This window comes from Gymnodraco acuticeps, unplaced genomic scaffold, assembly GCF_902827175.1.
Source record: "Gymnodraco acuticeps unplaced genomic scaffold, fGymAcu1.1, whole genome shotgun sequence".
NCBI lineage: Eukaryota > Metazoa > Chordata > Actinopteri > Perciformes > Bathydraconidae > Gymnodraco > Gymnodraco acuticeps.
In genome coordinates this window covers 1,113,377-1,239,448 of record NW_022990501.1, presented here as the reverse complement: position 1 = coordinate 1,239,448, position 126,072 = coordinate 1,113,377, and the positions used below count along the sequence as shown (strand labels likewise).

Here is a 126,072-nt window from a genome sequence, read left to right as displayed (position 1 = left end):
TCATATCAGTTGCAGATTTTTAGTCTGATTTCTGTAAGCATTTTGTACTATTAATGTCTTCCTTGTCAGACAATTATAGGCTACATAAAATAAATGAGGTAGTGCACATTTTTTAACAATACTCCAAAATGTATAAAATACCCTTTTTATCAAACCGTTGGAATCATATTTATGTAATGTGGGCTTATCGTAATACTATGTATCTGAATAATATTCTTTTTTTTATTCTAAATGGTAGCCTATTTTTGTTTTTATTTCACTCATATATTTCAGCAATTTTCATTACTATAAAATAAATGAATTTATTCTCCTGGCAGTTACTAAGCGTAATTGTGAGTCTTTTACATTTTTCTCTATAACCTGTTTTATGTATGGATGGACTTTCATTATATGTTTTCTTCAGATATATAATTCCTTCTTTTTTTACATGGACCTTTGCTAAAGGTTAAGTCTAATGTTTAGTTTTGAGACAACATTAAGGTATACAAATTAGAAAGACCATGTTTCATTAAAACCTACTTCAAAAGATCTTTAAAAGTTCCTCTGCCTCTTCTATTCTTCCCAGTACAGACAACTTGCACCTGCATTTTAACTCTTTCCGCCCAAGGGTGTTTAGGAAACAAAGAGCTCTTATCACCGCGCTGAATACAAGCCAAACCAGCCTTCAAATAAGTTCAGCGGTTAAGTTCAGCGGTTAAGTTCAGCGGTGCGATTTCTCTATTCTCCCATCTCGTCATGTGATGATGAAAAGCTTGATCTTGTGATGCAATCTAAACACTCAGTGTGACACAAACACTCCGGGGCCAGTGTGGACAGATACTGCCTTGTTGTCAATAATATTCAGTAAGCAGATGATACTCCTGCAGCTGCTGTTTAATCTCTCCACTAACCTATGATAAATGGTCCGAGCCCGGGGACCTCAGCCCCCGTTTCCTCTCTCATCATCACACCTGATATTTCTCTAAGCAAAAGAACACTGAAAAATGTGTTTTACTACTACTAACCCCTTGTTAGGAGTGAATAAGGTCATATGACTTACCCTCATTGTGCTCTTTCTTTGTGTCCAGCTGTCTTGCCTTTGTATTATTTGTCAGTTATATTTTGAAATCAGAGGATACGAAGTCCTTGCTGTTAGCTAATGTCCACTAAGAAAGAAAATGTTTGACCTGAAACTTATTGCTCATTTTCTTTGCAGAGTTAGACCAGCTTCTAACTATGTTATCACAATAAAATGTAATTGTTGTATCATATTTAAGTGGCTTTTTCAAGTAAATATATCATCTCTGCTTATTTAATAACTGAACAATATTCACGCCCACATAACTAAGATGTAGTATCACTGTAAGAAGAAGAATAATAGTGCTCATGTCATAAAAAACATTGTGAGTTTTTTGACATAAGTTGACATTCAGAAGCAGCCCAGAAGAATCAATGCTTTGTACTGTAGATCCAATCAAGCTCCACCCATCAAACCATCCATCCATCCGTCCATCCCATCCCTCATTCCAAAATGCCGCTTTTCCCTGTAAAGTTTTACAGTGATGCCAGAAAACAATATTTCTGATATCAAAAACGGTATAATTACTCCCAAAAAAGAAGATCGCGTCAAATAGCGTCACGCGGCAGAGACAGCTTTCTTTTTACGGAGCTCCAACGTCGCATTGCTGTTAACGTTTGCGGCGCCATCTTGTATACGGGTGTCATGTTCTCATGAGAATTGTTATATCTTATATACAAGATCAGAGCCACAGTATTGCCCTCATACTATATTTTTCTAGAAAAAAACCTACATCCATCCATCCATCCATCCATCCATCCATCCATCCATCCATCCATCCATCCATCCATCCATTACATTGCATTTAGCTGACGCTTTTATCCAAAGCGACTTACAATAAGTACATTCGACCAGGAAGACACAAACTTGAAGAAAACAGAATCATATAAGTACATCAGGTTTCATAGAGCCAAACATTTCAAGTGCTACTCAACTGGCTTTAGATAAGCCAGTCCTTTATTAGTATATAAGTGCTTTGTTAATAGTTCTATCGCTCGAAGTGGAGTCGAAAGAGATGAGTTTTCAGTCTGCGCCGGAAGATGTGCAAGCTATCTGCCGTCCTGATGTCAATGGGGAGCTCATTCCACCATCTTGGAGCCAGGACAGCAAACCCACGTGTTTTTGCTGATGGGAACTTGGGTCCCCCTCGCAGCGAGGGCGCAGCGAGTCGTTTGGCTGATGCAGAGCGTAGTGCACGCTCTGGGGTGTACGGTTTAACCATGTCCTGGATGTACGAAGGGCCAGATCCATTCGCAGCATGGTAAGCAAGTACCAGTGTCTTGAAGTAGATTCTAGCAGTTACCGGAAGCCAGTGAAGGGAGCGGAGGAGCGGAGTGGTGTGGGAGAATTTAGGAAGGTTGAAGACCAGACGAGCCGCTGCATTCTGGATGAGCTGCAGAGGTCGGATGGCACATGCAGGTAGACCAGCCAGGAGGGAGTTGCAGTAGTCTAGGCGTGAGATGACGAGAGCCTGGACCAGAACCTGCGTGGCTTTCTGGGTCAGCTGGGGACGTATCTTCCTGATGTTGTAAAGCGTGTATCTGCAGCAACGGGTTGTAGCAGCGATGTTTGCAGTGAAGGACAGGTTGTTATCTAGGGTCACACCCAGATTCCTTGCAGTCTGAGTCGGGGAAACAACTGAGGTGCCGATGTTGATTGTTAGGTCAAGAGTGGGACAATCTTTTCCCGGAAGGAAGAGCAGCTCAGTCTTGTCAAGGTTGAGCTTGAGGTGATGAGCAGACATCCACTGAGAGATGTCAGCTAGACAAGCAGAGATGCGTGCGACGATCCATCCATCCATCCATTCATACACTGAAAAAACTGAAACGTTGACATTTCACATAACTAACTAGGTTAGTTGAAACCCATAATATTAAGTTGAACCTAATGTGTTTTATTTAAACGTAATGTTATTGCTTTCAACTAACCTAATACAGTTATGTGATACATTTAATTTAAGTCAATGTTTCAATTTTTCAGTGTATATATATCCATCCATCTATCCGTCCTTCCCAGCATTAATGCATTCATTCATCCATCCGTCCATCCACCCAACCAACCACACATGTATTCATCCATCCATCCATCCCTCCACCCATCCATCCATAAATGTTCTGCTGGATATTGTGGTTTGGGTTGTGTGGTGCAGGCTATAGCCCAGACCTCCTCATCTCCAGCCATATCTTCCATGTCCAGTAACATCCTGAGGCATTCCCATGCCAAATGGGATATTTCATCCCTAGATCACCTCCCAGTTAGACATGCCCGGAGCGCGTCCAGGAAGGGGTCCCGGGGGGCAGCCTCATCAGATGGTTGAGGCACCTCCTCTGGCTCCATTCGGCACTCAGCCACATTGGCTCGGGGCACTTTCTGTATGCCTGGGCTTTTCACTTAGTTCTAGAGAGTCAGTAACCCTGCGTAAAAAGCTTGTTTTGACCACTCAGGTCCTAGATGTTGTCAACTCACTCTAAAACATAGGTGATAGTCATGGAGCGATGACGGGTAAATCAAGAGCGTCACCTTCAAAACTCTCTTCACTTGTATCGATGAGGATGTCACACCCTTCTACCCCGTGGATATCATGCTTCACGTCACTGGCCATAGTGAACAAGACCAGTAACCATGGCCACAGTGAAACCAAGCTTGCAGAAGTACACAATTAAACTCAAACTGAATTGGAATTCCCTAACAATGCCAGAATCAATGTTTTGCAGGGATAAACCCACTGATAGTAGATTGTGCCATTTCTGTGAAAATGTAGACGTAGGTGCCTTGAGCAATACTCTGGTTTTAATAAGGTTAAGTGGAGAAAGCTGACTCACAGCTGTAAGTCAACCCAAACATGTTCAAGTGCTACCTTGGACAGAACATTGTGCTCTATGTTTTCATCCCTTTCACATCTTTCTTTGGCAGGTGTTCTCCCAATGGTCTCAAATGATAAATAATTGATTTGATTGGCCCAATTCAGTAAAACTATTATTATGTTGATTACGTGAATGCTTTCTGGCTAACATCCGGTTGGCTCTGTACTTACTTTGTTGGGGATCAAATAAGTGTGACACTCAAATGAATCTACCCATTTAAAGACGGAACACGATGAAGATGGCGACGGCAAAACCTACAACATATTGGCTGTTGGTAGATGTATCTCTGTTATTGTACATGATGTTATAAGGAACATTTTCAAGATTGTTTTATTGCTGAGGCCTAACCCAAATGTAGTTTCCTTCAGCTCTTGAGAGGTTATTGTTTTTGTTTACTGATGTGCAACTTTACTGGCTTTGTTTAATCTCGCTGGTCAAGCCCTACTGCATGCTACTGGCCCACTATCGAGCAGAGGTTGAGATTAGCCGGTAAACAAGATGGAGTAAATAGCAGCTAAAGAAGCATTTGTTGGTTGATGGGGAACAATACCTAGTTAAAAGCTGTGAATATTCTATGATCATACATTCATTTAGTGAACAAGAACCCACATGATGCTTATGTTGCTTCATATCTGCTCGATAAGAACTGTTTGCTATCAGTCATCATGTGGGAACTCATAAGGTGATGTTATGGCAGTGTTGTGTTTGTGGATAAAGGAATTGTGTAAGAGTAAAAGTGCACCAATTTAACATTGCTTCAATTTGTTGTCCTACAGAACATAATAGTTAATAGTATGGTAATAGTCCATAATAGTCAACATTATTTATAAAATGTATTATGTGACATTTGTTATTTTATTTTATTGTTAAAAGCACATGGATATATTGTATTGGATATATTACAGCTTAGTAGTGCAAGTATAAGTGTATGTAGTATTTGTTTAATTGTATGAAAATGTTGAGGTGGGTGTTTTACTTTGTATGGGGATGTTGAAATATATGGAATATATATGGAGTACATATTCCTATATTATTAATAGTTTACATTTGTATTATTTGTAATGTCAAAACCATTACATTTAGTATACTGCTAGTTAAAGCCTTTTATTATGTATTAACGTTGTGAAAAGCACAGGTGCCTGGCGCCAAAAATAAAAAAAAGAACTCTGACGTCAGCCTGGTGCAGATCCTCATCTAAAAACAATCAAAGCAGATCCCAGTGAAGCGCTGGGTTTCAAATGCAGTTTTTTTCCCCACATGACGATTTCAGCAGAGCGAGCGCTTGTTCATTGAATTATGCGTCGCACCTCTTCGTCATGACAACTAGCAGTGGGATTGAAATATTGCAAGTGGTGTCCTATGAGAGAGCGAGAGAGAGAGAGCGGGCGAGCGAGCGAGAGAGAGCGGGAGGCAGCGAGAGGCTTTAGACCGCACTGAGAGAGAGAGAGAGAGAGAGAGAGAGAGAGAGAGAGAGAGAGAGAGAGAGAAGATTAGAGTATGAGAGGAGAGAGCGAGATAGAGAGAGAGATAGAGAGAGAGGAGAGATAGCGAGAGATACAGGAGAAGATGATAGAGATAGGCATATTAGAGATAGAAAGATATTCGCTCTCCTCTTCCCGGCATCTTTTCTGTTGTGTTTCTCCCACGCACTCTGGTATCCTCTTCATTGCAGGGCTTCAGAAAATATATATCACTGCTAATATTTAAAGCTCTATGTCTAAAGCCATGAAGGCTAAACGGAAGATCCCCGCGCTGTTCTCTGTTTCTCAGTCTGAGCCTCTATGTTCTGTGGTGAGCATCACAAGTTAAACCAAGGGAGCGCACCACGCAAGCGCGTAAAGAGATTGGACACCTGATTTTGTGGGGTGTCTTTAGAGCGCTATTCCTATTTTTTTTAAGTCAAACAATCCGTGTTTTTCCCCAGGCCCTCGCTGTGCTGCGGTGGGGGGTAGATACACCGTGGATTATAATAACCAACATGGACAAATGAAGGAAAGAGGACAGATCACTGCGTTGACTTTTGAAGCAACGCTCAGAGTCTTGACGCTAGCGTCTATTTTACAGTGAGCGCCTTTTTTCCCCCTCTCTCCTCTTTGATTCCCACTCGCTGCTCAACATTAGAAAAGTCAAAATATCTGTCTGGATAAGCAGCACAGAGCAGGGTGTTGTCAGAGAGGGATGAGAGGAGGAGGGGGCAGTATGAGGTGTGCTTTTTTTGGAAAAGCCGGAGAAAGACGGACACCGAGAAGGTGTTCTGATGTGCGAAAGCCTGCGACGCACTGCCCTCCTGAGAAATAATTGTGATCAGGGAAGAAATGGCCTAGTTAAAACATCATCGACACACCGGCAGAGGATAGAAACAGAAGAATCGTGTTCCGATGGACGGGCCATCACCACCGCCATCATCATAATTCCAGTGCTTGCATCGAGTCTTTTTTAGGTAAGCCGTATGTCCACCGCTACCTCCGAAACGTGACTGGAGATTTTCCTGTCTATCATAGGTGTTATGTGTGCGCAATATGTACGCTTTGGTGACTTTGCACATTGCACACGTTATCCATCTTGACGCACTGTCACAATTGGGGGAATGAGATGTCCATGTAAATCCTCGTGCCACTTTGTTGCTATAGCACATTATTTTTCTTCCTTTCTCGTGGAAGCCTTCGATTGGCCTTGCCTGTTGATAAGCTGTCACATCCTAACATGATCCGACTACTTTGTGCCTTCAGCATCTGTCGTTTTCAGCTAATGATATTCATGTGATTTAATTGGAATCAACTCATCATGTAGGCTGTCAATCACACAGGATGTTTGGCTGCATTATAGGCTCCAATAATGTAATTTTCTCCCTTGGTGTAGGTTATTTCGATAATGTGGTGATGGCTGTGTTAATCAAACACACATGCTGCAATAGAAACTCATCTGAGCCAGAGTGGGTGACAGGCCTTGAACTCAGAAGATGTCCTCTCGCTCGTTAACAAACCTCACAACACACTCTGAGACACACACAGTATGCTCAGAGACACACGAAACCTGTGCCGGAGAAGATGCAGATAGCATTGTGAATTAAATGCACACTCTGATGATCCAGGGAAAGGCTCCATTAATATTCAGCGGTGGTTGGGCAGTGCTCATTTAATGGCAGACAACAGGACCTCTGTTCTGACAGGTCATGGATGAGAAATTGTATATTTTCTTTTTTGGAGATTTAATGGCGTTTTCTACACTGAATCGTTGCCCTTAGCTTGGGGCAAGTGACATTTAAAATCCATCAGAAAACCAATAAAGTGATTTTGTAGAATCTTTTAGTATTAATCTTGTCCATGTACAGCTGGAATAGCTGTGATTGGTTTCTTAAGCCTGCGTCATGTCAACCTGGTTACTGGCATTTGGACACTTAGATAGACCAGAACATGGCTGACGCCTTCCATTGGCTTTTACATGCCAAACATTTGCCTTATTTACTGCAATATTTATCTCGAAAAAGTACATGGTACCCAGAGTAAAAATTCAGCAGAAGTGTATATCTACCATATTTAAATGTCTTGTGGGAACATTTACAATTATATTTCTTCTAAGCTAATAAGAACTTAGTTATCTCAATATTGTGATGGTCCATTTTGTTTCTAGTAGGGCTGAAACAATTCGTGGTCAAATTGATTGGTCAATCATAAAAAAGTAATTGTAAACTACTTTGATCTTGAAGTGAATATCTTTGGGTTTCAGACTGACTAAAAAAAGGCATACAAAGACATCACCATGGGCTTTTAGAAAATGCTGACATTTTATAGACCAAATGATTCATCGAGAAAATAATCAACACTTAATTGTGAGTATTGGGCCAAATCTCGAGTCCCTGAAGGATTTGGTGACAAATCACATTACAAGATGATGTAGCACAGTGAAATCATACACCATCTCTAATCAACCAAACAACATTTCAAACTTTAACATCTGGAACTGCCAGCATTGTTTTTCCTCACCAAGCAAAATATACTGTGACTGCAACCGTTCCCTGCATATTGTATCCAATAAACTACAGCAAAGGGCCAATAAAGATAATATTGCGGTGAGCACAGTGTCGCTTGGTTTCCAGAGGGAAAACAGGAAAGATAAATGGAATTAAACCAGAAAGAATGGCGGATTAATGGATCGGATGACAACATGTAGCGGAGACTTACAATCCAGAACAAAACGTGTTGTGTCTTAATGTTTAATGAAGTATGTTTGGGTGAGCAAGGTGAAGTGTGGAAAGGTGTTCAATGTTCATCAGTCTTACAGGATCAAAGCCGGAGCTTTCTTCAAGGAGGACAAGGTTGATACTGAGTTGTTTTGTAGTATATATGCTGTATACATTATATAGCTGTTTTTGAGAGATCAGCCTTGTCAAACATCTTGCTTATTTCCATAACAAAGGCTTGCATTTTAAAGGGGTAGTTGTATTAGCTTGGTATTGTCCCTACTCATAGGCTTTTGTAATTACTGTACATGTAATGTTGGTTAAAGCTTAAACTTGAGTAAGTAAAACAAATGAATCTGCATCATATTTTTAGCTGCTAACTGATGGCTCAGCGCATTGTCATGTATTGAAGTGAAGTGCACATTGAGTACTTAAAAACAATACATGGGTCAAAAATAATTTGGCATGGTGAAATGGCCGTTTGGTTTAATGTGAAGCTGCAGTTATGTGTGGATTCATTAGTTTCGTTCCATTTAATAAACTATATTAGATGTTCTACTTAGTCAACAAGCTTTGCTATGAGCCAATCTAAAGTCCTTCTGTATGTTAGCAGGCTGTTGGTGGTGCTATATGGTCATATTCTCCTTGCACTATTAAGCACTACAGACATATGATGTGCTTTATACAATGTAAGTGAAGATAAACAGAGGTGTCATCAAAGTATGATACATGCGTATTATACTTGGTTATATTATCTGCACACAAAATGCATGAAACTAGGATTTATGAAAGGCAGTTCCAATTTTGTTTTATTTCAATAGTTCCTACATGTTTTACTTTAGCATATTTAGCTCTCAATTTCCATCCCACTTTGTGCTAGGGCTGTACAGAATAGTTTACGGCCTTGAAGCTTCATTCTTAACATTGCCATTGTAATTCTAAATCAACATTTGAATACTGTGCTTTTTCTTTTTATAATGTATATTTATTCAGTTTAAACCGTTTAAACCCAGTATCTCTGCACAGTTGACCGATACAGATTAGACTACAGTCATATTATTAGTAATATAATATTTGTATAGTTAGATTCTAGTGGTGGCCATGCTCTGGACATATTCTTTACAGAAAGACAATAAAAAGTAATTCATTTAATACGATTAATCACTTTATTCAAATTGAAGATAAAACCTATTTTTTTTAGGATGATGACATCATTAAATATGACATGGAAATATCAAAGTTTAATTCAAATGTATGCTTCAAATGTTACATACCACTGACATTAGTAGTCTGTGGTATAGTCACTGCTTTCTGTAACCGGCCATTTTAATATAATGCTCTTAGTACTGTTAGTAAAAAAAGTCCTCATTACATGCTGTACAGTGTCATGCTGCCATCACAAGAGGCCGCACTGGAAAAAGTGTTATGAAACGAGTGGTGTCATTGCAAAGATGTATTCGCACTTTGAAAAATTGCAAAAATGATATGCATTCTAAATGTCAAGTCATTATATATTCTCATGTTTTGCATTTGCACTTGAAGTGCCTTTGCCATACAATTTCAATGTAGGAACTGCAGATCAAGGATGTGGCTAGAGAGAAATTACCAAACATCATCGTTAGCGTTATTACTGGTCATGTCAGTGTAGTAATTAAAACCAGCAGATCATTTGGGGAAATGGCAATCCTGTTGCAATGTTCACTCTATGGCTGAAGCATTGAACAAGGGTAACATTTTAATGAAAACATAAGGGACCATTTTGACTAGGGTAGGGATGTCACAATTCCAGAAATTGTTTCTACAGTTAAAAACATTAAGATATATCTCATGTACGTCAACATTCACTGCTTCATTATCATTGGCATACTCTTCAATACATTAAACAACTGTATTTGTGTACTGTATCCTAAACACATTATCCAGGACGACAGTGTGAGTATAGCGTCAGGTTTTCAGAATTTCAACTTGGCACTACCGTTTCTTTTGACCACTCATAGTCCAGTGGTCAGGTATTTAATCTGCCACTAAGGCTTAAAAAATAATGAAGTAATTTAAAAAGTGATTGGCGTTTGTAACATAGTAATCTCTTTAAACATGTTCTGCATTCAGAATATGTAGCATCAGGACAATAATTTGATATTGGAGGGGGTTTTGGATTCTGTTTTGCAGTAAGAGTAGTATTGGCCAATCAGGTTTGAGCCATTGAATTCTGGTAAACACTTGTGTGGCAAACAAAAAAGACAAATCTTGTAGAAAAAACATGTAGACTATAGACCGTCACAGTATAAGAAGTCTTAGCTTGGATATCTGCTGGTTAAATTAGAAGCCACAAAATTGGGGTCCCAGGTTTAGTCATACTCATAGCTGATTGGTTCCAAGATTGGTAAAATAGTAATACTGCTGTATCAACTTGTCATCATGCCTTCCAAGCCAGCACCTTCCATGATATCATTTTGTTTCCCTTTTTCCAGTGTCTCTTCTGAGGTTTCCCATCTATTTTGTTTTTATGGCACAACTCTATGAACTGTGTGTCAGTCCCTAAAGGAGAGTCTGCAGGATTGTGCATTTTCAAAGTGGTTTCAAGCGCTCGAAAGGCCCACTGGACAGCGCTTGTATTCTCACCATCTTTTTTGTATGGTCATACCATAAGTCATCAGATATATATCAAGAACATTCTTCAAAATCTGTCGCACCAACTGCACTGCATTGACTTGCAGTCCAGAAAGCTACACATTAATAGCACAAAAACTGAATTATTTCTAGTTTTTTTACAATTATATTGATTGAAGAAAAGTCAGCTTAGCAGCATGGAAATTCAGCCTATATTAATTAGTTTTTGACCGGCTTTAAAGCATCGACTAGCGATATAACCAGTATGGTTTCTAACCGAGGTGCAGAATCCAATGTAAAGCATTTACTACTTGCCCGGGTTAATGGTCAAGATGCTGTGATGGAGGCTAGGAGCTTTAATTTCTGCCCAAAGGTGTCAAGTCAGAGAAAAAAACAGGTTAAAATGACCCAGCTCTCAGTCACGTCACGGACAAGGAGGAGAAGAGCAGGAGAATAGCTTGACCTGACCCATTCACCGTGAGCAAAGGAAAGCTGGAGAAAACGCCTGTGCAAATACCATGGTAACCATCTTGTGTAATCTCCTCTCAACAATTTCACATAACAGTCATCCATGAGATAAGCAAGGATGAGTGCTGTCCTGCCTTCTGAAGTCTGGGGGGAATATCACACAGATCCCCATTCAAATATCTGGTCATTTAATGTGCCTTTTATTAGAGGCAGAGATTCTAGCCCATTATAACGGGACACGTGACCTTTCCTGTGTTGCAAAGTTTCAACCTACGATTCATCAGACGTGATTCATTAAGCAGCTGTAATACTTACTTCTCTGATATAATGTTGGCAGTGTTACACAAAGTCTGGCATACAGAAATACATTGAACTACACTACTCATAATTCACCTCTCATGACGTAGCCCATGCATTAAGCACCTGATCTCTCTTACGCATGGGCAGTATTTTGCACAGATATGCATTTTGAAATGTAGCCTACAGTACATTATGTCTATGTATTAATGAATTCTCAAAGTTTCTACAACTGTAGATGGCAACATAAAAGAGTGGTCAAGTAATGAGTCCTACAATTCAGTAAAGACGTAGTATTTTACCCCTTCCTGTCCCCTTGTCTCAAAGTTAATGGTTTTTTGAACGTGTTTGTGTTAGAAGCCTGAAATAAGGTCTGTGGGTAACAGGAGATGGTTGAAGATACCGTTCTACGCAATAAGATACGTCAGTAAATACTCCATGTGAATGTCCGAAGCTCACTTAAAAACTGTGCTTGTTATATGACTAAATTAAACTACTTAGCGTCATCAAGAATCCGCCTTTAACTTAGTGGTGAAGCCCAGCCATGCGACCGCGATGTAGTTCATTTATAGCGTAACGTTAGCTTTTTACTCCTGCCAATTGCATTTACGCTTCGAAAATCATAAAGTGTTTCGAATATGTGGAGATTATCCTGCTGAACAAAACATATTAAGTTTCTTAAACATGTGTTATTTTCTTAAACATGTGTTATTTTCTATAAATAACTAGATCATGGGGAAATCACCCCTTGCGATGCTAACTTCCGAGTCGGCCTACTAAAATAAATAATCATTGCACCTCTCTATAGGCCATTCATGTTGCAGAATGATGTTAGATAATGCTTGTTTCATTGATTTTGACACAATGGAAAACTTCAATGCCTAATGAGTTATTGTGCTAAAGGACACATTAATAACGTACCCCATTTACTCACTATTCTCCTAGAGCGTTGACCAGTGGAACAAAAAACACACAGAGTATGTTGTTGCAGTCTGGTGAATGGCAATGCACTCAATGCCTTGTGGAAACCCATTGTAGCTACTATAACATAAAGACACCATTAGAGAAAAGAGAATGAGCCAAGATTGACACACATTGAATGAAAACAAAAAGGCACAGTGTGTGTAGTGTGTCACTAAGTGTGAATTTTCGGAATCATTAACAACATAAACCAAAAGGCAATGCGGCTGGAAGTAAGATCTCAGACAATGTAATCCACAGACATTTTAAGACATGGCTATGATCTGAGGCAGACACTGACAAGCACTGAAATGAATAATAATCTAATTATAAGACTCTACTCTGTGAAAAAGGCTTTTCAATTTCTACCTGACTTTGAGTACGGTGGGTTTTTTGTCTTCAATGAACATATTTTGAGAATTGTTGCCTCTCTTGCTGTTGTTATTTAATTAAATTGTTTGGTGTACTGTACTTGACCTTTAATCAACTGCATGTCAACGTACCTGCCCTGATGAAGCCCTGTGCAACAAACAGGCATCCCACAATGCTCTTCGCTTAAATGGTGGGCAATAGGCATTTTATACATAGTGTTTGTATGATTGTCTAAATTGGCACATTTACAGTATTTCCTGTTACATACTTAACAAAATCCATTTCCTTTTGCTGTATCAAATGTGTTATAGGTATTATAGAGGCAGTATAATATTGATGGGATTCCATGAAAAATAGAATTTTAAGTTTAAAAAACTAAATCACCCAGATAACTATATTACATTTTTTGACACATATTTTTGTAAATTCTTACTTTACTAGTTAACTTTTTTGAATTATGTTAAAAGATATATGATTTTCAGAGCAACAGTAAGGGTCTGGAGTATTTCTTTGTATGATAAATGTGAATTAAGTTAAAAACAGCGTACCTGTTTTACAGTGACAGGACAGAGTTAGTAAAACAAATTCAAACTTGCTTTCTAAAGCACTGTTGCCACTTTCCATCCCGTCTAAAGGCTCTGAGCTCCTTCTTTTCCTGTGCAGGGACGTTTTCTGTTGAGTCTTGGCTGTTGGTTCCTTGAACACAATGTCAAAGCTTTATTGGATTTTAGTTGTGCCTTTTGTATTTATAAACTACTAAATTAATGCCCATCACTGTGTCCTCAAGCTATATGTTTGCCCTTTATCCAACAATCTGTCAAATCACTTGAACTTTGTGAGCATCAAGATCAGTTGTAGTAAAGTTTTGTATCCAAGGGGCTGCATTGTGGACTATTACAACCTCCACTCTGTGCAGGGCTCTCATAAAATGTCAGGCAGTTCAGTCAGACGCTTACATGAAAGGATTCAGGGTGATTTACTGCAGATAGATGTCCAGATGCACTCTGTGGAAAATGCTCTGCATCTGAAAGCGCTCAACAAGCAGCTGGGCAGAGTCCGTGTGGCATCCGACCCGTAACAGAAGCAGTGACATAAATAATCACAGGAGTGAAAGTGCTAGCTCATCAGATTGTCAAAAACACCTCTTTACCGTGTTTTAATCTGATAGGTGATTATAGGAGTCAGCTGATACTGATCTGGTGATGGCAAGCAGGCACCCAGTGCCCAACCTGAACCAATGTTATGCTTCATTGCGCTACATAACAGGAGTACATGTTTAAAAATGAAAACAAAGGTGTAGTTATAAATATTCTGGCAAATTATCAAGAATCCTTCCTTTAATTATGTTTTTGGACTCTTTTTATATCCAAGTATTCCTGGACCACGATTGTTATGAGCAGCATTAAAAAAGAATAACAATATAATACATTAAAAACATTTCTCGCATTTTCCCTGAATAATGGTCTGAATAAGTTGCTGAATTTGTCGCTAGTAGGCTTATAGACGGAGAGCAATCCAGTTGTCATTGCAACAGCAACGAGTACAACAATACCATTCAGAAACGCTGTTTAAAGAAGAGGGGGAAAAGAACAATATTATTTTAAAACTGTAAAAAAAAAACACATCAGATGGTTATTTAAAATGTATAAGGTTATGAACTAGGGTCTTGGAGTGTCCAGTTTAATAGTCGGTATTTGCACTGAAACCTAAGTCCACCATCTTTTATTCAGCTGACCTCAGAGCAGTACTTTTGGAGTACAGGAAACTTCTCAACAGTTTTGGGCATACAAATCACTTCAGCAGGATACATGTCATACAGCGCTCTACTGTAACTCTACTGTCATCAATGCAGCCAGCCCCCTTCCTCTGAAGACGACCTTACATTCCAGAAGCAGTTTTGTGTTGTGGCAGCTTGAATAGCAATGCAAAGTAAACTGTATGTATTTAGTGAAATGAACGATGATTCTGAGTCAAAATTCCCCCAGTGTGAGACAATATAGCAGGCTTATGTTCCAGAACGTGTTGCTGAACTCTACTGGCTCCAAAAAGGATCCAGTCTGTTTGTCCCCGCCCGGAACAGATGAGCAGTGTGTATCTGTTAGACCAGCTGCATGACTTGTTGATGGTTGTATTACCCATAATTAGGATTGTCTGTGGTCAAACATAGCACACCTGCTACATTCCATAGCATGTTATTTCTCTTTTGGTTGCCAGTTGTGATTGACCCTCCGTTTTCAAAAATCTGCCTTCTAAAATTCCAATTATATAGAGGGCTTTTTATTTTTCCTGTAGGAAGAACACCCCTACCTACATGAGGTTTGAAGGACCTTTAATATAGCTGTAGACAAATTGTTATAATATTGATTTGCCCTGTGTATCCATTGATTTATGCCAATGTGTAATAACATATGATCTACAGTATTATATGTGTTGCATCTCAAATTAGTATCATAGATTGGCCTTCCTTTTTTGCCATCATAAATTATTAAAGATAATACTTTCAGAATGTATAGATGTAAAGCCCTATATTGCTATTAGTGCTATCAGCAGCCACAAATATGTCACATTTTCTGTGTAATAAGCCTTCTATCTTTCTCCAGTTAAAAACCTTTCATTTAAAAGCAGTAGCATGATGTCCTTTTTGCATTAGCAGTATCTTTATGAAGCTCAGATGCTAAAGCAAGTGAATTCCTTTTGCGAGGTAGGCAATCTGTATCCAGGGTGGGAATGACAAACTCTGCCACTACCACAAATAACTACTTAGAAAGTATATGAAAGCCACTTATCCGTACATTAAATGGCTAATGCAGTGGTTCTCAAAGTGGGGGGCGCAGAGGCATGACAGGGGGGGCGCGAGAGACCAGGAGAAAAAATGGTTATTAAAAAAAAAAAATGAAAAAGATTTTTAATTAAAAAAAAAAAAATCATATTTTGAAAAATTATTGATTCGAAAATAATATGATACAGTACTATTACGTCTGGGTGTCTGTGTTTCATTAACCTGTTAAACCCCGAGCCTGTTTTTCAGGTTTCAGGCTCGAAAATGACATTCCCAGAACAAATGACCATATATTCCCTTCTAAAAGGGTTAAATTAATAATATTTTTTCTCAAAGTAATGATAAACCTGTGAGTTGGATGTAGAAAAGTCAGATTCAATATAGATGTTTTTTTATTTTAAAGAAAATTCAGATTGAACATGGTAAAAAACTGTAAATTATAGTGTCCGTCCAAAAAATATTTTGTACTTATAGTGAAAACTAACCTTGGATGATGGGTTAGTAGACTAAAAGCTTTAGGAATCCAAAGTACAACATATAATAAGTACCCTGTATCAAGATTGATGCAAAATAAGTGATATTTGACCTTTTTAGACAGATTTAGCAAAAAAAACCCTCTTCTGGGGCCATTTGGGTGGATTTTCCATATCTCTGGCCCTCCTTGCTCGATTTTAACATGTGACATCTCTTTCTGACAGTCAGAGCCAATGGAATCGAGGGGAACTCCCACATAGTCCTTATTTGGTCATGTGTATGTATGAGACTGCTGCATCGCCGAGACCGGAAGCAGCAGCTAGCTGTGGTGGCTACCATTAGCAGCTAGCATTTACTCTCCGATTTTACATAAAAATGGAATTATGGATTATAAATTCAATCAGTTTTTTATACATGGACGTTAAGAACCTATGGATTAACAGATTCAGCCGCGTTTTTTCTAATTTTAATGCCATTGAACACGTACTTTGATCAGATTGACAGCTACTTGTGAGACGATCTCCCTAGAAGCTTCGTAAAGGTACGTGTTGTGATGACTGTATTTGCTTTCCCTGTCGCGAGTCCGGATCACTCAGTGATGATACTATATACCTACATAATCTATGGAGTCTCAGCTTTAATCGGATATATTGTATGTGCAGCTATGATAAGTAATAAGGGTACTTTTATCTTGAGTTCTGTGCCAATGTCCGTTAGCATTTTTCGCTCAGGGGTAATTTAGATGCTTCTTGTGAGACTTGTGTTTTGTTTTGGTAAACATGGTTTGTATCGGCAGTTAGCTGAGATTATTTCCGTTAATCTGGTATAACACATTAATAGGTTCTTAAATATTAAGATCCCCTGAGACACAGTATCGTGAAAAAAAGACCCAGGGTCCCCGCCGGCGGGGACCTTCGGGCTTAACAGGTTTAAAGCTCGGCTCTGTGTGTGTGTGGAACGAGCCATTTTGTGTGTGTGCACGAGCGGGAGAGAGAGAGAGAGAGAGAGAGAGAGCGTACCGGAGATCGTTGATGTTAGTTTATGGTGCTAGCGAGCTACGCTAACGGATATAAGGAGTTTTTTCAACAACAAAGTGGAGGAGAGTCCTCGCCTGTCAGACTGAGAGACTCAGTGAGCTAAAGGACTTTCTCAGTGTTATCTCAGTGGGTCTCAAACATTTTGGTCACCATTAATATAAATAAATTAAAAACAATTATGAAATACTATATGACATTAAAAAATGTATAACGTTTAAAAGGGGAGTGATTCGTAAAATATCCATAAAGAAATAGTAAATCTGTTTACAGTTCTGTGTTGAGAGATGTATCCATACTGTAGATCTCTTCATTTTGCTCTCAAAGTGCACCAGATTGATGCTTTTAACTTCAATATTTAAAAATAAATCTTCCCGGGGGAGCTTGCCCCCGGACCCCCCTATGTGAGGTCCACACACCACCTATAAAAATAGCACTTTACCCCTGCTTACACCTATATGCCATGAGCTGATTATTGAGCCTTCATTGTAACAGTTGCGGGTACACTGTGTGTATGCGTGGGGAGTGTTGCAGTAGAACATTCCACTGTAGCGCCCGGTACATTAATGGGAAACCCTAAATGTTTGAGCACCCTGTATGAAACGTCAAGCTACCCCAGAGTACCCCCAAAATAAATCTTTGGCGCCGCCACTGAGCCTGACTATTTGTGTTGGGGGGGCCCGACTTTTTTTTTTCTCCAAAGGGGGGGCCTGACAGAAAAAGTTTGAGAACCACTGGGCTAATGCAATGCATTGAAGAATATTAACCATAAACAGTGTCGAAAAGGTGGTATGATGTCATGAAAGCCTTTACAATTATAAGTTAAGGTTAGGTTAAAGGTAAAACAGAAGGTTAAGAATTAACATTTGCTTTTTAAGTAAGGCAACTAGAATCCTTTACCCATGTTCTCATATGATCTCCGACAATGTCCAGCAAATAACTTTTTTGTCGGAATCTTCTATTGAATATAACACTGTTATAGCAATAACACTGTACAATAAATCACCTCTGGCTGGAAGAGATCTCTCTGCTCCATAGTTTCTCTTGGAATAAAACCACACTGTACATTTCACATTTATATAATCTGTTCTATATTTAAATATTCCATCGGTCATATATTTATGTATGTATACATAATACAAGAAAGTAGCAAATACACATGTTGAATTAACAAGGTATAATTCAACATGTGTATTTGCTACTTTCTTGTTTATTTCTAGTCTTTTAATTTGTATTGTACAATGCCATGTATTTTTGATGTTGCTACAACGCAAACATTTCCCTAATTGGGATCAATAAAGTACTATCTTATCTTTTCTTATTGTACAAATCCAACATACAATGGGAGATTGTATGACTATCGTAAGAGGACTACTCTATTTGGTTAATACAAGGTGTGGTGTTTGGATAGATTGTGCAGTAACAACGAGTTCACGTAGCCAGTTCGTCATTTGGTCATGAACAACGGAGTCTCTTGTGTTACCTGATTTGTCCGTAGTTATCTTTTTTTAATTTAGTCTCTTCAGTATGACATTTTCTGTTGGTGTCTTTGTATTAAAGACCCTTCCTCTTGGATTTTTGTTTTCTTCTGGTTCCACAACATCCATAATCTAAAGTTATCAACACGACTTCTTGATTTTCTCCAGACAAGGAACGGTTTATCCACCCATTGGCTCATTCGGACGTTTTACAGGATTAAGACTAGGAAACTGGCTGGGTAAAATCTGTTTGACTTCTAAATAATTTGGACATTTGCGTTCTCACGTTATTTCTTGATAATTTGAAGGCAAGGCAAGGCAAGGCAAGGCAAGGCAAGGCAAGGCAAGGCAAGGCAAGGCAAGGCAAGGCAAGGCAAGGCAAGGCAAGGCAAGGCAAGGCAAGGCAAGGCAAGGCAAGGCAAGGCAAGGCAAGGCAAGGCAAGGCAAGGCAAGGCAAGGCAAGGCAAGGCAAGGCAAGGCAAGGCAAGGCAAGGCAAGGCAAGGCAAGGCAAGGCAAGGCAAGGCAAGGCAAGGCAAGGCAAGGCAAGGCAAGGCAAGGCAAGGCAAGGCAAGGCAAGGCAAGGCAAGGCAAGGCAAGGCAAGGCAAGGCAAGGCAAGGCAAGGCAAGGCAAGGCAAGGCAAGGCAAGGCAAGGCAAGGCAAGGCAAGGCAAGGCAAGGCAAGGCAAGGCAAGGCAAGGCAAGGCAAGGCAAGGCAAGGCAAGGCAAGGCATGCAAGGCAGCAAGCAAGGCAGCAAGGCAAGGCAAAGGCAAGGCAAGGCAGCAAGGCAAGGGCAAGGCAAGCGGCAGGCAAGGGCAAGGCAAGGCAAGGCAGCAAGGCAAGGCAAGCAAGGCAAGCAAGCGCAAGGCAAGGCAAGGCAAGGCAAGCAGGCAAGGCAAGGCAAGGCAAGCAGGCAAGGCAGGCAAGGCAAGGCAGGCAAGGCAGGCAAGTTTAATTTATATAGCACTTTTCAACACAAGGCAATTCAAAGTGCTTTACAAAAATGAAAGAGATTAAGAAAATGGCATTTAAATCAGTCATTAAAAAGAAAAGCTAATAAAATAAACCATTAAAAGAAAAAAATACATGGCAGTCAATTAAACATTAAAAGAAAAAAGTATATGGATAAAAGTTACAGTGCAGTCTAAGATATGAATAGTTCAATTAAAAGCAGCGACAAAAAGAAAAGTCTTCAGCCTGGATTTAAAAGTAGTCAGAGTTGCAGCGGACCTGCAGGTTTCTGGGAGTTTGTTCCAGATATTTGGAGCATAATAACTGAACGCTGCTTTACCATGTTTAGTTCTGACTCTAGGGACAGAAAGCTGACCAGTCCCTGAAGACCTGAGAGATCTGGATGGTTCATAATTTAGCAGGAGGTCAGAAATGTATTTTGGGCCTAAACCATTCAGTGCTTTATAAACCAGCAGCAGTATTTTGAAATCTATTCTTTGACACACAGGAAGCCAGTGTAAAGACTTCAGAACTGGAGTGATGTGATCCACTTTCTTAGTGTTAGTGGGGACTCGAGCAGCGGCGTTCTGAATCAGCTGCAGCTTCCTAATAGATCTTTTAGTGAGACCTGTGAAGACACCATTGCAGTAGTCGAGTCTACTGAAGATAAAAGCATGGACAAGTTTTTCCAAATCCTGCTGTGACATTAGTCTTTTAATCCTAGATATATTCTTTAGGTGATAGTAGGCTGATTTAGTAACAGTTTTAATGTGACTGTTGAAACTCAGGTCAGAGTCCATGACTACACCTAGATTTCTGGCTTTATCTGTTGTTTTGAACATTGCACACTGAAGCTCAGTGCTAACTTTTATACGTTCTGACTTGGCTCCAAAACCATTACCTCAGTTTTATCTTTGTTTAATTGGAGAAAGTTCTGACACATCCAGTCATTGATTTGTTCAATGCACTTACTCAGTGTTTGAATTGGAGCATAGTCTCCTGGTGAAATTGTCACGTAAATTTGTGTGTCATCTGCATAGCTATGGTAACTTATTTTGTTGTTCTTCATTATCTGAGCCAGTGGTAGCATGTAGATGTTAAAGAGAAGAGGCCCCAAGATGGAGCCTTGAGGAACCCCACATGTCATATTTGTCAACTCAGATGTGTATTTACCTATAGAAACAAAGTTGTTTCTGTCCTTTAAGTAGGATTCAAACCAATTCAGAACTGTTTCCGAAAGTCCCACCCAGTTTTCCAGTCGGTTTAGTAATATGCTGTGGTCAACAGTGTCAAACGCAGCACTGAGATCTAATAATACTAACACTGAAGTTCTCCCACTGTCTGTGTTTAAGTGGATGTCATTAAAGACCTTTACAAGAGCAGTCTCAGTGCTGTGGTTTGGACGAAAGCCTGACTGGAACACATCGAAACAGTTATTTAAATGCAAGAAATTACTCAACTGTTGAAAAACAACTTTTTCAATGATTTTACCTAGAAATGGCAGGTTTGATATGGGCCTGTAATTGTTCATTACTGAAGCATCTAGATTATTCTTTTTAAAGAGCGGTTTAATGACTGCAGTTTTCAGGGCCTGTGGAAAAATACCTGAGTGAAGAGATTTGTTTACTATATGAAGTAGATCTGAGGCCATGCAAGGCAAAACAGCTTTTCGACATTCTCTTTTTTCTGTTTTCACGGTCATGGCCTTTCTCCATGGAGATATTTTCTTGACAGACACTTCCTTTAACCTAGTTGGAGCAATGGCATCTATAACATTTTTAATTTTTGAATTAAAATGATCTACTAGCTCATTTACTGAGATGTTGGCAGGGGCAAGTGTGGAAGAGAAATTCTGAGTAAACATTTCCCTAGTATTTTCAGTTAAATATCGCTTTGTGGTTACCTCTTTTTGAACATTTTTGTGAACAGAAATAGAGCTCTCAAAGAAAACACAGGAATGGTCAGAGAGTGCAACATCAGTCACCACAACCTTAGAGATATTCACACCCTTTGAGATAATTAAGTCCAGAGTGTGCCCCTTATTGTGCGTGGGCTCCGTCACATGCTGAGTCAGTCCATAGCTATCAAGAACACAAAACAGTTCTTTAGCCCCTCTGTCCTGGGGGTTGTCAACATGGATGTTAAAATCACCAACAATGACTAGACGGTCAAAGTCAATACACACTATAGATAGCAGTTCAGTAAAGTCATCAAAAAAGCTTGCACAGTATTTGGGTGGTCTATAGATATTTAGGAACAGAGCTCGAGAGGAGCATTTCAGCCGAAGGGCCACATATTCAAAAGAATCAAAGTTTCCATACGCTGTCTTCCTGCATTGAAGGGAATCATTGAACAGAATAGCAACTCCACCCCCTTTCTTATGCATTCTTTCCTGACTCATAAAACTAAAGTTGGGAGGGGTTGATTCGATAAGAACAGCTGCACTGTTATTTTGTTCAATCCAAGTTTCTGTTAAAAACATAAAATCGAGATTGTGCTCAGTGATAAAATCATTGATTAAAAATGTTTTTCCTGCCAAAGACCTGACATTTAATAAAGCTAGTTTAAGTTTGTTAAACACACTATCAGTCATGTTTTTTGTAACAAGCTGTGGCTGACATGGAATCACTGCTAAATTAGATACACTCACACAAACGTTTGAGCGCTTCCTGTTTCTATGATTCACCGCTCTTAATCTATTACCTATCAACACAGATATCGGCAAAGCTACTGGCAGGCAGGGCCCCGACATGTCCTGGAAAGAGTTGAGAGTGCCATACGCCCTTGAGCCTTGACCCATCACATATCAGTAAGAGTTTGTGAAGGTTGCAGTGTATCTGTAAAAAGGTCTATAGTTAGCATAAGGAAAAGACTGCTGTAAATAAGAAAAAGGCAAATGTTCTTACTCAAAACGTTGGAGACACTTTTCCTTTTCCTGAGCAAACAACATTGCAATTTGTTATTCTTGGGATACCCTTTCAATATTGCGAGAGTAACTGCATTTACACATATAGAACTACTCTGGTTTATTTTCAGAAAAAAAAGGATGGTGGGTTTCCAAAGAGGTGAAACACTATGCGGGTTATGCCAGCCTTTCTGAAAACATTTGAATTATTAATTTGTTTGCATACAGCTCAGCTGGAGTACAGTGCATCACCACAGCAGTTAGGGAGCAGGGTCTTAGTAGCAGTGAAGGACACAAAGTAAACAAACACAAGCACAGAAACCAAAAGGATGCAGGATACGTTCAGACTGAGGAGCAGTAAATTAGGAAAAGGTTGGTGTGATCATATCAAAAATAGCTTTGAACATCTGCAGTTCAAAGTCAAGAATGAATCACATTCAACTTTTCACACAATTCTTTCAACTCATTGGAGCTTAGTCATTGTACCTCTTGACTCTCATGCATATCTTTTATATATGACATATTTATCTTAATAACAAAAAAACATCAGTCAAACAAGCTTAGCATAAAATAATGTTAACCTTAAGCCCTGCAGGCTTTTTTTTCAAGAAACTGTCTCAGGGCTTAGTAACATTTAAATAGCTATTAATGTATCATACCCACATAACGGGAAGAAACTCAGCTAACTGACGATACGAACCATTTCTCCCGAAACAAAACACAAGTCTCACAAGAAGCGTCTAAATGAGCCCTGAGCGAAAAAATGCTAACGCACTTAGCGGTATTTCACGGTAGAAATACTTGATTACTTATTGGATCTGCACAAACAAGATATCAGTTAGCAAGCTCAAACTCCACAGATTCTAGAAATATAAGTATCATCAGTGAGCAATCAAAACTCGTGGCAGGGGAAGCAAACCCAGACATCACACAACGTAGCTTTACGGAGCAAACACGGAAAATAGTCTTACCTTTGCTGATTTTCTGATCAAAAGTTGTCTTCAATGGCATTAAAACGATAAAAACGCTGCTGAAGGTTAATCCATAGGTTAATCCAATGTGTCTGTGTCACTTTGAAATGATTACTGATAATCCATCCTTCGATTTTTGTCAAAAACGGATATTTCATATTAGCTGCTAGAGCTACAACCCAGCTTCCCGGTTTTGGGCATTCTGGCTACGCATCACTCATTCACCAATGGGTAATGTTTAGATGGATTTTAGGAACTTCCCCTCGATTCTATTGGCTCTAATGGTTCAAAAGAAGTATCAATCATCAAAATCGACGAGGGGGGCCAGAGATATGGAAAATGCACCCAAATGAGGTGTTTTTTTGTTGTTGCTAAATCTCTCTAAAAGGTCAAATGTCACTTGTTTTGCATCAATCTTGATACAGGATACTTATTATATGTTATAGTTTGGATTCCTAAAGCTTTTAGTCTACCATCCCATCATTCAAGGGTGGTTTTCACTGTCTTTTGATCAGATTGACAGCTACGGTGAGACGATCTCCCTAGAAGCTCCGTAAAGGTACGTGTTGTGATGTCTGTGTTTGCTTCCCCTGTCGCGAGTCCGGATCACTCAGTGATGATACTATATACCTAAATAATCTGTGGAACCTCAGCTTTAATCGGATATCTTGTATGTGCAGCTACGATAAGTAATAAGGGTACTTTTATCTTGAGTTCTGTGCCAATGACCGTTAGCATTTTTTGCTAAGGGGTCATTTAGATGCTTCTTATAAGACTTGTGTTTTGTTTTGGTAAAAATGGTTTGTATCGTCAGTTAGCTGAGATTATTCCCATTAATCTGGTATAACACATTAATAGGTTCTTAAAGATCCCCTGAGACACAGTGTCGTGAAAAAAAAAACCTTGGGGTTTTTAAAATAAAAAAATTCTATATTGATTCTCACTTTTCTACAGCTAACTCACAGGTTTATCATTGCCTTGAGAAAAAAGATCATTAATTTACCCATTTTAGAAGGGCAGTTATTGTCAATTGTTCTGGGAATGTCATTTTCCAGCCTGAGACCTGAAAAACAGGCTCAGGGCTTAACAGGTTAAAGGCTCATCTTTTTTGTGATAATTTTCCGGTGTGGGGTTTTCTCTAAAAGAGGGCTCGGCAATACTTACATAACAACTATCACTATTTCTGACCAAATACGTCACAAGTAGGATGATAATTGGGAAAGTTATATAAATGTTTTAGACCGTTTGTTTTTTTAGAACTTTCAACTTATAATATCTTTAAACATAGGAAATATATCAGTGGAAAACTGATTTGCTTGACCGTCTCAAATTGTAATGATTGTGTGCATTGCTTGAATTTCACTTAACAGACTGTATGTGGTTTGTCTTGTGTGTCATGTTTTGCATTTTGTCTTTTTGTTTATGTATGTCTGTAAGTTGTTGCTATTGTCGGGACCCCCTTGAAAACAAGATGGTGCATCTCAAGGGGTTTATCCCAATGAATAACATTTATATATATATAAAATATCCTTCCAGACCAATTGGTTCAACCCCAAAGTAGACGTGTTAATGTGAATGGGTTATTCTAATCGAGTCATCTATTGACAAATTGTATTTTAGACAAAAGATTAAACAAACCCCATTTTTATGTTAATAAAACATTAAGCCTCAGAAAGTCAGATTTCTGAGGAAAAAGTCAGAATTCTGAGATTTTCCGAAAATAAATAGAATTATTTTCTGACTTTTTCTTCAGAATTATGACATTTTTCGGAGAACTCAAAGAAACAAAATCACTTTTGGTCAGATCTCGTAAACTTTTTTTCACATGTTGCCCTAATCCTCCTCCGTATCAAAGACCAATTTAACATATGTTTTGCTATATTGTAATATAATCCCCTTCTATACATTATAGGACAATTCAAATAGTGGTTCTGACTCATTTGTCACTATTGGGTTAACTAAATGAAAATGAAGCTTAAGAAAGTTTAGCCAATTTTTTTGGGCAAAAGGAGCTGTAGCTTTAAATAGCCATTACAGAGTATATAATTAGGTTAAACAAATTACCCAATCAGTCTTTCTGATTTATCCAATGCATATCTGTACCTTAGCTACATGATCTGCTTGAGTCAAATTCTCTAAAGGCGTAACATAACATAACATTTTATCATTCCCTTAGTTTTACTTTTCTAGGTATCTCCCCTTAAATAATGGGTAACCCTCCACTGTCATTTACTATGAACCTTAACAGAAAAATCCAAAGAAGCTCTGCAGCCTCTTTTGTCTCATTACATATACATATCACTCTGTGTCACTAATATAACTCTTTGTTCCCACCTTACTGTTTCAAATTCATGTCACTTCATCTGAAAATTCACAGCCCTTATCTGCCCACACTGGTGCAGTATCCAGACTGAAGCTGCACTCCCCCCCTCCAAAATAGCTTATATTTGACTGTAGTTTGATACTGTTTATATAACCTGGTAGTTTCTCTGCTCTATGAAACTTTTTTCAAATAATGCCCTGCAGTAATTAGAGCATATTAAAAAATGTATTAAAAGAAATGTTCAATAACATTCTGTACTTGTTCAGATAAGTCAAGATTATTGCCTCCTAGAAAGAGATCCTTTTCTTTTCCGACTGAGGCTTATAAAACCAAAGCAAGCAGTAAAGCTACCTCTCTTTTGACACCACTGAAATTGAATTGGTTTGAAATGAGTTGCGAGGAGATCTTTGATGGCAGGATGGCTGTTTGAAAATATGTACGGCGCAACAAAAAAGTATTGGCACTTTTGATGTCAAATGAAACTCTGGCTCTGAGTGCTGGCTTTCAGAGTTGCTCCATAGCTCGTTTTATACATAAAACCAAATTATAGAACTATGCGGAAGAACATTTATGCTGAACATAAAGACAGCATTGGTCAGACATCTCTTGTTCATTGTTGTATCATCTTTTTAAAGCTTTTTTCATTCTTAATCACCTAATTCTAAGAAACGTTTTTTCAATTATTTTGCATAGTTTTTGGGAGAAACTCAGATTTTCTGTCGATTAAATCATACAAGTCAATAAGGCTGCACTCTGTGACGTTTTGGTGTCAGCAAAAGTAGTTCTGGCTGACTTTTTTTCATGCCAACATAATGGAGAAACTCAGTTTTACAGGTCTGGCGCTTAAACAAACGAATCAATCATCGACTAAATCTTTGAAGTGTCTTAGGGCTGCCCCTTCTACATCAATTGGGCATATAATAAATCATTTTTGTCTATGTCAACTAAGCCTTTTTTAATCAATTAGTTTGCACATGTCTTTAGGCTTTTTTAATGAATGGGGAAACTCAGTCATACAGATCTGTCGATTAAATCAATTGTCAAAATTGTATGTGTGTTATATGACTAACAATTTCTTCAAGGGCAGCCCTTCACTTGAAAAAGTTTTGTTCTTTCAGTTATTTACATTATTGCTCTCATTAATTAATCCTGCACAGTAGTAATGAGGTCATTGATGGGAGAGAAATATAATTAAGATATATTTGTAATGGCACCACCATGCATATGCTGTAAGTATCATCTTCACAAACTCATCAGTATGGTGGAGCTTTAAGAAAGGGGATTATACAGGATAAGCTGTAACGTGACATTCAGCAAACCACTTAACCACGCAGGTCCCCCCCTGCTGCCGGCACCTGCCCCCCTGTTTTAGCCATGAAGACTTCTCTCTTTCCTGCCATCGGTCTCTACTCCTCCTCACTCTTTTTTAGGCCATCCTCTTCTCCTTCTTCATTTTGACCTCACTCTTTTTATACACCCTCACACACTACGCGTACTCATCCTCTGCCTGTGTATGGAAAACGTATTCGGGTTTGTGGTGAGCAGGTCGAGCTTACAACCACCAACATTTAAGAATTGTAAAAAACGTAGATATTGCTCTACAACTATTTTAAGGCCACAGACAGAAGTTTTTGAGTAAACCTTATACCTATAACATTTGAATAGATGATTTGAATTCAATCAACCCAGAGAACAAGTTTCTTCTCATACAAAATATATGTTGAAGTGAAATTAATGTTGTTTATTGAAGATTGTAGCATCCTGTTGTCTGAAGTACTGTACATCACCACGCCCACCTGTCAATAGGTCATTCATTTCCCAGAAGTAACGCCTCAAATCATTCAATCATCCAATCACAACTCTTGGCGTAGTAATCTCTCAGTCCTGACTGACTGCACGGACAGCTCACGACTTTACCAGAATTTTGCTCGTTTGATCCATGATGTTACTTTTACTTCTTTAACTTTTCCGACAGAGTTTAACAGCATCTAGTAGCATATAGTATGCATTTAGCAAGGAGCGTTATCAGGTCGAGTAAACGGCCGTTATCAGTGTTTACCAGTGTTATACAGTAGATAACAGAAAGGGCCTGCTAAACTAGCTAGTAGGGTTAAAATAGATTCATACCCCTGATCCCCGACTGAAGACAGACAAATGACGAAAACAACCTGTAGCATCAGAAGTTATGACTTGAACAAAGGCAAGCAGAGTAGTATAACACATCAGCAAACGACATGTGGTTGTCTTTGTGTTCACAAAATGTCACTTTCCCTTCCAAAACATTTTGTTATTTTAACGCTGACCGTCATCTTTTCCTAAACCCAACCAAGTAGTTTTATATCGTAACCTAAATATGTTTTTTTTGTCTTAAAAACATTAGGTTTCCTTTATTTTTAAGGCTTGTTGCCTTTAGGTTTCCACTCTCACTTTTACAAAACTAGTAGGTGCAGTTTAGCTGTACTGACAGGTAGGTTTAACAATAACCATGCCCTACCAACGTCCATGTAATGACATTCAAAATGTGTGGTACATTTACAACACAGTCTACTACAACTGTGATTTTGGGATAATTGTCTCCAGGTATTTCTATAATACCTGGAGACAATTATCTCCAGGTACTATAGAATTAGTGATTTGTAAAGAAGCCTATCTCCATAATTGTTCACCAATGTACTACAAGTCCCATCAAGACGTCCTCCACACAAAGGGAGAGGGATTTGCTTGACAGTTGGATGTGACTGTCACAGCTGGTAATGAATTAGTCAGACTTGCACATTGCCAGCGAAACGATCATTACACATCCACACCAAGAACATGAGACACACATTGACAGTGTATTACTTGGGATTCCTCAGACAAAATGTGCTACGGTTGAAATCACAGAGCAGTATATTTTCTACCAATGCCTCAGCGTTTCCCCTTCAAACTGGAGGCTTAAACATGATGTAAACTTGTGATATTGTGTGGCTTTGGCTTGCTGTCATCACGTCTCAGTGATAGCATTTAAAGTAGGCTAAAGCTGCGTCTGGCCCGTGGCGACATTCAGACTTTTGGGTTTCCTGTCAGCCCGGGATCCTCGGGCTCTTTCGACTCTTTCTCAAGAATAAAGCTGATTGCATTGTGCTAGCGGTGGTTTAGCGTTGAACGTGACTGCCTGAGGAACATAAGCAAGTGAATTCAATGTTATCCAGTAAATCTCCTTCTTTAAAATTGCATCCCTCTAGACATGCTTTCATGTATTGTCTTATACGTCTTGTGTTTCCTTTTTCGAGACTGCATATTGAAGAACATCACCACCATAATTTCTACTACTCACATCTTCGACATGTAATGTAACAGTATATCTGTGAGACAGGGCAATCATGTTGACCTGGTTAAGTTACCTTCACTATTCGACTTTCTATTCCTGAATTAGCTTTAAGCTCGAAGCATCGCAGCTGTCAGACAACTCCCTCAAAGTGTGTGTATCGCCCACAGACACCTTCGCGCTAACACGGCTAGCAATTCACCAAGATCATCATCGCTAATTAGATTGTGAGCACACTTCTGGACTCCAGTATGAAACACACTCAAGAAAACAAATAAATACAAAATAGCACCCCTCCAGAGGCAGCAATGTTCATCCAAACCAAGTTTTTGAGAGTATGTGGCCAGATAGCTTGCTCTGTATGTGTGTGTGCTGCTGAGGAGAGTTGTAAGATAAAGGGTTTTCCATGTGATCTTCAGGTGTTAAGTGGAGAGAACAGTGGTGACCAACAGCAACATATTGATTTTCTGGTCCAGCAGTGACAGAGGGCCTTTTGTCTTACATCTCCTATCTGCTCTTCGTGCCTGCTGTTCCAACCCAGTCTCACGGCATTTCGTGTTCACCAACACGATTTTTAATCTATTGATTCATGTTCACCAACACGATTTGCCCCTTTTATTCGTGTTGCACAGCACGATTTTAAAAGCAATGTATTTCTACTGCCTGTAGCACGTCTTTTTCTCCGGTCGGGTCGTGGGAGACCGGAAGCTGTGTGGTTCATAAAAACATGTTCTTACTCAATATCAAGCCACAATTATTGCTTTTATTTTAAATCGTATAATTTCTGACTTTTGTTGCTGTCTGTGAGGAAAATAAATGGGGCTCAGAGCCTCAGAATACGGAAATCTGTATTTTTAAATATTTGTTTCCTTCTAATTCTTTATTCTTTTCAAAATAACACACTGTTATTTACTCACCAATAACACACAATTATCCTTGCTTTTATTTATTGGTTTAATTCCATAATCTCGGGCTTTTTTGGCGTCCGTCAGGAACTGAATTTCAAAATAAAAATAACCGGAAACAGACGTAGGCCTATAAGGGACATTTCGAGCATCATTGCGATTGTCAACATTTCTGAGTTTAGGATGGCCGAAGACACTACACTACCCATAATCCCCAGCTATCGTTTAGGACTACAGTCCCCGTAAGGTTAGCAGAGCGTCAAACAGCTGTTTGAAATGGAACGAAACCACGCCAGACTATCCAAAACTGGAATCGAACGCCCCCCCAGAACTACACATGCTGGCTATTGTGTTTCGCAAAATGTTCTATGGGACGTCTCTACTGAACGTTTTCGTTGTTCCCACAATTAGAAGTTGCCAGTATTAAACACATTGGGGTTATCAAATGTAAAACATATAATTAATACATGGGTGAAAATCGCTTGTGTCCATAATGCGCAGCATTAATACCTACATGACAGCTCATTGTTACTTTGTAATTCTACTCCACTACAATTCAGAGGTTAACCTGGTATTTTTACTCCACTGCATTTATTTGAGTTACTTTGCAGATTCTGATTAATTATATGAAATATAAACAACCCTTAAATCAGACTTTAGTTACACCTGAGTAAAATTCAGGTAAGGTGATTGTCAAGTGCCAACAATCAGGAGAGATATTTGATAGTTGGTGCTTGAGAAGACTAAACATGTATCTGCAATTGACATGAATGGAAATGAGTAATAAAGTATATTCATTACTCGTTATTCTCTACTAATAGTTCATTAAAGACTGTATATTATGGCTATTTTGCACATCCCTTTCAAGATTTTCAAAGGTTTATTGACATATCATATACACAACTACGGTGTAGTTATGCAATGAATGAAACACTTGGGTCACAGGTTCCTCAACAGTGCATTACAAGACATCTATCAATATGTGTGTACCTCCACCATTAAACTGTCATATTCTGCACATTTCTTATTCTATCTACAGACATAAGAGTATAATTCATATGTATAATATCAGTTAAAATAAGTGCTTCAACATAGTTAACATTGCAGGAAAGCAATATATTAGACGTTAAGTACTTTGTCAGGCTTAATATTTATCTGTAGATAGATACCCCCAAAGTTTTGTTCTTATTTAAAAGAAGACCTTAATCTGTTATTTAATGTTTAAATAAAGGTTAATTCGTTTTTCTGTTTTGCACTTCCTCCTATTAATATCTTTGTACATTCTGCACTAAACTGTTTTATTGTAGAGATCAATTATAGTATCTTCTTGATTTTTTATATTCTATATTTATACTTTCCGCCTATGAAAGTATGTACTCTTAATATTTTTTTAATCAAATAAAACACAATAATTCAATAACGTGCTTTAACCACTAGGAGGTGCACACAAGGTACACACAGCCATAATAACTTTGTATTATTAGTGTAGGACACTTATGTTTTCGTACAACATCTGAAGATGTGTAGTTTTATTCATGCTTTCACATAATTTTACAGCATATTGCTATACTATTTCAGACTCAGTATTTACATTCTTACATTCAAAGAAAATCAGTAATATCTTTAAAAACTACAGTCCTTTTATATCAGCTGTGCACCGTTATGGTGTAAATATAACCTATCTGTGAATTAGATCAAATGTAAAAGTCAGCCGAATTAGTGTTGATACTGCAAGGAGACGTATTGTGTGAAGAGAAATTGAAGATGTTGTTTAATTGTTGAATATATTTATGATCCACGTCAAGTATTCAGTTTCGGCGGCATTTTCTCAGTTTTTCCAAAGGTCTTCTCATCAGGGCTCTATAAATAAAGAACTACGGCAGATCTGTAATATACAATGCAGCCGAACCGTGTATTACAATGCCGTTATGTGATGACTTTCAAAGAGAAAAGCAAGAGCGCTCGGAATTAAGTATTATTTTATTCTTTTTAAATGTTTTCCGGATTTCATATCATATAAACACCAAATCCCAGCATGCATTGCGGCTAAAACATCCAATAAACGAGCTTAAAACCATAGCTGAGGATCTTGGGTAATCGCTCGAAATGCCTACGTCTGTTTCCGGTTATTTTTATTTAGAAATTCAGTTCCTGACGGACGCCAAAAAAGCCCGAGATTATGGAATTAAACCAATAAATAAAAGCAAGGATAATTGTGTGTTATTGGTGAGTAAATAACAGTGTGTTATTTTGAAAAGAATAACAAATTAGAAGGAAAAAAAGATTTAAAAAATACAGATTTCAGTATCCTGAGGCTCTGAGCCCCATTTATTTTCCTCACAGACGGCAACAAAAGTCCGAAATTATACGATTTCAAATAAAAGCAATAACTGTGGCTTGATATTGAGTAAGAACATATTTTTATGAACCACACAGCTTCCGGTCTTCCTCGATCCGACCGGAGAAAAAGACGTGCTGCAGGCAGTAGAAATACATTGCTTTTAAAATTGTGCTGTGCAACACGAAAAAAAAAAGGGGCAAATCGTCTTAGTGAACACGAATCAATAGATTAAAAATCGTGTTGGTGAACACGAAATGCCGTGAGACTGGGTTGGCTGTTCTATGATCCCTGCTGCTGCTTTAACAACCCGCATTGATGCTTCATTAAGGACAATTTAATTGACTTCTACTGGATTATTTGTTGTTGTTTTTTATCCTAACTTGTGTTTCCATGTTAATGTGGAATTCAATTAGCAGTGTAGAGAAAGAATAATATGACATTTCATTTGTTTTAACTAGTGCAGTAAAGATTAAAGGGGCCCTATTATGCTTTCTGGGGTTTTCCCTTTCCTGTAGTGTTATATAGGTTTCTCTGCATGTAAATGGTCTGCAAAGCCCCCCACTTGCCTGAAACGCCTCAATGTTGGTCCTTTGTTTACTTCTGTAACATAGTGGCATCACCAGGTGACACTTGCCCTTTCCTGGCAACTAGCTATATAACACATTGTACGCGATAACGGCCCATCCACACAGCGGCGTGCGTTGAAGCTTGCCGGCGGGCGTGTCTGAAACTCGACCAACAACCAATCACATGAATCTTCCGCCCCGGACACACAAGCACGCGGTTTGATTGGCTAGAGCTTATACTGGCATATGATTCGATTGGCTGACGCTTCCGTCGAATCTTCAAAAGTTGAACATTGCTCAACTTTTGCATTGAGCAACGCGTAGCGACGCTCCCACAATGCAGTTCGGCGAAGCGTGACGTCACCCCATTCAAAGTGAACGGGCAGAAGCGTTGAAGCTTCAACGCACGCCGCCGTGTGGACGGGCCGTAAGGGCTAAGGGGTGGGACATCTCTAAGCGGTTGAACAATCACAACAGAAAAAATAAAGCACTTTTTGAACATTAAAGCATGTAAACATGTCACAATAGAGGCACAACATACAGATATGAAACCTGAACAAATGATCATAATCATCATAATAGGGGCCCTTTTATTTGTTGTTAACTTTTATTCAGCAACTATTTAATCATTGTGTTTCTTGTACTCTCTATGATAGTAAACTAAATATCCTTAAGTTGTGGACAAAATCTGAAATTTGAGGACGTAATTCTGAGCTTTGGGAAACATTTTTCGGACATTTTATAGTCAAAAGGACTAATTCATTTACCTATAAAATAATCAACAGAATAATTGACATTGAAAATAACCCTATGTGCATACCTTGTTCCGACCTGTGTTTTAAATTGAGCTCGAGGCCATCTGCTGCTCAGTCAGAATGTGTCCTGAAGGCCTGTTATCTCTTTTATATAAAATATTTTCGGTTATATGTTGGGTTAATTGGAGCTATAAAAAGTGTAAAGTGATATTTCCTTGTGGATATTCCTACATTTTTCTGGTTGCTCTGTGTTGAGGATGGTGGCAGATGGATTGGCTGTGGTATCTGATTGAGCTGCTCTTTGAGTCTGGAGGGCTTATGGTAAATATAGTCAATTCTTGGATGAATCTCATGGCTCTCATCAGCACGAACAACACCGCAATTATGGGGTCGCCATGAAATTAACACTATGTCAAGAACTTAATCTAAAACCTTCATTTTCTCAGACATTTTAATGGTAACAAGCCCCCTATTTAGCATGTAGCTAATTAGCAGTTTACAAAACTAAATAAATGGTTTATAACAGTATTATAAAGAAGTAAGCAGATTTAAGTTTATATTCATGTATGGAGACATTTTAATTCTCTCTTCAGTCCCAATGATATGAAGTTTAATTTATTGACACATTTTCATTATTAAACAATTAAAATTGCCCTACAACTACATTATAGTTGTTTTTTCAGCCTGTGCACCTTTTGTAAATGCTAAATAGGGGGACTTAAAGTAAAGTGTTACCCGATATTGCTATCTGGAACAGATTTGTAATAGGGAGATTTAACAATAAATCAGGACATGCTGTCTATCAGACGGGATAAAGGAACACAAATAAATATATAAAAGATTTAAAGAAAGAAAGACATTCAGCATGTTAAATATATTTTTTAGTTTTGATATGTAACCTAGACCAGGACAAGTAAAAATCTCAAGGCACACCTATTGTGCAAAATAGCCCTTATAACACGTGTTATCACTCATATCATGTAAAATATCTGTAAATGTACATAATTATTTACTAATGCCAAATAAAATGTGACAAAGACAACTATATTACGAAATATTTCCGAAATTAATTTGAAACTTTATCAAATTAGGCTTCATCAAAGCAGCAACACACTCATTTACACCAGACAGGTCACAAAATTAAAAATGAGGCAAAGGAAACTCAGCAGAAATTCAGCACAGAGAACTGTCAATGCAAGGAAGCTGCATTGTCCATGGTCCTGAACTACAAATTATAAATTATAAATGTATTACTTTAAAAAAAGTAATATATTACACTACTTCGTTACTATCTACATAAAGTAACTCGTTACTTTACTCGTTACTTTACTCACCGAGCACGTACAAACTGCGCATGCGTGAGTGGCAATAACTTTTTTGGGTTAATTTTACCGACATAATGTAAATATCAAAAGATCGATTCTAAAACTATATACTGTGCAGCCCTTACATCTGGCTGCATTAGCTTCCTTATGTTATCACAGTCCTGTAAACTGTGACATGAATAGAACACTATTTCTAGGACTGCCGTCACTCCAGATGTGCGCTGATTTCATTCGGCTAGTTTGCTCTAGCTGTCATCAAGTGAAATTGTTGCATCAGTCGACTGAACAGTGTGTGATTTCACTTTGTTCGGCCTGTTCTGACTTGTTGGCTAGCTACCGTTAGCTAGCTAGCTGTCTGCAGATACCGGGCTGATGTCTTGTCAAGAAACAAAAACAGCAGCAGCAGTGGAAACGGCGTGCACTCTTTTTTTTACTCTATCTGTGCTCAAACTGATTATTAAAGTGGATGTCTGTGCTCTGTTTAGTTAAAGCTTCTGGCACTGACAGTCTGTGTTGGATCATTTCAAATATGCATAACCATGACACCCTTGCAGATGGTGCAGGTATTTGCAGATTCAGTCCTAGAAATATTTCAATAATGTTTTGTCTTGCTGCATTTTGTTTTGTTTAAATAACGTTTTATTTATGTGGCTTCATTCCCGCTCAGCCCTATCTAAACTCTTATGGCTTAGAGCAGTGCTTCTCAAAGTGTGGTCCGCGGACCACTGGTGGTCCGTGAGCGCCCCCTAGTGGTCCGTGAGTATATTGGTAACATTTCACATTTGAAATAAATAAATAAATTTAAGTTTTCCGCACTCTCACGGGAATATCTCCGCAATGGAACGAGCTTAAGTTTCACTTTCTATTGCATGATAAAGCCCAGGGCAACACCTTCGTCACACATGTTGCCACTTGTTTGTACAATTTTCAGGCGATTTATAATCTGTTCTAGAAAAATTATGTGTTTTGGGATATTTGTGGAGTTAGGTGGTCCGCGAGTGTTTTTTTATTGGTTAAGTGGTCCTTGGTATGAAAAAGTTTGAGAAACACTGGCTTAGAGCTTGAGAAAAGATATTTTTCAAAATGACTAATAGTAATTCCTTAATGCTTTTCCTGCAGCAAAACATAGGTGGAATATACACAGACACATACAGTATATGCCTATGTTTCCAGTGTTAAATATACTCCAAGCCCCCATTATGACCATAAATCCCCTATAAAGCTGCTTTTTAATAATATATCGGCTACATGAAGATGCAGCATTTTTGACGCTATTGAAGCCATCCCTGATTCTTTATCACCAGAACTTGAAAGAATAAACTACACACTAAATATATATTTTCCCAGAAGGTCCAACAGTGATCCTATTACAATAATCCGAATATGCTTTAGAGCTCGATTGACATAAAGTCTAACAAATCTCTGCCTATTACCCTCTGCAGCACTTCCCTTGTCTTCGGGGGCTTCAGTCTTCATTATGTTACGTGTCATAGAGTTAGAGACAAAAAAAAATTCAGAAGCTTAACGGTGTTCTCTAATTAAAAGGCACTTTATAAATCAGTTAGGCAGTTTGTGACCTAAATGTTACTAAATAGATTCATATTCTAAATGTAACCAATGGCTTTTATTTGACTTGACAAGTTGGGTGTAAAGCGAATGATTCACAAATGATCCTAATTGACAAGAATAGGCTGAAACTGCACTCAGTACAGAATTTTAAAATGCACTAATTTAATGACTACTGTATAACTGTCAAATTGTTTTCCTCTAACTAACTAACTTCCGGATAATTTATTCTGTAATAATGATGCACTTTCTAGGAGTGGCACTCTCTCATCTCCTTCTTTCATTTTACCTATAGACTGTATATTTAAATGCACATAGCCACTGTGATGACTTCCTACGGTCTTTGGACTATCATTTATACCCTCGAGTTTGGCATATTTCCTGTTGCTTTTTTTTTCCAAACCAGAGGTGAACATATTTTGACGAGAGTGCAGCTTGGAAGGATAGTTATGCCCAATCGCCCAGGAAGAGTGCTGGGCGTTGAAGATCAGATCCCTATCAGTCAGGTGATTCCATTGGTCCCAAAAATATGTGTTCCTATTGGCTTATATTGGGAATGAGACGTCTGTAAATCATCAGATATTTGTTTTATGAGGTAAACTGACTTCCCAGGGCGAACACTTAAATAGCCCTTATTTAAATAATTTGTTCCAAAAAGTTGGTAATGCGCTAAAAGCCGAATCCAGAGTTATTTTCTCTCTACATTAATTTGAGTGATCCGAGACCAGTCGTGAGGCAGCGGATTGGAGGTGGGGTTTAAGGCAAGTTAAAGTGTGCATGCACTATGGGCCAATGGATGTGAAAGACTGCCAGAAGATCCAGGGATGACCCCGGTATTACTTTTTCTCTGGAGTCAGGCCATCTTGCCTTTATGCGCCACCGAGTAACTCTCATAGAAATTGAACGGGGACCCGCATCAAACGCTGTTTCCAGTTCTCTTTATACATCCATATATGAACCGTTTGCATAACTAAACACTAAGGAACCAACTAAAGCTAGCCAGCTTGGTTAGCAAGGTGAATCCGTCATTCACGTCCACTGTTTTATTAAATGGGATGCTAAATGTGGCTCGGGGAAAAGAAGCCTAAAACAAAATGTACTTGCTTGAAGAAAATGCACAGGACAGTTTCCTGTAGTAGTACAACAGAATGCAGAACAAGGCCTGGAGGTAACGCTCAGGATCACCCGGTTCAGCCTGGCAGTCTGTACATTGGGGCAGACTCTGGGCACTTCAATGTATAGTGTAAAAGAGGATGAAGCCCTGTGGCTGAGCCTACATATGAAGCCTGACAAGAAAAATCTTGGCTCTACTTCTTCTTTTGGTCTCTCACTTATTCAACAAAACCTCTCAATCATTTGCCCGGTCCATTGAAGAATCAAGGTAGCAAAAAAGCCTTTTAACATATTTTTAACAGAAATCGAATTGACTCTTTAACACATTAGATGTACGATTGCAATCGGTACAGTAAAGTCATAACTTAATATGTTGTATACTATACCTTATTCCTTAAAGTAGCAAAGAAATCAATAAAGAAGCTCCTTTTCCTAACTTATGTTATCCATCTTCTTCTGGTGGTTTTCCCATTGAAGGCAGGGGTAGGATTATCATTTTTGCGTTCATTGTGTGTTAAAGGCTGTGTTTTAAGGGTTAGTAAAAATAAAATACAGATGTTGACTAGCAGAGGAGAGCAGCTTGACAGCTCATGTAATGCATCTCTTTCTCACACTCAAAGTGGAAACAAGGCAATATAAAATCCCAAGGCGGGCTTTTTCTCCAACACTGCAATTCTTTGAAAGTTTTCACAAACCACTCTGACCATTCAATTTTTAAACATACCCATAAAAGTGTCCCACTGGCAGAGACTTTACCTTCTCAAACAGCTTCAGCTGACAGGACTACCTATTATATAACAGCTTTAAACTGCCAGGTGATTTGTGTGTCAATTTACCCTTTTCTATCCGCGAAGATGCACACTCTGTTTCAGCTTACGGATGGTTGACATGAACAGATGTTAGGGATGTTCGGGCACTAACATTTGCGAGTCACATGTGAGAGGTTGAGAACAGACCAATGTGTGCTTCTGTACTCACATGCAACATTGAATGCCTCATCAGATTTTACGCTTGTGTGTACATTGTTGCTAGTGCATTTTTAAAGGCAAGCTTAATGGAGAACAGTCTTACAGAGACTTTACCCTCACCTATGCTATCTGACTCAGTAAAGACATACTACTGTGTGTATCCCTACACTACAGGGGGTCTTACCATGGGCTTCTGCTATGTTCTCTCCCATTAACCAACAAAATACAAGCAAAAATAGCTCTTTTAAAATCAAAAAGGATATGTATCTGTTGCAAATGTGAGCAATTAGCATAGACTGCAGCTCTGTTTAAGTTCACTCTATTTGAAACTAGAGGCTGCATGTATATTGTTTTTGATGTATGTGTAATTGTGTGTTCTACTGTACTTCATTCTGTGTCTTTGTTTTGCTCTTGAACATACCTTCATACAGTTCTCTCACTATTATGTGAATTTGTAGCTGGTCAATATCACTCTTGCAAATGTTTGTTAAATATAAAACAATTGTGTAAAACAGGGTCAATCAATTAATATAGAAAATATCTGCAGAATAATGAATAATACAAATATTAGTTTAAGCACTACACATTACCCCCCAACTTGTAGTATTAGTGGTGCTGGTTCGCACATCTTCTAACGGAGCCAGGCTAGCTGTTTACCTGTTTCCATTTATTATGCTAAGCTAACCTTTATTGTAGCTTAAAGAGGCCCTATTTTTGTTTTTTGGGGTCCATTTACCATCACTGTAGTGTGTTATATATGTTTTTGTGCATGTAAATGGTTTGCAAAGGCTAAAATGCCTCAGTTCTCTCCCTCACTCTCAAAATACCTTTTGAACATTAATGTAAACATGTCACAGTAAAGGCACTAAGCACTAATATGAACCTGTAAATTAGCATAATAGGGCCCCTTTCATTTCTAACCTTATCATCCAACTCTCAGCCAGAAAGCATTTCGCCCTAATTCCCAAGTGGAACTTTAAATGTACTTGGGCTTGGTAAATGAAGGTAAAGCAAAAAGTAACCCTCCTCCTCTTTTTCTTCCTCTTCTTCCAAATAAGTCAGAAGCATTTTTTAAACCATGCCATCTTACCCCCTCACAATGAGTCGGTAACTACAACGTGTAGCGACTCACATTATCCAAGATGGATTTTCAGCTCGACTATATACGCACGCTAACTTTCTTGATGAGAATTCAGGTTGTCCTTACACATGTTGCCCCCTCCTAAACATGTATGGACTCATCACAAGATGGACTCACTCGGACGGCTTTAATGAAGCGAATATTTTCCAGACAACTTGTTCCTGCTTTGTCCTCATGAAGCAAAGTAGCACTCACATCACTAACTTTGAACGTCCTGTAATGTTGCACGCCATCGTTCAGCTGTATTTTTGTATGTCATCCCTTGTGTCCGCTGGCTGGCAGTGTAGTGTGGATATTGCAGAGTTGAGGGTGGGGGGGACGAGGTGGCATTCAACCAACAGTGAGCATCACATAAAGCCTTTATCACACCTAAACGCCACCGTCTCCCAAAGCCAGAGTGAGATAAGCACTGCCCATTCATCTGTAATGTGGAAGCAAGAACCAACTGAAGTGAGTTGAGAGGGAAAGGCTAACTCTGGCAGAGTGGGGATGGTGGAAAAGGTTGCAGGGCAAATGAGGTTTGCCTTATTCATTTCTCAAAAGATGTGTTTGTGTATATTGTGTTTTCTGGGAATTCAAGTTCATTACAAGATGAGTGTTTTGCACTTGAAAGGACTGTGATTATCTGCAAGATGAAAAGTGAATCGGGGCTCACATTGCATCACGTTTCCCTTGGACTAAAAATGTAATTTCTGCAAACAGACCAAATATTCTTAAAAACTAAAACCTGTTTTCACGTGCTTATTGTAAGCTCATGATTTCAAGTAATAATTTCAAAGCCTACAACTTTGAGTTATTCCTAGTTGGACACATTCTAAAGTTCACTTCTTAGTTGGCGATAGATATTTCCAATATTTCAGGTAGCATGAAAGAAAACCGATTTTCATGTAAATGTCCAATCATTTTTAATAGTAAATATAGTAAATTCAAGCAATACATTCGTCAGTGTGTGCATTATTTGATATATGTAGTCTAGCAGGATGCATAGTGCAATACCGTCAAATACCCAAGTCAGACAGAACACTGTAGAATATATCCTTGTCCAAGATTTTCTTCAATTATATTTTAAGATGCCATTTTAATTGTGATTTATTGAAATGTAGCTAGTTTACAATACAAGCAAAGGGAACAAAGAAGTCATGTCCTTGAACGCATCTAGAGTTACCCTGGCTACCAAGGCCAGGGTGGAGAACATGAATAGCTCTTTCTTGCATCCAACTGTGTCACTGTCAGGTCAAATGACGGCGCTGGATGCAAGAACAACAGATGTTAAATCTGAAAACTCGGCTTTCTCCATCAATAAAGAAGGATTGTCATAATCGACTACATTTACCATAAACACTGCTTGGATATCCACATAAAAGGTGGTAATGTTCCCTTTAAGGAACATTTAAATGAAATCAATGAACTACTAATGACTTTATTGCCAAACCTACCATACTGCTGTTGGCATGTTCATGTTCAAACTTACAAATCTGAGTTCATCTGCACATTTGCACATATTTTTGGGAGGCGTTATAGAAGCCACTTCTTTAGATTTGAGGTAAACGGTTATTCGCATATTTAGCGAGGATTTGAAATTTGACAGAAGTTGATTTTGAGACACAGTTGTGGAATGCACTCGAGACACTGATCCTAGAAAGAGCCTTTAGGTAATTGAGAGTGACCCAATTGGCCAACAGCAAGCTACAACTATCAGGTAAAGTGGTGATAAAATGCAGCCTACAAAAACTGTGTGAAGATTGATAATAAAATCAGATGGCAGAAAGCACCATTTATGTATCGAGAACAAACAAGAACTGGATGTACATGACTCTCTTTGGTAGCTGTAGGTTAAGAATCAATGCTCAAGTTGCATAGCATAAAAACTGGTGCATTAACAGTGGCCACATATGAGTACTCTGGAAAGACACCAATGGGTAGTAAATGTAATTGTACTAATTTAAACACAGAAAATGCAATATAGTGGTATAAGTTCTGGTATACCTCCTTTTTTAAACATCATTTCCTCTACACTAGTGATTGTTTATCTTTTTTTGCTTCATTTTCTTGGTTCTGTGCACAAAGATTACTTAGTTGGCTTCTTTGTAGATGCGTCATGCATTTAAGGGTAATACCGCCATGATGTGTTACATTTTAGTCAAACAACTTTAGTCAGTACTTAGATTCTTACTAACACCAATGTTTTCAGGTCAAATCATTATCTTTAAGATGACTAAATCACATGACTTAACGCATATAATCACCATCTTGTGGTAGACAGAATAGCAAACTTTAGTCTCAGGGTAATATAAATGTACTTCATCTGCAGCCAAGTGTCATTATTCCCTCTTTCTTTGAGCTAACAGACACTTCATCTTGATTTAAATCATCTTAGCTATATTGTCCTCTTGTGCCTTTTAAAACACACTGAGGGGACTTAAAGAGCAGACCAATTCTCACACACACTGACTCAAACCTACTGTCTGTGTCTTCCAGGTGTAATTGGCTTCCTGACTGCAGCTCTGGACCCATCAGGAGTTCCAAAGAGGAAGGCGGAGGAGACCACAGAGTCTACCTGAGAATGATACCTGTCCCCGCGCCTCACCATGTCACCCTAGGAAAACCGTTGACCTGTCCCCTTCCACATATCCTATTTTTGCCTTTATTTCCCATCACCCACTGATTTTGTGATCCCTTTCTACACCCAACTTAACTCCTATTGATATGACTAAAAGAGCCTTTATTTTGGACATGTTGTTTTTTCCTCTCAATGCTGCCAGCCACCAAGGCTATGGTGGGAAGCGTCACTTTAGTTCTCAGCGGGTCGCCAATCACTGCCTGCTGTGGCTCTTGGGACTGGTGCTTCACCTCACCCTTTCCTCATGTCAACGGGTTGACCTGAAATACCCCATAGTGTCCACAGGCTATGGAAAGATCCGTGGTATCAGGAAGGAGCTCAACAATGAGATATTGGGCCCTGTGGAACAGTTCTTAGGTGTGCCATACGCCACCGCACCCGTCGGTGAGCGCCGCTTTCAGCCTCCTGAAGCTCCAGGCTCATGGCAAGAGATTCGCAATGCCACCCAATTTGCACCAGTCTGTCCCCAGAATGTCCACGGGGTTTTACCTGAGATCATGCTACCAGTGTGGTTCACAGACAACCTGGATGCTGCAGCGACCTACGTTCAGAACCAGAGTGAGGATTGCCTTTACCTCAACATCTATGTACCCACTGAAGATGGTGAGTTGTTTTTTTTGACAAATATTTGTATTGGCATTTATTTTTCCCAGCAGGAGAGATTTCATAAATGTATACTCCCTCAAAAAAGAAAAAAAAACATAAATAAAAAGGTTGAGAAATACACATTTTTGTAGTATAATATAGTAGTGTATATAATAACTTAAAACATATAAATTAAAACATTAACACATTTTAAAAATTTTAAATGGACAAGGTTGCCTTTATTTTTATTTCAAAAAAAGAATTTCCCCTATATTTGATAGAAGGTATCAGGCTTTTCTTTAAGTTTGATTTTACTGTCCCGAAATTGACACCAGATGGACACACGATTATGGAATTGTGAATTTCACACGAAGATGTCCCCGAACTTGGTCAACAGCCAAGCAACAGCCGAAGCAAGTACGATGCCTACAGAAGGCCACATGATGGCACCCGAACCACACACTCCGTCATGTTGTTTCCATAGCAACAACAACTTCCTGTCAACAGCGTAAACTTGCCTTCAAAATAAAATCATCTAAATAAAACAGGAAGTTAACCTAAATTACATTTAAGACATACAACTGCAACGAAAGTAACAAAAACAATGTAATATCCTGTTCAGTTTCACAGAACACAAATTGTACTATAATACGATGGCTACACGACGGCATTGCGAGGGCTTCACGTAGTCGTGTTGCCTTCCTAAGACAATCGGACAGCTTCTTGTTTCCTTTGTATTGTCTTCGTGAGGCGAAAAATGCCCGATGGCACCGATGATCACACGAAGATGACACGATTTGACAAGATGCCCTCACGATGGCCTTACGAAGGGCAAAATGGACACACACATTTAACACGAAAATGAACCATTGCACGGTCTTTCGGCAATTTTTTGGCATGCCAAAGATTTTGCCACCGCTCACGAAGTTGCTGCCGGAGCCTGAGAAACTCCACCGGCGGTCATACGATGGCTTAAGATGCCCTCACGAATGGCCCGATGTTGTCACGATCAGAGCCAAATTTGAACATTTCCTTTATCGTGTGTCCATCTGGTGTCAATTTCGGGACAGTGTGACGCAGGCTTAAGGCCATACAATTAGAGATTTTTTTTCACCAGTGATTGATTGAGAGTTGCTCTGGGTTTTTCCAAAAGACGGATATTGTTTAGCTTGAAGAGAAAAAACAAAACGACATCATTTTTGGTGTTATTAAGTCTTGGAATCACAGGAAAAACGAAGAATAGGCTACAGAGTTTTGGGAATTTTTGTAATTTTGCTAAAACTATTTTTAGAACATGGAAGATGGTAAGTTCGACTAAACTCCCATGCTAGTTATAGAAGGATATACTGTAAAGTCAGTCTTGGAGTTACAAACTGTGCATTTGAATGGGGCAGAACAAGAAGAGAGTAGGCCTGAAACCATTGGTTTGAGTGTAAGAACACCTTGTACTTCTCTAACTGTATTCTAATTTCATATTTCTGTCAGCGTTCCAGGACTCACAGGAATAGTGCCATTCTGATCAGTTAACCAGGATTATATCCAGTGAAAGGAGAGCTCAGGATATTACCAGATCTGATAATGTCCTGTTCTGTAATAATGTCAGTCTTAATTAGTATTGGTTTCTCCATTACTATTGATCTAATAGTTTCCTAGATGTATATAATTACGGCATGGTAACATTTATAATCTTTCTTGTGCTAATACTCTTCTGTGCAATTAGATACACTTTACATTTATTTTCTCATATTTAATTAATCTTAGCATTTTATGAATATATTTTAAAAACTAGCTGCTTTTTGGGACAATTAGCCACACTGTGACATGCTAGGTTTTAGCTTGATTGACATTAACTTGCTTAAATCATGTATGAACATAACATCTAAAATACTAGCTGCGGTGGCTCGCTAAGTTGTTTTGTTCTCAAGTGAGTCCATATTTAATTATATTATCTAATTTAATTTAAGTCAGTGTTATCTAGAAAGCCCCTAGACTAGGGTAAATACTTAGCATTACAAAAGCTAACATAAAGTTCACACTAATACTTTTTAGAAGGTTAGTACTGTAATTTGAATGTTGCCTAGTTTCATATCAACATTTTTTAACAGAATTTTCCCTCAAATGTTTTTTTCAATCCATACACCATTTGTGACATGAGAAAAAAAAAAGAAAAAACATATCAAACCAACAAGCGTACAGCCAAAAGCAGCCTATATGCAGTAAACATGCTAGCAGGTTAGCTCATTAACTCCATACTAGCTTGGCATCCATTGTCGGTCATGTGACCTTCACCTTGCCAGCCATTGGTGTCAGTTTGAGAGTATATTAAAAAGGCATTGAGTAAAGAACAACAAGTAAGCTGGAATAACCACCATATTTTAATCATTACTGTACAGAAAGACTAACATTCACTTTAATAATACTGTAAAAGACCATTTTGGAAGAGGCTTTATTACCCTCCCTTTAGGTTTGTATTGCTTGGAAGCTGCACTGTGGATTCTGTGGTCAAGCTTTAAGTATTGTTGTAGCAGCTAGTTCAGGAGAAAATATATCAATTACAATATGATGCTAAAGAAAACCTTGTTTGTTCTACCTCCTGGGGCAAAATTAGCCAAAATCCCTGTAATGCAAAACCTCCACCTCTTCATGGGCTACCTCGGTGTTCTTCTTGTATTAATGATCCAGTGAAGTGTGGTTCAGAAAGCAGATTGGCAGGTTAAAGAACACAGGATCAAAGTGTATGTCTTGCTGCAAAGCGTATGTATCACAGCAGCAACGGCTCAGGATAAAATGTAAAAATATCTATCATTAATGGGCTCACCTGAGAGTTGCGTGAGAGAACGCAAGAGAACACATGTTCATGCATTACTGCTCGTAGGAAGTCTAACTCTATGGTTAGTCCAGTGATGCCCAGCATTGTTGTATTCTTACGCTAAAGCTGTAACCTACTTAGATTGAGTAAATGTTGCAGATTTTTATTTTGTTGATGAATACTCTATGGACCAACAAAAAGATGGAATCAGATACATTTCTAGTAGAGAATATCAAGTATTACAGCAGCATAAAGGGAGACCAGAGCAGAGACAAATAAACTAGGAAAAAGGACTTTATATAAAGTTATTTTAACTACTCTCAACGGTGGAAAGTGTTAAAACATGGGTATATTTAGTGCCCTGCGATCACAGTGTGTATGTTGTACAATATGTCACATACTCACCGAGAGGCTGGTGTAAAGTCTCCTGTGCTATTCCCAGGGGACAAGGTGTGCAAATGAGTGAGACTGATTTAACATGTAGCCCTGTCTGCTTGTCAGAATCTGTCACTTATTGTCAGGGGTCACTGCTTACACAAGGCTGATGCTGTCCCCAAGGATATGTTTTGCCCTGTGTGTGAGAGAGAAATGGAGACTGAAGGAGACTTAAGTGCCCCTGAAATTCAAACACACCACATATTGAACGTCACAGGCGCCAAAATAGTTTACAAATAGTCAGAAGTACCAGCTTTAAAGCCCCTATGTTGTATTGGAATTTTGAGGTAACATCTAGTTGTCATCGCTTTTCTGATACTACTACATAAGAAAAGTGAACTTGTGTTTTGCCAATACATTTATTTGAATGTGAAGCTTCAGCAGTAGGAATTGTTCAGCTTGCATAAACTTGTTTTTTTCGGAATATCATCATAGACTCCAAGTTGGTATGGTGCAAAAATATGAATATATCAATACAATTATCAATCACTTTTGTGTTACGTCATTTGGTGATAAATAGTGACTTAACAGCTAGTACTGAATTTATATGAAAAATCTTCAATATTAATACTTTAAACCACTTGCTGGACATGCAACTGGTAATTTCCTTAAATATCTTGATTCTTGAAGTATCCGCACAGAACTCGTCCTGAAAATATGCCACAAAGTCTCCTACCTGTCTTTATGTTAGCAAGTTGCCCTCAGCCCAGCATCAATGTTTCTCTAGGGATAGCAATGTCAAGACACAAATCTCCTAACTGTTGGATGGATTGCAATCCAAATGTGTATTGACACTCATGGTCCCAAGAGGATTAACCACTTGAGTTTATATATAGCGTTAACAGCATATTGACTTTTCTTTGCAAAGATATCCCAATCAGTCCGTTGTACTTTGCTTTCAGTGCTAAGAAGCAATGCTAAGAGCCGTTGTCTTCCTAACTTGGCCATAGAAAGTGATGGTAAAAATGTTTAAAGGCAGGATGTCTGTTTTTGGCAGCAAGCAGTTGTATTGCTACTTATGCCGGATGTAGGTGGGTCGAAGTGAATTGGCAGCACAAAATCATACTGGATCCAAATGTTTTGGTGCCCAATCTGGCCTTGATTTTGATCCATTTAATCTTCAAAGGTCATTTAGTATCATCTTCCCATTCTTCCATAAATCATGCTTCAGAACTAGGAATATAATGGAGTATGTGGTCTACGTTTCTGTTTGGACCAACAAAATAATAATACACAAATCTCTTTTCTCTCTGCATCTGCTCTCTCCTCCCTGAAATCCTCTCTGCCTCTTCCCCACTCCGGTCTCCTCCATCTTTATGCAGATGGCGGTAGAAGGGGTCACTGTTCTGAATGCAAATAAGCTTTGTGCCCTTCCCCACCAGGACACTATGTAGCATGCTACTCCTTCCAATCAAATTCTCCTTGGAATAATGTAAATGTCACAAATGTTCTTGCGGTTTGAACTGTGAGTGTTAGGCTCTTCCCTTTATCCCCCCTCTTGCTCCCTACCTTCCTTTTAAAGAGTTTGATCCTAACTGTGTGGACAAGCTGCTATGCAAGAGCACTGTCTCACTGCATTCCTGTTTCTTCAGGACAGTCCTCAGCCGAAGATCTTTCATTTGTATTGCCGCTAGAGCAGCCATTTACCGCGCTCTTTATTAAAAACCATATTTCAGGAGGCAGGACAGTGGAGGCAGAGATGGAGCTGGAGGCTGGGGGCACAGTCGAAGAGTCAGAGAACAGAGGGATAGGCCTGCATGTGCTGGGGATTGCTGCCTGGATGCAGGGGGGGTTGTACCAAGGGTTTGTCTGACACCTTGTCAAGCAGACAGGCCGCCATAGACATGACATACTGCAGCTTCATCCCGTTTACTGCACTGAGGAAATGGAGAGGGACGGGAGACAGCTTGTGCTCTGGCCACTAGCTCACTGAACCGAACAGAAACACTGTTGACGGAGAGATGGAGCCACATTAGGTCAAACAGTACTGGGACAACCCAAGCCAAATGCTCCAGTGCAGGCCAATGCATTTCAGTGACCAGTGGACAATTACATCATGTGACAGTCAACCTACCGGCAGGCTCCTCTGCTAAGGCAGAAGGGAAAGATGTTTTTAAAAAGTCTGTGTGTTTCCCTTTGGCGAAGTCCTACTTTTGTTTTCTTCTTCATGTTAGTATTTCTTCAAAAGTCTTACATTTGTTGTCAGAAGTTACTGCTATGAGTATCTCTTTCAATGCAAAGGAAGGACCAATATTAAAAAAATACGATCCTTGCTACATTAGCATGTACCAATGCAATGATTTTTTATAAAAGAATGCCAGAATTAAAATGGCCACAAGAGACTAACGGGTACTAAAATCTGATCATTGAATAATTGTTGAAGACATTATAAAGTGCAAATCTCAGATAAAAGGAAACGTTTTCTAGTTTCACGTAATTGTAAATGTGATGTAAATGTGTAAAAGTGTTTTTATCCATGCAGTTAAGGCTTTTGTGATGACAATGTCGGTCGGTTGGTCAACCACTTTGATCTAGACTAAAATATCTCAACAGCTATTAAATGGATTGCCATGATATTTGGTACACACTTTCAGGAAACACTGTAATTTGTTCAATACTTTGGATTGAGGCAAAACTCTAAGTCTAAATGCAGCCTAGCCAGGCTGTAGACTCGTAGTCTTGTTGGACTGACAAAACAAGACTTCCCCTTGGACTGCATTTTAAATAGCGCTGCATACAGTTTTTACGGGGCTGCTATGCACCTGCTTAAGGAAGCGAACATTCACACACAGTTGGGAATACAACTTGGTGTTAAGGGTCTTGTCCAAGGATACATCGACACGTTGACTGGGATCGACACCCAACCTTCTTATTGGAAGATGGCCGCACCATCTCACAGCCAAAGTCCCCCATTGGGCTTTTGGAAACTGCCTTTCCACTATTTTATAGACTAAAAAGGATCATCTGAGAATGAAAAAAGTCCTAATCACAGTTTTTTATCTGAAAAACTTCTGTTTCGGGTGTGCGCTTGTGGAGTGTTAGGCTGATGGTCCCTTACAAGGTGCATGTGTCTGTTTAAGCGGATATTTATTAGGCATTACAGAACAAATGAAATCAGAGTAGTCTCCATTAAGCGCCGATGTGTGGTTTTAGAGTGGTGCTAAGTATTGGGAAAGTGCTGACAAGACGTACGACTTGTGTGCTCTTCTATCCATTACCGGTATGTCTACCTGTCTGCCCCCGTAGCCCGGGACCAACTGTTCCATCGCCCTCCGCGGCGGGAAGTGCTCTCCGGATCAGGCGTCTGCATGCTGGAATGCAGAGGATGCAGCTAATCCATTCAGCATTGATCCAGTTCCATTTAGACTGAAGATAAACACATTATATCAGGAAACCATATTTATATAAAGGGATGGGTGAAAATGCAGCATTGTAATGGTCGAGTGAGTGGTGTGCTCTGCCTCTTTGTCAAAAGATGATCAGCACTGCAAATGCTAGATGCCATCACTTTACTGTGAGGTTTCTGTGGGAGACTATAAGGGCAGAGCATAAGAGAAAAACATTTGCCAAATAAAAAAAAAAAAGCCAAACTTTTCGGTATATATGCGCTAGTTCTAGAAGTTCGATTGCTTCTCACTTTTGATGTTTATTCTCAACATTTTTATTTTATTCCCACTTTTTATAATTGTATACTATAAATGGTAACTTATTTTTGTTCTCCACATTTAAATTTATTTTCTACTTTTTCAGCTTTATGACATCATTTTCCAAGTTATATATATTCTTTAGCCTGGCACTGATACTAAAAGTTGACCTTATTCTTGACACTTTAACTTATTGTTGAAAGGCAAGAAAATCCAATCAAATAAAATCAAGTTTTATTTATATAGCACATTTTTAAAACGATTTTTGGTCGAGCCAAAGTGCTGTACATATGTACATTATTTTATAATAATTATCCCTTACTGTAAGGACACTGTACAGTAACTACAACAGCACAGATTATTCAGAATATCAGTATGAGAAAAACGACACCCTCTGTCCTTAGACCCTCACATCGTGCAAGGAAAAACTTCCGGAGAAAAACCCACAGTTTAAGGGAAAAATGGGAGAAACCTCAGGGAGAGCAACAGAGGAGGGATCCCTCTCCCAGGACGGACAGACGTGCAATAGTACAATTGTACATATCCGCTGAACCAAATGATGTGACAGCCATAAACTCCATTACCAACTGCCTGACAGCAATAAACAAATGGATGAACGATCATTTTCTTAAATTGAATGAGAACAAAACTGAAGTCCTACTTGTTGGCCCCAAATCAAAAAGAGAGATGCTAACAAATAATCTAGGAAGTTTAACCACTTGGATTAAACTGGAGGTGACAAGTCTCGGTGTCATCCTGGACTCAGATTTGAACTTCAACGCCCATTTAAACAAAGTGACCAAAATAGCTTTCTTTCATCTCAGAAACATAGTGAAGGTAAGACCATTCATAAATCAAAATGATGCAGAGAAGCTAATTCATGCTTTTATATCTAGCCGACTAGACTACTGCAATGCACTATTCACTGGTCTCCCCAAGAAAGCTATTGGAAGACTCCAGCTCATTCAAAACTCTGCAGCTAGACTACTAACGAATACCAAAAGGAGGGAACACATTAGTCCTGTCTTAGCTACTCTACACTGGCTTCCTGTAACTTTTAGAATTTATTTTAAGGTGCTTCTCCTCACATACAAAGCTCTAAATGGACAAGGACCCAGCTACATTGCTGACTCTCTAATAAACTACACACCCGCCAGAACACTGCGATCATCAGATGCAGGTCTATTAGTGGTCACCAGAAAGAGTCATAAGAAGATCGGTGATGCAGCCTTTGTAAACTACACCCCAAAACTGTGGAACACGTTACCCAACAATATTAGGGAAGCCAATACGTTGGGCATTTTTAAAAGGCAGCTTAAAACCTATCTCTTTACCAAAGCATTTTACTGATTTTACACTATTATACTGCACTATTCTCTGTGATTGACACTGCACTATTTCTCTATGTTTTATTCCCCATGTTTTTATTTTAAATTATTTTATCCCATTTTATGCTTTGCTCTTGCTGCTTGTTTTACACTGATTTTATGTCTTGTTTTTTTACTGATGTAAAGCACTTTGAACTGCAATCCCCTGTATGAAAGGTGCTATACAAATAAAGTTATTATTATTATTATTATTAATAGATGCCGTGAGTAAATCGAAAAGATTTTACAGCGTAGGTAGGCCGAATGTTAGGAAATGCATGTGTCTATAATAAGAAGATGAATCCACGAGGATGTCAGCTACAATCCTGTGGAAGCCATCAGGGAAGCAGCATGACGAGACCCAGGCAGGACCGCAGAGACAGGCCCAGCCACAACCCGAAGTCCACGACTTAATCCAGAACTCAGGATAGAGGATCCAGGGCACAGGACCACAGCAAGAGGATCAGCCTCGACTCCGGATCCCGGCGTAGATATAGACACAAAAGAAAATTTGGGGGAGGCTCGGTTAATCGGAACATGAGAATACACAGACACAGACAGACAGACGCAGGGAGCAAGGTCCCCGCTGGGGCCTTAGTTGGAATTGGTGAGAGATAAGGAGGTACGCTGTGACTACGGCATAACACTCCCCGGCCTTGGATAAGGACCCCTCTGCAAACCTGTTTCCCTCCAATAAAACCTTGTGAGGTCATGGAGGGAAAAGGTTTTGGATAAAGAAAAAATAGAAAGAGTAGTAATAACCTAAGTTTTAAATATAAGATCCAAGTTTTTAGGATTTAAGTGAAAGAGCAAGAACAAAAAATGTAGGTGAAGAGGCACAGCGTATCTGCGTCAAAGCAATCTCATTAGGTTATTTTTATCAACTATAGGCTTTATCAAAAGGAAGGTCTTAAGCGTACTCTTAAAACGGATAGGCTGTCGGCCGCCCGAACACAAACTGGAAGCTGATTCCACAAAAGTGGAGCTTGATAAGAAAAGGCTAGAAGGCCAGAGAGAAGAAGTGAGTTTTAAGTGTTGATTTAAAAAACCCTAATATCTGGGCCGACCTCACGTGGAGGGGCAAAATGTTCCAGAGCCTAAGGCCTGGTCTTGAGCCTGGTCTTGGGCACTACCAGCAGCAGCTGGTCAGCCGACCTTAAGGCTCTGGCTGGGGTGTAGCGATGGAGGAGTTTGGCTACATAGGCCGGAGCCAGCCCATTTAGGGCTTTGAAAACAAATAAAAGGAGTTTAAAATCAATTCTGAACCGAATTGGAAGCCAGTGCAGTGAGGCCAGAATTGGGGTGATGTGGTCACGCTTTTTATGGCCAGTGAGAAGACGTGCAGCTGCGTTCTGCACTAGCTGCAGGCGTCTAATTGAGGCCTGATCCATACCCACATACAGAGCGTTGCAGTAATCCAGTCTTGAGGTAACAAAGGTGTTAATAACACTTTCTAGGTCTTTAAAAGATAAAAACGACTTGGTCTTAGCCAATAGTCGTATTTTGAAAAAGCAGGTCTTGACTACGGTGCTAACCTGCTTATCAAATTTAAAAGCGCTATTGAAGGTCACTCCAAGGTTTGTGACAGAGGGGAGGATATTTTTACTTATGGAGCCCAGAATATCAACCGGGGAGTAGGGATGGGTATCGTTTGAAATTTATCGATTCCGATTTCGATTCCGGTTCTGCTTATCAATTCCGGTTCTTATCGATTCCCCGTTTCGATTCCAAAATTGTAAAATAAAGAGGTCAAACGTTTAGATAACAAAAATATATTTATTCTTAAAAGCTTTAACTGAAATTGTTACTAAAAAATATACATGCAATACAAATGTATTGCACAATAGCTGTGCTTTATTTTAACTGAGCTATGCCTGTGGCAAGCTATTAACAGGCATTACACTTTGCCTTTTCTTTTAATTTTTTAGTGTAGTGGAGCCTCACTTCAGAGCGTTTACCGCGACCTATCTTTGGTGTTATGAAGTGACTGAGCTCGTGAAATGTCTACGGGAGGGCGGGGGAGCATCGCTGCGGGGCAACTGTGGACCTCTGTCGCCTGTCAGCGCAATTTATATGATGCCGTTTAAAAAAATGAAGGGCGGTGCCGGCCGTCAGCGTACCGAGCCGGCCGTCAACGGCCCGCTGACGACCGGCCGTTCTGTGATTCTCCAGGTCCGCCCTGTATTCCACCGGGTCACCGCAGCACCGCGGTGCAGACGGACCCGCTGGAATACAGGGTCTACCGCGTTTAGGAACCGTTAAGCAGAACCGAAATTGTGTATTTTGTATGGGTACCCGGTACCCGGCATTTTCTTATCGGTTCTCATCTGGAACCGAGTTTCGGTTCCCAACCCTACCGGGGAGGCTGGAGGTCGGGGTCCAAAAAAGATGACCTCGGTCTTGCTCTCGTTGAGGTTGAGGAAGTTTTGGCTCAGCCATGATGTAATCTCTGTTAAGCAGTCCTTCGACTGCTGTAGTGAGTTGACATTTTGATTGAGAGGCAGATAGATCTGTACATCATCAGCGTAACAATGGAAGGGGATATTGTGTTTTGTGAGAATTGAACCTAGGGGCAGTATATACAGTAGAAAAAGGATGGGGCCCAGGATCGAGCCTTGGGGAACCCCACAGGTAAGAGGGGCTTTAGCAGAGGAGAAGGCACCTAACTGCACTGCGAAGCTACAGTCTGTCAGGTAGGACCTGAACCATGGAAGTGCAGAGCCTGTGATGCCTGCGGACTGTTCAAGCCATGACAACAGGATGCTATGGTCCATAGTGTCGAAGGCAGCTGTCAGATCTAACAGCACCAGGACAGCTGGGCTACCTGAGTCGGCGGCTAGAAGCAGATCATTAAAAACTCTTAAAAGGGCTGTTTCAGTGCTGTGCATAGGTTTGAAGCCAGACTGAAACTTTTTGTGGATGCCATGCGTGGTTAAGAACGACTGTTGCTGGATATAGACTACTCGCTCCAGGGCTTTAGATAAAAAAGGTAGCTGGGAGATGGGCCTAAAATTTGCTAGAATGGAGGGATCGAGATTTTTCTTTTTAAGTAGTGGCTGCACCACGGCATTTTTGAAGGCAGCTGGGACACATCCTGAGCTAAGAGAGGTGTTTACAAGCAATAAAACACTTGCTTCAACTGATTCGAAAACATCTCTGAGAAGGCAAGAGGGAATGCTGTCTGAGGTGCAGTTTGTCAGCCGCAGGTGCTTGACTACATCCGAGAGAGAAGATACTGTAGGGATACAGGTTCAAAGTGGTCAAGGACAGCAGGGCACAGAAAAGGAGCAGAATCTGGGTTAGCACTAGTGTGGGCTAGCCTAAGAGCAGATACTTTTTCGATAACATTTTTATCATAGAGAGTAGTCGATGGCACAATTGGAGAAGCATCACAAGGATTAATGATCGAATTGAGGACATTCTAAAGGATACTCTACAAAATGTCTTATGCCTTTCCTTATTCCTGGCTCTATACTCCTACAGTATGTAGGCTCCCAACAGAAGGGTAGAACAGACAGACATGTCAGCAGCACTCCAGCAGAGTGATAAACCCCTCGGCAACCCTATGTAGAGTATCCTTTAGAATGAGAGACTGCAGCCGCCCCCGTGGAGCAGGGAATGTGCTACTGGGTGGGTACGGAGATGAGGGCAGCAACAGATGATAAGGACACTGTTAACATGCTTTGTTGTGTGTGTGTGTGTGTGTGTGTGTGAACGTGAGTGTGTTTTAATGGCTTTCTCAAAGGCGTGTGGATGTAGACAGTGAATAAGAAGGACAGAAAACGCAGCGGTAATTGTGGGCTGATGGAAAGCTTCACCGACACAAACCAAGGAAAAACCAACTAATGGGTTGCTTATCAGTTCAGACTTACAGAGGTTGACGCACCAGGGCGTTGGTTGGTCACTGTGATTAATGCTTTTTATTGGCTGTGCCCTATGGAGCGTTTAACTGGCTTTACCATTAAAGCTCAATGTGGGGCTCCTCTTTGACCTTGGTGAGGGGGATCCTTTGTAAATATCAAAGAGCTCCCTCTTTGCTAATTTGGATGGAAAGACTCACATTTCAGGCTGCGTGCCAGCGTTTCTCTGAGTGTACGTGGTCACATGTGTTCAGGATGAGCACTGTGTGTGTCTTAAGTGTTTTGACATTCCAGTCTTGTGCGGTGACTTTCGGCCTCAGGATTGCAACACTGTCCTGAGCCGGAGCAGGATACAGAAAATCTTGGCATTCCTTTTCTGACCAAAAAGAGTGATGGCTTGTTTCTGCTCATTGATTTTCCCTTACAGAGCAGCAGAGTGTCAGGACTGATAGGGAGCAGGGTTGAGGAGAAGTGGCCTCTGGGGTCATTTCAAGGCAGTGCGTGACTTGATCCTAAGCAGTTAAAACAGATGAGTTTGGGAAAATCTTTGAAAGAAACGGTGCGTTAACATTTTTCTCTGCAGATGCAAAAAGCCACTGAAAAGTAACACAGTATTACATCTCTATATCCCTTCTATTCTTCTCTTGCTTTTCTGCAACATGCAATCTTTTTTAATTTGTAATGTTGTCTCCCCCACCCCTCTTTTTTCCACACCTTAGGTCCGCTCACTAAAAAACAAGACGAGTCTACGATGAACAGACCAAGGGATGAAGGTATTTTAATGTTTTTGTTTTCTTCCTCTTGCTCCATTGTACTAGCTCTGTAGGGATTGTTGTGTTAGCATCTGTATTAATAATCATCTTAGACTCATCGCTGTGTGTGCAAATGACATTGTGCGATGTTAACTGCTTTTATTCGCGCACAAATCTGCTAATCCTCCTCACAGGCACACGTTTAGCTGAAGCGCATTAAGAGCTCCATACAAAGTAGTTGTTCTTCATCCCCCCTGTCACAAACGCTGCGTTTTTGGGTACTTGCAGAGGGAGCTAATTTACTTTCCCTTCTTGGGTTGCGATGTGGTTGATCAACCCCACACTGATGTTCTCACTATCCTGCGTGATGCATCAATGGAAATCAATATTCATTCCCTTTTTTTCACCTGCGCTTTTGATGCACTCACGTCCTTATGAAATGCACTGCTGAATTATTGTCCTTCAAAATGTTTCTGGGCATCCTCCAAGTTTTCATTTATTAAAGAAGTAGGATTCCTGCATATTTCTGCTTTTGCTGTGCATTTTCAAGTTCACTGCAGCAGGCGAATGGAGATGCTCTCACTACCCTTTACTGATGCAACCAAAATCTATGCAGACAGTGTGCATCTGTTTCTGTACACGTACTGTATGTATTACATAGCATTATGCACACATACTGTAGGGTGCACTGCATTTGTGCATCGTGTGCCTACTCGAGCGCGGTGCATGTGCAAATCTACGCCTGAGTGCATGTGTTCTAATTTGTGCCAATGTGTGTGGTTTTTCTTTTTTCTTTCTTTTTTTTATTTGAGGGTTCTGTGCTATTTGGGTAGTGAATTCTCTCTCCCTTGCATCTCTAATTGCTATGGTTTAAAAAGAGACAGATGTAGCTAATCCAATTGTGTGGTTTCTTAACGGTGAAAACAGAAGGAAGGATTCATGCAGGATTGCCTCGGAGAGGAGCAGAATGATAGAATAGAGATGAAAGAAAAGGAAAAGCTGAGCACTGCGAGAGCACAAGGGGAGGGCAACGAGGGGGAGAGGACGGGGGAAATAGTCATAATGAAGACAAGTGCATGATGAAATGACATTTACAAAACTTGAAAGTTAGAGAAATGTGGAGGGAGAGAGAGATTGAGAGGGTGGATGAGGAGGAGACTGGTAGAGCTTGACATTTATGCCAACACCTGATGGATCTTGACAGGATAAGGGTGGCTCGGGTAGATCCAAATTCCTTACTTTAATTACTAAGGTATAGATCGGACAAGGATTCCTAGAAATCCTATTATTAGCAGCTTGTTTTCTTTCTTGTTTTTTTGAAGTTATTTGCGAGAGACTGCATTGTTTGCGCCTGGGTTTTGGATGCACACAAATACAATAAAGTGCTGAGTCAGGTTGAAACTTTTTACACCCCAAATCAATGCAGTCCATAGAGAATGAATGAGAGAGGAGCAGAATAATGGAGGAGCAGAAAGTAGGCAGTTTCTATCCGGAGGTAAGACGTCGCCTTGAGTATAGCAGTGCGAGGAGGGTGGATTTTGAGGAGGATAGTATCAGGTTAGGTAGGAAAGAGAGGAGTGAATAATGTGCTAGTGTTTTGGTGGCAGGCGGGAAGGACAGTGAGCTCCTTGTTGGCCCTGTAGGCCTTGAGACACTTTCCCCCTGCGACCCTGCACCCCCTAATCACCCCTCTGTTTGTGCTGAGCCCCCGCCAATCACTGCACCATGTCCCTCGCTTCAACCTGCATCCAACCTCTTAGATGTATTTCATTTCATTATACTTGAAGAGGACCTATTATGCTTTTGGGGGTTTCCCTTTCCTGTATTGGTTATATAGGTTTTTGTGGTCAGCAAAGGCTAAAATTCCCCCTGCCTGAAACGCCTCCATTGGACTTTTTTGACTTTCGTAACATAATGACATCGCTATGTAACACTCCAATTAATCGAGATAATAATCAACATAGTAATCGATTATCAAAATAGGAGTTTATTGCATCCCTAATTTGGAGTTAAAAAGAACTAAGCAAACCATACCTCTGCAGTCCGCTGAGGCTCGAGCCTACATTAGCTGCTACTAGCGTCACACATCTGAATATCCAACCCAACTTTTACAAACCAAGTTGCTTTATGGGTAATGTAGGAAAAAATATTCAGGATCATAAAGACTACATCTCTGTTTCTCCACGAGGCCAAATCAGTGCATGTTTGATGTTTGACAATTACATTTGCATGAAAAAAACGTCATGGTGTAAACACAGCACCAACATTCTGTCATTTAAACGTAAAATAAAAGATAACAGATTGAACCTTTTAAAATGGCTGCTACATGTCATAGCCTTAGTTCCTTATCACCCAGGATTTAATTTATGGTGGGAGGGTTACTACGAGACCTTCTGATATGTCACTACTCTATACTATCCTGTTAATGCCGGGATAATTGAACTTGTTTACATATCCTCTGGGAAATCAGCCGAGCTCCAGAATACACCGGAGAAGAGCAGAAAAAGAGCAGCGCGTCAGAGTGTACGACTGAAAATCTTTATTTTTAGCCAGTCTGCCTGTGTCACACGTTTGATCCACAAAAGATCTCTGCATGTGTGAAGCCATATGTGCCATTTTCCACATCCCCTTATGTGTGTGTGTATGTGTGTGTGTGTGTGTGTGTGTGTGTGTGTGTATGTGTGTGTGTGTGTGTGTGTGTGTGTGTGTGTGTGTGTGTGTGTGTGTGTGTGTGTGTGTGTGTGTGTGTGTGTGTGTGTGTGTGTGTGTGTGTGTGTGTGTGTGTGTGTGTGTGTGTGTGTGTGTGTGTGTGTGTGTGTGTGTGTGTGTGTGTGTGCGTGTATGCATGCGTGCGATTGCGAGTGACGCACCCCAAGTGCATGTGTAACCTGAGATTCAGGTGGTGATGCAAGCGGGTGTGCAAATACGTGAGTAGAATTTGTTACCACGGCAACAGGCATTCAGTGAGTCGGTGCAATGGAATGGCTGGTGCAGTTCTATTAGCGAGAAGCAGTTTCCATAGCGACTCGACATCGCAGCTGCCTATGCAAGAGTGTGTGTGTGTGTCTCTATGAATACGGTGTGAATCCTGTGTGAATTTGAGTGTTCATTAGCGTACCTCGCTATGTATGACTTGCTTTGTAACATTTCTTTTTTTCGTCCTTGCTATCATTTTTTTTAGCGGTGAACCTCCCCTCCATGTCTCTTCCCCCCCGTCAGTTCTCTCACACTGCCCTATTTTCATCTCCTCGCTCCCTCACATCTTACCCCCTTTTATCTCTCTCTCTCTCTCTCTTCCCCATCTCTGAGTGCTGAAGCTCATCAGGGTAAACAGACGCTGTGGCTGTTATTTATGTTTCCACTTGGTCTGGCTTTCATACAAATTATCCACAGGCCCTGCACAGTGCAGACGCTCAGCCTAACTGGGCTGCACTGGCAGCTCTCGCAGCCTCATCCACGCTCAGACCGTACCAAGAGAGGGGGGGTGGGGGGGCTGACAGAGTGAACCATAGCAACACACTGATGGGCACCAATAACAGAGAGGACATGAGAACCGGTGGAAACCATTTGCTCCACACATGCAGAGGAAGAAAAGTTGGGGAAGGTACCATCACGGCACAGGATAGGGGGAGACGCATCACAGGACAAAATAGAGAGGATAATCCCAGTGGGACACACATGAAACACTTGCTTCCAACTTAAAGGCAATGGAAAAGGCTTCATACTTAGTATGTTCATCTTTTTCTCCAAGCAAACCACTGGTTGTAGAGGGTTTGTTTTTACTGCTGCGGTTCTAAAAATCTAGAGCTACCAGTTTAAAGAGGGTAGACTACCTGTTGCCACTTAAAAATAAAAATGTCACCCCAAGGATTACCATTTGTATACCAATTACTCGAACCCTGAGTAAGTTTGAATTTTGGAAGAAAACTGTTTTTCTCGCATGTCTCCACAGTAAACAAAAAATGTAAAGACAGTGAAAATTGTGATTAATTGAACTTCATGGGGCCACATTCAACAACAGCCAAAGTATATCTGAAAATCTGTTTACACAAAACATGCATACTTGTGTAGTATTATGCATGTATATTTATTAGGGATGTAACAATACCAAAAACTCACGGTACGATAATATTGCGATAAAAAGTCCACGGTACGATATTTATCGCAAAATTGAAAAATAAAGAAAACAAATGTGAATTTTTCTTTTTTAATCTTTTTTTTTTTTTTTTGTACTTGAATTATTTTTCTTTAGTAAATAATAAATCTGATTTGTACAGTATTTTAGTAGGATCGTAATATTTTAAAGTGTCAACAATATAATAATCAGACCCTGCAATAGAATAAATCAAGTTTCACTTTAGTTTTTCAAGTAACTCAACTCTAACTCACTCACTCACTCACTCACTCACTCACTCACTCACTCACTCACTCACTTTATCTTTTAGGAATATGAGCATGTCCACATTTCGAGGTAGAAGCTGGGATGTTTGGGCGTTTACAATATCCCCTGCTGTGGAAAAACCTCTCTTGCTTGGTACTGATGTTGCTGGGACAGAGAGATATGTTTTGGCCATGGGTAACAGCAGTGGGTAAAACTGTGCATTGTCTCTCCACCACTTCAAAAACAATACAGTTTTTGCCAAGAAGCTGAGGCTTATTGACAGGGCGAGATATAAGTATACTGTTGGTACTTGTCAATGTCTCTAGGTATGTACATGTAGCCCTGTAAATACGATGTCCTTTATTGTTATCTGTTGTTTTATGTTCATGGTGTAACTTACTTGCTGCCATGTTGGACAGGTCTCCCTTGAAAAAGAGATTGATGATCTCAATGGGACCACCTGGTTGAATAAAGGTTTTTAAAAAAGAAGAAAAATTATTTTTAAAAAAAGAAAAATCGCGGTATATTTTGTCAGTCTCACGACGGTATTGAGACATTTATTTACCGCGATATTCGATATGTCGTTACATCCGTAATATTTATCAAGTCTTATACTTACTCCCTTCCAAACAAATGCAAAAACGTTACTATATAATATACTTCAGGCTCGCAAGTAATGCGCCTGCGCAAAAATGGGACTGTTTATACAGAGGTATTAAAAAGTGTTAGCAATTGATGCATGTGTTTGCACATACTTTGCACAAAATGAGTTCTCTTATGACTTGATAAATGAGACTTGGAGAATACTGCACATGGAGAGCTTGTGAAAGGATGTTCTCATAGTTAAATGCGACCCCCTATTTATTTCAATTTCTACACATTTCTACGTTTTTTCATTCTTTTTCACCGTGGAGGCATGCGAGAAAAACAACGTTTTGAATGAAGATGAAAATAATGCTGTTTGTCTTTGTCATGCAGATATTCGGGATCGTCGTAAGAAGCCTGTGATGCTCTTCATCCACGGAGGCTCCTACATGGAGGGCTCAGGGAACTTGTTTGATGGCAGCGTCCTGGCTGCCTACGGAAATGTCATCGTGGTCACCATGAACTATCGGCTGGGCGTGCTCGGTAAGTTTGGTGTTCCGCATCCTGCCGGGCTTTATCAGCCACAAATTCATCTGGTGTTTTGTTTGCAGACTTTGTTCGCAATGTGTCATCTCAACTTGACCTTCCCCTGTCAGCCAGAGAGCTGATGTCTATCAGGTTTCATGTTTTATAAATGGGCGTAGTGTTGCTGGAGCGCACTGAAATCTAAAGCTTTATGTCCAGATGTTCAGCTTCACAACTTTAGCACACATCTCCACAGAGACCAATAGCGGAAGATCTTTCCATCAGGTAATTACTATAATCACCATAGAAATAAAAATAAAGATATTACGGTTTGCTTTTGATAAAAAACTAAGTTGGAAAGGGGATTTATGCACCCTAAATGGATGCCTTTTAATGGATGTGTGTTAATAGCACACAGTATCACCTCTGCAGCGCCACTTCTCAGAGGCTGCGGTTTTATCAACATATCAGTCCTGCTGCCTTTACGTAGATGCTCCGGGATTTCATTTGGTAACACAACTTCTGGTACTAAAGCTGCTGTGGGCAGCAAATACTGTGAGAATTACCCTGAATCATTCATTGATCAATTCAGACTGATTTACTGACTCTCCTGCTGTGCCGATGTTGTCTGGAGAGTGTTAATTGACAGTGGTTACATAACCTTCTAAACGAGCCACAGCCCTGAACGTGCTCACATGTGCATTGTTGGAGCACTTAAACAAATAGCACTACATTCCTGGTTTTCAAAATACTGGTGCAATGAAAAATAATATCAACATCAAAATTCAAACCAATCCTTTTGCATGCTTAAGAAAGCTAACACCACCATGCATTTTTTAAGTAATAAGTTACATTACAGTATTACTGTCTCTGAAATGTAATGAGTTACACTACTTTTATATTAGTTTTGAGTTACTTTACCAAAATAACCGCAAAAGAATGGCTAGGTATTTGAAATGCTCATTATACATCCAGTGAAGGGCAATGTGGTTTAGCATAACAACTGTGTAGGCCCTTAAGGCTAACAACTTTTATTACACGGCTTGGTCAGGGTTCGAGTTAGAAACTGAGCTCTATGGGGGTCTTTAAAACTGACGTGCACGCACGCATGCACACTCAAACCCACACACGGACACACACACAGCAGTAGCCCTCTACTTGCTACAAACTTACATATGAAAAGGTCCAATTACACACACACACCATCTCGGCTCGTGCAGCACGCTCACAGGCATACATTGCGCAATAATGTATTACGCACCTGGGAGGTGCAGTGCAGGCATATTGTCATTCAAGAGATGCGTAGTTCTTTTAGAAAACATGATTTTCTTTAGGCTGATCAGGGAACCCGACGCAAAGCGGAGGGATCTTGATGAGCCCGAAGGGTAAACACCAGGCTTACTAATCTACCCGCACAATTTGTCTCTGGTGTCGGAATGTCTCGCGATGTTAGTGAATTCTTAAAAAACAAAACACCATTTAATTTCGGGTTAATACTGTGCGGTACTGAGAATTGTAACGGGTAGTATATTACCCACATTTCATTAGTAATGCGTTACATTACTTTGTTACAGCAAAAAGTAATACATTACTGTAACTCCGTTACTTTTGTAGTGCGTTACACCCAACACTGGGGTTTGGGTCGGGAAGCAGAAGTGGAATACAAACTTTTTACAGAGGGCACAGGAACAAGTCCGGGGCCGTTTCTCAATCGCGAGGATGCTGGCTTGGTCAACACACTCTCACTCCCTAAGCGTCCAGGAGCGACGTTTGGTCAGTGTCCGTGGCGTCCAGTTGTGACGCTCCTAGGCTCCTTCAGCGTCATAAAGGGACGCAAATAGCTTTCAACTGATTGCAATGTATTCCCATCTGCGGCGGGATTTGACGCTCATGGAAGCACGGCATTCGTTTGTGTCGGCTGCCCTTAAAGGCAATGTGAGCGTCCATTCCCATTGGATAACGGAGAATTGTACATCCGGAAGTAAGTATTCCTCTTACTGTCGATTGATTTTACAGTGATATCTGCACTACTCATCGACTAAAAAACACCAGATTATCCTTGTTAATTACACAACATTGATTGGTTTAAATTGTGTGCAATGCTTTTGTATTTTTCCCCTTCGATTCGGAGAAACAAATGTTTTTTCGGAGTAAAGGATGGCAGAAGACACTACACTACCCAGAATCCCCAGCTATCGTTTGGACTACACCATGTGCTCTCTTTGACAAACCCCGTGATAGTCCTCAAGCTCTGTGATTGGAGAGTGCGCTCCGAGGGTTACGCCGATTCTCGAACAGCACTTGAAATGGGATGGAACCATGCACGGCAGACTGTCCAAAACTGGATTTGAACGGGTCCACCGCGTCCCCCCCTCCCCCACCACGTCCCCAGAACTACACATGCTGGCTATTCTGTTTCGCAACATGTTCTCTATCTATGGCACGTCTCTACTGGGAGTTGTAGTTTTAAAAGACGTTTTCGTATTTCCCATAATAAGAAGTTGCCAGTATTAAACTGTGTACATCCCTGGAGGTTTAGGGGATAGGAAACACTCAAATTTAAAACATATAATTAATAAATGGGTGAAAATTGCTTGTGCCCATAATGGGCAGCATTAATATACACACATGCCAGCTAAGGTCAGAAGAGCTTTATTTAACAGCTGGTCTTATGTGTGTGACCCCTGTTGTTAATTGATAACATTACATTACATTAATTGATAAGCCTGAAACATGCACTTGTCAAGGTTCAGAGGCAAATTTTGCAAATATGGCAGTAGCCATCGATCAGCTTAAGATAAGATATACTTTATTGATCCCAAGTTGGAACATTTGCGTTACATCAGCATGTGTAACAGTTGTATGCAGTGGTGTTTATTTGTAAATCATTTAGTATAATCACACAAATTCTGTGTTTTATATTTAACAATTCTGTGTTCTTTATTTATTGATTGTTCCATACCTGACAAGGCCGGAGATGAAATATCTACATACATCTTATAAGAGTATAATACATGATGTATAATATCAGTTAAAATAAGTGCTTCAACATAGTTAACATTGCTGGAGGTACGCACAAATATTGATAGATGTCTTGTAATGCACTATTGAGGAACCTGCGACCCAAGGTTTTCATTCAATGCAGAACTACACCATACAGTAGTTATGTAGGCCTATATGATATGTCAATAAACCTTAGAAAATCTTGAAACCAAAGGGATGTTCAAAATAGTCATTATATATAGTCTTTAATTAACTATTAGTAGAGAATAACGAGTAATGAATATACTTTATAGGGATCCTATTAATATCTAATAATAAAAATAATGAAATTCAATAACATGCTTTAACCACTAGGTGTCCCTTTATATCAGGTGTGCACCTTTATGGTGTAAATACAGCCTATCTACCAATTGGATCAAATATAAAAGTCAGCCGAATTAGTGTTGATACTGCAAGGAGACGTATTGTGTGAAAATAAATGTAAGATGTTGTTTAATGGCTGATCTATTTATGATCCACGTCACGTTTTCAGTTCCTCATGTTTGTCTAGAAGTCTTCTCATCAGGGCTCTATAAATACAGAACTACGGCAGATATGTAATATTTAATGCAGCCGAACTGTGTATTACAATGTCGTTATGTGATGACTTTCAAAGAGAAAAGCAAGCACACTCGGAATAAAGTATTATTTTTTTTTTTTTAATGTTTTCGGTCTGTTTCCGGTATTTGTTAATGACGATGTGCTGTGAAATGTGAGACTGGAATTGCACAGGGGAAAATAACGTAGGCTATCTTTAGATGCGGATTTTGTTAAACTAATATGTTTGCGCTGTGGACCAACACTATACTGTACATTGACGGGGAAGGGGGTAGCAATAAAGATAACACCATTAAACAGTTACACAACATAACAGAAATAATATCGATAGCAGCGTCCCTAGCAACCACCTTGGTAACAATGAAAACGTCGCGATTTCCTGAAGTAATCTTCGTAATAACTAGCAAACTAAAGATCATGTACATCCACTGCACACATAATCTGAAATAACAACTCATATTTCTCGCATCAAGTGACATCAAAACGCATTTTAATGGCCAAACTAACTTTAAAATAGGCATTTTCCACCGAGAATAAAACGAAGTTCGGCCATGTTTTCTTTTTCTGCAGGGAGAAATTTGAAGATCACGTGACATAGACGCCAGCCATTGGAATGAATGGTGAAAAAAACGGGGTTTGTCAAACAGAGCACATGGTGTAGTCCAAACGATAGCTGGGGATTCTGGGTAGTGTAGTGTCTTCTGCCATCCTTTACTCCGAAAAAATATTTGTTTCTCCGAATCGAAGTCGAAAAATACAAAAGCATTGCCCACAATTTAAACCAATCAATGTTGTGTAATTAACAAGGATAATCTGGTGTTTTTTAGTCGATGAGTAGTTCAGATATCACTGTAAAATCAATCGACAGTAAGAGGAATACTTACTTCCGGGTGTACAATTCTCCGTTATCCAATGGGAATGGACGCTCACATTGCCTTTAAGGGCAGCCGACACAAACGAATGCCGTGCTTCCATGAGTGTCAAATCCCGCCGCAGATGGGAATACATTGCAATCAGTTGAAAGCTATTTGCGTCCCTTTATGACGCTGAAGGAGCCTAGGAGCGTCACAACTGGACGCCACGGACACTGACCAAACGTCGCTCCTGGACGCTTAGGGAGTGAGAGTGTGTTGGCTTGGTAGTCGCGTACTTCCAAGTCACTTCCTTCAGAAACGAAGCAAGTATGCTTCCAAGCCACGGCTTCAGAAAACGAAGAAGAATGGAACAGGCTAACAAGTGTTCCACTCTCTCTAACGGTTTCAACATAAACTGTACCGAAAATAAATACCTCACAATGTCTATCTAATTATGAACTTGCTTTACTTTCACGGAACACATTTATGGTGATAACAAACAAATTTAACAAAGTAACATATTTACCAACACATGTTCTACGCCACTACATTCTTACATTTAAATGTGTGCTGTGTCGGTTCAGCCATTCTCCGCAAGGGTTTTTGAAATTGGTCTGTGCGCAAAGCATTGTGGGGATTTTAAGGACGCGAAGTCTACCCATGTGCAGCCTCGAAATTTCCCCCAAACCAAGGACGCGGCCTCGGTGGAATTCCAAGTATGCTGGAGATTGGAACAGTACTTCGGCGGCAATCGATGACGTAGCATCCTTGAAATATTGGCTTGGAAGCCAGAATCCTCGAGATTGAGAAACGGCCCGGGTCTCAGAAAAGTCAATGTGGAAGTGCCCTAAACTCCACTTGTTGGCAAAAATAAGTTCTGCTTTTAACCCATCCTAGTACCAGGAGTCTAGTACTAGGAGCAGTGGGCAGCTTTTGTACAGCGCCCGGGGAGCAATGGGGTTGTCCGGTGCCTTGCTCAAGGGCACCGCCTCTCCATATTTAGGTCTGTTCGGGGACTAGAACCGGCAACCCTACAGCTCACAGTCCAAGCCCCTACTGACTGTGCCACTGCCTTAACACAGCTTTCTTTTATGGTCCAATTTATAGTAAAATATTTTAAGTGTAAGACTTGGAAACATCTGTATTTATAGAACAATTATTGATCTGTTCACTGACAGACATTCTCTATAGCAGGAAATAAATATTATATCTTTTTTTAATGATATGAATATTCACTCTATTAAAAAAAAAAGGATCTGACTCACAATACTTCAGAGACACCACCAACCCCTTACTGCCTTTGGTGTACATTCAGTCATTCACAACACAATTTAAATGAGTGTTTGTTGCTTTCAGTGTATTTTTGGATTCGGATGTATTCTATTTGTCCATTCTGTTAGAGCTTTGCAGAGCTTGCAAGGCCTGTCACAATGTTGCTTTACTTGTGTGTGTGTGTGTGTGGTGTGTTGTGTGGTGTGTGTGTGTGTGTGTGTGTGTGTGTGGTGTGTGTGTGTGTGTGTGTGTGTGTGTGTGTGTGTTGTGTGTGTGTGTGTGTGTGTGTGTGTGTGTGTGTGTGTGTGTGTGTGTGTGTGTGTGTGTGTGTGTGTGTGTGTGTGTGTGTGTGTGTGTGTGTGTGTGTGTGCAGCAGCACAAGGGCTGGGTAGCCCTTGGATATCAGTGGAGTCAAGCATTTACATTTGCCACACAGACTATCTAACGCCGGAATTGCGGGTGCCAGGTTGGGTAATCAGATCTTGTTTATTGCATCACGCCTGTTTCAACATATCAGAATAATGATAAACAGAGAAATGGGAGTCGTTTAGGATGCCGTCCAAGAGTTGCAGCAGAGTATTAACAGAGGGGTAACACAATCCAGAGCGTTATTGAGCGTGCCAATGGAGAGGGGACAAGGACGAAGTGAGGGTTAGTGGGATGAGGACCTGGACCTTCGTCTTTATCGTGCTCTACTTCAGCTTGTTATGAGCTCTTTTTCACAGCTGACAAATCGTGACCTGTAACAAATTGGGCGTGAGATTCTGTTCACAAATTGAAGTCAGGTTTGTTGAATGCAGTATTAAACTGGAATTACGCAGACGTTCACCAAGGCCAACGGTGCATTCATGTGCTCCTCCGACGGAGTTGAAAAGTTATTCTTCTGACTTTAGTGGATATTATATCTTATATCCTTTATTATTTTATTCTTGTTTTCCTATACTACTTTATTTTACCTGGACTTCCAATGAGGACCATAATGAGCAATTATCATATCATCACCTATATCTGTTTTTGTCTATTTACAAGAGTGTGTACTTAATTAATTTGTTTAAGACGTTTACATTGAACTTGTTAATGTTACTTGGGTGATTCAATGCCAACATGCTAACAACATGTGTCCCAGTAAGGACTGGACCAAAAAGAACATGGTCTTCGTCAGTTACAGTACATACGATGTGATGTAGGCATCTTTATAGCACAGTATATCCAGTATTTGTGTTCTTGCATAGAGCAAAGAAAACTGATCCGTGAAGCAAAATCCTTGGCAACTTCCAGAGTTGCTCAGATTTTTGGGGGGCTTTCATAAGAAATCTCCCAGTTGGTAACTCATTTATGAATATATATCTCCACAACACATGAATGCAGAACAAATGCCCTACTTTATATTATAATATGAACGCAATAGAGTTTTTAATATATCGTCCTTGTTAACACACCCACAGCAAAAATGTCAGGGGTTCTTACTTGGCCCATGACTCCACCAAGTTTCAGGCAAATCAGTCCTGTAATTTTGATGCAATCCTGCTGACTAACACCCACCAAAAAAAAGGCGAAAGTGGTCTTTGGTGTTTCCTTTCTTTACAGACTCCTCATCCTGGTTGATTTAAGTTGTCGTTGTTCCTTTAATTCATGTTAGAGATGTTTAAAGTGTTTGAATTGCCCTCATGCATTCTACATTATGGATATTGACTTCCACACATGATCATCGAAAAGATATACATGCACATATAGGCGGAGAGTAACCCTGCTCATGAGGGATGACGCAGTGTCCTCGATTCCTTTAACGTTGTTGAACATTTTTGGTATGTGGGCGAATGTGTGCTCCTTCTCTCTCTCACTCTCAGATATGCTTTAAATGGGTTACTGTACTAAGGCGATTATCCTAGTGTGTGTGTGTGTGTGTGTGTGTGTGTGTGTGTGTGTGTGTGTGTGTGTGTGTGTGTGTGTGTGTGTGTGTGTGTGTGTGTGTGTGTGTGTGTGTGTGTGTGTGTGTGTGTGTGTGTGTGTGTGTGTGTAGCATAAGGATGCATGTGCACACAAATACCTGCTGTGCACGTGACAGAATGTGAGCGCGCGCCATTCGGTTGCGTGCCGTGCGTAAAATATACATATGAATAATGCAGCATCCATCTGAATATTTAATGGCGCTCCTCTCTGACACTGTGAATTTGAGTCAAAGTGAGAAACACAGGCATGCCTTTTTTTAATAGTTTTACATTCTAATCTTTAGTATTATCCTGTACTTACACACACAGGAGCTTACAAATGCCAACCTCATTTCATACAATGCCTGCGCCTTTAAGAGAGCGATTGGGAGTCGCGTATAAGGGAAGAAGAGAGAGCAGGGAATAGAGAAAGATGAGCGAGGGAGAATCATAGAGAGACAGTGAGGGGAGAGGAAACAGAAGGAGGGTAGGGGAATATGGGAACGGTCTAAAAATAAACCGTCAGAATTTTTTTTTTCGTATCTGCAGTGATGCAAAGTATTCATTTAAATAAACGCTCCTGCAGTGTGACCACAGCTCCCTTCCACACCGCTTAAACTCCTTATGCTTCCACTCCACTACGACACGTACACATGTCATCTTGAAGCAAATGTCATAATACTGATCTTATTAATTTATCTTAGGTGCTGTGGTTGTGGAGCGACATGGGTGAATGAGGGCAAAATGTCTGCTGCACACTGCCTGGTTCAGAGGGTTGGCGACAGTTGAGTTTCCAGATTTGTTCCTCGGCTCACCTTCTCCTACCTTCCTCCTGCTCCCGGCCCAGAGAGCCTTCTGATTTGTGTTGCACGGCCATCTGTTCGGACTAATTAACTAATTAATGAACTCTGGGGAAAGGCCCACCATCGAGGGCTCTGAGAGTGAGAACATTTTTCACCTCAGGAAGAGAGATGAAACGCTTCTCCTGGAAACGTTTTCTCTGCATTTCCACCTATTTATTTTTTAAGTAAAAGCAGGCCATTTAGTATTAAAAACCACCGCATTTAACAACCATGGATTTTAAACTGATTGAATTGAGTTATTAAGTTAACTTGGTAATTATCCTGCCACATTTTAAATGTGAAATTGTGCTGGGAGATACTTTGAGACTCCACACATCTTAGTCATTTGTTACTTAGAGATCGAAAGAGGTCTTAGAGAAGCTCAAGACAAATAACTGGAAATGAGTCGTCCATGTTAACATCCAAATCGATCAATACTGGTGGTCTGAATTTCTTATAGTCTATTGATTGGATATGTTGATTACCTGGGGGAGGTGCAACAATCACTACAACAACACTATATCAACACAACAATGACATATAATCAGCCGAAAACGATTACATGGTGAACGTCTGAGCAAACATCTGCCTATTGACTACATTGACTTTCGATTGGATGAGCATTTAGCCAGTGATCATGGCAGCAGTGATTGTAGCTAGGATAAGTCTCATTATTATCAGCTTAAATTACTCTATTTCGGAATGCAATGACAGGTTAGCAAATATTTAACAAATCATGTAATTTTGGGATTTTTTTTCTACGATCCTGATCCTGATACAGTACTTGCATTTTCTACATAAGGAAGCTGCATAGTACACACTTAAAGTACTATGAAGTTAATCAAATATAATCCAAGGTATATACTGTACTTGATAACTAAATAGCTCTGCATTGCATTAAATGGGCCTTATTGTGTTTTTTGGGTTTTCCCTCTACTGTCGTGTGATGTATAGGTTTGTCTGTCTTTAAGCTCTATGTTGGTCTCCACCACCCAATAAAGCAACAATATGTCTCTTTAGCAGACCTTTTTGTTGTAGATACATGCCTCCTGTACCTGGAAACAAGGTCGTCCACAGCGGTTAGACTGAACCCAAGACAGCGTTATTTGTATAGCACATTTCATACACGTGGGCATCTAAAAAGGCTTAGTGAATGTAGAGTAAAGACAGAAAATGTAGACTTAAGTAGAAAAGTACTTAAGGCCACAACCTCACCACCCAGTTACAGTGAAGGCAATTTAAAGCTTAGCTAAAACAATAGGATTTAAGTATAGGGTAGAGTAAGCAGTGTATAATAGAGTGCTTAGCTTTGTAGGGGCTTGTCCAATATTATCTTTGAGATTATGTCCTAAGGGTGCTGCAAGGTTAGGGTTATCCTGATATTAAATATGACGACAGACATTCAAAGCAGCATTTGAAAACATCAGTAAAAGCTTTAAATGTAAAAAAAGGTTTTGTACAGTACTAATCACTACAAGGGACCTTTTTTACATGACACATATCATCCATTGTTATTCAAATATTGATTAGACCAGCTCGGAGGTTTAAGAGTCCACATTGTCTTATCTGTTATCTTCAATATTAGCTTTACTTTGGTGGAAAACCTTGATATATCTAACCAGAGTGATTATGCTCCATCCTTTAAAGTGAACTACCATCATTGTGTTAATTGGACATACTCAATACTCAATACTTCTACTACTTTATTATTCCATCCGGCTTGTAATACTGTTGAGTTGGTTTTTAAAAGTACAGACCAATAAATTAAAAAGTGATATATCCAAAATGAACCAACCCGGTATTACCCAAGACGTGAACATGTGACGATTTACCATGCTGGGAGATGTGAAGATGTCACGATTTCATCCCTTCAAATGTGACAGTCACACGGTATTGTTAACCCATGTTAACCAGTGGAGAAATAACCGGAAATGCCAAGCAAATGCTACCCCGACGTAATGATTTATTTTGTAATAGTCACACTCGATTACGCCGATTTTCTTGTTGCCCCAGCTGGTCGACACCTCTTTTAGCAGAAACAAAGGCTACATTAATGTATTAAATCGATGTGTGTGGATGTGGAACCGGAAACAGACGTAGGCAAGATCCTCAGCTCGATGATTGGATGGTTTAGCCGCAATGCATGCTGGGATTTGGTGTTTATGTGATGTGAAATCTGAAAACGTTTTTTCTAAATAAAATAATACTTTATTCCGAGTGTGCTTGCTTTTCTCTTTGAAAGTCATCACATAACGGCTTTGTAATACACGGTTCGGCTGCATTAAATATTACATATCTGCCGTAGTTCTCTATTTATAGAGCCCTGCTGAGAAGACTTCTAGACAAACAGGAGAACTGCCGCCAAAACTGAATATGTGACGTGGATCATAAATATAATAATTCCTTACATTTATTATAGCGCTTTTTCAATGACTCAAAGCGCTTTACATATACACACATTACACATATATGCAATGGTCAGATACTGTGGACAATACCCACAGGAGCAAGTTCAGGTGAAGTGTCTTGCCCAAGGACACACCGGCTTTACAGACGCAGCAGCGGCGGGTTTCACCCCTTGATCTGATGATCATTGCACAGCGCACTGCGCCACACCGTCTATCTTCACGCCTCGAAGTCATCGAGGCGCTTTTACAAGTACACATTAGTATTATACATGTACTGTGGACAATACCCACAGGAGCAAATCCGGGTGAAGTGTCTTGCCCAAGGACACAACGGCCTGACGCAGTGGCGGCAGGAGCGGGTTTCGAAATGGAGTTCCCCAGCACTCCCCCTTGATCTGATGATCGGATGCACAGACCACTGCGCCACCCGTCCCAAATATATCAGCAATTAAACAACATCTTACATTTCTTTTCACACAATACGTCTCCTTGCAGTTTCAACACTAATTCGGCTGACTTTTATATTTGATCCAATTAGTAGATAGGCTATATTTACACCATAAAGGTGCACAGCTGATATAAAGGGACACCTAGTGGTTAAAGCACGTTATTGAATTGTATTATTTTATTATTAGATATTAGATATTAGATACGAACCGTGTATTACAATGCCGTTATGTGATGACTTTCAAAGAGCAAGCACACTCGGAATAAAGTATTATTTTATTTTAAAAAAATGTTTTCAGATTTCACATCACATAAACACCAAATCCCAGCATGCATTGCGGCTAAACCATCCAATCATCGAGCTGAGGATCTTGCCTCTGTCTGTTTCCGGTTCCACATCCACACACATCGATTTAATACATTAATGTAGCCTTTGTTTCTGCTAAAGGAGGTGTCGACCAGCTGGGGCAACAAGAAAATCGGCGTAATCGAGTGTGACTATTAAAAAATAAATCATTACGTCGGGGTAGCATTTGCTTGGCATTTCCGGTTATTTCTCCACTGGTTAACATGGGTTAACAATACCGTGTAACTGTCACGTTTGAAGGGACGAAATCGTGACATCTTCACGTCTCCCAGCATGGTAAATCCTCACATGTTCACGTCTTGCCGTGATACCGGGTTGAAATGAACATCCTAACGTTCCCAGTTTGTTACACACTTTTATCAGTTTCTTACTCAATATCATTTTTATAATTATATATTTCGATGGACCTCTGTGCATGGACCTATTATAGCACAAGTCAAAGTGTATGCCAAAACACTACTTTGCCCAGTGAGCCTTGGGAATCAGTTTGATGTTTGTTGCCCCTTGTTCTCAAAAACCTCCCTTAAAATATGACATAAAGAGTATTTTTAGCCAGCACAGGTTTTGCTTTCAATTAATTGCAGCCTGCTGCAATCTCACAGCTCTAAATACAGTGAAACACACCTCCCACTCCACAAACAGAACCACAATCTTCCCACTCTGCAGGCAAATATGAACTCCTCTTTCCCAGCCCACCCTCACTGATCGGAATCAGTGTCTGGTTTATTAGCAGGTTGTAGCCTAAAAAGAACAAGATAACCATGGTAGGAGAAAGTAAAACATTCAAATAAAATAAAAATGTTTGAAATGTAAAAATAAAATATGATGATTATCTTTCAAATATCCATCATATATCAGAATTACGATGAAATCTGTATCGGAGCAATTACAGAAAAAGCCCCAAAATAGAAGTATCTGAATTAAAATAAGTTATATAAATATGAAAATTCAATACATTACAAAATATACATAGAACTATATATTATGCATTAGAATAAAAGCTGCATACAAAATAACAATATACAATTAAAACACATTACATGTCATTTGTTAGACTCTTTTATCCAAAGCGACTTACTCAGTACCGTGGACAAACCCCACAGGAGCAATTTGGGGTGACGTGTCTCAGGGACACAACGACATGCCGACTGCAGTGGGACTCGAACTTGCTACCCCCTGATTCGAAGTCTAGCACACTATCCATTGAGCCACAGCCGCCCATACAATATATCTGCAATCAAATAAAGGCTGTATAGAAACAATACAAAACAAACATGGAAAGACGCTACACAAATGTCAAATATATCTGAATATAACTGCATAAAAGAATACAAAATACAGTCATTCTAATTGCGACTAGCTTCACATGCAAACCAACATGTTGGATATTGAACATACTGTAAGGAACAAAGTTTTTACTTTGCTAAACTTTATGGTGATTATTACGAGTGTGATTGTGTAGAATGTGAGGGAGTGTGATGAATGTGATGTTGAAATGTTGCGTGTCGAAGGCTTCAGGTTGTAGCCAAGAACAGTTTCCTTCATTATACAGTATAGTCAAAGTTCACATTGAGCACTAATGACGTATAGGTATTCTGAGCGATACTGACACCAATCTGCCTCCCAGGCTGGCAGCCAGCTGCACAGCTGGACCAATCAAATACATGGAAATAATGAACGCAGCGAGTCGTACTCCATGTTCGACATCTCTCACACCACATAACGTGTCACAGTCAAACTCAAAAGGTCAAGGTCTCTTGAGTTCATAAAATATCAACTAGGAATTATTAAAAAATACTTCTTAAAGCTCCACCACCTGCCTGAGAAAAACGGTGGTTTTAAGCTTTTTTCAGTATCAAAATAAGCCTCTAATAGCTGTTTGTACATCCATAAGCACTTTACAAAGAGAGAGCTAATTCTGCGGAATAGTGTCAATGAGCCCAATCTTTTAACAAATACAACCAATAACCAGATAATTCACTCAAATACTAGCCGTTAATGCCGGCTCTGTGCTGGAACATCTCTAACATGACTCACCATCATAGGGATGGGTATCGTTAAGGTTTTAACGGTACTACTACTTTTATTGATCCGGTCCTTTAACGGTACTCTTATCGGTTCTATTGGAGAAAAAAATAAGGTAAACTAACTAAACAAATTGTGAACAAAATTAACATTGCTTTTTATTTAAATTAAATAAATAATATTTCACATCAAAAGAAACAACAATGTTTTAACAAATGGTATTAAATAATCTGATGACAGAACTGTAAACAGAAGCTGAAACTTTAACCAAATAAATAACTCAGTTACTTCTAATCATTAACCCATGTTTGTATCATTGAGTTAACTCTGTGTGTTGGTGCTAGCATACATAACACCTGACGTGGAAAAGTTACTTGTGGACGGGGCTACAGAGCTGCTAGAAAGACAGTCGAACCCGGTGCATTCCTCCGTCTGAATGTGGAGCACTTTTGCTAAATGTTTAGACAAATTGCTCGTGTTACCGCCCTTACATGCTAAACACTTATTGCACTTTTGGCAACGAGCATTTTCCACATCTAGATGGGTAAAGTCTCCGCCATCTCCGCTGTGTGTGTGTGTGTGTGTGTGTGTGTGTGTGTGTGTGTGTGTGTGTGTGTGTGTGTGTGTGTGTGTGTGTGTGTGTGTGTGTGTGTGTGGTGTGTGTGTGTGTGGTGTGTGTGTGTGTGTGTGTGTGTGTGTGTGTGTGTGTGTGTGTGTGGTGTGTGTGTGTGTGTGTGTGTGTGTGGTGTGTGTGTGTGTGTGTGTGTGTGTGGTGTGTGTGTGTGTGTGTGTGTGTGTGTTGCATGCATGTAGCATGTGTGTAAACTGCCCCGCCACCTCGCACACAGACGGGGGAGAGAGGGATCTCTCGTCTGGATTGGAAAGATCGAAAATACTAAAAATAATCATAGATGCATTTTGCAGTCTTTTTGCGTATTAGAAACGGAGTTGGTGACACTAAAACTGCAATATAATGTTTGTGTAGCATAATACATATGACATATATTTTAGATGTCTCCAGTACCGATAAAAAGACCAATAACGTCGGAGCTTAACGGTACCACGGTCTTTAATAATTTTTTTTAAAGTTTAATACCGGGGCTCGGTACCCCCCATCCCTACTCACCAATCACATCTAGTGTAGCCAGTGAATCTGAGCTGCTTGTATGATTTCAACATTAAAATAAACGTATTGATGCAATTAATACACCGTAATAAATGTACATTAACATTAGAATGTTCATCTCTCTCACTCACACGGTTAATTAGCTTTGAGATTAGATGACCTGTCTCTTTTAAGGGCTATGAATTTGAAATGGAACTTTCTGTACAGAGCTTGGAAACATCTCTGTGTCAGTATGACTTCTGAAGCATTGCTTTTTAAATTAGCAGGACAGCCTGGTTTCACTGCACAGCTTGGCACCATGTGAATGGTCCTTAGAGAGTAAGAATTGAGTGAGATAAGTAAGGTAATAAACACAATGACATTGGAAGCCTATGGGCGGCGTGCTAAAATTACATTAGTTCAGCAGGAGGAAGCCCAATTACAATATAATTACATTTCTGGGTATACTTGACATACAGAGTGATGCATAATTGAAATTGACCTGCCAGCAGTTCTTCAGATGGAGCTTCTGGAACCAACAAGGAGGTTTAAAGCGAGACACTATCTGAAAAAAGGGTGGGTTTTTTTGCGCTGGCGGCTGGGGCTTGGGAGGTAGCGATCATACACCATTAGGAAGGTCGGTGGTTCGATCGGCAATTGTCTTAATGATAGTAATACACTGGAAAAGTTTGAGATATCTAACAATTGAAGTTGTTCACTCTATTCAACTGTAGTGTCTTGCAGAGAGTATTGCATTTTACAATATAAAGGAAGTTTTTTAAGTCGCATGGTGATATCTATTTTGTACATAATCTCCCCTAAACATATTTATGTGAAATAAGAGGTCAGGCACAGCACCAGTGGCGACTGGTCATTAGGGGCAGGTTGTTAGGATTATGTTTTAAACAGGACCCAGGCGCAGGCAATGACTGAAGATGTTTAAATGGTTTATTGTTTCGGAGACTCAGGCAGGTTTGGTGGCTATGGAGGTCCGGAGTGGAGGTAGGCAGTGAGAGGCTGGACTGATTACAAGGCAGACAGGTATGATGCAGGAAGAAGCAGGCAGGTTGGCTGGAAGTAGTGATGTTATGTATTGCGCCGAGGCTTCGGAGCGTGTGTCGAGTAATCCCCGAAGCTTTTTGTGAAGCATGTATCGAGGCTTGTATCGTTTTGGGCCAGTGACGTCATCGATGACAAACGAAGCCTCGCTGCCTGTCGATACCACGTGACTGCTTCAGGAAGCCATTCAGATCGGTTGAACCGTTGAACCGTTCTTATTATACATCCATGGTTGAACCACAACGCTCATAATACCCATGGATGTATAACAAGAACCATATTACCCCTCCTGTACCATAGACTGTATATATAAAGTCCTGTACCCGGGCCCGGTGACACGATGGAATCAAAAGAGCTCAGACCCTCACTAGAGGTCGGAACATGTCATAAGTATAAATAGATACAAGCATAAATAAATGTAGGAATAAAAACATCAATAAAAACATGAATAAATACAGGAATACATATCTTGCAGTGTTTTCAGGGAGCTTTAGTGTGTGTGCTGTGGCTCAGATGGAAAGCAGTTGACTCGTGACTGCAGGGTCCCTGGTTCAACGACTGAACAATACGTATTTTTTGTTGTTTATAAAAGCTACAGCTAAATGAGATAATGTAGTTAATGAATGTATTCTTTGATATGGTTTAGCCTTTCTCAGGCTACAACATGGTTAAGTTTACGAATATTATTAAGGAATACAAATCCCTCTTTGCAATGTTTACCAGCCTCCTTAGGCTTTTCAATCACTATCATTAAACTGGAATAAATACAATATTGTTAACATGAAAATATGATTTAATGTTCGTTGTTTAGAGTTATTCTAAGGCTTTACTCATTGGGAACTCGGTATGAGATAGAGCACACTGTTGAGATGTCCAATCTGCCTGTTTTACACACTTTGACCAACAGGGGGGTTTGTGTTCAGATGAAGCCCATGATGAAGCCTCATGAGATGAACCCTTTTGCGAACCAATTGGCTGGAAAACTTCAAAGCTTCATAAGGCTTCATCTCACCATCACTAGCTGGAAGCTCTGGTGGACGATGGCCGAGGGATTGCACTGGAAACACAAGGAGAAACTTAGTTACAAAAAGTACGGAATTACACGCAGACAGGATAACTGAATGGGCAGCCAGGAGGATGTAATACCACTGGTGTAGAAAACAATCTGGCGGTGAGTTGCTGGGAGACTGGAGTAGATAAGCTGTGTCCTGATTAGATGATGAGGGACAGCTGAGTCAGACGGCCAGGTGAGAGCAATCAGGCTGCTGCCTGCAAGGGAAACCACACCCTCTCCACACACACACAGGGGAACAAACAGGGACACAGTTTGGACCGTGACACAGGTGGGGCACAGCCCGACCTAGTGTCAGAGCAGAAAGTATTAAAATAATAATTACAAAACAATGCAAAGAAAATACATCTTAAAATATATTGTACGATCATGTTTAATCATCTGATTCGTCTGTACATTGCTGTTTTAGTCTGTGTTCTTCTAATTAGTGTCTACAGTGTGCCTATTGAGCTGTTTTGAGCTACGTGGGTCAAGCCCCGATCAAGCCCCTCTCTCTCACTGTCTAAGTGAATGGGTGCTGTAAAAACTACACTGCGCATGCTCAGAGTCTTTTTCTATTCAATGTGTGCGGCAAAAAAATAATCACCATAGGGGCACTGTGCTGACATCCCCACCAAACGTCATCTCACATAATTCAGAGCTGATTGGCTGTAAGTACGTGTGCCGCGAAAATAAAAATCTATCGATTAGATTTATGATAGACTTTTGAAACTATAAGAAGATAAGGAGGACTTTTACAAAAAAGTAATAGAGATTTTTGTCCAGAGGGATAGGCAAATAGATTTCATCTTCAAGTCAAGGTAAGACCGCCATTTAATTGAAAATGGGATCTTACTAAGAGAGAACAATCCAATAAAATTAAAAAATGTTGAGTATCCTTTTGTTGAACTGTCTGTTTAAAATTAATCGAAGCATCAGACTAAAAAAGCTTTTGAAAATAATAGAATATTTTGATTTAGGTAAAAATATAATATTTGTAAATCTGAAGACGAGTCAGTGCCAGTGCCTCACCAGCCATGAAGCTTATATATAAACATCTAAGTTTTTTGTGCCCCACCACTTTTGTACATATAAAAACGCAACTGCACAGCACCAACCTTTGAATTAAAGAATGGACGTGATTATACATAATTTATGATGTGAAAAAAGACAAGGTAAAAAAACAAACCTCCAGGAGGTGCTAGAAATGGTTTTGACTTCAGGTCATAGACAGAAAAGTGTTTTCATTAAAACTAGCCCTTTTATTTTGGAGCAGTTATATAAAATATTTACCACTCAAAGTACATGCTTGTTCACATAGACTCTTATGAGATATGACATAACGCTGCACATTTTGTGTGTGACTAGAATCCGTTATTTACAGAAAAGCTTCTTAAATTCTTTGAAAACTAGTAATACTGCATACAGTACAGATATTCATCTACGACTGCATTCAACACCCAAGGTTACCGCACAGTACTGAATAATCAATGTCACTTTATTCCATTTGTCAAAACAGCTTCTTTAGTGGAGTGTGCAGGAGATATTCACCATCTGCTAATGGTTTTATTTCCTTTTTTTTTTTTTTTGGTAATAGCGCCTCTGCTTTTGCTTGATTCATTTCGTGACTCACGGATACAGAAACATTGCTTTGTTTCCTCTCTTCAATCACCTTTCTCTGTGTGCAGTATTAAAAAGGCAATATCTTCCCTCTGATTTTTGACATCTCTAATCATCTCCAGCGTGACGTCACAGTGGAATGATATAATTAAAATATTTCTTTCACCTCTCTGCCATGTGGGAACTGACAGTATAGCTTTGGTTTAATACCTGTCTGATGTTATTTTGTATCCCTTTCTCCTGCCCGACCCCCTCCTCACGTTCTCTTTTCAGATACATTTGTTCAGTTATCCTTATAGAGCCCTGGATAAAATTAAAATTAAATCACTTGATGTGGAGTTGCTCCCCCTTTTTATTTGATAACGCACACTCTCTGTGTCAAGATCAAATGTAATCAAACCTTTTGATTTATTATTTGTTCTATGCTTATACATCCTGTCTTCCTGTGCAATAAAATATCAATAAGAGATAATGGTTTTAACCATGACTCATCTCATCAGCGTACATTAGAGAAACGCTAAGTGCTTCTACCATTTTTAACCTTTTTTTTGTTGCATTCAATGGCAGTGTGCATTTTGTTTTGATTATTTTAGTAAAAGAAATATGAGTGGAAGCTGTGGTTATTATCAGATTAGTCTTGTGGGTTTTTTCGTCAAAGGACAATCACCGTGATTCAATACGTTGTGAATATTTCTGTTTTAAATGTCCCTCCATCAAGGCCCACCACTCCTCCTGTTTCCTTTCACTTCCCTATCTCCGGCCCTGTGTCTTTACTGAGAGGTTGATGACTCTCCTCACAGTTGCTTGGCCGTTACCTAAAGCAAGTGTTGAATATGCATGAGTTCAGCCTCATAAACTGCTGCTCTCAGCACTAAAGTCAGTAGGAAGCCCAGCTCAGCAGATGAGGGGGGGGGGGGATCAGAAAGAAAACTTAGTGAAAAAGAAAGAGCAGAAGAAGGAACTTGCTTGACTTCAATGATGGAAGATAAACCAGATTTGCTCTCTTCATGTTGCCCTTGCGATGAAAGCAACAGGAGGCTAGCATGCTTGCTCACACACTCACAATCGTTGTGTGTGTGCTCTGTTTCTGTGTCCATGTGGTTTTGTTTCCTCGAATATGGAAGTGCTCCAATGTGTGTTTGCAAGTGCTCTCTTGAGTGTCTGTCCATATCATTTCGCCCAAAGCTCTGGACAGTTGCCAGGCAACTGTGGCAGGCGTGCTCAGCACTGGGCCGGGCGTGCCACGGAGCCAGCACTTCCACATGCCCGTGGTCCGATAAGTGGCACGGGTCAGCGCTGATACGGCACCGGGTCAGAGGCACATGGGGCTAAGAGCCAGTCGATTGATGGGAGGATTTTAGGAGAATAAAATGACACAAACACATTTTAAGGTAGTATTGGTGCTGCATGTGATTCTACTCAAAGTCAATGGCTTTATTGCCATGTGCGCAATAGCTACAGTGTAGTTTTGGCATTGAACACCTAAAATCCAAGACTCATCAAACAATGTAACAGAAATATTGGGGAATATTGAATTACCTGTAATGGGATTACGTAATCTGGATACAAAAATCGGTAACATGTCACAGATTACCGTTACATTTTTAAAATGGAGGGATTACAAACAGGATTACATTGTTTCTAAAAAAAACAAAAAAAGAGCATTTAGTGTTTGCTGTAAATCAGATCAGATTGTATTTCTTCTTTGTAAACTGTACTGTTCTGTAGGCTAATACTTTAAGTGTGAATCTATACGCCTACTGCCTGAATCTGCTTTATGGTTTTCTTTGGTTCATTTGTTCTTTTTTTATTCAGTAGTTAAACCTATGTGTTCATGAAATAGTGTTTAACTGGATTTATTAAACTAAAATGGGGAATCAGCTCAGATTTTATTTCTGCTTATTTAATATATAAAATAGAATCTCTGAGCAGAGGAGACATTACTAATACTTAATATATGGGTTTGTTCTTTTGCTAAGGTTACATTGCTGTTTTACATATTACACTTAAAGGGGACCTATCATGCAAAATGCACTTTTTTATGTCCCCGGTCTGTCAAGGAACTCACGCAGCGTCAGAAAATAAAACTCCCTCTCTTTTCCTCCGTATCCAAATCTCTACAACGGGGGGTACAACGGCGCTGATCCAGATTATATCGGCCACTATCAGAAACATTGCTATCAGAAACAATGCCCGACTTCTTTGGACGTAATATGGTTGATGTTTATATTAGCATCGCTCACACTCAGAGCTAACCTGTACTGGAGACCATATGTGTGAAGAAGCAGGAAATAAAAAGGAACTCACCTTGTGGTATAACCGGCAAGAGAGAAAGCCTTTGAGCTCCATACTGTTTCAGACATAATCCTTGATAATCCATGATATGGCGTTTCATCACAGCAGTATATGCCGATAGAATCTCCCACATGAGCTGGCATAAACTCTGACCCTCTTTTTTTAATCTTTTTTTTATTTTTTAAAGATTTATACATAAAATCAGCTCTTTTGAAACAGGAAGTGAAATAGAGGGATATGAGGCATGGCTAGAATGGGTGATCTGTTTGGTATTTTGAGCAAAACACTTTACTTGTTTTTTATATATTTGTATATATCTGAGACCTATGATATTGCCTAAAAATAGCATGATAGGTGACCTTTAAGTAAAACATGTTTTATTGATATTTATTTATTCTTGTATTTAGTTAACGTAACGGAAAGTATCAGGTTGCATTACTTTTATATTTTGATACTTACATTAATTTACTGATTACATTTTACAGATAACTAGTAATTGTAAGAGAATACATTGACATTAGTAAGTAACTCTCCCAACCATGTATCTTTATAATACAAATATTGTCAACTAAACACACGTAAAAGGAAAAAAGTTAATAAAATGAAATTCTGCACAGTGGAATAAAATACTGTGTATGATTCATTATTATGTTTTCAATAATCTAGCCTCACACATATCACCGCACTGTGCTGTGGTTACTTTTACATTTGTCACTCCTCTCATTTCTAAATCATAATTGAACCTAGCTCATGACTATTACCTCTAAATTATATGGTAGATTTTCGAGATCCAGATTATTGAGCAATTTTTGGATCATTCGTTTGTTTTCTCAAGGAAAATGAGTAGTGATTCTGAAGGAACATGGCTGCTTCCATGTTTCTGCTTTGTATGAACAACATCGAGGTCACTACCGGAGCGGACCAACACTAAAACATTTTGTCCCAGGAGTTTTCCTCCCGAGGTGGACGACCAGATATAGGCTCAGGCACATGGACATTTTGATTAATCTACTTAACATTGAATTATTGCTGTTCATGCAGACATACTAGCATTGTGTCTCAGTAGAGGTCAAGTAAATACTGTCCATACTTCAGGATGCTGGCACAGTAGCAAAGAAAGTACAAGGCTTTTTTGTAGGATGATTTTTTTTTTAAATGGCCAACATTTGTTTGATATTCTTTTTTATTACATTTTGGATATTATTATGCGCTTTCAAAGCGGAGTACTTTTCCCTTTTAGTTCCGATAGTTCCTGGGATTTTGCGTTCACACCAAAAAGAGAACTTAGTTCATGAGAACTTTTACCCCCTATTCAGTCCCTGCTAGAGAGAGAAAAAAGTTCCAAGTTCTGATTGGCTGGGCGAATTGCAAACATATATATATGTTTATTTATACATATATATATATATATATATATATATATATATATATATATATATATATATATATATATATATAACCTATATACCAATTGGATCAAATATGAAAGTCAGCCGAATTAGTGTTGATACTGCAAGGAGACATATTTTGTGAAGAGAAATTGAAGATGTTGTTTAATTGGTGATATATTTATGATCCACATCACGTTTTCAGTTTTGGCGGAAGTTCTTCCTGTTTGTCTAAAAGTCTTCTCAGCAGGGCTCTATAAATAGAGAACTACGGCAGATATCTATGTAATATTTAATGCAGCTGAACCGTGTATTACAATGCCGTTATGTGATGACACTCGGAATAAAGTATTATTTTATTTTTTTTAAATGTTTTCGGATTTCACATCGCATAAACACCATTTCCCAACGTGCATTGCGGCTAAACCATCGAATCACCGAGCTGAGGATCTTGCCTACGTCTGTTTCCGGTATTGTTAATGATGGATGTATTTTGTTATACACACATTTCTTCACATTTAAATTAAAATGTACATTAAAGTATTTCGTGAGGCCTTCTAAAATGTTTTTAACTATAACTACGGTACTAGTTGAAGAGTTTGTAAATTAACATGAACCGAAGCTGTTGCCTGGCAACGCAATCGCACAACGTCACGTCCGTTAATTCCACATCCACACACATGGATTAACATCGATTTAATACATTAATGTAGCCTTTGTTTCTGCTAAAAGAGGTGTCGACCAGCTGGGGCAACAAGAACATCGGCGTAATCGAGTGTGACTATTACAAAATAAATCATTATTATATTAATATTGACAATAACAACCGACCGTTGGGGTAGCATTTGCTTGGCATTTCCGGGTATATCTCCACTGGGTGGGCCATGTTAACAATACCGTGTAACTGTCACGTTTGAAGGGACGAAATAGTGACATCTTCACGTCTCCCAGCATGGTAAATCGTCACATGTTCACGTCTTGCCGTGATACCGGGTTGGATAAATAACATATGATTAATGGCCTATGTGAAATCACCTTTATTAACCATTTGGTGCTCATGCATCAATCATCTTTGTGATCCCTCAAATAAAGTCAGCCCTTGTGTCTATTTAGGCATCATGTATTTGGCAATATTACAAATAAAAATGAGATCATAATTTTGGACTTAATTTAAATTATCAATTATATAGTTAGGACTTTTTTTTATGTATCATACAGTATTATCTTAAAGCTCACAAACCATTTAAGATAACTCATTCATAATATTAACAAACTTTAATTTATAATTCAAAGTCAACAAGATCAGACCATCGGACCATAACACTGTTCATCTTATACCTACCTACAAAACGGTTCTCAAGCGTAGTAAACCACAGACCAAGACTGTAAAGGTTTGGACTAGTGACAGCATACTGTAGAGTCTCTTAAAGGATGTTTTCTCTCTACTGAGTGGAGTATCTTGAGATGGACGTGGATAATGCTACTGAGATGGTAACTGACTATATACAATTGACAATTGATGCCTCAGAAAGAAATAACTGTGTACCCCAACAACAAACCATACATAACTAAAGATGTTAAGGACTGCATCAATCGTAAAAATATAGCTTTTAAAAACCGGGATAAAACGCAACTGAAATGTGTGCAAAAGGAGCTTAACCACATGCTCAGAGAAGCTAGAAAGAGACATAAGGAAATTATTGAACATAACTTTTCTACAATGAACTCCAAGGAACTTTGGGACACTATGAAGGCAATCACAAATATGACTCCAGCTAAAAAAACGGATTAACTGAGTGACTTTTACATGAGATTTGAAACCCAGGACTTCCCCTCTGAATGTACAGACATCTGATACCTCATTCACACCAACGCAACTCCGGTTCAAGCTCCGTGCTAGAGCTTTTCAGGTTCAGAACCGGTTCTTCGGTTTAGCTCCGGCTCTTTTCACACTGCACAGAGTCCGACTGGTGCTGCGTCATTGCGTCATTGTTTGCGTGCCTGCTTCATAAAGCCAAACCGCGCGGAAACCCCTCACAGCTGACACCGACAACAACAACAATGGCCCATTGTGCTCCAGCTTCCTCTGTACCTCTTCGGAAGACCAGATTCCCAGTAGGTAGCTGGTCTCTTCAGTGGACCACTGCTGCTTGTTAAGTTTCTCCATCGTTGTGTACAAACTGGATAAAACGCGGGCTTCTTGTTGTTGTTCAGAAGTTGATCTGTCTCTGCCCCTGCCCCCGCCTCGACGTAAGCGTGACGTATGCGGTGCTTTTGCTCTGGCCGGACAATTTTTTGGTGCTCGAAATGAACCGGATTCCGGAGCTAAGAGGCTGCTCCGCTGCGGTGTGAACAGAAAACCCGGTGCTTTTCAAGCTCCAGCTCCGAACCGGCCCTGAAACACCGTTGGTGTGAATGAGGTATTAGAGACAATCTCTGCTACTGACCAGGATGAAAGGGTGGTGATTGACCCTTTAAAGGTCCAATCACTTTTCAAACACACCTGTACTAAGAAGGCCAAAGGGCCAGATGGCATCTCTGCATTCCTTCTCAAGACATTTGCAGAATAACCTTGTCCAAAGGTAAACAATAATTTTAGGCCTGTTGCATTGACATCCATTGTCATGAAATGTTTTGAGAGGATCATGGTGCCGCTGCTAAAGAAAGAGGTTGATGTACATTTAGACCCTTTTCAGTTTGTCTACAAGCAAGGACGTGGCACAGACGATGCTCTAAATAGCATCACACACCTGGTCACTAAACACCTGGAAGACCCTAAGGCAGGGGTCGGTAACAGGCGGACCACGGTCCGGATCCGGATCCGGACCCAGACGCCGACCTATACGGACCTGGACCTATAATCAATACATTAATAGGGGATTTCAATTTTGACGGGGCAATTCTATTTTAACCGCCGCCGACAGCGGGCGAAAGAGACGAGTGAGCGATACAGGGAGAGAAACACAGAAGAAGAGACGAGATCGCGGCAGGGAGAAGCGAAGAGGAAAATGAGTGAAGAGAAGAGTTAGCGATACAGGGAGAGAAGCGGAGAGGAGAGTGAACAGGCGTGTTAGCGGCAGACAGGGAGAGACACATAATTACACATGGCACTCTCCAAGAAGAGGAAAGTGGACAGTGAGAACAGAGCTTTTAACCCTGAGTGGACGGACTCATTCATGTTCATCCTGCCCACTGGGAGCACAGAACCAGTGTGTCTCATTTGTTCAGAGACCGTGGCGCTCATTAAAAGTGCCAAAACGCCACTATGAGACAAAACACAAAGTCTTTGACCAAACATTCCCTCTCAAGTCAGAACTGAGGTCACAAAAAATAAGCAGTCTCAGAGCCCATGATCAGTCCACCAGGATCAAAATGAAAACTAAATATCATTCCAGGGCAGGCTAACCGAGGCTAACCAATGAGCACCTGCATGTGTTTGGCCTTGACACAATTTCAGCCCAGATTTACAAACTCCTGGCAGGACAAGCTCGAGCTCAATTCTCGCACTGAATTTAAAAAAAAGTGAGTGAGGGACTGCAATATAAGAGGGAAAGAAAGATACACTTTAAAACTGTTCTATTGTTATGATGTGTAAAGACTGATATTGTTCTATAATCGTCTGAAACTATTAAGTCATGATGTGAAACGGTTAACAAAGAAAAAGGGAAACTCAAGCTGCTGCTATACTTTATTTTATTTATCTAAAATTAAGCATTTTTGAGATGCACATATTTTATTTATTTTCTCTATTTTATTTTTAAATGCAGCCCGAGAGGAACATTACACATATCCACAGTATTTACTGTATAATTCAATGTTAATTGACAATAAATATTGTTGTTTTTGAATTGTACTTTCTTTATTTGATTGGCAGTCAGTTGTTGATTACATGCAGACGTTGATAAAGCTACAGGCTACTTCAATATATGTCACACTAATTCATAAAGCAAGTTAGACATTTTGACGTTCCGGACCTTTGCATGGGGAGATTTTCTCTAACTGGACCTCGTTGAATTTTTGTTGAATACCCCTGCCCTAAGGCATATGTACACCTACTGTTTGTAGATTTCAGCTCGGCTTTTAACACACTGCAGCCTCACATCTTCCTTCAAAAACTGATAAAGATGATTTTAACCATCTAGTGCTGAATGTGAAGAAGACTGAGGAGATGGTGTGGGGCCCAAAGGCAGTGGGTAACCTTAGGCCGGTGGTTATCCACAATGAACCCATAACTCAGGTCAGCTCCTATAAGTACCTTGGTGTCCATCTAGATAATACACTCAGCTGGAAGGCGCATGTTCAAGGTCTGTGCTCTAGACTTCAACAGTGATTGTACTTTCTGCGTCGACTCCGGGCTTTCGGAGTCGACCAGCAGTTCATGTTACTGTTCTATCATGCAGTGTTGGAGAGCATCATTAGGTATGGTATCACTGCCTGGTATGGTAACTTGACAGTGCAGTCAAAGTCACAGATCGCCCGCCTGGTACAGACTGCTATGAAAATTATGGGGGTTAAAAAACACCTATCTCTCCAAAACATATACGAGCAGTCCATTATCAGACAGGCAAAAAAAATGGTGTCTGATCCCACCCACATACTCCACCCAGAATTCCAGCTCCTACCTTCTGGTAGAAGATTCAGGGTTCCCAAGAGCAGGCTGAACCGCTATAAGCACTCATTCCTACCTATGTCGATTAAGCTTCTTAACATTCACATGAAATGAAATGTAGTCAAATGTAATGAAATTAACTTTTTAAATGTTGGCCATGAGGGTAGTGCAATAGGTCGCCATTGTCAGTATGTGCGTCTGTGTATTGTGTTAGTTCAAACGGTGTATGACTGATGATATGTGTGTCTCTTAATGTCCACTATGTTTGTATATGTACATGTATGCGGAACTGCAGGACGGAGTCCAGAACAAATTTCCTTACGGGGACAATAAAGTATATCGTATCGTATCACATTTTCACATATCATGTCACATAAGAAAGCAGTAAAAAATGTCGGCAAAGACACAAGATTAGGAGGCCTACTTTAGGGAGAAAGTGGATTACCACATTACAATTTAAACACCATAATAAGAAACACATTTTCATAAAATGAAGTGTGATTAAAACCAGCAGGACCCAGGTTCATGAATTAAAAGATGCCACATAGGACAGGCCGCAAGTATTTAAAACTACTTCTCTCTGCAGGTGGTTTTGAGGAATCCAGTGAAGGAGGAATAAAAAGGATAAAATAATTTAAAATGCAATACATAAAGAAAATATATATTGGTAAAGATTAATAAAATAATTATGAACTGTGTCAAAGGTTGAATACCTAAGCAAATTATTCCCTAACAGTCCCGAAAAATATTGTTTTTATTAACCTCTGTATTTCACAGTAAGTACAGGTAAGTATGATCACATTGCTGTGTGATCCCATATACTTTACATTTTTATGTGGTAATCCACTTCCTCCCTAAAGTAGGCCTCCTAATCTTGTGTCTTTGCCGACATTTTTTACTGCTTTCTTATGTGACATGATATGTGAAAATGTGATCTTGTTGGCTTTGAATTATAAATTAATGTTTGTTAATATTATGAATGAGTTATCTTTAATAGTTTGTGAGCTTTAAGATAATACTGTATGATTCATAAAAAAAAGTCCTAACTATATAATTGATAATTGAAATTAAAGGTGGGGTAGGTAATTTTGGAGAAACCAGCTTGAGTGCGCTAGAATTTGAAAATACACAGCCGGAAAAAATCTGCCACTTCCTTACAGAGCCCCTCCTCCAACACACACGAACGCGCTCATGACCAATGAGGGCACGAGATAAATGTGTGCACAGATGAAAGGCTGACAGGCAGGTAGGCCATCCAGTTATTTTAGCCGGGCCGGCTAAAATGATTGGTCGTGCTTTTTACAGTACTACGGCTTCCACAGATGAATGTTTGTATGGATTTTTTGTCAAAGCACTTAAGATATTCATTGCTATCGGGATGTTAAGAGCATTCCATGGAATATAACAAAAAATGTATCTCGAGCCGGTTTCTCAAACTTACCTACCCCACCTTTAAGTCCAAAATTATGATCTAATTTTTATTTGTAATATTGCCAAATACATGATGCCTAAATAGACATAAGGGCTGACTTTATTTAAGGGATCACAAAGATGATTGATGCATGAGCACCAAATGGTTAATAAAGGTGATTTCACATAGGCCATTAATCATATGTTATTTATCAGTGTAAACGACGGAACAGATCACCACTTTATTTGAAGGGGCACAATCATGATGAAGTAATGACAAAATAATGCTTAGTTAATCATGATTACAACACTTGGAATTGCTGTTGGAAACTGGTCAGTTTTTTGCCCTGTCACTTTAACTGCAGATCTATATGAAGAACACATGAACATCATTAATAACTCAGAAGTCATGATGATTGAGATACCTTAGTTGATGCATTAATTAAGGTATTGTTCCGGCATTGGTCAGCTGCAGCTCACAGAATCATATATATACTTTATATAGATATGGCCCTACAATATATTGTTCAAATATAGCATGATAGGTCCACTTTAAGTAATACAAGACAGAATGATGATGATGATCTCCGCGCTACAGCTGCTCCGTGCATGCATGCAGGTGACATGTAATATCCAAGGATTAGAGACGGTTGGATGCTGCTGTTTTGAGCATTGCAATATATTTATTTTCATTATGTTATTTATTTATGATTATCCTTAGGCTCAGCAAAGATTTGATGTCAGCTGTTGCTGTCTTTTTTTCTATAGCTAATAGTTACTGAAATAGAGCCCTGCTGTTTTGTCAGGGCCTTTTCTTTAAATATAATTTAAAAATGTCGATACAGTAGCCCCTTTTTTTAAATAGTTTTTATAGGTGTTGCTATCTGTTTTGTGTAGCGTGGTTCGACAAGCAAGTCAGTGCATTCATTGGCTGGTATCAGAGAGTTACACGTGTCTGTAAATGCAATGAAAACATTTGGCCACAGCAAATCATTTATATTAAACATGTCATTTTTACTTTTGAATACTTCAGTACAAAGGATGTATTGAATAATTTAAGTGATATATGTGTACACATATAAATCATTAGTCAAAACAGGGCTACATTTGATTTAATTAAAAGGTATAATATGTGGTAAACTGAAGAGCCGTTTGGGAGCCGAAAGAGCCGGCTCTTCTTGGTGAGCCGAGCCAAATGATCCGGCTCACCAAGAAGAGCCGGAATTCCCATCACTAGTGTGTACCTACAGTATGAGTGAATTTCCACATTAACTTATATTATGTAGCTTTAAGTGACAAAAAACAAGTTCTGGTATGAGTTATGGGCCTTTGTGGAATATTCTGCTCATGCACAAGAAATGGCAAAAAAATGTTTAACTGAAAAATATAATAATATAATAACATAACAACAAAGTGAATGTGAGAGGCTTAAGAGACGGGTAGGCCACCTTGCTGTTTTGCGCTTTTTTATTATTACATCCACATCCGCATCCGCAGTTTACTGAAAACATTCAGTCTTCTCAAGTGATCAAAAACCGTGTGACATTTTGTTCAGCTTATTCTCTCTTGTTGTGGGTGTGCACCTACTGTGTGAATGTGTGTCCTGGAAGTGGGTGATACATGCCTTCTGTTGCTCTCCTCCTCTATCTGTTGACAAGTTCTCTTAACTGTGTTGTATTTCCAGCGTGGGTATTAAAAAATAGAGTCATTTGGCGAGCTCTCTGAAATCTCCTCAGACTGAGTTGGAGGCTGACAATGACAGGATGCCATCTTCTGTTTGTGTGGGATAGTTCCTCTTTAAAACAAACACACAGGATGATGTTGTCCTGTGCTCCTGAATTAGTTTTCCACACTTATTCAGTATTCTCTTTCTCTTTTTCACTCAGTGTTTGTTCTAATTCACCCCGCAGGGTTTCTGAGCACAGGGGACCAGTCTGCTAAGGGGAACTATGGCTTGTTGGACCAGATCCAGGCCCTGCGCTGGCTCAATGAAAACATTGGCCACTTCGGAGGGGACCCAGAGAGAATCACCATCTTTGGCTCGGGAGCCGGGGCCGCCTGTGTGAACCTCCTCATCCTCTCCCACCACTCCGAAGGTAAGGCTCTTTTTTCTCTGTCATTGTCACATTAGCAGTCATATACCCTGCTAGAAAAGGGATTAACATTTCAGAGCAGTGTGGGTAGTGTATTTCTTCAAGGAGCTTGTTAGTAATTGTAATGAATACCCTATAATACATATATATATATATATATATATATATATATATGTGTTATTCCCCAAAGTGAAGGGATGCAATCTTCAGAGATAAGGCGCACACTATATGCAATGATATTTTTTTCAATAAACATGCAGAATTGCACACATTGAGTCATTTTAAAGCAAATCAGATTGCCAATCTGGACCGCGATGGCAGATGGAGGAAAACAGTAGGATATTTGCCATAAATCATTACTCACCTAGGGATACAAGCCCTGTAATAATCCCAAACAACGTCATTCCACGAGGCTCTAGAATCTCTGTGTACTGTCCGCCTCCATTCAAACTAATCCTGTCTAGCTAAGGCATAAGAAGTCCATACGTATATATATTACTTACTTTTATATCATTTACTTGGACTTTCAATGACGACCATTATAACCACTTTCCATATGTATTATTTATTAGATATATAGTCAGCATAATATTTTGCATCATTAGTGAATTGTATATCTTTACATGGCTTGAACTGCTGACCAACCTTATTTCTTGTCTTTTCCAGCATTTTAAATGTAGACTGGCACGAGAGAGCAGACACCTCTAACAGGCAATGGTGCATTTTCATGCTCATATTTTATGTATACATTTTTTTACAGTAAAAAAAGGAAAGGTCCTCAAGCCTCTAACCTGGAAACCATTGCAGTACTTATTACGGACCCTACTATACTTTTGGCTGATCTTTGTAGGACCCACCAAATGTTTGATCCTTAATTCTCTGAAGGTGAACGGCACTTTATACTTTACCTAATACTCAGAGTATGTTATTGGTGAACTGCTCACCTTCCATCTGAGAAACTGACCTTAAACAGATACAAGAAAAAACCATTTTTAATTGGATTCTCAACGTGTGCATGGTAAGTGTGTGCACGTGAATGCAAATATTTCCGTCTATCTGAAGTTTGAAAACATTAAGGAGGAAATAATCACTTTAAAATGCCTATATCTTGTTTTAATACTAAATATGTATTTATGTATTTAATATGCATAAGAATTTGCTAGGTTTTGCTTCTTTTGTTTATCATGGAAAATGTGTTTTGCTCATGTGAGCTTGGAATGGGGAATTGCCTTTTGTCTTTGTTTGTTAAGGTAATTAGTTATTATATAACTAGTTATAGTTAACTTTATATTCTTAAACACACTTTATTCTGGTTTCATTTCATAATTCATAACACACAACCTTCAGTAGCACAGAGAAAGTGAAAACAGCACGTCTGTGTACTGAAACAAGAATCTGTTTTTAATCTAATCACGGGAACCCTCCAGATTTACAGTCCTAATGTGAAAACTTCGTGTCATATCGAAATGTGAAGCTTGTATATCCTCGTTATCATCATGGGTTGTTATGCATAGATATGTCTTCCACTCCATTTTGAAGAACGATTGTGACGATTTTTTAAAGACGCTGTGTTTGTGTGTGTGCAGAGGAGAGATGAGATGAGGGGTAGAACTGGAGCTGCAGCTGAGAGGCTTCTTAATTGATTTCACAGGGAGAGGAGCGGGGGTGGGGCACATGCGGAATATGGGGGGGCTTAATTATTAATGACAGAATCTGCAGATAAAACAGAGAGACAGAAAGCCACTTTACATAACAGTGCAGCGGTGCAACAGTGCGAGCAGTTTTCTTTCTCTCACTGTCTCTCTTTTGCGCTTTATGCAACACGCGGCCATCAAACCGCTGCTGTGTTCCGAGCGGCCTCCATCTTTCCTCCCGCTGTCTCTCGCTGTCTCTCGCTGTATGTAATGGAAGCGCTCCGTTGTCCTAATGCTCGCAAAGATTTTCCATGGCTATAAAAAGCAACCAAACATCTTCTTCATCTTGCCTCCTATATAATACTCTACAAATGCTCCTCCTTCCACATATGCATTATTAAAATCACTCACACTGGAAGGCCTTAAAGGCCCCATCAGCTGCTAGCAGAAGTATGTCAGAGGGGAAAACTTAACCGAGAGAGGGGAAGTGATTGTATGTTTGCTATTGAGGCTATTTGTGTGTGTAGGCCTGTTCCAGAGGGCCATCGCTCAGAGTGGCTCGGCCATCTCCAGCTGGGCGGTCAACTACCGACCCATGATGTACACCAAGATCCTGGCCAAGAAGGTGGGCTGCACCCTGGGGGACATGGCTGAGCTGGTGGACTGCCTTAGGAAGAAGAGTTTCCGGGAGCTGGTGGACCAAGACATCCAGCCGGCCCGCTACCACATCGCCTTCGGACCCGTGGTGGACGGGGACGTGGTGCCCGATGACCCTGAGATCCTCATGCAGCAGGTCAGGGGTCATTGCACTGTCCGTCGGGATAACTACAATAAACAATATTAATGTCATTTTAAGACCAATGTATGCCACTGATACAAGTATAATATATTCATAATGCAGGTACCGGTACACCCTTTTTAAAGAGCAATGTACTTCTGATTCTTGAAATGTTCAGACATTGGAATTGGAAAACGAAAATAAGATATATTCAAATAATTGTAATATATAAAGAACCATGCAACCAAAACAATAAATGAAATGGAATTTTGGGCTCTGTGCAAAGTCCAAGTATTATCAAGTAAGGGAACACCCAGCAGTTTATTTTAGTATCATATTTGCAAAATGTTGTTAATCGTTAATTAATTATTTGTTTGGTCTAAAAATGAAAAATATCCGTCCCAGTTTGTTAACGTCCTAAGGAGACGTCTTTAAATGGCTTGTTTTGTCAGTCCAAACTCCAAAAATATAAAGTTGAATTTTATATAAAAAGCTGAAAAAATGCATATTTGTTCATGTAAAAGTGACATGGAGTGAATAATCGATAATTCAAATAGTTGGAATAGTTTTTTGCTAAACAAACATGCATGGAAACACAACAGGCAATCTCAAGGTCACCAAAATGGATTGAGATCAAGAACATATATTGAACAAAGCGATCAGGTTCATGTCAATGAATATGTATTTATATTGCACAATAAGTCAATGACATACAAATGATTAAGCATATCGTACAAGAGGCTAAACATTTCCATTTATCTTACGGTAAGACAACAATGCAAAAATGATCGAGGTCTTGTCCACATATCTGTCCACAGATCACAGATACGGTGACTCAATGACATAGTTATCGTGTTGTTGTCCTAGCAGTCCTTTGTTTTGTTTTTGTTGTGACACCAGGGCGAGTTCCTTAATTACGACATATTGCTGGGTGTCAACCAAGGAGAGGGACTGAAATTCGTGGACGACAGTGAAGGAGAAGACGGAATATCATCAGCTACGTTTGACTACACCATCTCCAACTTTGTGGACAATCTGTATGGATTCCCTGACGGTCAGAGAGCCTTCGCTGCTATTTTACCTTAAACATGTTATTACTTTAATATTCAAATCTTGCACATGTTGTTAGCCTCTAGCAAGGAGAAGTACTTCAAACTACAATGAAAAAGACAGAGCTACATTTATTTTCCTGCTCTATGACAGGAAGTTGAAGGCACCACCGTGGAGATGACATAGATTTACAATAAAATTACTTATATTAAGTTATATTTAACCCTTTAATCCTGTCACCTAATGTTGCACTGCGTACATACTCACGTACCATTTTCATTTTTTCCAAGGTAAAGACATCCTCAGGGAAACCATAAAGTTCATGTACACAGACTGGGCTGACCGGGACAACACTGACATGCGCAGGAAGACCCTCCTGGCTCTGTTCACAGACCACCAGTGGGTGGCCCCGGCCGTCGCCACTGCCAAGCTGCACGCCGAGTTCCAGTCGCCCGTCTATTTCTACACCTTCCACCACCACTGTCAGACGGAGGCCCGGCCGGAGTGGGCCGACGCTGCTCACGGAGATGAGATCCCCTATGTGTTTGGGATCCCCATGGTGGGAGCCACTGACCTGTTCCCCTGCAACTTCTCCAAGAACGATGTCATGCTCAGTGCTGTAGTCATGACCTACTGGACCAACTTCGCCAAGACAGGGTTAGTATGGTGCCAAACTAAAAAAATACTTTCTGATATTAAGTGCATTTAGTACTGCACAGTGTGTACTGTACTAACAAGCTCACATGCTTCAGGATACTCAAGTCTAATGTCTCCTTAGCCAAGTTCCCAACTGTGGGCACATGTTTAGGCTGCTAAAGGGGAATATCAAGTTGGTGTTGGGTTTTGATTTGGAGATATTCTCAATGATGTGATTATCTGTTGAGCTTTTGAAAATATTGCAGTTTAAAACATTTGGGTTGGGAGTGATATGACATGCAACACCTGTATGGAGCTCATTTCCTTCCTAATTTAAAGGGGCCCTGTTTTGCTTTTAGGGGTTTTCCCTTTCCTGTAGTGTGATATAGAGATTTTGTGAATGGTCTACAAAGGCTCAAGTTTCTCTCCCACACTCTCCCCCCCCCTCCCCGCCAGAAACACCTCCATTAGACTCCCTAGTTTACTTCCGTAACATAATGACATAACTATGTAACACTCACTCTTCTATTGGCAAGTGCTCCAACACATTGTTTGTAATAGGCTAAGGGGCGGGACATCTTTAGGCGGCTGACCAATAACAACATAGCCGGCCAGATAACCAATCAGAGCAGACTGGGCTCTAGTTTCAGACAGAGGGTGAAAATAGGTGCTGCAGCACAGGCAGTATGAGAAAAATAAAGCATGTAACAATGTCACAGTTGGGGCACAAAATACAAATATGAACCTGATAATTTCCATAATATGTCCTATTTAACAAATAAACATGATGCAGTAGAACTGTGTTGGGTATTTGTTTGATATGTCGTTTTTTTATTTGGTAATGGACTTTTGTATTGGCAAACCACACTAGGTTTGTTAGTGAAAATTAGGCCATACATTGAAGTTTTGGCAGCATTAGCTCCATACAACTGCTGTTTCTTTCTGCCAAATTCCAAGGGTGGTGCTCTGATAGCACATAATCTCTTGGTTTCAGTCTATTCTGTTGCTGAATTAGCAACAGGTGTAAAAATAAATGGCCGGCTTTTCATGCCTAAACTGTTGAACGAAGACTTGTTTTTTTGTTACATTCATATACATTTGATCTTGATAGTTTTTTACATTGCAGTAATGCAAGTTCCCTTTTATCGCTACATGAGATCCCTACGCTCTGAGGTCATCATCTATTGGCGCGTTTCCACTGCAGCGGGTAGCCCCGTTTAAGCGTCCTTAACCGTCCTCAAGCGGCCAGGCCGGTTTTTGGTGGCGTTTCCATATAGCCTATACCGGCTAGCGGGTACTTTTCCCCTCTTTTTCCGGCCTCATAAAATCGTGGTTCTATCAGACCAGGGCCAGGGCTGAACTAGTGACGTCAACACTCTCGATTGCTGATTGGTCAGAGAGAATCGTCACAAGATTGCGCACGAGTTCATCCCTAGCGTCGCATATATATCTAGAAGCAAGCTTGCAGCATTTTTTTACACAGCATTTTGTAAACGGAGGAGCTACAAAAATGGCTACTTCTAAGAAAAGCACACCGTGGTCGACCGAGGAGGTGACGACGTTCCTACATCTCATTGGGGATGATCAAATCCAGTGGGAGCTCGACGGAACAACTCGAAATGTGAACAAAAACAAAGCCGATCGCCCCGCCTACACTGCGTTGCTACCCCAGGTCCTAAACTGTAATGGAAATGCGCCACGGCCTGGGCCGGCCAGCGAGGCAGTCCGAGGCCAGAGCGAGGACGCTTAGGGACGCTTAAACGGGGCTACCCCGCTGCAGTGGAAACGCGCCATATGTGAGCTGCCTGCATCTCCCTATAGGCCTACTTGCAATTTAAATTACGTACACAGGCTCTCTTTTCCAATCATAGGCCTATATAAGTATACTTATGTAGACACTAGGGATGACTTGATTTGGTGTATGATATTTGCCTTTTGGATTGCCTTTGACCTACAGAGACCTGCAATCGATCAGAAAATAAGACCCCATTGGCAAATGGCAGTGGCCGATGTTTATCTGTTGTGAAACATCACTCTTGCACCGGGTAAAGCTTGTTTCAGTTAGTTCGCTTTTACTCAGTTAGTTTCCAGCTGCAGAATCTTAGAAGAAGCTACTGACTGGACCCGACTGACACAGAAGTGCTAAAGGCGCTGGCGTGTTTCAGACAAGCGGTTTGTTTACAAATACAACCCCACTCGGATATTGAACAAATAATCACCTCCCTCCTAGATGCAGTGCTTATTCACAGACAAACTGAAACCAACAATGTACATTTTATTACTACTTGACAAGTTTACTGTTAATGTCTCTCCTGCTCTGCTCTGAGGGCGCCACATCCACCTCTCTTTTTATTTACCACACACTTGCCAAGCACAGAGCTGTTCTCCAAAGGCGCTTTGCTAGTCTTACATGAGGATAGCCAGGACTTCCTGTAATTGGCCGGAAAGTACAAACCATCCAAAAGATGGAACCATGGTTACTCTTTTTGTTTGACTATGGTCCTGGGAGGTTTTACACCTGTAGTTTTGGTTTGGATCAAGGCGAAAGGGCTGAAAGCCCGGACCAAGTGAGGTAGGCGAGGTAGTGTGAAAAAAGTCCTAGTGAGGATGAATTCTTAGCATAAGAACTATTTTGATTCTGCTATTTCTTTCCTCCAGGGATCCCAACCTACCAGTTCCTCAGGACACCACGTTCATCCACACCAAGCCCAACCGCTTCGAAGAAGTCATCTGGACCAAGTTCAGCTCCAAAGACAAGCAGTACTTACATATCGGACTGAAGCCTCGCGTCAGAGACAACTACCGGGCCAACAAGGTGGCCTTCTGGCTGGAGCTGGTGCCCCATCTGCACAGCCTCCACAAGGAGGTCATCGGCCCCATCACAACCCGCCTGCCGCCCGGAGGCAACAAAGGCTGGAAGGGCCCCAAAAGCCCCGGTACCGGCACCAAGCACCCCTCAACCGGCATCTCCACCTACCCGCCCGACCCTGAGCCCGACGGCTCGGAGAGACCCCGCTTCTCCCCCTTCCCTGACGAGACGAGGGACTACTCCACGGAGCTGAGCGTGACGGTGGCTGTGGGCGCCTCGCTCCTCTTCCTCAACGTGCTGGCCTTCGCCGCGCTCTACTACAAACGGGATAAGCGCCACGAACTCATGCAGAGACGCCACCGCCGACTGTCCCCGCAGCGCGTCACCACCATGGGCATGGGCATGGGCGTCGGCATGGGAGTGGTCGGGGCCCCACCGCACAACGACCTGGCGCTGAGTCAGGAGGAGGAGCTGATGTCGCTGCAGATGAAGCAGCAGAGGGTGGAGCTGGAGCACGGCACGCCCCTCCCGTCCCGCGGCATCCACGGCGACCTGGAACCCCTGCGGCCCCCCGTGTGCCCCCCCGACTACACGCTGGCCCTGCGGCGGGCCCCGGAGGACGTGCCACTGATGACAGCCAACACCCTCACCATGATCCCCAGCACCATCAGCAGCATGCAGCCCCTCCACCCCTTCAACACTTACCCCCCTGTGCCGGCCCCCTCCACCACACCCGTCCCCAGCCACAGCAACAATGCCCTGCCACACCAACACTCCACCACCCGTGTATAGGACCAGGCACAACCTCTGCTACCCCACTCTGGGCGTACAGAGAAACACCACACAAACTGCTCCATACAATCTCCACCCTCACCATTCTCCTTGTCTTTGTCTTTTCTCATTAAGCCCTCAAATAAAGCTGCAGTTTGTAAGATTTTAGGCAGCGAAATACCTCTAAAATGTTATCATAAATCAAAGGTGGGGGGTTGATGAAACACACTCCTCTGCCAGACGCCTGTCATCGTAGGTACACACTGCTTCCTCGTGTTGAAGCTCCTTCAGTATCTCGTGCTTAGGTGAGCCACAGCTTTAAGCTCTCCTTCTCTCTAAGAGGTATTGAGCTCGTGAATCAGACATCTTACGTGTAGCTCTGTTGTTTTTTGCGCATGTGTTGTTGTGTCAGTGCAAAACTATGTTTGACATAGAACGCTCACTTCCGTTCATTTAGCGAAAAGATAATACAGTAGCATGCAGCAGCGAGCGAGGCAGCATATGCCCAACAAGCTGTCTGTCATAAAGCGGTGATTTCTTGAAACTTACAAATTGCAGCTTTAAAGGCCCAATCTGGAAGTGGAATTTGGCACCCTGTGTTGAGCACTATGTCCCAACAGCTGTCTCTTTGTTCTGATTTTGGAGACTTTTGTTAAAATTGTATTTGCCGCGCTGGGAGTAAAAGGATGAACTCTTTGACATTTTAAGCATGAGTTTTCCCTTGATTTCTAAACTTCTGTTATCAAATGTATCTACCTGTTTTCAGTTAGAATGCGGCCGTATTGCCGTCAGAAATATTGTTTTATTTTGATAATCTGTATACTCTCAAATGCTGCTTTCAGAACATTTCCAGATTGGGGCTTCAACTGTTGGGCGGTACAGGAAATAACTGAATCACACTCAGTCTGTGGGACGCAACCTGGAATCCAGGCTGCCCATTAGAACTCGCTGCATCTCCGCCACACAGGCTCTAATCATGTCCATTACTTTATTTGTTTCTCTCTCATTATCTCTCTGTCTGTATCTCCATCTCAGCCCATTAAACCACTTCTCTGTTTTCCGCTGGCTCAAACTCTTCCTCTCTCTGCATCTGCCCTCGTAGCTCTTTTTATTAATCCATCCACATAATCCATTTCCACGTCCACTTCTCTCCTCGTTCCTCGCAATCACTTCTAGACTCTGTTTTCCTTTTGGAGTCTTTTATACAAAAACACAAATGTAAATGATGTATTATTAATAAATTGTAAGGATATGAATGAAAAAAAAAGATATTCTGATATCTCGTTTTTACCAGCATTCTTGGTGCCAAGTACTGTGATAAAGTTCCTCTTTCACTGGCGTCCAGTGGAGCGCCTGGAGAGGTCCATCCTGACTGTATCTTACAAAAGGAATTACCATCATAAAAAGTGCCAACCCCTTCATGTTTCTGTTTGATCCACACACTTTTTTTATTATTATTATTATTACACTCAATGTTGCACTGTGGCTGGTCCCTTCTTCTTTAAAGGGAAATCAGATTCAATATATCCTTGTTTGAAAAAAAAAAGTATATAAAGTTTTATTAGCTACTTTGCTGTCTGGGATATTTGCATGATGTTTTTTCTTTTCTAAGGAGTGTGGACAGAGATATTTGTTTTCCATTTGAATGATTTGCCTTGTTTTTCATTGAGTTTTTTATTTTCTTTTAATCATTTACATTTTCTATTTTAATATCAGCTGCACTTTGTGGTACTTCTAAAGGGTATTAAAGTATTAAGAGATGAATATTGTGTAAAACTATGATTATATGATATGATTATAACAGATAGTAAATATGTCCTCTTTATTTTGTTCATGTCCTGACACTGAGACTGTGCTGCAAAACTACCAGAAAGACTCTTCTCCCTCTCTTGCTCTGTTTCTCTGTATCTTTTGCAACTGTCAACTTCGCAGTCACTGTCTCTCAATCTCACCTGAAGATAGCACTTTTTAAGTTACAAAAGAAAAAAAAACTCCGTTACATGAATAGTCTAAATAAGGTTTTTGTCTATGACTGACATTAACCGAATTCTTCAAAGACTGCCTGACAGTTATCTTTTCGTCTTTTGTTGTTTCATGATTCTCCCTTCTGTGGGGTGGGAGATATATTTATGACGGTCCAAAGGTGAGAAAGCCTTGTACGCGCGTTTCACATATTTTCGCACAACGAGAGACAGGTCGCACTCTGGACAATTCTGAGGGGAAAAAATCCCAGTGACATTAGGACAACACTGGACAAATGCCGGCAGTGATCAATGATATCATCTGTCGATGCACTGAGGATGTGTTCTAAAAAAACCTGATTTAAATCTTTATTGACAGACATTACTCATACACCATATATCACGAAAGCAAGGCGAGCGGGATGAATTCCCGCCCGCTCCTTGTTCTGTATCCGGTCTGCTCAGGTCAACAACACTCTGGAGCCAGACTGCCATCCCTCACACTGGACTGGAGCGAGCTGCGAGGACAAAAAGAACAAAAACCAACACATGAAACAAAACTGTACATTTTTTAAGTGTAAGAGAACAAACTGGAATTTGTAAATATTATGTTTGTCGTTTGGTTTGAGTGATTGGCCGGATCTTTTCTTTGTGACAACAGGTGCAAGTTTAGGTGACATGATTTTAGCACTCATGCGTATGTTTGATTCTCCTTTCTTTCCTAGATCTCAATGGCAAATTCCAATAGTTTGTGGGCACAGGAATCTGTTAACATATGTTAATAATGAAAAAAATAAATCACAGCATGGTTGAGGACAACAAATACTCAAAAAAAGGAATGCTTACAGCTCAGGTTAGCCTAGATTTTGTGGTGATACAAATGCTCTTACTGGATAATATGCCTGTCTAAAGCATATCACACACATGGCACTATCCCATCAATCATTGAGGCAGCGTTTGAGTCCTTTCATTGGTTGAAAAGCCAAAGAACAGCTGCAGGGAATCGACACAAGACGGAGACATTGGGATGTTTTGAGGAATGAAACATGAAAATGGGCGCACGTTTTCATGTGTGCTCAAAACAAACTACACATCGAGAATTTTACTTGTGATGCTGTTGGATTTAATTGTTAATGTCTCACATTGTCTTGAGCATTGTCATAATTGGGAGGTTTTGGAATCCTTTGTACTCTTTTGGTCTTATTTCTGACTCTAATCATGGTGGTTGTTTTTGCTACCTTTTGCAAGTTTCTCTGCACATTCTGTTTATGGGATTATTGAACCTTTTTGATGTTAGTCCAAAAGCAGCGTTATAAAAACAACATTTCCTTTTCTAAACAAGCGTTTGGACAGCCAACAGATGACGGAAGCACACTCATCAAGTTTACATGTTTACACTACAGTTTTGATGTTGGCTTAAGGTAAGGAAAAAATATATATATATTTAAAAAAAAACATTTCAAGGATCCAAATATCTTCTTATTACATTTATTGCTGAAATGGTAAAGTGAAGGCTTGCACCTGTTTGTCTGTTTCATTTAGTCCAATTCAGTAAACTGCTTGAGCTCAAGATACTGTGAGAGAGCATAATGACCAGAAGGAGTTGAAAGAATTAAAGTTAATATTTCTATTTCAAATAGAGGCTATTACACACTGTATGTTGTGTATCTGAACTGGAAAACATTAAAAGACATTCTTAAACAAATGCTTTCAACCGTTTGTGTCACAATGTGAGCGATGCAAAAATGAAAACTGCATTTTAAAGCCATGTCGGTGGAAGTACCCCACTATACTGTTGCGCTTTTTGTTGGTTGGTTGGATGGATGGTTGGTTGGTTCGTTCGTTCATTGGTTGGTTGGATGGATGGGTAGTTGGGTGATTGGTCGTGGGTGATTGGTCGGTGGGTGGTTGCTCACATTACTTTATTCAATAAGACTTCAAACTAGCAATTGAGGACACAAATGTATTAAGGAAAATGTTTACTGAGGTAATAAACCAAGTGAGAAGTGGGGTCCTCTTTTCATAAACTTCTATACAATGGTTATTCATTTGACTACCAGTGGAGTTGCAAATGCACTTTTGTCTTGGTTATAACAATTGAAGTAATCCCCCTATAATATATATTTTTTTATGTGAAATCAATTTGTCAATGTGAGAAATGTCAGATTATAAGAATGTCTATAGTATAATGTTATTACGTAATACGTTTGTATGTTGTGAACATATATTGTTATAACATGAAAAACATTTAGTTACTGCTTTTCTTGTTATAATATAATACTAATCTGTGTTTCTTTTTCTAGTGTGGCAGGATTGATGTTGGTTCTTATTGTTTTAAGAGAGAAGATGGCCGCCTAGACGGAGAGAAAGAGGAACCATGGTGTTTGATTGATGTGGGTAAGATTTTAAATCGTCATAAACTGTTTATTTTTTCAGTTTGAAATGTTTTTGCTTACAGCTGGCATTCTAATGTATCCTCAAAATGTCCACAATCCCGTAATTCCATTGTACATAACCAAATATACGGAGTTCTGACTCTCATTCTGTGAGGTTTTAAAGTTATCCAGAGATTTGAATTCCAAAGCTAAAACTAACAGCACCAGTTTTATGAAGGGAACTGACCTCTGGTATGTATTTATTCAGCTTGTGTACACAATAAATCAATATTATGGCAACATACAGGAACTGACTGATGCACTGGGGCTTTTGGATGAAGCATCTGTGCTATTGCATGGATTTCCATTCGTTTAAGCCCCGATGTGGAAACAATTAAAACTTTTTTTGGCCACAGATACATTTAGTTCTGTGTTATTGCTGGTGAAAAAGCTCCACATTGCTCTTTTTACCTCTCAAATGTCACTCTCGTCAGTTGATATTTTCTTCCCAAATGAAGTATTCAGCATTATAATTATCACAGGTAGGCAACAGATAATTACCTTGGAAAAACAATAAAGATAGATCCCTTTAATAAGCAAGGTGGTGCAAGTTGTTTTTAATTAATCTAGAAGAATTCATTACAGAAGAGAACAAATGAAATATGTCCTTAGACCAGTTAATAATGCAACTTTCTGCAGTTTTTAATTGTTTTTCATATCTTATTCATTTATTTTGGTTTAAAGTATCTGCCCTGAAATATTGCTGTAATAACAAACAAGTTATTAAACTTTGCACTGTCTAATAACTCTTATGGTTGACATGCACTCTATCTATCAGCATTATTTGTGTTATAACAGCAGAATCATCATATACAGATTGCACAATCGTTTAGATGACTGATAGTATTTCTCTTTTGCGCTCAACCTGATTACCTTTACAGACAATAATACTCAGCTGGTTTTTCTGGGAGAAGTGATATCAGGAAATTATTTTTTCTTTGTCACTAGATGGCAGTGAAGGCCATAATATGTAAGAAAGGTCTGCTGCATCAGAAAATGACTGCTTCCGACTGAAAAAAAAACAGAAAGCATCTTCCTCTTTAGAATTTCAAAAATAAATGTAATTTTCAGCATCACATAAAACCATATACCTCAAACCAAAAATAAGAAAAGTCTCCATGACATAATATTCACAGAGGTTATCTTTGACCAATTTAATGTTTTAATATATTATCCTCACTCTTTTGTTTCTAAAAATAGCATTAAGGTGGTACATTTTTAACGGTTCCTAAATCCTGTTGGTTTTCTAAAACTTCAGTAACCCTGCAACAAGTTATACAACTGACCATGGAATATTTTATATGATATTCAAAATACTTTTACAAGTAGATCAACTCAATGACTAAACGCACTAAAACCCATCAGATAGCCATAGAGGTCCAATCCAATTTTCATAACTGACTAAACATTCAAACTCACATATGATGATAAGGAGCTTTTTCTAAGCTTACCACTGACATTTGACAAGAATGAAAAGCAATGACACAATCACAAATCGCGTGAATGAACTATACTTTATTAAAGGAGACAATTTGAATAGCTTTCCACACATTTTATTCCCTCTCCCAACAAAGCAGCTCTCCTGTAACATGCGTTGCTTTATCATTTGTTGGTCAAATAACAGATGATGAAAGGAAACAGTTATTCAAAAACGTTTTTCCCCAAAAGAATAACTAAGCTGCAAGAGGAATTTTGAATTAACTTTACTGTGAATTATGACAATTTTCTGCACACTGAAAAAACTGAAATGTTGACTTTATTCAAATTAATTATGTCAACAGATTTCACATAACTGTATTAGGTTAGTTGAAAGCAATAATATTAAGTTGAATCTATTTAGTATTAAAACTTAATATTATTGCTTTCAACTAACCTAAAACATTTATTTGAAATGTGTTGACGCACTACATTTAATTAAAGTCAGAGTTTGTGTTTTTTCTGTGTAATTGATCCAACCCAACCCATAGAGCTTTTAAATAGTGTGTTGCAGGTACAGAGGGAGGGGTGAAGGGGAGATGCAGTTGTCATAGAAGATCTGGAGGTTCTGGTCAACATCCAAATTACTTTTCAGGAAGTTCTCAAGTTCCATGAGCGGCATCTCGTGGACGCTGTTTCCGTCTTTGACATTCTTGGCCAGGACCCCGTAGGTGGGGAAGCGAATGCGGACATCACTCGGGGAGTTGCGGTCGTAGTCTGGGCAGCAGTAGGCGGACCACACATCTTCAGGGATGGCCACCCGGTCCTGGTTGTTCCTGCGGATCATGTTGCCCCTGGTGGTCACTCCGGTCACGATGTAGGCCACGCCGCGGCAGAAGTTGTTGAGGCGAAGTCTGATCCGCTCCTCGTACTGGCGCCATGGCCCGATGTTGAACTCTCGGATCTGCGGGACCACGTTGGTCAGAGTGTAGGTGGCGGCCCGGTCGTGTGGCGTGGACTGGTGCTGGTCCGGGTTCAGGTGACCCCTCTCGTACAGGACCACGTCAGAGTAGTCGTCCAGGACGGCCTGGCTGTCCTCGAACTTCATGTGCAGGTAGCCGGTGGGGAAGGGCTGCATGTTTCCATTCCCGTCAGTTTCTGCCAGCTGTGGAGACACACATGCTGGGAATGAGAGCCTACACTTAAATAGAACAAGTTAATTCCACTTCACATTTTTATGTTGGAACAACTTTACAAAATGAAGTAAATACAAAAACAGTTTAGATCAACTTAACCCGTTCTGAACAACTTGTGAGAGCCTTGTTTTGCACAAAATGTCTAACTTTAGGCCCTTTTCTTGCTGTAGAGGAAGACTATAAAGGTTTCTACTATGGCCGACAGGTGATTTTACGTAAACCTGGACTGATAACGATATTAAATTGTATGAGGAAATGATCTTAGATTTTTAAAAGTCAGATCAACTTAACACATTTTACAGTGTGCAAATCCATTATTGTTTATTCCCAATGAAAGCTTCACTTCAGTCAAAATAGTAAAACCAGAGTATAGAAATACATTTGTTACCATTCAAAATCCTTTTTTTTTGTAAAAAAAACAAATACAAAGGTATTAGCATTAAAATATACTTGAAGTAACAAGTCTACTTAGTTTGCACAACAGCCCATTTCAGAATAGTATTTATAATTTTATTGACTTACAATTATTGATGAAATAATTTGTTTGTCACTTTAATGTAGCAGCTGGTAAAGGATCATTCATACCGCAGGGTCGCTTGGATCAATATAGGATATATTATTTGTTGATTATATTGTGCATGCCTACAATTAAACTGAATCCAATTCATAATATTTTAAGAATTAAGTTGCAACTATAGGTCATCAACACTCACTTGACAAATATCATTTGTACTACTATATTAAAACCAACACTTGTAATTATAACTACGTTAATTTTCATAATATTCCACATTTTTCTTGAAAGTACATCTTTATTCTTGTAGTAGTAAACATAATTCTCATATTATCACAACTGATTTGTCTTTCTTTACTATGCCTGCACTTTGACTAAACTTAAACTATTACTCAAAGACAAGTCTCCCACCTGTGGCTCAAACATCCATGGGTAGTCCACGCGCCTGTCTCCCTCTGTTTTCTTGAACGTATAAGCTGAGTAAACGGGAATCCTCTTCTGGGGGTCGTACAGGGTCACATAGCGAGGTCTGTCGGAGTAACGTTGGCAGATCCTCTTCAGGTTGTTGTCGGTGAAGCCCCTCGGTGGGGTCCCCATGTACAGGGAATCCTTACATCTCTCAATGTGATTAAAATCTAGAACAACTGTTGCAGAAAGTAGAGGCAAAAAACAGCCTAGCAAAAATAGAATTGTCATGGTCAAAAACATCTCCTCAGTCAGTCCGGCTGGCAAGCAATGACAGAAAGGGTTTGCAGTTACCATTATTACAGTCCAGATATGCAAAGTAGAGTGTGACAAAAGAAAGGTCTCCTTTCATTTGTGGGCGTGGATGGGCTCTATCACACCATTCCAAAGAAGTTTGTTCCTATGACTATTTTTCTAAAGTGTATGTTCTTTAAGGATGTATTTCTCTTTTTGAAGTAAAGCTACTGTAACAAACCTACTGATGTTTATTTGACAAGTTTGACTGTGAGTTCTTAATGACGTTATGGTTTGCTCTTTGGGATAGAAGCTATTATATTTGATCAATGGTGCAATCCATGGTGAAGGCGACAAAATACAGGATTATCAACTACTTGCGGTCACATATTTACAATGTCAGTATTTCACAAATTCACCTTAGTGCCTCGAGAAATTAAAAACAAACATAGCTATTCTGAACAACTTGTGAAGGCCTTGTTTCACGTGTGGTCCGCTTACTGCTGCCCAAAATGTATATATTTTGGCCCTTTTATTTTTGATGTAGAGGACTATAGGGGTTTCCATTACAGAATATATAAGTATGTGAGTGTATTAGTCTTAGTCAGTTTAAACTGATGTTGAAAAATGGTTGAAAAAGAGACAATCAAGTTGTCATCAAGGTCTGAATATGTTGGGTTGTCCGGTACATTTATGAAGGTTTTGGGGAATGTGTTATATGTCCATAATACACATTTCCACGGACAACAGATGGAAATCCTCATTGAGCCTCTAGGCACTGGTGGAAGAAGTACTCAGAGCTTTGCTTAAGTATAAAAGTATACACCACAGTGTGAAATACAAGTAAACGCCCTGCATTAAAAATGTTACTTAAGTAAAATAACCAAATGATTACCTGCATCAAATACTTCAGTACTAAATCTAAAAGTACCCATTATCAAAATATCCATTTTCAGTATAATATATATTATATCTCTGGCGGCCCGGTCGTGTGGCGTGGACTGGTGCTGGTCCGGGTTCAGGTGATGCATTAATGTGTCTATCATTTAAATGTTTGCAGCTGGTAAAGGAGACTAAATCAGGTATCCCCATCCATAAAATTACATAATAATGCATTGATTACTTTTTCTATTATTAATATGTACCTGCAAAAGTAACTAATAATTAATGTTGTCAGATAATGGAGTAAAAAGTACAATATTTGCTGCCAAAATCTAGTAGAGTGCAAGAATAAAGTAGCATAAAATGGAAACACTCAAGTAAAGTATGTGTACCTCAAAAAGTACAATATAGTACTTGAGTAAATGCACTAAGTTACTTTCCACTACTGCTTATAGTCAATGTGGTGCAATGCATGTATTGTACAGTCATTGTTTAAATAGATACATCTTATTCTAGCTATAACTGCAGTGCACTCTTAAAGAGTGTGGAGGTGAAACACGGGACATAGACGTTTTACATTCAGACTCATGCTATCAGCGTAATATAAAATGCAAAAGTGTCTAATCTGTCTCCGTGAGGAACAAGAGGCCTACAGTGGCCAGTGCTCTTCAGAGGCACTATGCTTTTAATCGTGAATAGTAGAGATAAAGCATGAATGCATAACTACGACAAAGTGACCAGTTCAAAAGCAAGACTGATACATAAACCAGTTGTGAAGAAACTGAAGAAGCAGAATAAGAAATAGCCCCAACACTCTTGGACACACATTATGCAGATTCTTTATTTGTGCTCTTGTTATGATCAAACACATTTACTACCACTATTTGATGATTGTCAGTGCAATGCTGCATTGACTATCCCCTCACAGAAGAGTCACTGATTGACCATGTGTTGTGTCAGTGTTATGGATCTCATCACACACGTTCTGAAGAGGAATATTGTTTTGCGTTTCTATGTGTGTATTTTCTGTCTTCTTTGAGTCTGTAGTTGTATATGTCACTCTTTTTGTAGACTTTTTGTAGTTGTTTTTTCTCTTCCTGGTCATTTGTGTGTCTCTTTGTAGTCATGTTGTGTCTCTTTGTAGTCATGTTGTGTCTCTTTGTAGTTGCTTTGTGTCTCTGCAGTTCCTTCTAGTGTCTTTGCGATCATGTTGTGTCTCTTTATGGTGCTTTGTGCTCTTTTGGAGTATCTACCTGGTTGGCATGTGACTCTTTGATTAACATGTGGTGTGACGTCTAGCAGAGGACCCTGACACTGGTAGGTGTGTTCAGTATTCTATCCATGTTGGGGCACTTTGGGGGGAGGTGGAAATATTTGTGAGTAGCTTAAGTATTATTGAATACCTATACATCCTCAAGTGTTTAAAGATTATAGTTAGCAAGCAAGCTTAAAAGTAATGCTACAATGTTATAATAGTTTTAAGCAATTGATTAACTCAAAGTGGCAATATTCACTTTTATATCAATAGTAATATTTAACATCACGTTTTCAATTCAGTTTAAATTATCTTGAACAATGGTGTTGATAAAGGAGTGAGATAATGTTACAGTTCTGTGGAGGAGGTGTCCGTCAAAAAAGATAGGGAACCAGAGTTCTTTTCGTCTATGGTGTAAAGGAGTTGAAATGTGCTGTATATCAATGGCTGGAGTGTCTGCTGCTGTGCTACGCTGCCTCTTCTCATGCAGTCTTATGCAAATGTTAAGTGATAGTCAGATAAGCTGGAGCAACAATCCCTCACTGCCCTAATAAGTCAATTTGAGTGACCGACTGTGGTTATTCATCGAGGGACCAGCTTGCCTCTCTGATCTAATCCTGAGTTATGACAATCATAACTTATGTAGCTGGGGCTGATGATGCAGTTATGTGAACAGACATTTTTCTGCTGTCAGCATTTTTACCAATTAAAATGATATATTCTGACCAAGTACAGAACCAGCTCAGCTGCCCTCTGCTGTTTCATCTTCAGTGGAGGAAGCAGAGAATGTTACTACTGTCAAGTCTAATGTTATAGCACTTTGGTACAAAATGTAATTACTGGTCAAGTTGTCTTTAGATGGTCAAAATGAATGTGAGCTTTCAGGGCAGCACGAAAAAAAAATCATCTGGTCTGTTTCTTTATGACACACAATTTAAATAAACCCCTCAATGGTTCTGTGTATCAGGCAGGCATTTCAAATGAAATCAAACTATATAATAAATGCAGCATTATTATTAAATGTAATACATAGGCCTAATTTACAAAAATGTTGCCTATTATTTTTCACTGTAGGCCACAATTTCCCTGGCAGCTCTGTTCCAAAGCTAGTACATCATTGTGCAGTAATATATATTGCACACTAGGTGGCCGTTTAGGCTTGTTTTGAGCTTGTTCCCTTTACCTGCACCATGATGATCAGCTCTTGCAAGCTAAGGTAAAATGCCTAAAAACATTACAGATTCAAACATTAAAAAAATCTAAAAAGTGTGAGGTAGACTTTTATTATAAAATGTAGCCAAATGTTAAACAATATTGTATTTTAAAAAATGTTTCATAGGTAAATTCAATTATTTCGTTTGAAAAATTCTTACAGTTTTATGTTTCACTTGGGGCTACTCAAAATTAATCATTTTAATTAATTGCAATTCCGAAAAATCTTATTTTCTCATGATTTTCCTGAATGATTCCTGACTGATTCTCCTTCCTTAACTTTTTCCTCTTATTTTTCACATAGGATTTTGTGAAAGCGCTATCTTACCAGAATGTGACTTATTATCTAAACTAATGGTAAAATATCTTAACACATTTGTTATTTATTGTTCAATTACTGTGACATTAAACTGTCACTTTTAACTTGATCCATATTAGCAGGATATGTATAGTTGTGTTTTGTTTTTTTAACAGCATTTATGCTCCAGTTGAATAGAAGCACACATTAATAATAAAAAAATATATACATATCTTAACATTATTGAATATATTGAAATAAAATATACAACTATACAATTATTTATGCATACATGCAAAAATGCATAGCACTACTCATTAACACATTAACAAATACAGCTTTACTTAACGATGCATACATCGAAATAATCCACAACACAAACACACTAAAAAGAGAACAACCAAACGGATAAACCCCGAGATTATTCAGCTGTTCATTTCTGAAGCGTGAGTGACATTGTTAAAAATGTTGCTGTATAATAACTGTATCAGCAGATGACAGTTTTTGGCTTTATGAGGAACAGATCCTCATTGAGCCACTAGGGGGCTCTGTTTAGCAGATAATATATTCGCCTGTGAAGCTCTCCCTTCTTAAATTCTGCACCAAAGCCTTCTCATTGGTCCAAATACTCACATGGGGTCATACATTGGCCAATAGAATTTGGGCTGTTCAGGAGCTGTTGCTAAGGTATTTGAGAGGCAAAAAAATGAAGAAAAAAAAACCTGGCAGTGGGCTGGCTCCTTCCTTCCACCATTTCACCCTCACATTCGTCTGGCTCCTCATCCTCCGTCTCTACCTCTCAGTGCCAAACCTCTGCCTGCTTTTTCATTTGTCACTGATGGGTTAAATGAGGATATCGTAGCGAGAGCTTTTTGGGGGGTAATCATAGTAGATCCTCCCTCATAAACCTGGAGCTGTATAGCCCCACCTCCCCCTGTATCCTGCCACTTGACATTTGAGCTCAGACAACACTCGCAGCCCGTCTGTCACCATTTGCCTCAGATTTGCCTCCCAATTCCTCCAGAAATATATATGGATATATGCAGTTAGCTCCCCCATGAGCCACATACATGGGATGCGCATTGTTCTTACCAATAGGCCTAAATAATGATTCTACTACCCTTTAATTAAGACCTAAGGTATCCTATTTTTTGAGGATTCATGAAAATAGGTGTCAACCACTTGCAGTGATATTTTAGGGGGGGGGGGGTCATGTCTGTGAGCTCCAGTAAAATGTGTTACACAGCTGTGGATAAATGTAAAATGCCTCCTTTACTGTACTGGCCATGTTCCAACTCATTCCCGACCCTCACATATACAGCAGGAGGAAGATAGAAATGAAAAGCCCCCCAAGCCTCTGTTTGCTACCCCTTCCCTCCCCTAGATAGCTGCAACATGTGAATGTTTCTCTCCCCTCTCATTGGCTTGTGCCTTGTGATTGGCAGCTCTATCGGCCCGCCTCGTCGCTCTCCGTACATGGATCGGTCTGCTACAGAGCCCGAGCTATGAGCATCTGAGAGCGGAGTGGAAACAGGAAGAGGAGGAAGTGAGGTGGAAGAAAGAAGACAGAGGAGAGAGGAACGGGCCAGACAAGGTGGCGAGGAGTGCAAGGGAGGAATAGGGGAGCCAAGAGGGGCGTGTGGACCAAAGAGAGCGAAGACAAGAAAAACAGAGAGGTAAAAGAAGGGCTACAGTGGAGCTTCTTCGTGTGCTATTTGCTAACGGCTAAATGTAAATACACTTCATCTACGAGTGTGGAAGAAGCGCGAGCATGTGTTTCCATTTCATTTTATCCCGTGTGTGTCTATTAAATGTGCCATCGTCCTGGCAGAACATACTGCAGTGTGTGTGTGTGTGTGTGTGTGTGTGTGTGTGTGTGTGTGTGTGTGTGTGTGTGTGTGTGTGTGTGTGTGTGTGTGTGTGTGTGTGTGTGTGTGTGTGTGTGTGTGTGTGTGTGTGTGTGTGTGTGTGTGTGTGTGTGTGTGTGTGTGTGTGTGTGTGTGTGTGTGTGTGTGTGTGTGTGTGTGTGAGAGCTTCATGCATGAATGTGCAGCACAGTCTGCAGACAGACACACACACACACACACACACACACACACACACACACACACACATACACAGATACACACATACACAGATACACAGATACACAGATACACAGATACACAGATACAGTGCTCATGTGCAGACACAGAATGCAGGAGCAGAAATAAGAAATGTGAAATGAAGAATCTAGTGAAGGGAAAATGTTGCGGTTACACTCAATTAAACGTGTGTGTGTGTGTGTGTGTGTGTGTGTGTGTGTGTGTGTGTGTGTGTGTGTGTGTGTGTGTGTGTGTTTGTGTGTTAAAAAGGAGCTATAGTGATAAACAGTTTTTTTTTAAAAAGGAGCTACAGTGAGAGCAAGTGAGGATTAATCTCCCTTTTAGTCTTGTGTTTAAATTGTGTCACATCACTACTTGGCTCCAAAGAAAGTTCAGATAGTCTGTAACGCATCTCACACAGAAAGCTTTATGTCGCTATTTTTCTTTGATTTAATAAAGAGCTCAAAATGTGAGACTGCCCCCTCTCATTTTGGTGTTAGTCGGCTAAGATTTATTAAGTCGCCAAGTCACTTGTATCATGCTTATTAACTTATTTCAAAGAAACTTGTTAGCACATCTCTGGTGAAGTGGTGCTTTTGGATAAGTCTTTGTACAGGAACTCTGTTTTAAAGATTTCTCTATGAAATGAACTCATGGATTTGTTGACACAATTGTATGAGCGTTAGAGCTGCAACCATTAGTTGATCACTCGATCAGACAGGAAATAATATGCAACTTTTTTGGTAATAGATGAATCGTTAGTCATTTTCAGTGCATAATGGCGGTAATGTGTTTTTCAGCCTTTTTAAATATAGATATTTCTTGCATTTCTCTTTTTTGTAACATATCAAAGTGAATATCTTTGAGTTTAGGACTGACAAAACAAAACACGTCAAGACGTAACCCTTCACTTTGACAAACTTTTATGGACATTTTCACAATTTCAGACATTTTCACAACTAAACTATTTATTTAGAACATAAAGTTGCGGGTCTCTTTCTTTTCGTGTTTTAAATACAATAAATAAATAGTATTTTGGGTTACTTTCTACTGAATGACTAGTACCCAACGTATGCTTCCAGTTGATTTAATTGCCAGCTTTTGGCAACCACCTGAACATTTGATTCTAGGTTCCTACTCCTCTCACAACCCAGCTGTTTGAACACAAAACACACACGTGCACCCGGTGCCTTCTTCAAACCTGTTAACCTGCCTCATTGTCTTTGTTAACAAAAAAAAGCCATGTACATTTTGCATCGCTTGCAAAAGACACCCCTCTTCCTTGCTCTTGACCTTGCCTTGGAACGTTCCAGTACCCCTCAGAGAGGGCTGTGCTTTATGGAGCATACACCGGGAGAAGCTGCTATTAAAGAGAGGGGGAGAAGGGGATAGAGCTGCGGGGGTGTTATTTTTAGAAATGTGATTGATATTCGACTCATACTGTACTCTCTCTCTCTCTGTGATTGTGGCGCTTTTTCCGGCTCAAAACCAATAAATTCACACATGTGCATGCATCCAGGGAGGATTGTCCATCCAGCCTATCTGCCGCTTCCTCTTCATCTCTTCTCCTCTTGTTAGCCAGCCTGTGAGCCACCGGAGACAGACCTAGTCTGGTGCAGCCCATCTCTCCTTTTATGGTACAGGATCCTTACTACTGGCTCACAGACAGTCTCAGCAGGAGATGCACATCTGCAGTGATTCACTGCAGCTAGTAAGCAGCTCCAGAGAGTGTGCAAGAAAAGGACAGGCTGTTGGTTTGTCTAAATGAGGATGCAAATTGCAGCCTATTAGCAGATTGTCTCTTAACAATGACAGTTTTTTTTATTCAAATGACAGCTGTGTATTGCTTGCAGACGTCTATGTAGAATGAAAAACAAAAAGGAGATTTTATCTCCCACCCCACTCTATCTTGATGTCAAAAATCACACGCATACACCCCCCTGCTTGCTTGAGACCGTGCTCCCAGCTCTGGACTAAATGATATCACCGGTTGCCAGGGATACAAGGACACAGCATGCAGAGAAAAGGGAGGGTGAGGCATAGGCAGAGCCATACACATTGCATGAAAGAGAATGGAAAAGGCTGGGATATTGGGTATCTAGAGAGAAAAGGAGCCTTGTTGAAACAAGTAGTGAAGAATAAAGCGAAGGGCAGGGCGATGAAGAGGATAGTCAGGAGAAGAAGAAGGCCTGTCAGAGGTTACTGGCCCATCCATCCTCTCACTTCTCTCTTACATCTCATTTCGTCCTCTTCCTTTGTCTAGAGAGGGTCAGGTTTGCAACAGTGCGAGTGTGTGTGAAAGCATGTGTTGTAGGAAATGAGAGGCAAGGAAGAGAATGGTAGCATTACATTAGGGATTGAGGAAAGATAAATGCCTTGGTTTGAGACAATAAAACATTTCCTGTCTTCTACATCTGTGCTCCAACTGACTGTGGTGTTCCCTTACTCCCTCTGCTGTGTCTGTGTGTGTTTGCCAGCTCGCAGAGGATGACCGTGTCTATTTAAAGGGACTGCACGGGTCTGCTGTCTAGCTATTCCTGACGGACAGCGTCATCGTATTGGGTCCAGATTCGGTCTCCTCCTTTCTCAGTGCTCAAGGTAAGATGTGCTGCACGTGAACAGAAGCATCAACTGTTTGTGAGACATGAATATAGTAAGTCTACTCCTCTGTGGTGCCAGAGTGGATGACCAGGGTTTCCTTGGTGACAAGAGGCAGAAAGCAGGCTGTGTGTGTGTGGTGCATATGACAGGTTTAAAGGGACAGTTCACCTAACATGCATATATTCCTTTTACCTGCCCGGGAAACTCGACCAGCCGAGGGGGGGGGGGGAACTAGATGGCAATTGGCTTAAGGTGCTCAAAGCGGCGGAAAAACAAGACCCAGTTATGGTTATTTAAGAATATCCACAGTTAGGAGCAGTTTTTTGTAGGACAATTTTTCTTTCTGCCAAATGACACCCATCTATCAGATCACCGAACAAAGTTCAGCAACAAGCAAATTGTTGCTACATTGAAACTGCTTTCACCAAAGTCTGAAGTATCATGAGTAACCGGGTCATGTTTTCTGCAAAGGGACATTGTTGTTACGTTTCTCAAATAAATATTTTTTGAAATGTTAACACCAAGTTGGTCTGTGGTATACAGTCCAACACAGCTTGAGAAATACCTCTGGAACTACTACACACTAAACTGCACTGTTTGCATTGCACATTCTTTTCCTGAACGTATCTCGCTGTGAAGCAGAGGGTTTGCCCAACAGCAACTTAACCCCTTTTGCACATGACATCATTTGGCCAGGCTGGAGCAGAATTCCAGATGTCTCGAGTTAACCCTGCGCAGATGGGTTTAATATTGGAAGCACAGCGCCATTGTTGTGCAGAGTCAAATGTAAGCTGCTGCTGAGTGATGGCTCCCCCTACAACCCTGTAGCTAGTGTGTCCTGTAGTGTGCAACAGGGAGGGTGTACAGCAGATGGTTTATGTGCTGTCTTTGTAATGTTGCTCAAATACCAGCAGCAGGCGGGGGATAAAGCGTGGTAAGGCGTTTTTTCTTGTCAAAAAAATGATTGCAATGCTTGTGTCTAAAAATGTTATAACACCACACAAGCAGGGAACCCATGTGTTAGCATGAACCAAGCAAACAGCAACATGCACACTTTTTATTCCACTATTCTTGCTCTTATGACAATATTCTAAGTTGATATGCTTTGTTTAAATGGCATATTCATTTTGGATGCTAACAATTAGGCCTCGTTACGATTTGTAGCATTTTCCAATGAAGACATGCAATATGCTGATGTTTTGGGGCGTGTTTACCGCAGTTTAATAAACACCGCTTCCTGCTTGTTTTGCTGCCATTTATGTCCAATGCAAACAATTTCCCAAAAGAATGCAAGGCTGGAGAGATATGTTCAAAAGAAACGCCTACATTTCTCTTAAACATTATTAAAAGAGAAAATAAATATAAAGTTATTTAAACTGGATCAACGTAGGCTGTACATCATGGGACCGCATGTAATGCTAAAGTAATATAAGTGGCTTATTTCTTTATTTTCCTTAATAAGGAGATTAACAGGAATGTAGTTTTTCATTACATGAGCAAAGATATGTGACATTAACACACGTAACAACAGAGAATCAAGATGGACAATCAAGATCCCAAGCTTTACAGCGATTGATGAAGAGGTTATTTTAGCATTAGCAGAGAATCGCAAAAGCTCAGAGAGCTGGTCTCTCAAAAAGCAGATTTAAGTGGAACAGAAGGACATGAGAGAATTAGTGAGGATATAACAGCTTTATGTAGTAACTGGCACACAGTGCTGTCTGTTAGGAGAAAGTCAGGCAGTCTTCATTGAGCGTATGTTTGCGGTGCAACATTGTATGTCAGGGTTCTTACGGTCATTAAAAACCTGGAAAAGTCATGGATATTCAAAATGCAAATTCCAGGCCCTGGAAAAGGTATTGAAAACAATATTTGTCCCAAAGTCATGGAAATGTAACTAAAGTTGCATCAAATATAATGTATATGTTAGCTAATCGCCGAAATAGTAATACTATAATGATAATAAATACTGTATCGTATAGTAATGAAACGTAAAATGGCATTTACAGTAACTGTTGAGGTGTTTTGCTGGTGAGAGATTGCTGGTAGATAGAAGCTAGTAAGCCTATTTGATTTGTTTTAGATAGGCACAACATGTTTCATATGCAGACCTTATTTTCCTGTTCCATGTTCAAATAAACCATTTTCAGTGGTTCCGCTGAGAAAGAGTCATTTTTATGGTCATGGAAAATTAGGTAAAGGTCATGGAGAAGTCATGGAAAATTAGGTAAAGGTCATGGAAAAGTCATTGAAAATCATTGGTGAAAAAGTGTATGAACCCTGGTATGTACATAAAGGCCTTTTGTGTTCTCTTTCTACTCTAAAAATAAACCAAGGCCTAAATGCAGTTGACTCTAAAAAGCCTAAAGCGTCAGAGCAAGAATCGTCTGGCTTCTGTTGCTCTAGCAACTGGTAGGAAATGAACTCTTGAAGAGGTTGCTCAATGAACTTATTCAGCACACAAAGAAAGGTTATCACACATCTGCAACAGTCCAACCACAAACACACCTGGAGGGAAGTTCAACAGCAGCTCTTTAGTGTTTATAAATAGCTGTGTGGAATTCATTCATATAGAGGTAGAAACAGCAAAGCTCACTTCAGCATGCAAAGTTGATCTTTACAAGGTCATTTCAAAACAATATACTGAGCGTTAAAGGCAGCAGCATCACAAACAGCAGGACATATTTTCTGGCTATGGTCAAATACATAACTGTAATTAAAAAAAAGTTGTTTTAATCAAAGTAAGGAATCGCCTGACAACTAGCCAAGACCAATGCTGCCTTCACAGGCTCTTTCAAATGTGCCGTGTTCTTTAGCTTTACGTCCTCAGGTGGAAACATCGTAGTTGGTACATAGAAGATGTAATGTAGTTATATTGTTCAAAGAATTTAAACCCAGGCTGCAACTAACTAACACAATCGAAAAATCTGCTGATTATTTTCGTGATTAGCCGTTCGTTCTATACAGTGTCAGTAAATATTGAAAAATGTCCATCCCTGTTGTTCAACATCCAAGAATATGTCTCGCTTTGTCAGTCAAGAGAATGAAAACAGCATGTTCTGCCATCTTTGCATGCAAAATGTATTGATTAGCTGATTATCAAAAGAAATCATTTTCCTGTTGTTTATCTCACTGTTGCAGTTTTTGTTTGAGTTGTTGCACCGACTTGGAGTTACGTGCACAAATGCCCCATAACGCAATGAAAAGATTTGCATCTGTTCCAAAATGATATGAATGATGATTTCATTAGCAAATGCAACATCCTTTTACAAAGTTACATGAACACCTGGCCAGTAGCAATCCTCCGGTCAAACAGACAAACTGAGCTGAAAAGAGCACCCTCCTTGGCACGGCCTATAACAATGACAATGTGAATAGTAGGCAGAGGAAGTTAAGGATTAGAAATTCTGAGACACAGCCAGCCAAACACCTGACCTGGTGCTGTAGTCATTGTGCTTCTGGAAGTTGGTGTGCTTGAAGCAAATCAAAAGAACCATCGATCTACTGAAGCAGCTGTTGGTGATGAACAACGAGACCCTGCGGGTGGGAGACGTTTGCTGTCGATTAGAGACACATTCCCCACCTGCTCTGTAAGAGGAGTAAAGACTCAGGGATATTACTACAACTAAGAAAAATACTACTACTGCCCTCCCTGTTTTTGTCTTTCCTTGTTCATGAGTGTGGTGGTTGCTATGGCCCTTCTTCTCAGTGCCATGTTTCTTTTCTTCTGTCATTGGATGGCTACCGGCTGTGGTGGTAGCAGTGATTAGAGAGAGGCTGAAAGCACAATGTAGCTCTGCCTGTTGAAATGACCACTGAGCAGATTCAGTGCTGCAGCAAATACAGCATGAGGAAATAAAATACATTGGAGATATACTAAATGACATTACAGTCTCAATGTTAAGCACACTGTGGAAGAATCCAGAACAAAAGCAATGGCTGTGTGTCGTCATTCATGTCTTTCTTTTTGCTCTCAGGTGTGAAGTGGAGGGCCTACCAAACACAGACCAAGACTGGTAACACTTGTTTCTCTCTGTCATTTGTGTGTGTGTGTGTATATGGCTAATTACATGCAGATATGTACCATGTATATGGCCAATGAAGCACTTAGTACCACTACATTCAAGGAATAATTCAGATGTATGTATGAAGTAGTCTGGATACTAGATAGCAGTCAGTACTTTGGAGAAACAGAAAGGAGTACAGAAGCTAAGCAATGTACTGCTGAAGATTGGGGCAGCAGCAAAACATAATATAGCCAGCCAAAAAAAGTCAATATGATGTACTCACTTACATCATATCGACACTCAAAGTATTTACCTCTTGACCTTGCCATTATCTATGCTCTCTTATTTCTATAATGTTTTGAAAATATTATCTCCGATTTTAAAGAATGTAAATGCTCAGATACATTTTAAAGGTCACATGTCATGGCCATTTCCACTGATCATAATTCCATTGTTGAGGTCTACTAGAATAGATTTATACTGTGCAATTTTCCAAACTCACATTGGTTTCGCATTCGGTTCTCTGTAAACTACGTGTATTCACTCTCTCCACTAAACGGCTCGTTGTAGCTCTTGCCCCCCCCCCCCCCCCCCCCTCCCTGTGAGCCCAGTGTGCTCCGATTGGTCGGGGACCAGTCGGGGACGTTGTGAATCGCGCTAAGCTCCGTGGAGGGTGTGATTTTCCTTGTTTAGCGATACACAGCCAAACACAGCCACACTCATCCTGAGCACACACAAAGTCACAGCCGAAGTAAAAACAATAAGTGTGGCTTGATATTGAGTAAGAAAAGGGTTGATAAACGCTGTGAGAATGGGTCTGCCGAGAGAATGGGGTCTGTAGAGAGAATGGGTCTGGCAGAGAGAATTGGTCTAGTGGACAGAGAGAATGGGTCTGCAGAGAGATGGGTCTTAAGAGAGAATGGGTCTGCAGAGAGAATGGGTCTGCAGAGAGAATGGGTCTGCAGAGAGAATGGGTCTGTAGAGAGAATGGGTCTGCAGAGAGAATGGGTCTGCAGAGAGAATGGGTCTGCAGAGAGAATGGGTCTGCAGAGAGAATGGGTCTGCAGAGAGAATGGGTCTGCAGAGAGAATGGGTCTGCAGAGAGAATGGGTCTGCAGAGAGAATGGGTCTGCAGAGAGAATGGGTCTGCAGAGAGAACGGGTCTGCAGAGAGAATGGGTCTGCAGAGAGAATGGGTCTGCAGAGAGAATGGGTCTGCAGTGAGAATGGGTCTGCAGAGATGGGTCTGCAGAGAGAATGGGTCTGCAGAGAGAATGGGTCTGCAGAGAGAATGGGTCTGCAGAGAGAATGGGTCTGCAGAGAGAATGGGTCTGCAGAGAGAACGGGTCTGCAGAGAGAATGGGTCTGCAGAGAGAATGGGTCTGCAGAGAGAATGGGTCTGCAGAGAGAACGGGTCTGCAGAGAGAATGGGTCTGCAGAGAGAATGGGTCTGCAGAGAGAATGGGTCCAAGAGAATGGGTCTGCAGAGAGAATGGGTCTGCAGAGAGAATGGGTCTGCAGAGAGAATGGGTCTGCAGAGAGAATGGGTCTGCAGAGAGAATGGGTCTGCAGAGAGAATGGGTCTGCAGAGAGATGGGTCTGCAGAGAGAATGGGTCTGCAGAGAGAATGGGTCTGCAGAGAGAATGGGTCTGCAGAGAGAATGGGTCTGCAGAGAGAATGGGTCTGCAGAGAGAATGGGTCTGCAGAGAGAATGGGTCTGCAGAGAGAATGGGTCTGCAGAGAGAACGGGTCTGCAGAGAGAATGGGTCTGCAGAGAGAACGGGTCTGCAGAGAGAATGGGTCTGCAGAGAGAATGGGTCTGTAGAGAGAAGGGTCTGCAGAGAGAATGGGTCTGCAGAGAGAATGGGTCTGCAGAGAGAATGGGTCTGCAGAGAGAATGGGTCTGCAGAGAGAATGGGTCTGCAGAGAGAACGGGTCTGCAGAGAGAAGGGTCAGAGAGAATGGGTCTGCAAGAGAATGGGTCTGTAGAGAGAACGGGTCTGCAGAGAGAATGGGTCTGCAGAGAGAATGGGTCTGCAGAGAATGGGTCTGCAGAGAGAACGGGTCTGCAGAGAGAACGGGTCTGCAGTGAGAATGGGTCTGCAGAGAGAATGGGTCTGCAGAGAGAATGGGTCTGCAGAGAGAATGGGTCTGCAGAGAGAATGGGTCTGCAGAGAGAATGGGTCTGCAGAGAGAATGGGTCTGCAGAGAGAATGGGTCTGCAGAGAGAATGGGTCTGTAGAGAGAATGGGTCTGCAGAGAGATGGGTCTGCAGAGAGAATGGGTCTGCAGAGAATGGGTCTGCAGAGAGAATGGGTCTGCAGAGAGAATGGGTCTGCAGAGAGAATGGTCTGCAGAGAGAATGGGTCTGTGAGAGAATGGGTCTGCAGAGAGAATGGGTCTGCAGAGAGGGTCTGGTCTGCAGAGAGAATGGGTCTGCAGAGAGAATGGGTCTGTAGAGAGAATGGGTCTGCAGAGAGAATGGGTCTGCAGAATGGGTCTGCAGAGAGAATGGGTCTGTAGAGAGAATGGGTCTGCAGTGAGAATGGGTCTGCAGAGAGAATGGTCTGCAGAGAGAATGGGTCTGCAGAGAGAATGGGTCTGTAGAGAGAATGGGTCTGCAGAGAGAATGGGTCTGCAGATGGGTCTGCAGAGAGAATGGGTCTGTAGAGAGAATGGGTCTGCAGAGAGAATGGGTCTGTAGAGAGAATGGGTCTGCAGAGAGAATGGGTCTGCAGTGAGAATGGGTCTGCAGAGAGAATGGGTCTGTAGAGAGAATGGGTCTGCAGAGAGAACGGGTCTGCAGAGAGAACGGGTCTGCAGAGAGAACGGGTCTGCAGAGAGAATTTCGCCGCGATCCCAACTGTCTGTTATCAGCCTGCAGCCAGGGAGGAGAAATCAGCAGAGCTGCCTGCACTGAGTGTGTGATTGGTCAATTTGGACCAATCAGCGGGGGCTTAACGTAACGGCTCCGCGGATTGGTCCATTTCGTTCCGGGTACGACATGACATCAGATGTCCCCGGAAGAATCAAATGGATGATGACGTTTCACCAACGAGGCGTTTTGGGGAGGTGTTTTCTGTTTTAGAGTTTTACTCGCTACATGGTGTACTTTGAAGGTTTTGACTCTGCACACCGTTTACATGCAGAAAAACCTTCATAACACAAGGGGACGGGTAATAACCGGAAAAGCATGACATGTCACCTTTAACATGCATACATTGCATTATAATTATAACCATTTAACCTCTAGTTTAACTAGATTGCAATTTATCTAATTTTCCAAAAAATTATAATTGCAAATTCAATCAGACTGGGGACTTATATTTAAAACCAATCAACATCACTGGTTTTCGGAATAAACAAAGTTGCACAATAACACAAACAAACTGACCAATAGAGGCATCATTAGACCAGCATCTTCTGTCTTCTGCAAGGAAACATGGTTGTTTTTGTAAAAGGATACTGGTCGGACACAGCACAGCATTCACTAAGATAGTAGTGGTGATGAAGACGCACAATACTCGTGTTTTGAGCTAACAAATGCCATCAATGTCGCCATATATCCATGTTTGAGACTGCTTTTTCGTCTTTTGTTTTCTTAGTTATGTTCTCTGTATTTTATATGTTTGTGTTATGTGTAACGTTGCTGCCTTCTTGGCCAGGTCAGCATTGCAAATGAGATTTTATCTCAATGCTTTTATCTGGATAAATAAAGGTTAAATAAAAAATAAAAAAGACACTGTTTTTAGTTAGTGTTCACCAATTGCTGTAATTAGATGTTACTTTACTTGATTACAGGGCTCTTCCTGTTGGCCTTTTTTCAAATAATGAATCAGTGGGTAGAGCAGTGTTCTCCTGAATAAGCATCACAGACTGAAAGATTCAACCCATAGTGATGTCATTGCACAAGCTAAGAGCTGATTGGTTGAAATGAGCAGCACTTCCAAATTGCATTTTATAGTATATAGTCAGACGTTATTTAAATGAGGTGTTCATTTGTTTATTCAAAAGACTGAAACCCTCCTCCTCTGTGTTGCAGGCTGCATGTATCACCCCGCAGAGCTGTACTCTGGCCGCAACACATGGGACTCCTATCCAGCTGGAGGACCTAACAGAGGACAATGGGCTCCGGAAAACAGTCGCCCCTGGAGCCACACAGAAAGGTCAGCAGCGTTGTTCACAACACTCACACACTCTGCCCTGTTCAGACCTGGCATAACATGTGTCTTGAGTCATATGATCAAAAGTGGACATCTCTCAAGTTCATCAGTACATTTCTGGAAATATAATTCCTCTCCACACTTGTCTTTTGTGACCACTTGTGATCAGATAACACTTCCCTGTAATTTATGGAAATAACCACACACATCAATACTGAAGCTTATTTTGATATTAAAATCCTAATCGACATTCGGTTGCCGTGCAACTTTTCTTTTTTTTGCATGTCTATCTGTTACAACCAAGTGTTTTCTGAACAGTAACAGATAAAGATGAAACTACACTTATAATATTAGTATTGATACTATTTGTCGAGTGGATTCCAGTGGTGGCCACAGAGGATTGCCTTACACTCCTGTGATCGAAACGTTTCATTTGCGCCAGAAAAACTATTCCAAAGAATCTGGCCATATGCGTCACCATATCTAAATGTTTCCTCCCTGCATCTTGGGTACTTTCAAACCTTTGTTACCTTTTCATCTCAAAAGGACTCAGGTGCCCTCATTTAACATGCAGTTGATATGGCCTCTTATATATTTAGTGTACTGAAAAGCTTTTTCTAAGTTCTTATCCGATCATGCATTATGATCTATATTCGTGAACACCAACTAAGACTACAGTAAGTCTCATAGAAGTCAAAGTGGACTTAGCAGATAAGGAAGCAGATACAATAGAAATGCCGTTATCATGTAACAAGTGTTTGGAGGGAAAGCTGTTCGAAGCTTTCCTTAAACAAATGTAAGATCAGTGGAACTGATAGTGGCACAACTTGAAGCCTGAACGGCCCCAACAAGGGTCATTCCAGCAGCTGGGACTCAAGTCCGTGTTGTCTGGGATTAATCAAGATAAGCACCACTTTAAGGGACTGACTGATTAACTGAAGCTGTGATGAGCATATTCATGAAAAGCTCTTATTACAGCTGCAGCTGTGAGCATGAGCCCATCTTCAGTCAAACTGGACTCTGGGAAATGAAACTGTAACTTATTCTGCTGCAGAAGAGAGAAGTATATACTGTATGTAGATGTTTAGCTTCAACAATTGAAGGCAGCTCTAATGCAGTGTCTCCGTAGCTGTCTGCTTGTAGATTTGGTAATAGTAACAATTGTGACATACTGTAAACCAGGGGTAGCCAACACGGTGCGCACTTAGTCGCCCGCAGGGGCAACGTGAGTTGCCCGCGGGGCATGTTCTAAACATAGCTCACCAAGCAAATCCAACATGTAAAAAATACACAAAACTAAAAAGGAAATGTAATTAAAAGAATCTACCCTATGCATAAACGAAACCTCAATCATAGCGAACTCTATCTACTTACTACAACTCTATCTAACACCCCTCCTCCCCCCACCCCCACAATGAATATCGACCAATCACGTTCTTGCTTGATTTGCCGGACCAGCGTTGCAGTCAGGAAGAAAAGCAATGTGGAGCTGCAGCTCACCGCTTCATAAGGAGTGTGCATGTCCCCACCACTTTTCGAAATCCCGTTTGTGTCCCCCCACTTTACAAATATGTTCATTTCAATGTGTACTATAGGACAGTTAAAAAAAACTGTTTAAAGGTCCCATGTCATGGCCATTTCTACTGATCATAATTCCATTGTTGAAGTCTACTAGAATATATTTACATTGTTCAATGTTCCAAAATCACATTGTTTTCTCATATACAGCATCTCTGTATAGTATGTGTATTCACTCTCTGTCCTAAACGGCTTGTTGGAGCTCCTGCCCCCCCCCCTCCCTCCCTATGAGCCCAGTGGCCGTCTGCGAAACAGCGAGACACAGCGAAACCATCCCGAACACACACACCGACTCACAGCCTCGCCGCGTCCCGCCATCTCAGGGAGGAGAAATCGGCGGAGCTGCAGCTGAGGAGAGAGAGAGAGAGAGAGAGAGAGATAGATCGAGAGAGAGAGAGAGAGAGAGAGAGAGAGAGGAGAGAGAGGAGAACAGGAGAGAGAGAGAGAG

At 40.2% G+C, this 126,072-nt stretch overlaps 2 protein-coding genes and 1 long non-coding RNA gene across 4 annotated transcripts; 2 read left to right on the top strand and 1 right to left on the bottom strand.

Moving 5' to 3' along the window:
- Positions 1–5,616: 5,616 nt before the first annotated feature.
- On the top strand, positions 5,617–102,989 carry nlgn2b (neuroligin 2b). 2 transcript variants are annotated; one of them, XM_034226661.1, is made up of 9 exons: positions 5,617–6,361; positions 42,188–42,932; positions 55,749–55,802; positions 61,141–61,290; positions 91,463–91,648; positions 93,807–94,072; positions 94,958–95,111; positions 95,404–95,764; positions 98,402–102,989. In XM_034226661.1, exons 2-9 carry the CDS (start codon positions 42,416–42,418, stop codon positions 99,342–99,344), a joined length of 2,631 nt encoding a protein of 876 aa, XP_034082552.1. In that variant the 5' UTR covers positions 5,617–6,361; positions 42,188–42,415; the 3' UTR covers positions 99,345–102,989. The 2 variants fall into 2 exon arrangements, with proteins under 2 accessions (XP_034082552.1, XP_034082551.1); XM_034226660.1 differs by having other exon boundaries at positions 95,398–95,764.
- A 2,225-nt stretch (positions 102,990–105,214) lies between these two features.
- LOC117552943 (endonuclease domain-containing 1 protein) lies at positions 105,215–107,565 on the bottom strand. The gene is made up of 2 exons (XM_034226659.1): positions 107,257–107,565; positions 105,215–106,300 (listed from the first exon to the last, which is right to left on the bottom strand). Exons 1-2 carry the CDS (start codon positions 107,551–107,553, stop codon positions 105,692–105,694), a joined length of 906 nt encoding a protein of 301 aa, XP_034082550.1. The 5' UTR covers positions 107,554–107,565; the 3' UTR covers positions 105,215–105,691.
- A 5,094-nt stretch (positions 107,566–112,659) lies between these two features.
- On the top strand, positions 112,660–124,074 carry LOC117552980. Its single transcript, XR_004570054.1, has 4 exons — positions 112,660–112,867; positions 115,753–115,873; positions 119,854–119,892; positions 123,926–124,074. It is a non-coding gene; the product is annotated as an uncharacterized LOC117552980 (long non-coding RNA).
- The last annotated feature ends 1,998 nt before the right edge of the window (positions 124,075–126,072 follow it).

Bases quoted from the DNA above. Each gene is read 5' to 3' on its own strand.
- nlgn2b (XM_034226660.1), top strand. From the start codon at position 42,416: ATGACTAAAAGAGCCTTTATTTTGGACATGTTGTTTTTTCCTCTCAAT. The intron at 61,291-91,462 runs GTAAGTTTGGTG...TTCACCCCGCAG, and splicing joins CTATCGGCTGGGCGTGCTCG to GGTTTCTGAGCACAGGGGAC. The intron at 95,765-98,401 runs GTTAGTATGGTG...TCTTTCCTCCAG, and splicing joins ACCAACTTCGCCAAGACAGG to GGATCCCAACCTACCAGTTC.
- LOC117552943 (XM_034226659.1), bottom strand. From the start codon at position 107,553: ATGTTTTTGACCATGACAATTCTATTTTTGCTAGGCTGTTTTTTGCCT. The intron at 106,301-107,256 runs GTGGGAGACTTG...GTGTCTCCACAG, and splicing joins CATGGATGTTTGAGCCACAG to CTGGCAGAAACTGACGGGAA.